This window comes from Candoia aspera, chromosome 1 (assembly GCF_035149785.1).
Source record: "Candoia aspera isolate rCanAsp1 chromosome 1, rCanAsp1.hap2, whole genome shotgun sequence".
Taxonomy (NCBI): Eukaryota; Metazoa; Chordata; class Lepidosauria; order Squamata; family Boidae; genus Candoia; species Candoia aspera.
In genome coordinates this window covers 343,254,020-343,390,569 of record NC_086153.1, presented here as the reverse complement: position 1 = coordinate 343,390,569, position 136,550 = coordinate 343,254,020, and the positions used below count along the sequence as shown (strand labels likewise).

The 136,550-nt window shown below is 56.0% G+C and overlaps 6 protein-coding genes across 8 annotated transcripts; 4 read left to right on the top strand and 2 right to left on the bottom strand.

Annotated features, from left to right (window-relative positions):
• Positions 1-8,105: 8,105 nt before the first annotated feature.
• On the bottom strand, positions 8,106-18,750 carry THOP1 (thimet oligopeptidase 1). Of its 2 annotated transcripts, XM_063291017.1 has the most exons (13): positions 18,573-18,750; positions 18,232-18,426; positions 17,836-17,984; positions 17,266-17,373; positions 16,888-16,990; positions 15,954-16,114; positions 15,723-15,858; positions 14,878-15,244; positions 10,379-10,580; positions 10,095-10,281; positions 9,354-9,482; positions 8,524-8,660; positions 8,106-8,432 (listed from the first exon to the last, which is right to left on the bottom strand). In XM_063291017.1, the coding sequence occupies exons 1-13, from the start codon at positions 18,586-18,588 to the stop codon at positions 8,274-8,276; spliced, it is 2,049 nt and encodes a 682-aa protein (XP_063147087.1). In that variant the 5' UTR covers positions 18,589-18,750; the 3' UTR covers positions 8,106-8,273. The 2 variants fall into 2 exon arrangements, with proteins under 2 accessions (XP_063147087.1, XP_063147088.1); XM_063291018.1 differs by lacking the exon at positions 18,232-18,426 and having other exon boundaries at positions 18,573-18,749.
• Positions 18,751-19,001: 251 nt separating this feature from the next.
• On the top strand, positions 19,002-29,798 carry SGTA (small glutamine rich tetratricopeptide repeat co-chaperone alpha). Of its 2 annotated transcripts, none has more exons than XM_063291021.1 (12): positions 19,002-19,059; positions 19,309-19,463; positions 19,839-19,942; positions 21,614-21,698; positions 22,350-22,449; positions 22,633-22,737; positions 23,889-24,027; positions 24,141-24,203; positions 25,459-25,496; positions 26,405-26,494; positions 27,556-27,682; positions 28,284-29,798. In XM_063291021.1, exons 2-11 carry the CDS (start codon positions 19,364-19,366, stop codon positions 27,668-27,670), a joined length of 939 nt encoding a protein of 312 aa, XP_063147091.1. In that variant the 5' UTR covers positions 19,002-19,059; positions 19,309-19,363; the 3' UTR covers positions 27,671-27,682; positions 28,284-29,798. The 2 variants fall into 2 exon arrangements, with proteins under 2 accessions (XP_063147091.1, XP_063147090.1); XM_063291020.1 differs by having other exon boundaries at positions 27,556-27,706.
• Positions 29,799-31,397: 1,599 nt separating this feature from the next.
• SLC39A3 (solute carrier family 39 member 3) lies at positions 31,398-35,840 on the top strand. The gene is made up of 2 exons (XM_063291019.1): positions 31,398-31,670; positions 33,179-35,840. Exons 1-2 carry the CDS (start codon positions 31,464-31,466, stop codon positions 33,911-33,913), a joined length of 942 nt encoding a protein of 313 aa, XP_063147089.1. The 5' UTR covers positions 31,398-31,463; the 3' UTR covers positions 33,914-35,840.
• A 17,906-nt stretch (positions 35,841-53,746) lies between these two features.
• Positions 53,747-54,436, top strand: DIRAS1 (DIRAS family GTPase 1). Its single transcript, XM_063291032.1, has one exon. The coding sequence runs from the start codon at positions 53,756-53,758 to the stop codon at positions 54,350-54,352; it is 597 nt and encodes a 198-aa protein (XP_063147102.1). The 5' UTR covers positions 53,747-53,755; the 3' UTR covers positions 54,353-54,436.
• Positions 54,437-72,849: 18,413 nt separating this feature from the next.
• On the top strand, positions 72,850-129,553 carry GNG7 (G protein subunit gamma 7). Its single transcript, XM_063291033.1, has 4 exons — positions 72,850-72,926; positions 89,440-89,492; positions 126,661-126,771; positions 128,173-129,553. The coding sequence occupies exons 3-4, from the start codon at positions 126,691-126,693 to the stop codon at positions 128,296-128,298; spliced, it is 207 nt and encodes a 68-aa protein (XP_063147103.1). The 5' UTR covers positions 72,850-72,926; positions 89,440-89,492; positions 126,661-126,690; the 3' UTR covers positions 128,299-129,553.
• LOC134487735 (atherin-like) lies at positions 122,877-126,588 on the bottom strand. Its single transcript, XM_063289738.1, has 4 exons — positions 126,323-126,588; positions 124,539-124,881; positions 124,111-124,488; positions 122,877-123,411 (listed from the first exon to the last, which is right to left on the bottom strand). Exons 1-4 carry the CDS (start codon positions 126,586-126,588, stop codon positions 123,082-123,084), a joined length of 1,317 nt encoding a protein of 438 aa, XP_063145808.1. The 3' UTR covers positions 122,877-123,081.
• Positions 129,554-136,550: the final 6,997 nt, after the last annotated feature.

Genomic DNA, 136,550 nt, shown 5'->3' with positions numbered 1-136,550 from the left:
GCTACCCTTGGGTGGCTGCCATTGTTGGGGGGTGAGGGGCAGATGACAGGGGGAAGGCATGGAAAACCAGCTGCGGCACCTGGATTTTTTCCAGACTCCCAGGAGGGAGTCAGTTATCCCAGCAGGCACAAGAAAGGCATTCGTTGTTTTCTTGACAGTGCCATAGTTGTTATTTATTAAATGCGTGTGTGCCAAATCTTTTCAGTCTCTCAGCAGCTTACGACGACACAGAATATAATAAAGCATCCATGGTTAAAAGTGACCAGAAGTTCAAATAACTTGATGACACAACCATAAAAAAAAAACAGCAACACTGTACTATAAATAAGCAAAAATCCATGATGAGCAGCCACTCCCTAGAGCCCTCCACAAAAGTTGGGTCTTCGCAACCCTCCCAAAGGCTCTCACGGGGGAGACCCATGTGGGCCCCTCCTCCCCTGCCAGCCCTCATCTGGAGGATAGCGAAACAGGTAGGGCTCGGCCCAATGGGTGTGCCTACCTCTGCCTGTCCCCCCCCCCATCGCCTGAGGAGGGGGTCTCCAGCCTTTCCCCTGCCGGGGGATGCTACATGTGCGCCACTGACTCCCTCCCTCCCTCCTGAGGCCATCGGAGGCAGGCGAGCCACAAACCGCTGGCTGGGGGCAGGCGCGTCGCCTCTGAACGTGAAGGGGCGTTCTGCCTGGGGTTACAGCAGGAGGCACCTGGCCCTTGATGGGCAAGGCTGTGCCAGGGACCTCTGGCCCAGGCTGGCCCTCCCTTTTCATCTGCTTTTGGCCTGCTCAACCTCTGCCACAAGAGAGCTGCCACCCAGGACCAAGGACCGTGCCAAAGCTCGGCAGCTCCCAGGCAGGGCGGGAAAGGTGGCTGTGGGGAAGCGAGATCAGCCCTCTGAGAAAAGCCTCTGAGGATCCCCCCATCCCACTTTGCCACTGATTCCAGGACCAGAGTGACTTTCCTGCACTGGGGTCTTGCTCCCCCAACACCCACCAACCTAGACCTGGCCCCATCTGAAACACTCTCCACTCTTAAAAAGTCAAGTCTGTCTCTTGTGATTCTTAGAACAGACTCGACCCTGTCATTTGACAGTCTGGTGGTCCAACTGTTGCCCGGCCAGGGCAGCCCCAGATGTGGCCAAAGAAGAAAATGCATTTTGGCATGCCACCTGCATGTGTACAGTTGAAGCACAGAAGGAAGGATCACAATGTCATTCCTCCTGAGGCTGCGGGGAGGACAGCTGTGAGCAGGGGCAGGGCTGATCCAAGGTCCCGCAACTCTCGCTGCTCCCCTTGCCAGGACTGCCAGCCCTTTGGGTCGGGGACCGAAGAGGAACCCAGGAAGTCAGGGACGGGGTTTTCTCTGCAGCTGCCACCTCCCCATAAATGCTGTTCCTGGCAGCTCCCTTTGCCTGGCCTTGCCTGCAATGACCAGTGCCTGGGAGCCCTGTTGCCTTGCCCACAGGACCCCCCAGCCACCTCCACTGCCACACCAGGCCAGCTGTTTGACAGTGGCTGAGGTCGCACAGCATCTTGGAAGGCGGCCTGAGCCTGGCAGGGCCTTGGGCGAGAGAGGACCCTTCCCAGGAGAGGCTGTGACTGCAGAGGTGCCACCAGGCTAGCCTGGAACTCTGGCTGAGAGGCCATGGGAAGACTAGGGGTGACTCAGCCTGTCAGTTGGATGCAGCTCAGTTACAGAGGCAAGCGGGAGAGATTTAGACTGGCAAATTCCAGGCTACCTGGAGAGGCTCCGCTCCTCAGCTCTCCAGCCCTGGCCCAGGCTCCCAATAAGCTGCCTGGGGACAGAACCACCAGGACCCTCAGCTGTGTGGAGGGGACCCCCGACCCGACCCTCATTTTAATTCACTGGATAAAGTAAAGGGCCTAATTTGGGCTTCTGTGGGAAAAGCAGTGATGCTCTGCCGAAAAAATCTCCTAATCTGCCCAGAGGTGACCACCTCTCTCTGACTTGATGCCCTTTAGCTGGGCTGGGGTTGCAATACCCATCATCCCCAGGTAATGCGGCTTAGGTAAAAAGTGCAGTCTTGGCTACCCTCCAAGACCTCCAAAATTGCTAATGTTTGTTGTAACCGGAGGTGCCTCATGCACGCTTCGTTTAGAAACCCAGCCAGTGTTTCGCCCGGCCCCTCCCGGTGTTCGTTTCGGGGGAGCGTAGCTGTCCAGAGCCAAGGGCGGGCGAAAGCGCCGCTCCTCCTCGCAGGCTCCCGCGCGGCCTCTCCCCGATGACCGCGACGGAGGGAGACCCCGCCCGCTGGCCCAGAGGACGCCCCCGGGGCCACCGCTTCAGCCGAGGAGCGCTTCCAGTGCTTGGCCACCTGAGGTCCTCAGGGGATGCCCAGCGCTGCCTCGTCTTTGGGGCGGGGAAAATCGAAAGCCACCTGGGCAGGTGCTTTCGAGCGCTGCCTCTCTCCCCGCTCCGCTGGACCCACCGCATCCGCCACCGCACCAGCCAGCAGCTCGCCCTCCCCAGCTTTCGCGAGGTCTCTGCCCGGAAAGGCTACGTGGCCTGCGAGCAAAGGCAGCTGCTGCCTCCTGTCCCGAGGGCCCGGGCGGGAGGGGGAAAGCAGGTGGCCGGGCCCCACCCGGCGCCCCAGGAGCACGCACTGCTAATTTGGACGCTGCTATTTAAGTCGCAGACGTGTCTGGAGGGAAGCAGGAGGGAACAGCGGGACGTGATAAATGGAGCTCGGGCAGCCGGGGACGGGGCGGGCGGAGGCGGGGAGACGCCTCGCATTTGGATAGAGCAAAGACACCACCACCCCTCCCGCTTTCCAGGCTTTTGCGTAGGGCGAGCTTCCCCTGGAGCTCCAGCCTATCTGTCCAGCCCCCTGCTGGGTGGTGTGGAGATGGGAGAAGTCGTCTGGTGCCTTCCAGGCAATAACCCCGCCCCCAGGGCCGGCTTCCCCAAGTTGGCTATAACTCTTAGCCGAGTAAGACTGTCTTCCAGGACTAAAATCTGAACGGTGGATCCGCAAGTGGCTGTCAAGGCCAATTCTGGATCCGCCCAACCTCCCACAATGAGGGCATAAGTTTCTGGGTGGAAGACGGTCACCGTGAGGATCTGCTTGACTGCCTTCCTCTTAGCTGGCTTCTCCCTTTGTGCTGCTTCAGAGTCCTCAGCGCCTTTAACAAGGGCTGACCTCCAAGTTAAGCGCTGGTGAGTTGGGACTTCCCAGTTTTCAGTGCTGATATTAAACTTTTTAAAATTAGCTTTGAGAAGTCTTTGAATTTCTTTTGCTGTCCACCAATATTGGTGGACAGCTTCCTCAGAACTGCGAGTGCTAGCAGCAGGGGAATTAAACCCCAGAGCCCCAAGTCGCAGGGGCGGGGCTGTTCCTGAGAGGAAGCGCGCTGGGGATCGGCGCTGCGTGCTTCGCCCGAACCCACAAGGCGGGCATGAAGCGTGGCCTCTGCAGGACAGGAAGACGTTTTGTTGTGCCCCAGACGGGACGCCCCGGACGGAGGCCTCGGTTTTGAAGACTTGCCTCACACACACACACACACACACCCGGCGCGCGCCGGCTCCCCAGGCCCGGGACTGCGCCGAGTTGCCGTCCAGCGCGCTGCCCCTTGGAGCGCCATCGGGGCCCTCCGGGGCTGCGAGCTGTCCGGAGGCGGCCGCCCAGAGAGGTTCCGGTCTCCCGCCCAGCCCGCGGGCCCAGAAGGCCAGACGGGCGTTGCAGCCCGGAACGAACTTAATCTGCCTCGATGCACCCCCCAGAATAGACGGCCTGAAATTAGCCCAACCTAAAATTAGCCCGATATTCTAGAGGTGACGGACTCGTCCCTGGGGGAGCTGGGGGTGTTGACGACGGACAGAAAGCTCTGGCGTGGGCTGGTCCAAGAAGTCACGAAGAGTTGGAAGCGACTAAACGAATAACAAAAATTAGCCCGGCCTCCCTTGCTCCAGCGGCGACTCCCGGAACCCCCTCCCCACCCGCGGGTGCCCGCAGGGGGGCTGCTCCCTGGAGGGGCCGGTCGGGTGTGAGGGGGTGGGGAGAGCGCTGGCCTGGAGGGCAGGGAGGAGCAGCCGGTCTCAGCAGAGGCCCGGAGACCCCAAAGCAAGCCTTGCGGAAAAAGCATGGGATCCTGGAAATCAAGCAGGGGCCTTTCTGGTCCTATGGGATCTTCATACAAGTTCCACATGAAGACACCGCCAAATACCATGGTGTTCAAAAGAGGATCTGCAGCAAGGATACTCTTGATCTGCTGATCTTGATACGGCAGCATCCACATCACTCCACCCTCTGGCTGCTTTTGCAATAACAAGTGACTGGGGGTCACTGGGCTGCAGAATTGTGCCTCCAGGCTCAGATCCTCAGGCCCACTTTTACATGAGATCCACCCAAAATCAGCATGTAACCAAGACTGTCTATTTGCGCTCAGTGAGCTGCCTCACAGATCCTCTCCAATTGACACGATTGCTATACGGGATCTACTGCACAACCTTACAACCATTTCCCCCCCTGTAGTTCTTCATGGAAGGAGGCATCACAGCCACAGATCCAGCACTCTTAGTGGTGCAAAAATAGGCACCTGAAGCATAGATTGCTTGATTCTGCACACGCTTTACCTGAATCGTGTCTGTTTCCATACTATTATAGATCCACAGTCTTTTGGTGCACTTAAGGTGCAAAAAATGGATCCTGATGGATCCACAGGCACTTTACATGGGACCTACCCACACAGTACGGGCCTTCGCCATCACAGATCTGGCCATTTTTTATGCCAGATGAGCAGAGAAAGCCAATCTCAAACCATCTGGGCCATCACCCTGCACAGAATGACCAAAACCATCCTAGATAAGGGCTGTGTTCCTCTTAATTTAACCAACGTTTTAAATCAATCCCTGCAAAATTGCAGATTACATCTGTTTCCACTTCTGGGGTAAAATAATTTTGTGGTGCAGAAACATGGGTGCAAGGAATGTGCATTGAGTTGGAAAGGTCCTCAGAGGTCATCTAGTCCTACTCCTTGCTTAGTGTAGGATCTCTAGAGCACCTCTGACAGATGACCATCCAGCATCTATCTGAAAACCTTGGCAAAAAAAGGACTCACTACTTCATGTGGCAGCCTGTTCCATGGGCTAATAGCTTGTACATCCAAGAAGATCCTGCAGAGGTGCTAAATTATCCAACTCCACCACAGCTCCAGGTGATGCCATGTGGCAAAGCTTTCATCCCTTCTGACTGATCATTCCTGATCAAGTCATAGAAAAGGGGCTGGTGGGATTCCCATCCTCTTTGGAAAACAGGTTCAGAAGGCAGTGCAACTCCTGGGAGATTTCCCAACATGGCCATCAGCTTAGGGATAGGCTCATGATCCAGTTCTCTGGGATCAAGGCTGCACAACTCTACTCCCCAGAGAGACCAGACTGGGTTTTCTCAAAATAACTACGTTGCCATTTAAGACATCTGGAACGGCAGGACACAAAATGCTCAAGCATTGAAAGATGGCATTGGAAATTGGCTTTGCAAAAGTCTTTTGGCTTGTCTACAATTACAGTGGCTGCCGGCGTTCTCTGTACAGCAAACTGGCAGGCATTCCCTGCAAAAAGCCAGGAGGGGGGGGACCCACGCTCCCCATACAGAAGTTTCCTTTGTGTTGTTTTAGATTTTTTTATCCCTTTATTACTTTAACAAATAACTCAAGGTGGGGAACATACCTAGTACTCCTTCCTCCTCCTGTTTTCCACAACCACCACCCTGTGAAGTGAGTTGGGCTAAGAGTGAGCAGCTGGGCCAAAGTCACCCATCCAGCTTTCATGCCTAAAGCGGGACTAGAACTCATGGCCTCCTGTTTTTTGCACATTAGCACCCAAACATTTCAGGTCCCATTGATTAAGGGGGTCACCTGGCAGGACCCTTCTCCGAAACAGCTCCTACCCTCTGGAATGCCATTTAGATTAATTGGACTGGCCCCGACGTGACCCACTCTGCAAAGCCCTCAAGACCCTGTGGCGCTTTCAGGCATGGGGGCTCCAGGGTCGAGCCCGCGCATTGAATGGATTTGCTGATCATCCACCCTCCTGGGCATTTTCCTTTTGTTTTATGCATGTCACCACATTCTGGGACAGGAGCAGTGTTTTTATTGTGTGAAGTCACTTTTGAAAGATGGCTGGCCGTATAAATGTAATAAAACAAACATATCTTGCCAGATGTTTTCCCACTCAGCCCATTGGGAAAGATGTGATCTATGGCAAGATGTTGTTCCAGGCAAATAGTACATAAAGCTCAAGATCTGTAAGGGCCTCTGCCCCCAAACTCAGCTCTTTGTACTATGCCCTGATTAGATTCCAGTGTCTGGGCCTGCAATATAAAGTTATGATCCTGTACTGTACACAGATAGTGGTGGTTGGGGGCGCCCAGGATCTTATGGAAAAACCGGGGGGGGGGGGCGTCCATTCCTTAGAGCCACATTTTTCATGAAGGTGGGGTTGGAAACAGATCTGAGATTGCAAGGACTGACTGCATGCAAACATGTTGCATGCATTGATAAGGGCCCTGTGTGTAAACCAAGCAGATCCTTCCACAGATCCAGGTTTATCCAATAACTGTCATTTCTGTGGTTGATGTAACGCAGTCCACGCTGACAGCCATATGCTCTTCGATTGTGGTTTCATACGCATCCCAAGCAAAAACTGTGTGAAATGAGGACACACTGCTGGTTTCAGGATCTGATTTCTTCCCCTAATTCTGGGAACGTGACCAACTTTGGGATTAAGGTGGAGGGGCAGACTAGCTAAGCAGCAGTGGGCCCCTGAGGGTCCTGGCAGCCAGCCCACCCCTTTCCTTGCCCTGCCTCCTTCCAGCAACTGGGTTACCCCACACAGCCCAGAACACCTGGGCAGGGCAGATCTCCTTCAGAAGCCCCCATCTCAATGACTTCCAACCTGCTGAGGACCCCGAACTGGACCTCCTGCCAGAGCCACAAAGGACAGAAGGCAGAATCCGGCACCAGCCAAGTTTTATTTATGAAGCGTTTGGTTTGGAATTCCAGACCCTTTGCCACAGAAGAAGCGGAGTGCACCCAAGGCAAACGAGAGGCCCGCTCTAGAGCCAGGACAACGGCCAAGGCAGGGAGGGCAGCTGGCCCTGACAACGCCCAGGACAGGCCTGATGCTGGAGCCTCTTGCGGGCCTGCAGGGTGACTAGACAGGCGTCTCTGTCTGCCAGCCTTCGCCTGACCGACTCCTTGGGGCCTCTTCAACTCAGCAGCTCTTAACGCAGGAACAGGCCCCACTGTGACTTGGCTCCTGCCACACATGCAGTGGCCCAGGCTGAGGCACCACAGAGCCGCCTCCCAGAGCTGAGACCACCCCCCAGCCCAACAGCTGACTCCCCCCTCCCCTGAATCTGGCTTTATGCTGCCCAAGGCCCAGCCAGAGAAACCCAGGTGTTTGAGGGAAGAAGTGATGGGAAACCATCAGTCCCAAATGCTGGGAAGGCCCAGAGGCCGGACCACAGCCTGTTGCCAGGCTCCCTGGCCAAGACCCACACATGCCCTGCCCTTGGGCGGATGGGAACTTCTGAGCCCAGTGAGAGGGCCTGTCTGGAGGAGCTCCGGGTGAAAGCAAAGTGCCAGCACGCTGAGCACTTGCGGGTGCTCAGCCACAGCTGCTCACATCTCAGCATCCAAGACTTCAGCCCTCCAGAACACACCCCTTCCCAGGCCAGCGTCATAGTCCAAGGCTGCCTCTCACTCCCAGGCCCCCGACGAGGACTCCCATGCCCATCGGGAGCAGCTACCTGCAACCCAGGCTCAGTTAAACAAACCATAGAGAGCTCCCTTAGGCAACTGAGCTGAAGTCGCCACCAGGATGGGGGAAGAGCCCTCGGCTCAGAGGATGAGGCCACGTTCCCAGGGCAATCCAGATTTTGCTCCTACCCACCCCTCCCCCCGCCTTGTGTTTTCCTTGTGCCTTTGCAGAGCAGAAACCTCTCCCAAGAAAGTGTTTTTCTGAAATAAGAAACCCAACAGAAACACACTGCTTTGATTCGCACCTCACACTCGTAGCAGCTTCCCCGCAACATTCAGGCACCTTTCCTAATGCCTGCAGCGTGGGGGAGGAGCACAGAACGTGGGTGGGTGAACAATTCAACTGCGGCTTAATAAAGCTGCCCCCCAGCCCCCTGCTGCAACAAGGGCAGAGGGCCAGCTGCAACCCAAGCACACCACTAATTCTACCAAGGCCCACTGACGGCACCCCGGGAGGAAGAGGGCCACGTCCACGGCTGTCCTGCCGAGGGCGCGGGATGCTTAGCACGCCGAGGGCGGGGAGCCCGGCTCCACAGCCAGCCCCTTGCTTTCCAGGAAGGCATCCTGTTTGGGGGCCCGCCGGAGAAACTGCAGCAGCATGTCTGCAGCATCCACCGAGCCGCCTGGCTGAAGGATGTGCTTCCGATAGTCCAGCCCCACCTGCAAAAAGCAAGACAGGTTGCTGCTCCGGAGGTCCTCCCAAAGTGCAGGCCCTCGTGAGGAAGGCCCAGGGCAGAGGGTGGTTCGGTACCTTGGAGCTCATTACCCCCTCCTGCTTGAACCGCGTGTAGAACATGTCCATGGAGTAGACCTCACTCCAGAGGTAGCCATAGTATTGGGCGTCATAGCCTCCTGCCAAGTGGCCAAACGTGGCCGGCATGTTGGTACCTTACAGCGGGCAAGAGAAGGGCAGCGTAAGAGCTTTCTCAGGCCTGGCTGCGGCTTGTGGGGAAAAGGCAGACTGCCAGCCTCCCCCCCCACCTGGGACCCCCATAATGCATGCTCTGAAGGCTCTCCTTGCAGCTCTTCCAGGCTGACTTGCTTTCCAGAGCAGCCTCCTCATCCCAGCTCTCCCCCGGCAGAACCCCAGGCACCAGCTTTGATTTATCAAGGCCCAATGGGAGGGCAGCAACCCCAATGGGGTCCCCTCACAAGCCAGGCCTCCTGGGAGAAAACAACCTGGCCCCCTGCTGTGCCTCCAGCCGAGGAGGAGGAGGAGGAGGAGGAGGAGGAGGAGGAGGAGGAGGAGGAGGAGGAGGAGGAGGAGGAGGAGGAGGACAGGGTCTCCCCAGAGAACTCTGGATCTGGTCCATAAAAGAAGCGGGTTGCTTCCTGCGTGGACTTCAGGGTAACCGGAAGGACACCCCACCTGTCCGCACCAGTTCAGAGAGGCTGGCAGAGGTCTTAGATGGCAAAGCTGCTGGGTCGGAATGTGGCTAGGCTCTGCGCAGCTGCTTTCTGAATGAAGGCTGAATCCTTCACTTTAACGGATCGCTGCTACTTCACACATTGCTCGCCAATTGTCTGCAGCCCTGCTTTCTAAATCCCCTTACCCTATGCCCCTTCAGCCCTGCCAGTTACCTGGGGTGGCTGGAACACCCAGGACTTCGTCACAGAGCCGGGCATATTCCTCCACAGCATCAGCTTTTGTCCGCGTGTGCAGCACCTGGTCCATCTTTGCCAAAACGATCTGCCTCAAGTTGAAGAGCCCTGAGAGCAGGGGACAAAGGGGGGCGTGGACCGAAGGCCTCCCCAAAAATGCTTGCAGGCCCCCAGCTAGTCCACGCACCATCTCTGGGATGGCAGGGGCAAATTCATTCGTGGTTGAGACTGGGCCCTGTGGGGCAGATGGACTCCCCAAAAGGGCCCTGGGGGCCTTGCCTGGCAGCGCCAAAACCACCCCCTGCAACATGCCTCAGGGCAGCGTATTGTGGGGAGGGCACCCGGCTCAAGGCCCTGCTCGGTTGGGCGACTCCTGGCCATCGGGCTTCCTTGGCCCAACCACCATGCCGTGTCCCTGGCCGTGCAGGACAGTGGCGCAGACCGCAAGCAAAGCCAGAGGCCCTGGATTGCCATCCCAGCCTAGGGAACCGGCCCGGGCCGACCCGCAGGCTAGAAACACCCCAGGATGTTGCTGTTGGACCAATTCAGATTCCCTGCCTCCTCCAAAGTAGCACTGCCTCCTAACTCACCCAGGACCCCAGAGCCATTGTGGAGCGCTGCCAAAACTGAAAGCATGGGAGTGGGCTTCTCCCCAGGGAGACCTGCCCTGTTTCCCCTCCGCAAGGTGCCTGCCGGGTGTCGGGGCCCGGGGCTGCCCACCTGTGTTGGCCTGGCGGGAGCGGATGAGCTTCTGCAGCAGCTCGTCCGGGATGCTCTCGCCCGTCTTGTAGTGCCGGGACATGCGCTGCAGGGGCTCCCGCTCCCACACCCAGTTCTCCAGCACCTGGGACGGGGCCTCCACGAAGTCACGCTCCACGCGGGTCCCGCTGAACATGGCAAAGTCGGCCTGTGGGAGGAGGGGGTCGAGAGGTTCGCCGCCGGGGGCAGGACGGGACCCGCCGCCCCTCCGCAAAGGCGCTTCCGCCCCCCACCTCTGGCCTCACCCGGGAACACAGCTGGTGCATGACGTGGCCAAACTCATGGAAGTAGGTCTCCACCTCGTCGTGTTGCAGCAGGGAAGGTGCCTCCCGCGTCGGCTTGGTGAAGTTGGCCACCATGGCGGCCACGGCAATCTGGCGGCTGCCACTCGGCAGCAGGCAGCCAGGCTGCAGCCCGAAGCAGGCCGCGTGCCCGTACTTCCCTTCCCTGGCCCAGAGAACAGACCAAGAGAAGCAGTCAGAGCCCAGAAGGAGGCCCCCGCGCAGCCGGGCACTTCTTTGGAGCTTGCCCCAGAGGGGAAGGTGGTTTCTGAAGGCCACCGCTAGCGGTTTCAACCCAAAATGTACCGACTGACAGGCATAAACAATGACCAGGTTATTCTTTCCTAAACGAGCTAATCATTTTTAGTGTTTTGGGAAACGCTGGCATGCTGATCCCCGCTAAAACATCTCAAAGCTGGCTACGGATTCTACACGCGCATAGCCCTTGAAAAAGATGAAGGTTAGTGTCCGGACCTGAAATATCGGAACGAGGATAACTGTTTTGGCATTTGGCCTCTGTACACCACCACACTGAAGTTGGAAGGAAACACACCCAGACGGGAGCGAAGTCAGGACTTTCAGCTGTCATTCAAGGGGGTTGACAAAAGTGGAGCACTAACCTTTCAGGAAGCACAGCCAGCGGCATACACCCCCCCCCATCATTGGTGGCTCATAAGTAAGGGAACGAATGGCTGACAAGCAGCTGCACGGCCAGGTGTGGCCTGTTTCCTGGGTACCCCATGACCAATCAAGCAGATAAAAGGCCTGGGGGTGGTTCTGAGTGTTACATTTGCATTTGGTAGCTGTTCACTGGAACTCTCAACATGAGGTCCAAAGAAGTGTCCATGCGAGTGAAGGAGGCCATCATTAGGCTGAGAAAACAAAATAAACCCACCAGAGAGATAGCAAAAACATTGGGACTGGCCAATACAACAGTTTGGAACATCCTGAAACAGAAGAAATTAACTTTCAAGCTGAGCAACAGCAAAAAGCCTGGAAGACCACGGAAAACAACTAAAGTGGATGATCACAGAATTCTGCTCATGTTGAAGAGGAACCCTTTCACAACACCTAACCAGGTCAAGAATGCTCTTGAGGAGGTAGGCTTGTCATTGTCAACATCTACAGTCAAGAGACGGCTTTATGAATGTAAATTCAGAGGCTTCACAACAAGGTGCAAACTAATTGTAACACTCAAGAACAGAAAGGCCAGATTAGACTTTGCCAGCAAACACCTAAAAAAGCCCGCCCAGTTCTGGAATAAGATTCTTTGGACTGAAACCAAGATTAACTTGCACCAGAATGATGGGAAGAGAAAAGTATGGAGAAGGAGAGGAACAGCTCATGATCCAAAGCATACCACATCATCTGTCGAACAGGGTAGAGGCCGTGTTCTGGCATGGGCGTGTATGGCTGCCAATGGAGCTGGGTCACTGGTGTTTATTGACGACCTGACTGCTGATAAAAGCAGCAGGATGAATTCTGAAGTGCCTGTAGGGCCATACTTTCTGCTCAGATTCAGCCAAATGCTGCCAAACTGATAGGACGCCGCTTCATATAGCAGATAGATAAAGACCCAAAACATACAGCAAAAGCTACCCAAGGGTTTTTCAAGGCAAAGGAGTGGGATGTTCTTCAATGGCCAAGTCAGTCACCTGATCTCAACCCAACGGAGCCTGCTTTTCACTTACTGAAGATAAGGCTGAAAGCAGAAAGACCCACAAACAAGCAGCAGCTGAAGGCAGCTGCAGTAAAGGCTGGGTAAAGCATCTCGAGGGAGGAAACTCAGCATTTGGTCATGTCCATGGGTTCCAGACTTCAGGCAGTCATTGACTGCAAAGGATTTTCATCCAGGTATTAAAGGCGATCCTTATGTTTGTAACGATCTTGGTTTGTTCCATTACTTATGAGCCACCAATGATGGGTGTGTGTGTATGCCATTGGCTGTGCTTCCTGAAAGGTTAGTGCTCCACTTTTGCCAAACCCCTTGAATTACAGCTGAAAGTCCTGACTTCGCTCCCATCTGGGTGTGTTTCCTTTCAACTTCAGTGTGGTGGTGTACAGAGGCCAAATGCCAGAACAGTTATCCTTGTTCCAATATTTCAGGTCCTGACTGTATTTCTGGAAATAAACAGATCTCTTGAATAACATCATCTTGTTACTTCTTTGAAATATTATTTTTTTATGGAGGTACTGCAAAAAGATCCGCACATAAATTTGGTATCTGCATATTTTGTCCACAGCATCCTTAGGCTTGTATCGCTGCTGCTTTTAATTGAGCAAGAACAGGTGCTGCTCTGAAGCAGGACTACCATCCCGCTGAGACAGGAAGCAGTTCTGCCCAAGTCAAACGCTGTGTCTCCTTCCTCCCCAGGGGCCTGACCCTTTGTGGAAGGGAAAGCAGCAGCCAGAATTCCAATGAAGTTCCGCCCCACGTGCTAGAAGAGAAGAAGCAGCTACGTCAGCCCTCCAGGCAATGCCAAGTCATCAAGCTACAGGAACTGGTGGAAAAGCCACTGAAATCTGGCAAGCAACAGAAGAAGAATCAGTCAAGGCGCTAACCAAGCTACGCCAGCAAATCTGGAGAACGACAGAGTGGCTCACCTTTTTGGAAAAGGTCAACCTACATTCCAACTCCCCAAAAAGGAGACTTATCAGAGTGCGCGAACTATCGTGCGCTACCCTTCATTTCACATGCTAGCAAAATAATGTTTAGGATCATTTAAAACAGAGCCCTACATGAAAAAGAAGATGTTCAAGCTGGCTTTAGGAAAGGCCGAGGAACACGCGACATTGTAGCTGATGCATGCTGGATAATTGAGAAAGCCAAAGAACACCAAAAAGAAGTCACGATGTGCTTCCTTGATTATAGAAAGGCCTTTGTGTCGGCCATATCAATTGGTGGAAAGTCTTTGGAAAATGGGAATCCCGGAACATCTCACTGTCCTCACGAGAAACTGATACACAGGTCTGGAAGCCACAGACAGACAGAAAATGGCGGAACAGGCTGGCTCCAGGCTGGCAAAGGCGTGCGACAAGGCTGCACACTCTCCCCCTATTTATTTAACCTGTATGCAGAATATATATTAACGGAAGCTGGACTGGAAGAAGATAAGCGTGGTTTAAAACTCAAGGAAGAAACATCAACAACCTGCGCCATGCTGGTGATGCTACTCTGATAGCCGAAAGTGCAAAGGGTCTGCAAGCCCCAGTTCTTGAGAGCACAGTGAAAGAATGGGGCTAAAATTAAATATAAAGAAAACTAAAATACTGACAACAGGTACAGGAACTAGCTTTAGAGTTGGCAGTGAAGATATCAAAGTGCTGGAGAGCCTCTGCTTTTGGGGATCAACCATCAAGTCAAGGAACCAGCAGTCAAGAAATACGCTGCAGACTCGCCCTTGGCAGAGCAGCCACGAAGGCCTCGGAAAAGAGATTCAGATGCCAGGGTGTCTCTCTACGCCTACAAAGGTCAGAACCGTGCAAGCCTCGGTCTTCCCTGCGACGCACTAGGGAAGCGGACGTTGGACTCTGAAGAAGCAGGATAGGAAGAGTATTGACGCCTTTGAACGCTGGTCTTGGAGAAGACTCCCGAGAATATTGTGGACAGCCAAGAAAACTAGTTGATGGATCGCTGAACAAATCAGCCCAGAGTTCTCTCCTGAGGCACCAACTATCAGGCTCAAATGATCCTACTTCGGACACATTATGCGAAAATCCAGCTCTCTGGAAAGGGTCTAATTCGGGGAAAGGTAGAAGGAAAGAGAAGAAAGTGACAGCCAGCAGAAAAGTGGATGGACTCGGTTACAGGGGTGATGGGGGCCCCACTGGAAGATCTGAAAGACGAGGATGGGAACTGATCCTCCTGGAAAAGGTCTATGTGGTCGCTAAGAGTCGGCACTGACTAGATGGCAGATAATCAATCAAAAAACCAACCATGTGGTAGCGGATGTATCTGTCATTCTCCCTCATTCCTCAAACCTTCACATTTAACCCCACAGTTCCCAAGCTGTGTGCCCCCAGTGCACTGCAGCAAAATCACAGGATATTTTAAACGTTCAAGGGAAACACAGCGATATTCAATGTCTGTCAGAACCAGCCTAGAGATGCCATAAAAAAATTAACTGAGACATTAAGGGTGCCACGAATTGAGAACGTTTGGGAAACTCTGCTCTAGCCTGTTTTTGCATGTTGCCAATATAACACCCCCCACAAAAAACATTCGGTTTTTGTACTTCAAGAAAAGTTCTCAACGCATTAAGAACACATTTCCCCTTTCCAGATCAAGGCTTCAGGTCTACTAATTTTTGATTGGAAAAGAGCACCATGAATTTGGAAAGGGGAAATCTGGCAGCTTTGTTGTTAACACGAAGGTCCTTCCTTCAGAGGCAGCCCGGCCTTGAGCTCAACCGGAGCAGGGCCCTCCCTGAGGGCCGCTGTCCCCCTGCCGCTCCCAGGCTCACCGTGGGTAAAGGTCCAGGTAGAACTTGCCAAGGGTCTCTCCAGAGGCCAGGTCCTGCACGGCATAGAGCTGGACGTCCTTGTGCCACGCCTGGGTGTCCTCCTCCTGGTGGAACACCAGCCCCAGCAGCTCCTGGTAGATCCCCAGCAGGCCTGCCGTCACCACTTCCATGGGGAAGAACTCCTTCAGCAAGTTCTGGTCCACGCTATACTGGGTCTCCTCCACCTGGTTCATGTAGTAGCGCATGTCCCAGGCATTGATGCGCCGGTCAAAGGGCAGGCCCCGCTGCTCGCATTCCTTCTGCTTGAGGCCCAGGATCGTGGCCCGCTCCTTCTCCCCCAGAGGCCTCAGCTTGGCCGCCAACTCATCTGCAGGCAGCCAAGGAAGACGAGGGGTTGCCCGCAGGTGCGGAGGCTTGGTTACCCTGACCTGGCACACAATGGGAGCCCCTGCCAGAACCTTCCAGTGGGCTCTGTCGCTGCTGCCGCCTAGTCTCCTCCCCGCCCAGACTTCCCTCTCCCCACCATCTGCTCCGGTGACTCCTGAGCATTAGTGCTAGGAAAGGGCCCCCTTCCAGCCACACATATAAGCCACTTCCCCCCTCTGCCCCCCTGAAGCCAGACACGACCCCTGGGTTGCTCTGACCCGGGGCTTCAATGCATCTCCTGGAGAACTGGAGTCCTCTACCTCCGAGCAGCAAGACGACACCAGGAACAAAGAACAGACAACGGTCCTCAGTGCCTTCACCCTCCCCAAGGAACCTTCTCTTCTGACCACTCCCCCTTGGAAGCGGGCAGGCCCTGGCAGGTGCCGCCCACCCCTTGCCAAACTCTCCAGCCGCCTTACCCAGGAACGTTGCCACCGTCTTGCAGTCCTTGGCCATGTTCATCTCCAGCACAAAGGCTGCATGCGTTTTGAACCCAAGAAGAGCCGATTTCTGGGCCCGGAGCTCCACCAGTTCTTGGAGGATCCGGCAATTCTCCTGTGCCATTCGGGTGGAGTGAGTTCAGCCACTGGATGGAAACTCTGCTCCAGCAGTGCATGAGCAGGGAAGGGCGCCCACCCCAAGCCCCGCACCTCTTTGCACCGGGAGTTGAACCGCTCTTCCATCAGCTTCCTGGTCTCGGGCACATGGCACTTCTTCATCAGGGGAAAGTAATGGGGGTACTTGAGTGTGACTTTGAGTTTGCCGTCCTCCTCCTGCTCCAGGGAGTTCAGGAAATCTTCCGGGAGTCCTCCTGAAGGGAAGGAGGGGGCCCGAATGGAGGAGCCCTGTCGTATGGCCAAGCCCCCCGCAGCACCTCCAGGTTGGGCTGGGAGCGCCCGCCTGTCCGGGGAAGCACGAGAGCTTGGCCCCAGCTCAGCTCCGGGATTCGCGGTGGGGAGAAGCCTTTTCTCGCCATGCAAGTGCAATTGTTCTACGCCACCCCAGTCGCATGAGCTTGGCCACCAACCTATTACAGAGGCGCATTCAGACACAGACCGCCAATATTTATTTCAGTGCGTGAGGAGAACGGAGCGAAAAGAGAGGGTAGAAGCTGGACAGGGAAGAGCTACGCAAAGGCCAGCCAGCTGGATTGCTCTAATGTTCCCAGGAGGGGCTCTAAGCTTCAGGCAAAGGCGACAAGCGCCAGAACAGCGTCTGCCAACCACAGAAATGCCACGGAAAGAGGAATCAACACACAGGATTATTGAAGTTGACAAGATGCTCAATTTCTACCATCAGCTTTCCTAACAGTCGTGTTGCACTAAACCTGCGAGTGACCTTTCTCAGACTGATTTCTATCCCCCTCAACCCTGCGACACGGCTCCGATCCCTCTGCCCTCTTTGGCAGGAAAACGTGCCCCCCCCCAGAAGCAGCAGCCCCAGGACCTGTGGAAGGAGCACGCCTGACCGGGGAGCCAAGGGCCAGGCGCCCGCCACGCCGGCTGTGCACGCACGCTGTCCATGGGGTCAGGGGCCCTCCCAAGTCCCAAGACGGGCTGTCAGCCTCTCTTGCCACAGCCTTACCCAGCTCCTTCCTGGAAACAGCCAGGAAAGTTGTCTCTTCGTTGAGGTTCTTGTTGAAATCAATGCAAAGCACGCTCAGCTTCTTCTTGATGTCCTTGATTTTCTGAGGAACCAGGAAATGAGCTGAGCAACCAGCGCCCCAGCTCCCCGCAAGCACCCCTGCCCAGAGGCAGCCTGGGTTGCCGTTGCAAGGCTCCCAAGAACCTCCCTCCCTTAAAAGCGTGTCTGTGGCCTGCCCAAGAGCTCCCTGCCGGAGACCGGAGACTGGCTCCAGTGCCCACCCAAGTCCACCAGGGCTCTCAGCCGCAAGTCTCACCCCCCCTTGCCCGCCCGCCAGGAGACCTAGCAGCACCAGCCCTGGGCAAAGGGCCGTCTCACCTCCTGCACCTCCACAGGGAGGTGGAGGCCATTCCTTTGGCCCAGCTTGACCAGCCTCTCCAAGTAGCGTTTGGCTTCAGGCTTCAGGGACGTGCCACCCAGCTTCTCCTGGAGGAGGAAAAGAGCCTCTGGTGGAGCAGGCCTTGCCCTCTGGGCCTCTGCCCAGGGCTTCTGGAGGGAGCTGCCCACCTCTCGGCCCCACAAGGCGGCCAGGGCCACCCACGGCGGCAACAGCCAGTGACACGTCAGCCACAATCTCCGGAAGAATGCCAAGTGGGAACCGAATGAGAAAACCACTGGCCCCGGGGCAGCAGGAGTGGCCCTGGCACAGAGTCTGGAGTAGGCTTGCCCTCTGCCACTCCTGCAGAGGCAGGTGAGAGCAGGGGACCCTTCGGCACAGCACACGCTGGTCCACTGGGCCAAGGGCTCTCTGCTCAGGCTTGTGGCCCGCATGAATAGGGGCTTGGCCAGGCAACCCTGGGCCCCGACTCTTTGCCCTGGCTGAGGAAGAGGCGGGGAGGGCGAGGTGGGGCACCTTTCCCAGGAGCGGCAGGGAGCCGAGAAGCCAACCTGCAGCCAGGTGATCCGCTGGTAGACGTCCTGGCGCATGCTAGTCTCTACGTCGAACTCGGAGAGCTGCTTGTCAGCCTCGGTGCTGGCCGCGCGGACCTCCCGGCTCGGGGAGACATGCTGCGGGAAGTCAAGCATGTTCCGCTGCACTGCAGGGCAGGGGCACAGTCAGGGCAGGGCAGGGCAGAGCAGGGACTCCCCCTCACCCCCCCGCCCTCTGTACTCCCCCTCGTACCCCCTCCCCTCCCCACCGCTCTGTGTAAGGCCCCTACCCTGCCATGCCCACTGTGTATTCCCCTCCTTCCCTGCCCCGCTCGCTCCCGTGCACGCCCCCTCGCGCCTCCTCCCCTCCCTGCCCCCCCGCGTACGCGCCCTGCCCTGCCCTGCCCTGCCCACCGGTGTACTCGAGCTCGGCGGCCGCGAGCGCGCGCAGCGTGTTCTCGTAGGAGACCTCCCGGCGCTCCAGGGCGCCCACGGCGTCGTACATCTGCCTGGTGCGAGCCACCAGCTGGGCGGCGGCGCTGCGGATCTGCTCCGCGCTCAGGTCCCACCGCAGGCGGCCGGCGCGGGCCGGGCTCTCCGGGGCGCTTCCTGGGAGGGGGGAGCCGGCGGACAGAGAGGCGCCGTCAGACCCTCCACCCGCACCTCGCGCCCCCCGCCCCGGCAAGAGAGAGGCCCCCGCCCCGCCCCGCCGGGAGGGAGGGAGGGAGGACAGCGCCCCCCCGGCCCGAAGTTACCCGTCGGCGGAGCCATGCCGCGTGCTCGATCTCGGCCGGGAGGCGAACAAGCGAGAACCGCCCCGCAGAGGGCGGAGCTCTCCCCCGCCCCGCCCCAGTCCAGTGGCGAGAAGTTCCGTGGGCCCAGCCCACAGAGCGTTACGATGGGCGCTCTACACGTGCCCCACGGCTTCACGGCAGCGAACGCCAGCCAGGCGACCGAGAGCCCTGGCCTCCTCCCCGCCGGGCGGCGGCGAAACGCGGGTCTTGCGTGTTTGGGGTCCACGAAGAAAGTGGACCCGGAAGTGAGCTCCGCCAAGCGGGGGTCCCTCTGAACTTTCCTAGCTCTGCGGGCGGCGGGGAGAAGGGACGAGAACTGGCGGAACCGCGCCCGGTGCGCAGGCGCGGCGCCCTGACCCGGCCTGCCCCGCTCGCGCCTGCGCAGTCGGCCGGAGGGCGGACAAGGGCCGAGCACGCCCGCTCCTGCGCTGCGGGGCGACCGCCGGGGGTGAGCGGGGCGGGGTCGCTCTCCGCGCAGGGCCCGCGAGCTGCGCTTCCCCGGTTGGCCTCGCGCCCGCTCGGTCGGCCTTCTGCCTGTGGCCGCGGCTCCTGCGGGGTCGCCGGGGCGGTATCGGGCGGCCCTTCCCCGCGGGGCTCCTGTCCGCCAGTCTGCGCCGCGGGGCCCGGCCGGGGGGGGCGCGCTTCCTGGCCAGGATCGCGGCCCCCGCCCGAGCAGGACCGCTTCCCTCTCCCGCAGGGAAGGAGCGCCGCCGCCGCCGCCGCCGCCGCCGCCGCCAGGGATCCGGCCCAGCATGGCGGAGCAGAAGCGCCTGGCCTTCGCCATCATCGAGTTCCTGCAGGAGCAGCTGCAGCACGGCAGGCTCTCCCCGGACGCGCAGGAGAGCCTGGAGGGTAGGGGGCGGGGGCGGCCCGGGGGTCCCTCAAGCAGCCCTCGTGACCCTCCTTGGCGCAAAGGCCCAGCGCGGCTCGAGGAAGGGGGACGGAGGGCCCAGCCCCGGGCGGGGGTGGCTCTGGCTGGTCTTGTCGCGCGGGAAGTCCGGAGAGGCCCGGCCCGTTTGGAGCAACCGCTCCCGGCGGTCCTCTCAGCTCTGTCTTCTCCTGATGGTGCCCCTTCCCGTTGCCCCCCCCCCTCCGCACACTCTCTTGCCACCCAGAGGGTGCGTTGGGCACCAAGAAAGGCTGGTGCCCTGGCTTGGTGGGCCCCACACATCCCAAGCGAAGAAGGGGCGTTTCTGATGCGCCTCCTCCTTGCTCTTCCTCCCGCAGTGGCCATCCAGTGCCTGGAGACGGCCTTCGGGGTGTCCGTGGATGACAGGAGCCTGGCTATCTCGCAGAAGCTCCCCGAGATCTTTGAAGCTGCTGCGTCCCAGGTGAGCACTCGGCTGGCTCTTCTGGGAACCCTCCCCGGGCTGAGCCGAGAGGAGAAGGCAGGACCGGCTGGAGCCCAGTTACAGTGCAGGGTTAGCCGTGGGGCACAGCAGCTGAAAGCGGTGCTCCCTAAAACGCGTTCTCAGGAGCAAAGTGGGCCTCCGGGGTGTCCATGTCTTTGGGAGGGTCAGGCTGCGTGAGTCCTCAAAGGCCCAGGCCGCGCTTCCTTTTTGATTCTAGGAAACTAGAGGAAAAGAAAAAGTGATACGTGATCTCAGTAAGATTCTGTATTTGACACTAACACAACACCACTTTGTAGTTGAAAGGGAACGCGTGTCCCTAATCCAAACTTTAAAATCTGGTGTAGCAGAGTCTTTCTGGTAAAGTTAAGCAGTCATTCTTGGTGCGCTCCATGAACAGGAAGTCCATAGGTGTTCTTATATTGTCAACTTCCAAGTTTGGGTATGCAGTTTTTCTTCGCAACACCATCCTAACTCAAACCAGACAATCGTGGCCTGGCCAAAAGGTCACGTGTTGGTATCCAACCTTTTACATTTGCGGCATATTGAAGTTGACATCCAGCCCTTTCCCAGCATCCCCTGAGGCGTCCACTGTGCTCAAGCAGGGCCCTCGGTTGAACTAAACGCACCGGAAAAGATACACATTGAAGGCTCTTTAAAATTCTAAACCGTTGATTGGTTAAAATAGAGTATTCCAACTCTTCACTCTCCTTTTATGCCCGTCAGCTCACCCAAAATAGTTTATCTGCAATTCTCAAGCAAAGGCTGTCCCTGAGGGTCAGTTTCTAACAGGGTTAGGGATTAAATCTGAGTTTCCTTCTCAGTACAATCCAAAGAGATACTGTGAGCTTTAATGCAGGGAAAGCAACTGATTCTTGAGTAAAACTGAAACCGAGCCCCTTGTTGAGATACTATGGTAGTTATAATGATTTTCAAGTTGTACCCTTTGGAAAAGAATCACTTAAACTCCAGAAAGGAAGGAAGGTCAAAATTCAAGGCCTGGACGATCACACATGGACTCTTCTTGACCAGGGAGCTGTAATTGCTGGGGGTCTCTACATTCCTTAAGAACTTTCTCTGTGTTGCATCAGCCTTTTGAAATACCTGGTGGGCATCAGCATAACCCCCCCTCAAAAATACTTAGCGGCCTTGGAGTGACATTCATTGTAATCAACAGGGAATGCTTTGGGGGTGACCGGGAGGCAAAGCCACTCTTCTGAATGCCCTCCAGGGCCCCACAAACTCTTCCCTTCTAGAAAGGAAACGTCTCTGTACAGGAACGATCCGTGGGTGAGGTGCTCTGCTGCACCATCCCAGGGATGAAGAGGTTAGGAAGGGCAGGACCACTGGCAGGCCGGGGAGCCGTTAGCCACTGGGGTAGGTCCACCCTTTCCTAACCCGGTGCCCTCCAGGGCATTGGGCTGCAGTTCCCATAGTCACCAGCCAGCATTGCCTTTGAGGAAGGCTCGTAGAGACCTTTGGGGTGAGGGAAGGCAGCAGAGAAGGCCACCGGTGGGGGTCCCGCCTGGGTGCATCGCAGGGCCATTGGGCAGGAGATTCTTGGATGGCTGCCCTGGCCCTGGAAGTCCCAGGCTTAGCAGCAGCACTCCTTGCCACTGCACGACACCTGCACCTCCTCTCCCTCCCCAACAGGAGCCGTTGCAGAGCTGCCCCGTTGCTGAGCCCGTCCCTCCATCTGAAGAAGACATGGCCGAAGCTGAAAGGCTAAAAGCTGAAGGTGAACCTCTTGGGGGCTCCCGCTCACCCCTGGCTCCGTTGCATCTGTGGGAGGCCCCCCAGGGGAGGGCAGGGCAGGGCAGGGCAGGGCAGGCAGCAGAGCACCCCACCCCCCGAGCAATCCCAGTGTCAGCTCTCCAGAAAGAGCAGGGTGCAGGACAGGATCTGCCTCCCTTACACGTAAGGAGCGTAAGATGGATGTCACGCTTCTGTTAAAAATTACAGGGGGGGCACAATATTGGGGGCTTGTGAAGGCCCCCATGGGCCTCAGATTGTGTAGCACAAGAGAAGCCATATTCCCTGATGGAGGCTTGTCAGTCTGCCTGGGCTGTGCTCCCTACTGGCACCCTCTGCCCCCTGGGCTGTGGAGCTCTTCTGCTTGGCTTTAGGGCCCCAGACTGTCTTGCCAGGGTGAGCAAGATCATAAGCGGAAGAGGGCTTTTGGAGGACAGACGCCAACAGCAGCCTGGCAGCCCCCGCAGTTTGCAGACGGTGGAGGGAGGGCTCTGGCCACGGCTTGACAGCCATGGTCCTTCACACGAGACTCCCACCAGGGATCCCCATAATGGCCATTGGGAATTGCTCAGGGTGCAGGAGGCAGGATCGCCTTCTAGTGAAAGCCAGCAGCTCTTCCTTCATTTCTTCTTTCTAGGAAATGAGCAGATGAAAGTGGAAAATTTTAAAAGTGCTGTCTCCTACTATGGAAAAGCCATTGAGCTCAACCCGTCCAATGCTGTGTATTATTGCAACCGGTAAGGGGGGATTTCTGCCTCAGCTCTCCAGCCATGCTCGCGCCAGGAGCCTGATGGGAACGGCTGCCTGAAATGGGGGGAGAAGAGCCCACCATCGCTTGGGGGTGCTGAGTGCCAGAGGCACCAGGCTGCCTCCAAGCCCCAGCTGAGAGCATCTCTCGAGCTCCCTCCCTCCCTCTTCAGAGCTGCCGCTTACAGCAAACTCGGAAACTACGCAGGAGCAGTGAGAGACTGCGAAAGAGCCATCAGCATCGACCCCAAATACAGCAAGGCCTACGGCAGGATGGGGTATGTCAGTCTGGCACTGGTCCTGCAGTGGCCCTGGTCTCCCCCACCCCCGGATCTGGCAGGAGAGGGGCTGGCTGACAGCAGGGGAGGACCTGGGGCTTCGGCACAGGAGGAAGCCAGGCGGGCCCTCCAGGAGGTCCCTGTCCCAGGAGTCCTTCTAGCAAGATGCCTCAGAAGCCACGGAGGGCCCCTCCTGCTCCTCCGGCTTGTTTTCCTTTGTGCTATGTGTAGGTGGGAGAATTTGTAGGTTTGTGCCTCCATGTGAAAAAGTTAAAATGGTTCTTGGGATCTTGCATTGGAAAAGAGCCAGTTTGGTCTAGTGGTTAAAGCACCAGGCTAGAAACCAGGAGATGGTGAGTTCTAGTCCCACCTCAGGCATGAAAGCCGGCTGGGTGACCTTGGGCCAGTCCCTCTCTCAGCCCAGCTCACCTCACAGGGTTGTTGTGGGGAAAATAGGAGGAGGAAGGGGTCTTAGTATCTTCCCTTCCTTGAGTTATTTATGAAAATAATAAAGGTGGGAAATAAATAAATAAACATAAAATTTTGGCCTCAGATGAATTGGGCATAAAGCGCTTGCCTTTGGTTTCCAGGAATGCGCAATAGTTTCGTTCAGCGAGCATTTCCCTTGGTATGCGTGGATAGCACCAGTTGCATGCTTGCACAGAGGTGGCTGTGGGGTTGCGGCCCTCCTGGCAGCCCTCCCCATGCCCTCGGGGGATCCTGCGGCTTTTGGCTGCATTGGCGGGACCCTCAGCCAGTGCAGTCAGCTCGAATGCAGTGCACTCTCCAAGTAGGGTTTTCCTCTCCCAGGTTGTCAATTCCTGCGCTCCCCCCCCATTCTATTTTTCCTCATCTGAAACGAAAGATTGATTTCCAAGGCACGTAGTTTGCTGCCTTTGAAGGTGGCTCTGAGCAGCATACAATTCTCCATCTTTGCGAATTCAGGTTAGAAACGAATGTAGTCAAATAAATGCTAACCGTAGGACAAATCAGTAGAGGGAAAATGTGTAAAAAAAGGGAGCTCCGCAATCAGTGACCAAAAATTAACTTGGCGGAGGGAGCACCGTGCCTAGTTTTAGAGCTCGGTGGCCTCTGGCTTGCAGAAAAACATGGGAGGAACTGATTTTAATGCCCATTCGTCTCCTCTGCAGCCTGGCCCTGTCCAGCCTCAACAAGCTCTCGGAGGCGGTCTTCTACTACGGGAAGGCACTGGAGCTGGATCCAGACAACGAAACCTACAAGTCAAACTTGAAAGTCACTGAACAGAAGATGAAGGAGGCCCCAAGCCCAGTGAGTTCCTGGCTGGGTGGGTGGTGGGCCCTGAGGGGGAAAGGGCCCCCTCTTTGCCCTCAGGGCACCTGGCAGGGGGCCATGCTGATGTCGCTTCCCACATTCCCCCACAGACAGGCAGTGCCGGAGGGTTCGACTTGGCCGGGCTGCTGAACAACCCCGGCTTCATGAGCATGGTGAGTACATGAGACCAGGAGGGGCTCTGGGCTGTCATCGTGGAGGGGCTTTGTTGGGGGGCTGGTTGGAATGAGAGAACAACCTAGGGGGGCTTTATCTGGAGCAGCATCTGCTGCTGCCCTCCCTCGTCTTCTGGATGCCAGCTTGGAATATCCCGAGTGCCTCTGCTTTCTCCCTTTCCTTGAGGCCACAGAGCTGTTGCAGGGGGTCTGGGGTTCACATAGTTCTCCCTCCGCCCCGCAGATGGGGGCGCTGCTTTGTATTCTCTGAAGGTGGCGGGGTCGCCTGCCAGGGGACAGTGTGGCCAGAGATGGAGGCTGGAGCATTTCCATAATCATCTTTTTTTGCCAGAAATGAATGGGCCACATCTATTAACAGCCCCGTGCGGCTTCCTAGCAAAATTCTTTATTTGCATAAGGGGCAGTGGGCAACCTGACTGGGGGGTAAGGAAGCAGACCGCAGCAGCTTCATCACCCACGAAGACAAGACCTCATGGCCATTTTCTTTGCCTTTCTTTCTTTAAGCTGTGTTTGGCCCGTTTTAGCAGTTTTTGTGAGCTTCCAGCCTCGAAGTGGCTGAGAATCCTCACCCTCAGTTTTGCTGGAGGACAGTCCGCAGCCACAAACAGAGTTAAAGGGCATGAACTGCAGGCTGTTCCTCCTCCAGACTTGAGGAATTTGCCTGCAACTTTTTGCTTGGGAGGCATTCCAGTGTGACTTTCCAATCAGTAAAAACAAGATGGATCTTGCCCTCTAAAACAACACAGAACAAAAGGGGAAAATGGGGGAAGCAGCCTCGGGGTCCAGAGTCTTAGGATGGTCTGGCTGGCTGGCTGAGGCAGAACCGAGAGGTGCCCCCAACGGGGGGCCCGGCTCATGTCTGCAGCCAGCGGGGAGGGTTGAGACTCGATGGCCAGTGAAGCTGCCCTCGTGCTCCCCAAGAGAGGGGGCAGTTCTCTGTGTGGGGCACCACTTGGGGGTTGCGGGCCTCAGATAATCAGTGTCTCCATGGGGCATGGATTATGTCTCACCAGCCACCTCCCCCCACTTGCTTCCCTCCAGATGTGGTGGGATTGCCTGCCGGTAGGGGATTCTGGGAAGCGTGGTCCCATCATATCAGGAGCAGTCTAAAAATGTCAGCCAGTCTTCTGGGCAAAACAAGCTGGTCTTTGTCTGTGTCCCCGAATAGTTAAGCTCTGTAGAAAGGACTGTGTTGAGTAAACGATCTCTCTCCGCTTTCCAATACTTTTGACAGGCCTCAAACCTGATGAACAACCCACAAGTGCAGCAGCTGTAAGTGCAGAAGTGCCTTGCTTATAGTTTTGAGAAGGTGGTGCTTTGGGGAGGGACGTTTTGAGGGCTGTGAGCTGAACAATTGGCTCAGAAGGCTTTGAGCTGGAAAAAAGTGTCCTGTCCGAGATCCACAAGGAAACATTTTGATTTAATTTTTTTTTAAAGAAATGTTTCCTTAAACTACAGAGGAGAAATTTTGCCCCTCCTCAGAAGGGCTCTGAGCCAGTACTCTTGGTTAAACTGGGGTCTGATTTTGGTTTAGCGCCTCCTGCAGACCCCTTTGTCCTGGTCTGCCAACCCTGGTTTCCTGGACAGCCAGCCAATAACTGGTTTGTTATTGAAATGGCTCCTTGTTGAAGAAGGGGCGCTATGGGGTAAGTGGGACTGCCCTCAAAATAGAGATCGGTGAGGCCAGGAAGCGGGGGGAGAATCCACCCCAGCTGTCCATGGGGTGGACAAGGAGGCCTTTCCTGGGTGCATCTCAATTTGCATTCTCCCCCAGCCCCTTTGGGCATCTTAAATCAAGGCTTCAGACTGGAAGATGGACTGATTCCTGGAATCTTCCTGCAAAATTGTCTCCCCTTCCTTGATTAAAGTAAAACTCTCTACGCAAACTGAACCCCTGCCTCCACAGTTTGGGGGGGCAGCGGGAGCTCAGCATTCCCTCCAAGGGGAGGCGGCAGTGTTTCCAGAGGCCCTGCACCCAAAAACAGGACTGCAGACAAGGGGGGGGAGCAGTTCCCCAGCCCTCTGTGCAATTGTCCGGGCCCGCGTGACCCTCTTCTTGCTTTGTGAGATGTCCCAAAGCAGAACTGTGGCTTGGGCCCTGGTCGTGAGCCTCTCTGGCCGCGTGGCTCGTGAGAAGGGGCAAGAACTCCCTGCCACAGAGCCCCTCCTCCATTTTGCAGGATGTCGGGGATGATCTCAAGCAGCCAGAGCCCCATGGCAACCCCGGGAGCCAGCACCGCCCCGCATGACCTCGCCAGCCTCATCCAAGCGTGAGTAGAAGGGGGCTGCTTCCTCCCCCTCACCTCAGCCCCCCCCCCCCCCCGAGAACTGCTGAGCATTTGTGCCTTCAGACGCTGGAGAGCAGCCGCCGGCTCAGCCCGCTGCTTTGCTCCTCTTGCGTCCTTCCCCTTACAACCTCCTCCCCACTGATGGCCCAGAACACCAGGGGAGATTTCCCCACAAAGCCCCTCCGTGGCTGTTGGTACGGAGGGAGCAAAGAGCTCACCCTCGACTGGGCTTGGTGCACTTGAAACCGTTGCTTATAAAGGCGTTTTAGTATTACGCGACAAACCCAAACACAGCCGGGGTGTCAGGAACAGTGTTTTGAAAGCAAAGGTGCTACACCTTCCAAGACATCTTTGGAAACGTTCACTGAAATCACCAGGGTTCTCTTGTGCTGAACCAGGTCCAGATTGCTTGAATCCCAGCACTGGAGAGATACTGAAGGTGGGCTCTGAAGCCCTATAAAGCAGAATGATCCCTGCTTGCGATTTAGCAGTTACGCTCCCGCCGCTGCAGCCTAATACTGCGTTTGCCTTTTTCACAGCTGCATCACTCTGCTGGCTTTTATTCCATTTGCAGTCACTTATAATTCCCTTTGTCGCAAGGCCCCATTACCAAGCCAGATGCCCCCCGTCTTCTGCCAGCGCATCTGATTTCTGTTTCTTATACGAAGAGCTCTGTGCTTGTCCCTGCTAAATTTCGTTCTCCTACCTTTGCCCGATTTATCTTGCCTGTCAAGACAGCTTTGCATCTTATCCCTACCTTCTACAGCTGTCCTGCCCAGTTTTGTGTCATCCGCAGATCTGAGATGCCAAGAACTGGACCTTATGACCCCTGCCCTCCCTTTCCCTGTGTCTCTCTCCGACTTGAGGAGGAACCGTTGCAAAGGGCTTTCTGAGGAATGTTTTTGAGCTAGCTCTGTATCTGCCTAGTTACTGTGCCATCCAGTCCTCTCTCAACCAGCTTGCCAATCAGAATGCCCCCTGGGTCACAAGAACCTAGCGGTCAATAACTGTGCCATTTTATTGTCTCGTCCGTTTCGGTCCAGAGGCCAACAGTTTGCTCAGCAGATGCAGCAGCAAAATCCGGAGCTCATAGAACAGCTGCGCAGCCAGATCCGGAGCCGGACACCCAGTGCCAGCAACGAGGACCAGCAGGAGTGAGGCAGCTGGCCAGTGAGTCTTTCTCCCGCCCTGGCGGTGGTTGGAAATTTACTGTTGCGGCGGACCCAAAGGGCAGGGAGTCGGATGGGGCAGCCGTGGGGGTCTGTAGTGGCCACAGCGAGAGCTGGCAGCTGAAGGGGAAGCGGCACTTCTGTGGGAGGAGGCATCTTCAGGGGAAACCCATGGGTGGACTCTGAGGAGAGACCCCTGAAAGCTTGAGTGCGCCCAGTAATAGCTGCGGAATGTGGAGCGCTTCCTGGGGAGGAGAACCAGGACCGGGGAAAGAGGTGTCTGGAGCCGGAGTGGCAAGGGCTGGGAAGGAGGGTGGCCGCCCGACGCCCCGACCAGGAGCTCTGCAGCTGCAATGGCCAGGCCTCGTTTAGCCCTTGTGCTGGGCTGCCCGGCAAATGGACGCTGGCAAAGGCCCTGGAGTCCAGGCCCCGGTCAGGGCAGGAGTGCAAAGGGAAGCCTCCCTGGCGGATGGTGGTCCACCCGGGGTAGGGGGCACTGGGACTTGCCCATGCTTGTCTTCAGGGGAAGAACAAGGCAAGGAAGGGGAGGGCTCAGCTCACCCCCCCAAAAAGGCGTGTTTGTGTCTGTCTGCCTCTTTCAGTGCTCTGCTTTTCGTCCGGAAGGTGTCCTTTGCCCCAAGGAAGGATGAGCGGAAGAGCCGAGCTGTGGCTGCCGTTCCTTGGTTGGAGAAGCCCACGAGGGACGGGGCAGGGTGGAAGTCAAGCCTGATCTGACCTGCATGTTAGAGACTGTTTCTCGTAGCCTCCCCTCCCTGCTTCCTCCCCACTTTGCTCCTGCGTGGACTTTGCCCGGAGGCTGGGGAGTTACTGACCGCAGACCAGCATCTCCCCCCCCCGCACCGGACCCTCGAAGTCAAGCCTTGTAGGCTGTCGACTGCCACACCTTTTCCTGTTGTGCAGAGGAACATTCCTCCAGAGCCTGCACCCCTCTCCAGCTGGGACAGGCCCCGTGGACCCTGGTTCAACTGGTGTTTCCAAGCCAGGATTTCCTTCTCATACCACTGCCGGCTCTTGGCGCACCGGAGCTGGATTTCCTTCTCATACCACTGCCGGCTCCTGGCGCACCGGAGCTAGCTTGCCCATCTGTTCAGCTGCCACCGCCTCTGTGGAGAGGCCTCTCTCGGTGGGGGGCAGGATCCAGCTGGCTGGCTGGGAGGGGCAGTTGGTGGGACTGGAATCGGCTTGTGGGGAATGCAGGAGGGTGTCCCTTGTTCTTTTCAGCAGGACTTTTAAGAAGGATCATGGCTAGCGTGGTGTGAATTTTCTGCAGGTGGGTCGGGTGGAGCAGGGGCTTCTTTTGAAAATACTTTCGGGCCTGAGGAATTTTGCCTGGCTGGATTGGCTGGCAAAGGGCGTTTCCGAGTTCCCAGCACAAAAGGCAGCAGTGGTACTCAGCCGCTGCCCAGGAATGAGCCGAGCTGCCCCTCGGTTCCTGCGCATCCCCAGCCTCTGGCGCTTGCCTCGTGGCCAGGGGCTCCTCCCCTTGTCTGGTGCCAAGAGGAGCGTGGCTCTTACCTAGCAGTTGCAGCCTGGAGGGAGCCCCTCGGCCTGGAACCACCTGTGTGTGTGTGTGGCTGCCCTGATTCGAACCTGCTGAGTCTCCCAGCTCCTGGTCCAGCCAGCAGGCCAGGCCAAATGGCAGCCCAAGGGCCTTGGGAGAGGGGTCACCAGCTCTTATCCCCATCTCCCAGAAATCATCCTGCCCAGTGTTGGCCGAGGTGCCCCTTTGCTGGCTGGCTGGCTGGCTGAAAGCAGCAGTGTCTGTGATCCTGGGAGAGAACTGGCCTGGACGCTTTCTTGTGCCCACCTGCCCTCCTGGATAGCCTGTGTGTGTCTGCCCCACAGTCTGCCATGGGGTAGAACCTTGTCATCTGCCTGTGTCAGATTCCTCAGCGCCCCCTTGCTAGAGGCTACTGGGTGAAGGCTACAAAGCTGCTTCAGTCCTCCGAGTCTGGAATGGTTAGGCACCAGGGGCCTATGTGGATTTCAGGGCCCCAGGAGGCAGCTAGTAGAAAAGGGGGTGGAGCGGAGTCCAGCTCTGACATCTTCCAGCACTGGGCAACAAAGCCCAAGGCATCAGCAGGACACCAGGTGGGGGAAGCTGGTTTGCTGGGGGCAGGGGGGGGGGGAAAACAGTGATATGTGAGACCAAGGGACTGGGAGAGGGATTGCAGGGGGGCTTCCAATAAGCAGAGCAGAGGGAGAATGGGGAAGCGCATTCTGTTCCAAGAAAGATTGGCATTTGTTTTTCTTTAATGTAGGAAATAAACTTCTTTTGACACTGTTGGCTGATCCGTAGAAGGCAATGGAAGGTGGGTGGAATAACCCCCAAAGCTGCTGTCTGCAGGAATAAGGGCACAATGGATGGTGAAGGCGGCCGGGGGCTTTTCTGGCGGGTGGGTAGCTGTTGACAGAGAGGAGGGGTTGAGTTCAAAGGGAGCCGGGCAGGGCAGATGACCCCTTAGCACCCCTTTCTGTGCATCCTTTTTGGAGGCCCACCAAGGCAGGTGCACCTCCTGCCCCTACCTGGGGGTTAGGTGGAGCTGGCTGGCAGGCCTCGAATGGGTGGTGCTTGTGGGTGTTGCTCAGCCTTGGCAACCCGAAGATCAGCAGACTTCAACAGGGGAGTTCTGTGGTTGGAGTCGTATATTTTAGAAGATACTCGCCAGCCTCTCTCGTGGGGGATGTGCGTTCAGGAGGTTTTGCAGAGCTGGCCTGATGGGAGGGTGCAGCTAAGGCTCCTCACAGCAGCTGCTGAAGCCGGCGCGTGCCCAGTGCAAGGCTGGCCTGGCCGGATGGTACGGGAAGCCCTTGGTGCGTGTACAGATGAGGGTCCTGAAGCCGGGCGTGGCCCGCTGGGCCCTCACCAGCCCCTCACCCTCCTGCTGTTCTGCATCTTCCGGCGTTTCAATTCCTTGAGTGTGCGGGGGAGGGCAGCTTAGTCTCGGGGGTGGGGGCAGAGGCAGGGACCCTTCCTGCCCGCAAGTGGGGACGCTCCCCCTGCGCCTGAGGCCGCTCCGACCCCGCCCAGCCCGGATGCGGCGCTCTTTCGACGCCGCGAGGTGGTCCTCCGCAGCCCGGGGCTTTGGGCGTGGGGGTGCGCGGCCAGGGCTGGCCCCAGCCAGACCCTGCAACGGTCCCCTCCCCGGGCCGGGGGGGTCACGAGGAGGGGGCAGTCTATTTCCCGCGGCGGCGGCGCTGCTAGGGGCCCCTTGATCGGGCGGAGCAACCGGCTTAGCCAGCAAGCACCCCTGTGGGGGCTCGCGGCACGAACGGCTTCGGGGTCTCCGGAACCTTCCTGCAGAAGGCCCGTTCCGCGCCGGTCCTCTTTCCAAGAGCGCAGCCCGGCCTCGGCTGCCGGCGGACGCCCTTTCGGCGCGCTCCGAGGGCGGGACGCGGCGGTCCTCGCCGCCAATGAGCGTCGCCGTGATGTCACCGGTAGGCTCTTGCTGCGGGCGCCGCGCCCAGACTCGGCGGGGAGGTTCCTGGAGCGGAGCCTGCGCGGACCCTCGGCGCCCGCCCTGCGAGGTAGGCCGGGGAGGGGAGGGGAGGGGAGGGGAGGGGAGGGGAGGGCCGGGCCCGGCCTCCTGCAGGGGCGAGCAGGAGTGCCCGCGCGGCCCCTCAGCGGGAGCCGCGGATGGTGGCTGGTGCGGGCCGCGGCGGGGGTTGGCGGGGAGGGGCGCCGAAGGGGCGGGGGGGCGCGGGCAGCGCCTCTCGCGGCCCCCGCCCTGGCCAGCCGTCGTCTCGCGCAGGGTCCCGCCATGGAGGTACTGGCAGCCAAGGTGCTGTGCCTGCTGGGCACGCTGGCGCTGATGCTGCTGGGCGCCCTGCTGCCGGTCAAGGTGCTGGAGGCGGACCCCGAGAAGGCGCAGCGTTCCCGCCGGGCCCTCGCGCTCTGCAACGCCCTGGGAGGAGGCGTCTTCCTGGCCACCTGCTTCAACGCGCTGCTCCCCGCCGTGCGAGAGAAGGTACGACCGGGAGCCGGGGCCGGCCGGCCCTCCCCCCCCGCGCGAGGGCCCTCGCTGGAGCCCCCGAGGGTTGGCCTTGGCGGGGATCGGGGGTCTGGTCGCTGTCTGAAGTCTTGCGCCTGGAGGTCGGGCGGCTGCATCGGGAACCAAAGGGCCCGGAAAGGATCGCGGGGGTCATCTAGTCCAACCCCGCCCAGAGTAGGAATCCACCGCCGCAGCGTCCCTGGCAGAGGCCCCCGTCCTCCGCTTAAGCCCTCCGGCAAAGGGAGCCCACCGCCTCCCGAGGCAGCCAGGCCGTTGCCGGGCAGGAAATCGACTCGGTGCCCTTCGAATCAAGTTTCCCCGCAGTCCTTCCTTCTTCGGGCTAAACGTATCCAGCGCCTCCGTCGGTCCGTTCCTCGTAAGATTTTTCCTCCGGGCCCCGAATCGCCTCGGCTGCCCTCCTGCGGACGGGCTCCGGTTTGCCGAAGTCCTTCCTAAAACGCGGAGTGTCCGGAACGGGCTGCGGTGTGAGGAGTCCTCTTGACAGTTGGCAGAATGCTTCTGCTGATGCCTTTGGTTTTTCTACCTAAGTGAAGGGCTTTGTTCCTGTTTAAATTCACTTTGCCCGGTTTTGTCCATTTGATTCAATTTGTCGGGATCATCTTGAATCCTGATAGTGACCTCAAGGATGTTTGCTGCCCCCCCCCCCTTGCCATGTTCCTGTCACCCACAGATTTGGTAATTGTATATTGGAATTCCTCCCACAGGTCATTGAGGAATATATTTAACTGCCCTTGCTTCTGACAGTTCTTCTGTCAGCTCAATCAAAAGCACACCTTGCCTCCATGTTGCTTTTTCAGCTGCCCCCGTCCCTTTTCGTCTCATTGCAGTAGTGTGTAATTGGACCTCCAGTAACCTATTCTGAGAAACATCTGACTTCCTACACTCCCTTTGTCTGAAAGATTTCTGTCTGTGGGATCCCAGCTAATACTTTTCTCAGCTTGTTGAAATGGGTGCTTCGGGGACCCAGTTTGTATGCCTGGCGATGTTCTGGTTTCTCTTTCTGTCCTGATCCCCGAGAGGACGTAGTCACTTCCTCACAAAGTTCCCTCTACTTTGCCTCTTCAACCAGCTCTTCCATGTGTTTAGGTCAGACTGAGGGGACCTGGCCGATCACCTCATCTCTTTTTCGGGAAAAAGGGACAGTCATGTGACCCTGGGGAGTTTGGGGGACCCTGCAGTCACAGCTGAGTTGCTTTTCCAGCTGATGTTCCCCATCCATACGCTGCAGTACACTCCCCTCGGCCTGAGGATCTCTGCAGACCCCAGAGCGTGGAGGAGACGGGGTCAGGAGTGGTTCCGAGTGCAGGACCCCCCCTGCTAAGATGCCATGGCTGTGGGCTTTTCAGCAAAGCCAAGAGGCAAAGTGGTGGTGCGGGTCAAATGGCCCAGATTAGCAGAGTTGGAATCTGGGATTCTCTCCTCCTTCATCCCAGCCTGCTGTTTTGTTTGTTTCTCTCTTTCAGCTCCAGGAGGTTTTGAAACTGGGGAATGTGGCCACAGACTACCCCTTGGCAGAGACCGTCATGATGGTGGGCTTCTTCATGACAGTCTTTGTGGAGCAGTTGGTCTTGACCTTCCGGAAAGAGAAACCTTCTTTCATTGACCTGGAGACCTTCAACGCCGGCTCAGATGTCGGCAGCGACTCCGAGTATGAGAGCCCCTTCATAGAGCCCTCCTGGGGGCACGGCCACCGGGGGGAGCGTGGCCGCCACAGCCACAGCCTGGACGTCTATGAGCTGTCGCGTTCTGGCCCGCTGCGACTCTTCAGCCTGGTCTTTGCCTTGTCTGCCCACTCAATTTTCGAGGGCCTGGCGCTGGGCCTGCAGGAGGAGGGCGACAAAGTCATGAGCCTCTTCCTGGGGGTGGCCATCCACGAGACGCTCGTGGCCGTGGCCCTAGGGATCAACATGGCCAAGACCGGGTTGAGGATCAAGGAGGCGTCCAAGCTGGCTGGCACAGTCAGCCTGATGATCCCGCTGGGCATCGGCATTGGGATGGGGATTGAGAGTGCCCAAAATGTGGCCAGCAGTGTGGCCTCAGTGCTCCTGCAAGGAATCGCTGGGGGCACATTCCTTTTTGTCACCTTCTTCGAGATCTTGGCCAAGGAGCTGGAGGACAAGAGCGACCGGCTGCTGAAGGTGCTGTTCCTGGTTCTGGGCTACGCGGTCTTGGCGGGGCTCGTTTTCTTCAAGTGGTGAAGGAGCCCCCACCCTCCCTTTCCTTGTCCCAGGATGGGTTGGGGTCTTCTCCCCGTGTGGCAGGAGGAGGCCAGGGAGCAGGGGGGCACTGAGAGTTGCTCCCGCTACTTTCGTCCTGCCTGGTGTGCAGGGGCTGGTTCCTCCCTGGCCATTTCTTGACCCCCTCAGGGAGGTTGGGCAGCTGGGAAGACTCCATCCTTTTCAGCTGCAGTGGCACCCAAGAAACAGGAGAGGACCTGCCGTTGCCCTCTGTGGATCCATCGTGCCATCAGGCAGGCAGATTGCTTAGGCGCGAACGTGCCCTTTAAATGAAGGATAGGGAAGGTTTCCCGATCTCACCGCCCCACATCCCCTCTGTTCTCTTGGGGAAAGGTCTGTCCAGACTGGCCTTTTGGAAAGCCGGGCGCTGCTGGGTAATGCCCGGGAAGCTCATCTCCTCATGCCAGAAGGCATTTTACCCCTGTGTCGAGGCTTTTGCTAGCTGGTGAAGATTTTTTGGGATTCAAAAAGGGATGTTCCCCCTTGCCTGTAAAGCACAGGGTCATCCCAGACTTCCTCCATGCAGAGGTTCTGTCCTTCAGAGTTAGCCGCATCTTAACTGGAGCCATGACTGTCTGCCCAGAAGGCGGCGCGCTTTGTCCTTCTGAGATAGCCCTTGCTGGGGCGGGGGGTGTCCCTCCTCTGTGTGGCCCAGGAGCGGGCTCTCTGCTGGACTGCCCCAGAACGGTTCTGTTGTACGCAGCTTGAACCTCCTCGTCTGATCCTGCATATGAGAGGGAGAAGGGGGGGTGCTGCACGCTGGCCCAGATCCAAGCATCTTTAACCAAAGGGCTTCCAGGTGTCTCCAGGCAGCTTTGGTGCCCTCAGAATTTGGCAGGGCTGTTTTCCCACAGAAATATTTGCCAGCAGAGTGCGTGGTCGCTTTCTGCCCCCATCTCTGTCTACAACAGAGAGTCCACAAGAACCATCACTGGGATGGGCCTCTGTCTCCTTCGCAGGCAGATGGCAGAGACTAGGCGGGTATCCCCTGGGGATCTCGGTGTGGGCGCTTCTGCTGGCAGAGAGCGTTGACCCTGTTGCCTGTTTGTGGTGTTGGCTTGTTTGCCAAGCTGTTAATCCAGGCCCTCAAGCCGAGGCAAAGCGGGTGCTTGGCATGCAAAGGCAGGGTAGAACAAGCCCGGTTGCCTTCTGGGCAAAGGTGCACAAGGAGGTAAATGCAGATCCATGTCCCCCCACTGGCCCCTCCTGCTTCTGCAGCTGAGGGACTGCGATTCCCGGGCTTCAGCTGCTCTGGGGCCGGAGTGGTTCCTTTGGTGGGAGGAGAGGCTCAGGGACCTCCAGTCCTGCCCACCCCCAGCCATCATGGCCCCCAAGCAGCAGCCTGCCCTCCTTCTGGGCTCCAGAGAGAGCCAGTCCCCCCTGCTCTGAGAGGGCCCAGGCAAAGCGGAGTTCGACCTTCTGCCCCACCAGACAAAGGCTGCTGGAACCAGGAGCTCATATCTGCTGGGGGGGGGGGCACTGGAGGGCCACCCAGCACTTTCCTGCCCTTCTGTTTGGCCAAGAGAATGGAGTTCTGAGAGGGGGGGCGCCTTTCTCCCCATCAGTGGTAGCTGGGGCCCAACACTGCACTGCTGGCCATGGACGAGCATCTGCCTCCCCCACCATGCCCCTTTGTCCCGTCGGCACAACTGGAAAGTCCGCAGGGCCCACGTGCTTCCTCAGGTCTTCCGGGCTCACAGGGAGAGCTGGTCTGCTTGTGGGGTTGAGTGTGCGTGTGTGTTATTTATTGCCTTCCTGCTCTGGGATAGGATCAGACCAATCTGGTTGGGTTGTTTTGTTACCCTTGGTTGGGGCATCTTTATGTTAATCTCCATTGCGCTAAAATAGCCAGTCTTTGCGTACTGTAATAAATCTTTATTGCCCTTTTTTTGTGACTCTGTTTATCGTGGGCAAACCAAGCCACATCAGGGGAACCAAGTGCCATCCTTTCTGTGGCCAAAGTGCCAGTCAAAGCCTCACAAGGTTCTCACCTGGGCAGGAAAGGTGACCGGTTGACTGTGAGCCACCAGCGGAGTGAAAGGTCTACAAGCACCGTGTGGTTTTTTCCTCACCCAGCTTCCCTCTGCAGCTCCTCTTCAGGGTAGCTTCCCAACCCTTCAGTGTGCCTTCTTGCCTTAGATGTGGCTGCCCTCTTCTGCTGCACTCACTGATCCTTAAGACAGGGTCCTGCTCCTCCGCTCTTCCTAGAGGCAGCAGGTGGCCAGCTGTGCCCAAAATCTTCAGCGGGCCCCTTCTTGGCCTCGGCCCTGCCCTGGCCTTGCAGGACTGCTGCAGTGGGCTTCTGGCATAGCAACCCAGCAGGCATCATTTGGCATCATTGCTGTTTGGCAGCTGCTTCTCTGAACCCTCGTAAGCTCCTCCTCGTGTTACTGGCCACTGCATCTGGCGCCTGTCTCCTGTTGGCCTTTTTGGATTGCCTTCAACTTGCCCAACCATCAGGGTCTTTTCCCACGTCATGCTATGCTGGGTGATGCATTGGGACCGGCTGGGGTGGATTTGCATAGGTGAGAGAACAAAGCAATTCCTTGGCTGTCAGGGCTGTAAAGGCAATGGAAAATGAGGGAGAATTCAGCCTGTACTCTTCGAGCTTCACATGGCTTCTAGTGATGGGCATTTTGTGGACTAGAGCCTGGGTGATCTCTCCAAGAAGCGGGGGGGGGGGGGCAAGGCCAGCTGTGGGGCATTGGTAAGGTTTCCTCAGAGAGGCTTCCTGCAGCGGAGGCTTGCTGCTCTTTCCCCCTTCCAGCTTGGCTGTGCTGACCTGGTCTGAGCAGGTGCCCTGGGAAAGCCAGCCCCGGGGTGACGTCTCTTCCTGCCTTGTCCGAATAGAGGCTCTGTGTGGGAATGTTGGAGGACCCCCTGCTGGATCCAAAGACATCTCAAGCGGGGGAAGCCTATCTAGCCGTGATCATAGTATATGTCCAAGTAAGTATAAGTTAGAAGTGAATGTCTTGCAAGAAGAGTTTACAAGAAAGCAACGGGCTTCTGAAAACCTGTGGAGAGAGGTCAAACGTTCTGGGCATGCAGGGGGACCTAGAAACATACCTGAGCTAGGAGATTTCTGCTAGGGAGAACAAGGAATGTGTTCAAAAACCTTCTATGGCTACAAGAAAAGTTTGAAAGCTGTTATTTCTGCCCAGAGAGGTGCTACAAAGTACTGACTGCAGGGCTGTCTACATTTATCTACTACCACATTCACTGTTTCTTTATTCTGAATCTGCAAATTAATTTTAATTGCATGTAAATAGTACCAATAGAGTAGAGCATCTGTAGCTCAGGATTGGATGTGGAGTTCTTGGTGCTCTCTGAGCACCCCCACCAAGACTGGCAGGGCAGGTAACTGTATGTAACCAGGCAGCAGGCCCCACCCTCCCTTGCACTGGTGATGTCGCTAGTTGGGTCATGAAACATCTGCGAGCAAACAGCCAAGCTCAGCACCAAGAACTCCATAAAATAGTAATTATGCACTCAGATCTGCAGAAAGATGCTGTGCCTGACTTTGACCATGTAGAGGTGAAGTTAGTTTTTCTTCACTTAAGAGTAAATTGAAACCCACAGAACTTCAGTGGGTGTCTGTGGGTTTTGGGGCCCTCTGAATAGGAGGCTTTGCCCTTCAGTCGTGGGTGTGGGGGCACTTACCCATTCAAGACTGCTGCATGATCTGGGGGTTGTCCTGAATGGGCAGCGCCTGTTTGAAGGCCAAGGAGGTCTTTGGGGCTGTCCTTGAGTACCACGTGGAAGCTAGGCCTGGTCCAGAATGCACCGTGCAGGCAGAAATGGGCCTGCCATGACATGCTCATGTAACGCCTCTGCTCCAGGAGCTGCCCTGGTTGCCACTGAGCTTTGGGGGGCAATTTAAGGTGCTGTAGAGAGTAAGGAAGATGGCCTTGATGGGGAGATGCAGGAGTTGCTGCCTGGGCAAAAGGGGGCAAGTCCAGAGAAATGAGAGAGTGTTCGGGAGCAGCTCAGGAAGATGTCCCTGATTCCCTGGAGTATAAGGAGGAAGAGGAGGCCCAGCACAATCAGACTTGCCAGATTCTGACATTACAGCTTTAGCCTTCCTTCGTGGGGAGTGGATTTCCTGGTCTGGCTGGCCTGGTGGGCTGAGAGGTGCAGGTTATCACCTATAAAGCCCTTCATGGCGTGGGCCTGGTTATTGGGGGGCTGCCTGTCCCCGGGTGAAGTAGAGCTGCCTATCAGAGTCCAGCAAGGAGGACTTCTCTGTCCAGCACCTGCCTCTGGAGCAACATCCCAATGGCGGTCAGAAAGCCACTGAGGGCCTGGCTGTTCTCCCAGGCTTTGGGGCAGGGTGGCCTTTGGTCATTTTGGGGGTGTGCTGCATACACTTTTTCCAGCCCTACATCATTTCTTTCCTTGTCCGTCCTTTTAATACATAACACGCACACCAGGGAATTTGGGGCTGGGAGACCTCTAATTTCAGAAGGAGGGGAGGGGGAGGGGGAGGGGGAGGGGGGGAGACTGGGGCATCCCAACTCTGAACTGTGGCCAGGCTTTTGCTACATTGCAGTTGTTGCAGCAAACCCGAGAAGGGGGGGGCAGTGCGGGGTGGGTGGGATTTCTGTGTGGCAGAAAGGGAGGTTCTAACCAGCCCTTTCATCCTGGCTTCTCTCGCCCGGTTTCTCTCCACCATACCTGGCGCTACAGCCGTCTCCCCGGCTCCTCCTCCTGCCCCCAAAGGACCGGGGCTGTGCTGAGGTCTGTCTGCAGGCCTCCTGCCTGCGGACCCATCGGCCGCCGCGGTCCCTCCGGCTCCTGCCCGCTCTTGGCAAGGCCCCCCACAATGGAGCTGCCTGCCCGACTCCTCCCGCTGCAATTGACCCGGGGGAATTCTCCACGCTCGCTCTCCAGGCGTGATTGGTCGCAAGGAGATGGGGGAGGCCAGGATCCCCCTTCAGATTCTCCAGGCGTCAGGGAGTCTTTTTGCAGTGGATCCCGTCCGTTGGTGGGGCTGGAGCTGCAAACAAGGCAAATGCTGGCCTGGAATGGGGGTGGGGGGACAAAGCGGGCAATAGGCAAAGCCCCTGCGCTGAGACCCCGAGGGGTGGCTCCGGTCATCAGGTCGAAGAAAGGAAGCTGTGGGGAAAGGAAAGAGCAAGGAGGGTAAAGGGAGAAAACCGCCCCCGCCCGGTGAGGGAAGCCACTCTCTCTGCTAATAGGGTGGGGGGTGAAACCAACTGCGCGGAGCTTTTGGCCAATAACGTGCCTTCTCCCTGTCCCCGGGGATCCGAACCAGCTCCCGTCGCGTTCCCAGGAGAAGCCCAACGCAACCGACGAGTTGGTGGCACGCGAGCTGCTGCCCGGGCATCCGGCCGCTTCCGGCGACGTCACTCGGTCAGGATCCTCTGGCGGCGGCGGCGGCGGCGGCGGCGGCGGCGGCCGTGTGGTGCCGAGTCCTGATAAGCCCCGGTGGCGTCACGAGCCAGAGGCTCTGCCCTCTCGCCTTCGGCCAGCCTCTCTTGCCGCGGGCTCTCCGACGATGACTCTTGCCTTCGCGTAACGTGCCCAGACTATTTAAGCTTCAGCTTCGCGTTAGCACCACCAGCGAGCAGCCTGCTTTTGCTTCATCTGATACTGAATTATTAGCGTCATTAGATGAATAACATTGAATAATTATATCCTCTGGTCCAAACCATCCTCCGCACCTTTCTCCAGCGCAGCTCAAAGCCATCAGTTCCCCGTTCAGCCTTTCCGAGGGTCCGGCTCCCGCAGCCATCTTACAGCTCAGAAGACCGCGCCCTGGGCTACACCTGCCTGTGCTCTCGGCGGGATGTCTCCGCCCTTCAGGATCTGGTCTGGGTCCGGCATCGTTTTCCTCCCAAGCAGCAGATGTCTCTGTCTCACACGGTTACAAGCACCCCTGTCAATTCTCCCCCGGAGGAAGATGCCGTCTGCCAGCACTCCAGCGTCTTTCCTGCCGCCCTTTTTTACACCCGGAGCCGCAGAACGGGTTTTGCAGGCTCTTCTTCCACCTCCCACGAGAGATCCCTTCGTTCACTTCCGTCCCTCCAGGTGGTGTCACGGCAGAGCTGAGGCGGCTGGTGTTTATCCAGGCTGCTTTAAGGTCCCCTTTCTTGCAGTCCAGCATTTCTTGTGATACGTGCTGCGCATCAGCTGGATAAACAAGGGGACTGTCCGCAATCGTGGCACCCCACTTTCCCATCTCCAAACCATTCCATCCTGAGTGTTGCTTCCTGGTCACCTACAAATTATTCCACAACCAGATTTAGTGTTTGTGGCTCTCCGTGCAGTAAAAAGGGCTTTCCATAGATGCTTTATGGACCGCCGCCCCTCCAGCAGATGCCAGCAATGGGATCTCGGGTGGCCCTGCCTACTCGAATCCAGCTTGATCTGGGCCACAAGACCTTGGCGCGAGGGCCCTGGCCTGTGTGGTGGCGGCGGGGGTTAGGTAGTCGGAGCCCTCTTGGGGACTTCCGGTTTCCCCGTCCGAAGGCAGACCGGCCGTTTCCAGGCCTCCTCTCTCTTCTCGGGGTCCAGCGGGGCAGATGTTGCTCTCTTCCGGTCCCCTTCTGCCCTCTTTCAACAGCCATTTCACCTTCTTTTCTCTTTCGGCGTTGACAGCTGCTTGTCTGCTGTCACAGGGAAGGTCCCTTCCTTCTGCAAGGCGATGCTGGGGGCGCACCACACCCGGGAGACCACGGTTCAAATATCACCAGCTGTCGCAGGGGGACGCCGCTTTTCTCAAGATTTAAGGGCCCAGCTTCCACACTCTGGCCAGGCTAAAGCGGGGAGGGCAATATGCAGCTGCCCGGGGGTGGTGGCTGGTTGATGCAGCTGGTGTCTTCAGCTGATGGGCAAACAGCCATTCCGAGAAGCACCGAGGCAGCCTCTCCGGCGGGTGGGCGCTTAGGGGAGTTCAGCCATTCGCTGGACCTGGAGGAGGTTTGGGCCGGGGGAGGCGGGAGGCGGCTCTGGCCGTAGCGCTTCTACCCGGGGGCGCCAGACCTTTGCCAAGCCTGGAAGGAGCCGCGCTCGCGCTCGAGCCCGGTCATGCCGCCGCAGCGCAGAGCCGCAGAAGCACGCGGGGGGAGCCCCTAAGAGGAGCGGGGGCGGCAGAGGAAAAGCGGGCCGAAGGGGCGCGGGCAGAGGGACCGTGGCCGACTCGCTAGCCAAGAGAGCGCTGCAGGAGCAGCGGCCGCGCCAGCAGGCACCTCCCCGTTCTGCCGTGTGTCAGCGACGTTCACACGTGACGCGCCCCACTCCTCCCCCGACGCAGCAGTAGCAGCAGCATCCCTGCCGCCGCCGCAACAGCAGCAGCAACCGCGACCCTCCTCCCGCGCCCGCCCGGAGCGCGGTTCCCCGAATGGCTGCTTGTCGTCCTCGTCGGCTCCACGGTTTCAGGGCAGGCTGAGCCCCTTCCCACGCCAGGTAAGACCCGGGAAGACGACGGGGACCGCGGCGGGGAGGGGGCTGCGATGAAGCGAGGCTGGGCGCCGTTACCCCCGAGGTCGGGTCCCTCAGACCCTCCGCTGCGACCGGGGGGGAGACAGCGCACGGGTTCCTCCCTCGCCAGGAGCTCCAAGTCAGAAACGGCGGCGGCGGCGGCGGCGGCACTGCCAGACCCCCGGGCGGGCCGTCGTCTTCCCGTCCGCTCCTTCCCCTCCCTCCCCTCCCCCCCCGCGCCAAGCGCAGCGGACCGCCTGACTTAGCCGACCGAGGCTAAGAGCAGGGCAGGGGCGGTGGGGTCTCCTTGAGCCCTGGCGGGAAGCGGGGGTGGGGGGAAGTCCGCCCCCCCCCCGCCGCCCCCACTGCTCGGCCGCCCGCTGGCACCGCGCTCAGACTCCGGCCTCCCGATAGAAGGGTTGCGCGCGGGCGGGAAGGCGCGGAGCTCCGAGCGCTCCTGCCGCGGCGTCCAGCGCAACTACCAGCCCTGGCGCGGCTGCGCTTCACCCCCTCGGCTTGCACCGCCCGTCTGGAAGCAGAATCTCTCGGCCACCTCGTTGCTGCCGCCGCCCGCCTCCCACCCACATCAGCAGGGCCCGGCCTGCGTCGGTTGCTCCGCGGTGGACTCTCCCGGAGCTTGGAGGCTTCGACAGGAGGGAGGCGGCGGGGCCCCTGAAGCAGTCTTGCCTCCCTCCTGCTAGCACAGAGTCCGGGCTCTGAGTGGAGGGGAAGACGGGGCGGCGGGGGGACACTGGTTGAATCCCACCATTCCGGGAGGTCGACCTCTGTGACCCGCTAGATGTCCGGGGGGGGGGGCAGGCCGTTTTGTCAACTCACTCCAACCTCGTGTTCCCACCCCACCCTACCCCACCCCACCTTACCTCACACCGAGTGCTGGGACTTCAGCAACCACGGCTGGACCGGCAGGCAGGGCCGCAACTAGAGTCTGTGTCACCCAGGGCAAACATGGATTCCGAGCCCATTTTGGCGCCCCACCAGCGCAGTGCCTGGGGCACATGCCCCGGTTGCCCCCCCCCCCCCCCCAGTTGTGGCCCTGCCGGCAGGGCTGCCTGGTCTGCCACCCCCAGCCTCAGGGAGAGCCCCCGTGTGGTGGGGCCCTGGGGCAGCGTGCCTGGGCCTGCTCTTTCCGGGGCCTGGCCCCCTTGATGTCAAGGGGAGAGAAGGCAAGGTGGGCTCCCCCACATGCCTCAGAGACTTCTGTGAGCTGGGCTGCGGAGCCCCATGGTTCCGATGGGTGCTGCACTGAGGGCTGGGGGCTGCGCCTACCCCCAGCCCCTGGCTCTTGGAGGCCTCTGCCTTGGTCTGGGGGGTGGGGAATGTGGTTCTTGCTTGGCCTCCTCTCAGAGCACTTGGCGTTATGGGCTGAATCCCAACATTCTTCCTTCCTTGGTCCCCCAGTCACCTTGTTTGTTTGTTTGCTTGTCAAATTTATATGGCCATCCATCTCACACGAAGTGACTCTGGGTCATGTACAATAAAACCTACTATTAAAACCTACTACAGAAACAATTAAAAACAATCAAAACAATAAACATAGGGGGAAAATCATCCTCCCACCCACGCACCCACCCCCATAGATCCTTCAGTCACAGTTCTCCTCCTTGCCTTTTTAATAAGCTGAAGTGGGCCCACAGTTTCCAGCCTGGGCAGAAAAGGGTTTGGGGGTGCATCTCCCCACCTGTTACCTCCCCAATCCCACCCACCCCCCAATCTGGCTCATTCCCTCCCCTCCTGATTCCTGGTTGCGGTGGTGGTGCTCAGGCCTGCGTGGCTCCAGAAAGTGGCCACAAACCAGTCCCAGGCCTGTTGGGGTCCACGGGAGGGGCAGGAGCCTGGCCAAGCTCAAGGGGCAGAGGCTTGCATGGGCTACAGTGTGCCTGTGTATATGTGTGTGTGTGTGTGCAGAGATTCTGCTCCCCAGCTTTCAGACCCCCGTTGAACCCCAGCCCTGTTTGCTTTCCACTGCCTCTCTGGGGACTGGGACTTACTGATCAGAGTGAAATTCCTCAGGGACCAGTTAGTTACACAACAGAAACAGTCTGGAAAATATCAGCTCCACCAGGCGAGTTCCCTCCCACCTGCCTGATGCAAGGGGCGGAGGGTCTACCCTTTTCCTGGAGTAACACGAGGCTGTGAGTTGACACACCACAGCAAGGCGGGCTGCTGAACCGTGTTGGCTGGATAGGCCACGCTGGCCTGGTCACGTATCAGGCTAAGTCAGAAAGTGTGGCTTTGGAAAGCCAGCAGGGAGGGAAGAGCATTACTGCTCAGGGCAACGTCTGAGGCTTCCCTGAAGCTGGAGTAGTTCTTGGGGGTCATCTGGGGCATTTGCCAGGGAGCAGGAGCCCAGGAGCAGCACCCCAGCAACGCACGGCCCTCTGGCTCCAACAGGGGACAGCCGAGGGCCCCCCTGGCAGGAGCTCTGAGAAGAAGACCAGGCCAAGCTGGGGGGAGGGGTCCCTCTGGTCGGCTGCCAGGGCTGAATCACCACCATGTCCCCATTTCTCTGCCAGTGTTTCCAGAGGTGGGGGCCTCCACCCCCTAATGAGGAGATTTTGAAGGTGGTGTGGAGACGCTCCCGCTAACCATGCCCAGTGAACTTTTAGTGTCCTTCTGTTTTTTCCCACCACATCCTTGTAGAGTGGGCCATCAGGTTGTTGTGAGCTTCTCTGGCACCCAGTCTTGCACCCATTTTTCCTGAGGAGGAAGGCCTTGCAGGAAAGATCCGGTGCTGGGGAAGCTCAGGTCAAGCTGGGATGCAGGAACTGCATAGACTACTGTAATGCACTCAATATGGGGCTACCCTTGAAGAATATCTGGATGCTACAACTGGTCCAGAATGCAGCCGCGTGGGCAATCTCAGGTGCCTCAAGGTTGGCACATGTAACACCTTTGCTACGCAAGCTGCACTGGGTCCCAGTTTGCTTCCAGGTTCAATTCAAGGTGTTGGTTATTACGTTTAAAGCCCTACACGGCATGGGGCCAGGTTACTGTCTCATCCCCATCACATCGACCAGTCCCACCGGGGCATACAGAGAGGGCATGTTACGGACCCCATCCGTAAAAGAATTCCATCTGGCAGGGTCTCAGAAGTGTGCCTTCTCTGCAGTAGCTCCTGCCCTCTGGAACATTCTTCCCCTGGAGGTGATGGGCCCCCTTGCTCCTGGACTTCTGTAAAAAACTAAAAACCTGGTTTTGCCAGCAGGCCTGGAATGGGAAAGGGAATAGCCGCTCCTGGGGATGGCTGGTGCCCTAAAATGGCCCTTTAGACTCACGGATTCCTATAGAATTTCTCAGTCCATCTGGATTCTATCACATTTTATATTTTTACTGTCTATTTATATTTATGTTTATTGGTTTTACAATTGTATTGAATTTTAACTTTGTTTTTATTGTAAACTGCCCAGAGTCCCTCCTTTTGGGGGGGAGATGGGCAGTGATAAAACTTGATAAATAAGCAAACAAACAAACTCTGTGAGCCCCAGAGACCCCTGCAAAATTAGTCAATGGCAGGGCTCAACAGCACCTGCTTGCTCAGTCCTGGTGTGGTGCACCACAGTCGCCTGCTTAGTAAACCAGGGTTCAGCAAAATGGGAGCCTAAGGCAACATGGGAACCAGGCTGCTGTGCTTAGGACCCAAGACCAGCCGGCAACTGAGCATGATGGGAAGAGAGAGGCCCAAGCTTGGAGTGGGGCATGGAAGGACTTGGCCACGCTGGCCCTGCATATGCAGCCTCTTTCTTCTTGGCCAATCAGGCCATCTGGGGACCCCCCAAACAGCAGCAGCAGCTCCCCAAGGTCTCTGCAGGCCCAGGAAAGCTTTGCTCTTCCTAGCTCTTGGTAAGCTGGAGTTTTAAAAATTCTCCAGGAAAAGGACGTCACAATGGTAATGTAGGAAAAATCTTAGGAATTCCTGGACCAGCTGGGTCTAAGTCCCAAGTAATCTCCACACCCCAGGAGCCTTCCTTGAGCATCAGCTTCTGGATCAGTTTAGGGGTGCAGCAGGTGACCCCAAAGAGGCAGCAGAAGGAGACATTTTCCAGAGGAAGAGCCAAGGGCGCTCTGCTTGGTCTTCCTCTGCTTGCCTGACAGCTGGCAACTGGGCTCCCAGCAGATGCTCAATCTTCCCCAGCTAGATCGGTACCTTTGCACAAAAAAGGGGGGTTAGTCAGCCAACCACGTGCTGACCTCCATCACCAGCCATGGTCCAGCAAGCAAGTGCTCCTAGCGCTCTCCAGAGGGGCTGCCAAACCTCCAGATGGGCACTCCCTGTGGATGCAACAGGCCCTGGCCAGGGCAGCTGGCCTCTTCCTCTCCTTGCTCAGAAGCCCTGGAGGTTGCTGCCGTCATGGACTCCCAGTCTGGGTAGCCCTCAGCCACCAGAGCAGCAGAGGCTTCTGGGAACCTTGGGACCCAACCTGGCATGACTCCTCTGATGCCCTTTGGACTTGAGGAGGCTCCTCAGGCATCCAAGAGAGGCCTGCCCTGCTTCCGGGTGCCAAGGAACCTTGTGGACCCATGGAGAAGTCCTCTCCCTCCTGGCGGCTGGCAGCTGCTGCTGCTGCTCTGCAGCCCTTCAGGCAATGATCAGGGGCTGCCAGGAGGTGAGCCCAGATCTGCCTGCAGCAAACTGGGACTGCTGCTGAGGTGGGGAGGTTGAATCCGGGGCTGGGATTTGCCTTCCCCCAGTCAAGGGAGGGTATCCTCCAGTTCACACACTTCTTCATTGACAGGAGCAGAGAGACGGTGGCTGAGTAGGGACCAACATGCTATGCTGGTTAAACTGTGGTCACTTTCTGGGGGACAACCCCATTCCGATGGTCCGAATCCCTAGTGATGTGCCGGGCCTCCCGGTGGCTGAACGGCGTTCGGCAGGAAGGAAGGTCAGCCAAGAACCGGCGCGGCGCTTGGAGGCCGGTGCGGTCGCCCCGCCCGCCTCTGCGCTGGGGGGCGGGGCGGGGTCAGACCCCCTCCACGCCCCCCCCCCGTTGCCGGGGTGAAAGCCCTCGCGCCGCCTTTGTTCCCAGACGCTCCTTCCTTCCCTTCTGCTGGTCGTTTTCGGGGGACAGGCGCGAGCGAGGCACAGGCCTCGCTGGGGAGGAGGCGAGGGCGGGTGGCCGCCTGCCTCCCAGGAGAAAGAGACTGCAGAGCCGGGATGGGCGCTGGAGGCGAGGGGGCTGTCTGGCGCCTGTGGCTCGGTTTTTTTCCGGGGGGCGGGGGGGCGTTGGTTTTGCCGCGGAGAGTGTTTGGGCTAGCTCTCGGGGCGGCTTGTGCGGTGGTGACAATCGTGGGACTCGGTCCTCGGGGACAGCCGTGCCTCGGGCGCCGTCTCCGGGTCGGTTGCTGGCCTCCCAGACTTTTTCTGATCTGGAGCAGCCCCGGCTTGCCTTCGGGCGCTTGAGCGGGACTTGAGAGGGTCTCCGATGCTGCTGATTTCTTGCTTGTGGCTACAGCCGACACGGCGCGACAGCCCTTTTGGGAGGGTCCCCTGGCCCCCGCCCCGCCCCCTGGCAAACTCGAAGCGGACCCAAAGGCCAGTCCTTCTCGGGCGCGGCTTCCGCTCGGCTGCGACGTCCGCCGCGGGGCAGGAGGGCGGCTCAGAGGAGGCCGGGCGGGGAAGGGGCTTTGAAGACAGCCCGGCTCCAAGCCGCAGCCCCGCCGGAGCAGCCTCGCTGGGGAGCCAGCAGGCCACACGTCCCGCTTCCGGCTGGAGTTGGAAATAGAACTGCTGATCCTATTATGGGATATCCACCGGGGGCTTCAAATCCGAGCCTGCATCCTGCTTGCCCCGTGCCTGGCTGCTGGGGGCTGATCCCGAGTGGGGACTGAACCCACGACCTCCGTGTCCAGCCGCCGCACCGTTGGACCAGACGGCTTTGGGAACCAGGCGTGGGGCGGAAGCGGGGAGGACAACCGACCCGTGAGTGTTGGCTGTGAGTGAGGGTCCTGAAGGAGGTGAAACCGCTCCAGGGAGAAAATGCATTTCAGCGCAACATCATTCCTCCCAGGTGGTGGCTGAGAATTCCGGCAAAGGCACGCAGAGACTGCTGGATGTTTAGCCTTGAACCCTACAGCCTCCCCAGCTCAAGGCCAGCCTCCCCAGCTCCATCACTTTCTGCTCCTAGGACTGTGTTTCTAGCCCACAGATCATCTTTGGTGCCTTTTTCTGAACCGTTTCTCTCATCCTGCTTAGTGATTATTTCCTGTAATTTGGTGTACATTGATGCAACCTAAAATTGCCTTTGCCTTTTTTTGGCAGCCGCATCACGCTAACCCAGTTTTTAGCTTGCAATCAACTCCTATTCAGAGATCTCTGGGCAGTTATTATTCCCAAGCCAGGCGTCCCCATCCGAAACTCGGCTGTTTGATTTCTCTGTCTTCAGTCAAGACACTGTATTTGTCTGTTACATTGTATTATTTGTAACCCACTTTTCTAGCTTGTCCAGATCCGTTTGGGTTGTTGCTGGTCCCCACCCACCTTGCGCCGCCTCAGGGCTGCTCCCAGACTGTGGCGACAGGCTGTTGGCTGCAGAAGAGCAGATTTGTGTTGCAGGGAAGGATGTTCAGACAAGGGTCTCAGTGTGTTGGCTTTATCGCTGGCTCTCTCAAGCATCACTTGGCACTTCTGGGTCAAATAAATACTTTCCCTGGCTTCTTTCCACAATCCAGTGGCAGGTGGGCTTGGTCTGCACACCACCCCGCCGTGCTCTCTGAGCGACACACAGGAGACCCCTGTATTTCCTCAATGGGTCATTTTTTACAGTGCACGAGGACACAGAGATTGGTGAGTGGCTGTGCCTTGACACCACCAAGGCCTCTGCAACTAGAGAACAGGAGGAGACCAGAAGATGGATGCTGGAGCTTCGTGTGGGATTGCACATGCATGTATCACAGATCCTTCTCATGCTTAATAAATGGCAGCCAGCTTCAACTCTTTCCTTAGTACTTTTCCCTAAAGAAAAGCCAACAACCACATTGCTAGACTGCTCTGCAGGATTGTTGTAACCTCACTAATTTAGCTGTAACCCGCCCCCACCCCCCATGAGCATAACAACACCAGGGTTCCTCGTGGTGTTTAATGCTCCCGATGGTTACACCAAGCTTCTAAGAAATTAGGTGTTTTATCTGCAGGCACCAGCAAATTTGACAGAAGAGAAAACATTCTCAGACGTCCAGAGAGGTTGCACAGGACTCTTGACCTGAGGCTCACAGACGAAACCTAGAGGATTTCCTGGCCACTCACAGCTCGTCAAGGCTCCAGGCTTCTAGCTGGCTTAAGGTTCTGACTGGCAACTGGGGTAGCTGTGGCCTACGAGGAAGAGGCCAGGAAAACCACTGATTGCAACCTACATGAAGGAGCAACTCATTGGACCCACTGAAGTTTGATTCCGCCTCTCCCTGATTTTATGGACTTTGCCTTGCACTTTTCAGCCTTGGAGCTGGGTGACCGTCGGTTGTTTGGCTTATTAATTGATGGATCTATGCAATTAACATAGTTGGCCTCTCAGAAGCAACTCAGGGTGGCACACAATGAAAATGATGAAAGTAAAAAAGGATCGATCATGAAAGATAATAGAACACAAAAGCAATCCAGCAATCAAAAAATAATCCTGGCTGCTTCAAAGTCCTCTTGGCCCAATGTCTGCGGGAAAGCCAAGTCCTTGCAGATTTCCACAAGGCGGGCAGGGCCAGAGCTGCTGGGTCTGGGGGGGATGCTACTCCCTAGGGCTGGTGCAGCGGCAGAGAGACACGTCTCCTGCACCCCTCAGACAGTACTGATTGTGCAGGGCAACTGGGCTGGCTCTGCTGTATGGAGAGAGGTGGACCTGCAAGAAACCAGGCCCTGCTGACTGAGCCGGGAGCTCAAGCTCCAAGCCGAACCCCCACATCCCCACATGGAACTCATTTCCCGGGACAAGATGGGGACGGCTTCCTACACTGGCCTTTCAGGAGGCTTTAAAATACCTTTCTTTCAATTGCTCGCTATCCTTTTTGCCAAAATGATAATTTAATTCTATTTTAAATAAGTTTTTGCAATGTTTGTATCTATACTACTTCAGTGATGGGTGGAGTAAAAGTCAAATCAGGTCTAAGAATGACGAAGCACCAAATCTTGAGGATGTCCACCCAAAGTTCTTGAAGGACTCAAACAGCTGACTTCGCAGAGAAAGACATACCTGTCCCTGGAGGGGAGCAGAGCCTCTGTGCTGGGAAAGCTCGGTAGGCAGTGTTATTAAAGACACCCAGAGGATCAAACCTGCTGAAGAACATCTAAACCAGTGTTTCTCAACCATGGCAACTTTAAGACAGTGGACTTCAACTCCCAGGATTCCCCAGCCAGCAGGGAAGTCCTGCCTCACCTCTGAGTTTGCTGGGTGGGTCGGGAGCAGGGCATCCCTTCCACCCCACGCAACTGGGTTTTCAAAAGCCTTTGACAGAGTTCCTCAGGCAGGGGAGAAAGCGCTGGTGCTGGCAAGGATCGGTGCAGGACTGGTGCTTTTGAACTTGCTCCTAGTTTAAGTAAGAAACCGACGCGCGTTGGGCAGCAGCCCTTAACTTCGCGCGCCGCTTGACGGGCGGGAGCTGCCTGTAGCTCAAAGATCTCGGGGTGGAGGCGGCCACCTGGGCGAAGGCAAAGGCCGTGCCGGGGCCATCGGGAAAGGGGTGCGAAAGCAGCCGCCGGCGCGTGACGCCCTTACAGAAATCCACGGGGCATCCACTGGGCCTGGAGCACCGGATGCGGTTCTGGCCACCGCGTCGGAAAAGGGATCTGGAGGACCGGGGAGCACGTGGAGGAGGGCAGGCAGGAAGACCGGGGCTCGAACGCCGTCCCTGCGAGGAGAGGCTGGAACATTTCTTTGCTCCTTAGCTTGGAGCGAATGGGGCGGGGTGGGGGGACCTTCAAGAAGCTCAAAACCTTGCCTGGCCTGGAGAAAGAGAGAGCAGGAGGATTTCGCCCTCTCTCCAAACACGAAGCCAGCGGCTCCCCACCACCACCACCACCGCCGGAGGCGGATTGCAAGGAGAGCTGAACGGCCCGAAGGAAGCCCTGTGCATTCCACGGCACTTAACGAACCTGTGGGATTCACCCCCAGAAGACGCGGCCATGGCTCCTGAGCAACACATTTACGGCCAAAAGCTGTCGATCTTGGACTGGCGTTGGCTCCGGATTGCGGGCAGCCAGCGGGTGCCTGCTGTAGCAGTGAGTTCCTCCGACCGCGCTGCTATTGCTGCCCTGTGGAAATCTTTGGGTTATTCCGCAATAGACGGTTCTACAAAAGCGCCTGAAATTCTGCAGTGCAGGTTTCTCCTCGCCGCGAGGCTTCCTGTTCTGCTATCAAGTGATTAACCACCTTCAGCAAATTTTCTCCCCCCAGACCACCGGAAAAAAATCCGTGATGAATCTTAAAATGCTTTTTTCCTTCCTGCCCCTTCTCGGAGCTTCAAGGAAAATAACCCATGGGGGGGGGGGGTCTTGCTGCCCCTTTCATAAGGGGATTGAGCTTTTGCAGGAAGACCCCTCACTCCCCACCTCAAGCAGTGTTCAAGGATGATTTTTGCAGAAGGAAGGCCTCCCCACCAGCCCGGAAATTGGAGATTCGGCCATTGGGGTGGGGGGAGTTGATGGCGCAGGATGGAGCTTCTTCCCCCGCTCCCCTCCCCCCGCCCGATCAGCAGTACCCAAAGAAGGGAGAGGGCGGCAGCCGAGGGAGGAACGCGGGTCCTCCTTTGCTTAAAGGGCCAGATCTCCGGAAAGCCTCCTTTGGGATGACCTTGACTGACGGGGATGGTGATGGTGGTGCCGTGTTGCTTTCTTGGAACGTGTGGAAATGGCCTCTGTTCACTTCCTTTGGGGGCGTTTTTTTCAGTCTCCCAGCCTGTTATTTCCTGGTGCTGTCATTCAGAGACGACCTTGCATAGCTTTGTCAAGCTCAGCCATCTTCGCACCAATGCCACAGAGAGCTGGAACTTACTTTTGGGTGGCTTTATATCCTGAGTATGGGGGGGGGTCGACTGAAAGGGACCACTGCAGCAATCTGCCGGCTCCCTTGGAAGACATTGGCCACCTCCCTCCTGGGCGCAATGGTGGGGTGTGATGGAAAGACCCCCCAGACTCTTCCTGGCAATGAATGACCTGGCCCAACCCTGAAGACCCTGCAAGGAACTGGGGGGTGTTCACTTTGCTCCTTCCTGTCCAAGGAGGTGGCCCAGGAAAAGCAGAGGGGCCTTTGGGAGGAAGTGGACGCGTCATCTTGGAGCTCAAGATAGGATAGAAAGCTGAAGGAAGGCGTGCATTCGCTGCATTTACATCTCATCCTGAATCGACTCACAGTGGTTGGATGCAGAATCCATTCAGAGCACCATTGTACACATACACAGGATTTCAGGAGATCCAATTTCAACAGGCTGAAAGAAGTTCTAGGTGGGATTCCACGGACCAAAGCCCTCCACTGACAGGGAGCCCAGGAGGATTCGGAAACTGACAGGGATATGCGGGGAACTTTCCAGGGTGCCAAGAGTTAAAAGGACGTGCCCAGCCCTGCAGGTTGCTGGTGTGTGCAGAAAAAGGGGTGGTTGTGGGGCCCTGCTTGGACCAGGTGGTGGAAGAAAAGTCAGGGAAGGGAGAAGCCAGAACTTCATAGCTCCCCCTTTGCCTCCATCTTCTCCCTGGAGGGGAATTGGGTTCAAAGAGACCAAAGCAGAACAATTGACCAAAGGAGGGAGTGGCAACTCCTGTTAATAAAAAACAATGGTCAGGGAGCACAAAATAAGCTTTTACATCCAAAAGTCCCCTTCGGAAAGATGATCACTATAATCAGTTCCAACACTGTGACTCTATGGAGATTCAGGAGGATTTGCTAAGCTGGAAGAAAAGGGCAGAAACCAGCAAGGTGAAGCTGGAGAGAGAGAGATGCAAAGTCTGATGTTGCTAAGAAAAAACTGAGGCTGCGTGTGGGATGGGTGAAGAATCCCAGTGGGCCAGAGGACACACAGAGAGGTGTCTTGGTGGGTCACAAGCCGAACGTGAGCCAACAGCATGATGCAGCTGAAAAAGAGCAAATGCAATCCCTGGGCCCAGAAGGAAAAGCTCACAGGGAATGGTTGGGGGCATTGGGTATATTCAGCTTGGGGAAGATAGCTACGGTGAGACGTGATTGCTGTCTTCAAGGATCTGAAGGTAGAATTGTTCAGAAATTTTTAAAAATTGGAAACACAGTGTGATGATCTAGGAAGTAAAGGTTTACCTTTAGAGACATTCTGTATAGTTTAGTGCCCTAGACCAGCGTTTCTCACCTTGGCCACTTTAAGGTGTGTGGACTTCAACTCCCAGAATTCCCCAGCCATCCATGCCCTATCTGCTCTAGGGACCCTTTTCCTGAGGGGAGGGGGAGAGTAGATGTAAGGAAGAGACCTGGGCCAAATTCGGAGAAGGGAGCCATTTGCCAGGGTGGGATTGGAGCCACCTCTTCCCAGGGACAGTGTCTTGGCAAGACAGGGCCCGTGACTTGGGCCCAAGAGAGCGGAACTGGCGCAGCCAGAGGAACCACTTCTTCTGGGAGGGAAGAGAAATTAACTCCATGGCTTGGTGCTGCCCCTGCCTGTACCAGTTTCCCTCCACCACATCTCTTTCCCTGCTCCCTCCTTTTCTGAGAAAAGCAAAATGTGTTAGACTTTGGGCTCAAGTGTTTGCTCTGCTGGAGCCCTTTCACGCGTGGCCGTTCCTCACGCTGAGGAGGACTGCGTGGGCTGGGCCCTTTTTGCTCCCCGCCCCCTTCTCTCTCTCTCTCACACACACACACAGCCCAACTCACATGCACCATCTTCTCAGGGCTTGGTATGCCAGCTTTTGCCATCTTTCTTCAGAGGACCAGACTTCTGGTCCCCAGCCACGACCCTAGAGCAGATTGCCTGCTTTTTAGGGCATTTGGGAATGTCCTGAGCACAGAATCCCAGAAGTGGAAGGAGCCTTCAAAGCATTTGCATTTGCACGGCAAATCATCCAGGGCAAACTCCCCACAGGGTCTAAATTAAGCATCTGATGGGTGCCTGTCAAGCCTCTGGGGGAGGGGGGAACATCTCACCTCATTCATGACGGCCCCACCACTGGCGGGGATGATGGAGTGGCATTTCTGCCTCATTTGGGGCCTGAAAATTGGTGTTAAATGCATTAACACTTCAATGTTCTTAGGTTCTGTTTTCTCAAACCGGGGAAATGCTGCATCCCCTGAAATCCATGGGAGGGGGTGGCCTCTGCCTGCCCAGGTTGATGGCCCTGTTCTTTCTACCCCCCCCCCCCCGCAGGTGGGTAACTGCTGACCCGTCGCCAGCCCTTCCAAGATGCCGGAGCAGAGCAACGACTATCGCGTGGTGGTCTTCGGGGCCGGCGGCGTGGGCAAGAGCTCGCTGGTGCTGCGCTTCGTCAAGGGCACCTTCCGCGACACCTACATTCCCACCATCGAGGACACCTACCGGCAGGTGATCAGCTGCGACAAGAGCGTCTGCACGCTGCAGATCACCGACACGACCGGCAGCCACCAGTTCCCGGCCATGCAGCGCCTTTCCATCTCCAAGGGCCACGCCTTTGTCCTGGTCTTCTCGGTCACCAGCCGGCAGTCGCTGGAGGAGCTGCGGCCCATCCACCAGCAGATCGCGCAGATCAAGGGCGGCGCGGAGGCCTTCCCCGTCATGCTGGTGGGGAACAAGTGCGACGAGGCTCAGCGGGAGGTGGAGACGCGGGAGGGGGAGGCCGTGGCCCGCGAGTGGGGCTGCGCCTTCATGGAGACCTCGGCCAAGATGAACTACAACGTCAAGGAGCTCTTCCAGGAGCTGCTGAACCTGGAGAAGCGCCGCAACATGAGCCTCAGCATCGACGGCAAGCGCTCCGGCAAGCAGAAGCGGGCGGAGAAGATCAAGGGCAAGTGCAGCCTGATGTGAGCGGCCGGAGGCGGCAGCCCCCTACCATCGTTTGTGCGTCCCCTCCCGCTCCTCACGGGGCCCCGCCTCAACCCCCCCCCGCCGCCTCCCTCCCTCTCCGCTCCGGCCTCGCGGCCCCTCCTGCGCCCGGCCCCTCCCGACAGCAACGGAGCTCGGATCCTCCGCTCCCACGCCTGCTCCTTCTGGCGCCACCCCTGAGCCCTCCAGCAGCAGAGGACGCCGGGCTTGGGGGCCGCGGCAAGGGGCCGCTGGGGGTCTCTGGCCGTCCTGCAAATTGACATTCCAGTAGAACTGTGGGAACCCCCTCGCCCCCGCCCCCCAGGGAACCTCGGTGGGAACCTCGGAGCTTCCAGCAAAAGTGGACCCACCGATTTGCCCACCACCTCCTGGGACTGTAAGACGGAGGGGGCGGGGGTGTCTTTAATGACTTCGGCCTGACCACGGAGAGCAGCCGCTCAGCCTGCCCCGTAGAAGATCCTCAATTCTCTTCGACTGATCCTCGGTTTGTTCAAGCAGGGCCCCTTTGGTCACTGCGGCCCTGCCAGGTCTGCACAAATGCCCGGGGGGGGGGATTCCTCGGCTCCCCACCCTCAAAGAATTTGCACCCTGGGTGGGGCCACAGTCCCCGTTGCCAGACCACCTTTCTGCTGAAGGCGTCTCTTTGTTCACAGCACCCAGCCCCCTGCTGGAAGCCAGTGAGGTAGCGGAGGCCCTCAAGGGAGGGAGTCCACAGGGGGTGCCCCCCACTCCAGGGAATGCCTCTCTCACCTCCCTGGCACTCCAGAGGCTGCATCCCAGAAGGTGGGCCACTCCTCATGGTGCCCAGGCCCCTGATGGTGGAAGAAGCAGTGACCCACCCAAGCAGGGCCTCAGAGGCTCCCTTCCCTCCCCACTCCCCCTCCCCCATTTGCCATGCCAGACTGTGAAGATGCAGCTTATTGTGAGCCACTACTTCCATTATTTGTTTTTAATTTAAGGGTGTGTTTTTTTCCTAAACAAAGCAACAAAAAGCAGCAGCAGCAGCACATTTCCAGACAAGAAACACCCACAAAAGGGCCAGCCCTGAATGAGTTGGGAAGCCAAGTCTGAGCCAATCAGCCACAGGCTGACAAGAAGGGCAGGGCATGGAGGCAACGGCTCAGCCAGGAACCTCTTCCCTTGTAGGACACGGCGTGCTGGGTGACCACTGGGAAGCAGGCCCTCTCAGGCCATAGGGCCAGGCCGGCTTGTGTCTGCCGCCTCCGTGGGCTGGAGACAAGTCCCAACACCCTGTCCATGCAGCAGGCTCCTGGGCCTGGCCTCCCACCCACCACAGAGGACAGCAGCCCCCAGTGGTCTGGCAGACACCCAGCACCCGAGCGAGTGCTTCTCCTCCTGGCCACCTGCAGCAGCAGCAGATGTGCACCTCCAGCTGGAAAAGCTGGGCTGGGCAGCCTTTTGTTCATTTTGCTCCAAGCCCAGCCTGCTGCCCTCAGATGAGGGCCCATCTTGCATGGGAAGGGAGGCTGCTGGGCTGCCCCTGCCCCTGCCCCTGCCCCTGCCCCTGCCCCTGCCCCTGCCCCTGCCCCTGCCCCTGCCCCTGCCCCTGCCCCTGCCCCTGGCCAGGAGGAGAATGGGATCTTCCTTGTTTCTGGGCTCCAACAATCCTGGGGAGGTGCCCTTCGACGTGGTGCTGGATGTTGTATTTATTTTTTTAAAAGTAGAGAGGAAGCAGTTAGGTTTCATGGTTGTAAAGCCAGGGCTCAGGTGCACAGGCAGGGTCTGCCAACAGCCATGAAGTGTGTGTGTGGGGGGGGTGTATGCCTTGTGTACAGGGGGGTGTGCGCATGCACCCGTGAAGGCAGCCTCTGTGCATCTCTTTCTCTACATGCCAGTTCTGATTTGTTGAGCGTTCATTGCAACCCCTTTCCTCAACCAACGACTTTGAAAAGCCAGCATGGCAGGCTGGGGAAGATTGGTCGGTCCTCCCCCCAGAGGTTAACTATAGTACCTGCAAACTGAGCAAGGGGCAGGCTTAGAAGATGCTCCTCCTGTCCACAGCATTTTGCAAGAGCTTTAGAGAGACAGGTTGAGAGACAAACTGGGCATTTTCTGAACTGTTCACTTAGGCCAGTTGACAGGACCCCGGGGCCAGAGGGCAGGACTGGACCACGTGCTCCGCCCCTGCCCCTCCTTGGCAGGTGATGCCAAGGGTTACAGGGAGCTGAGCTGGGTGGGAGGGCTGCTGTCTCAGCTGCCTCTTTCCCCAGCAGCGCAGGGAAGGAAGCTTTCAAAGCACAAGGCCGCAGCCATGTGGGGAGGGTAGCCAACTCGGGGTGGGCAGGCGTGCAGAGGGCTTGGCTGTGAGGCTCTCTGCAGGCTGTGCAGGGAAGGAGGCCTGGAGGAATCTTGCAAGACCTGCCCTCTGCCCCTCCTGGGCTGCTTCTCTGCCTTTTTGGTCCTGCTTGCTCCCTCCTACCCAGAGCCTTTCCCTCCCACCCCCCCACCCCCCGCTGTGGGGTGCCGAAAGAAATGGGGGCCGAACTAGGCAGGACAAGCAATGCCTCCATTTGGAGTGGGAAGATCCAAAGCCCTTTGCAAGATGGTGGTTCAGCTCAAGGGTGTTAGTTCATTAAGTGCATCTTAAGTTAATTCTTTAAAAAGTCCCGGGGGGGTGGGCGTTAACTGTGTTAGAACAACTAAAGAGAACTTCTGGTGTGGAACACCTTGGCAGGCAGGCAGGCCAGCCACCCCCTCCCCCTGCCAATGGCGCCTCTTGCAGCCCCCGCACCTCGGGCCCTGGCTCTGTGGTGTGCCGCGAGGGCCGCCAATCCGCGCACATGTCCGATCGCAGCCTTCCTCGTTAAGGGTCAGGTGCCCCTGAGCCCACATGGCACCAAGGCCTGGGCACCTGACCTTCTGGCTTCTTTCTGCAGGGAACAGCCTGGGCACCTCAGGGCAGCCACACCTTGGCAAATGGGGGGGGGGGGAGGCTGCTTGACCTCCCCCTCCCCCCTGCAATCCCAGCCTTCCTGAAATCCCTGGGCTGGTGGGTCCAGGCGGTCCCCTCAGATAGTGCATGGGCCTTGCTCCACAGGCCACAGGAGGCTGGCTCAAGAGTGGCACAAAGGTGCGCCCAGGACTGCCTGGCAGAGTGGGGTCTCACTCAGAGCACCTGTCTTCAGCTGGGGCAGGGGAGAGCAGGCCCTTCGGATCTGAGGCTCCCCAGCTCTCCCCTTAGTGAAACCATCGGGCTGTTCCTATTGGAAGGCCTCCGGGAGCTCAGGACCCCCATCCTGCAGGGCTTCAAGAAGGAAGGGTGGAGCTGTTGGCCTGCAGGAGACCCCGGCCCGGGGGGGCGCTGTGATGATCTCCTCGGCCTTCAGGGTGGGGGGGCATTTTGCTGTCTTTGGTGGGTAACTCGACCCTTCTGGGCTGAAGAGGCCGCATGCCGCAGGAGGGCCCTGGACAGCCCTTTCTCTCGCCATTGGCAGAAGTGGCTCCCTAGTTCCACTTCTGCACTTCGTGAAGCCCCGCAGCCCGCCGGCTCCATGGCCTGACTGCCCAGGACTGGGGTGCCCTCCAGCCACCCGCCCGCAGGATCCAGCCTGTTTTGTGCGCGCCCCGCTCGTGGAAAAGCGCCAAGCAATCAGAGCGAGGGAGCTTCTCCCCAGTTTGTGGGTCATGAGAATGCACCATAATCCCCGCCAAAACTGATTCAAGCGGCTGCATTTTGTAGTCGTATCTTCTCCTGCAACCTGGTGCCCCCCCCCACCCCTGCCGCCCAAGGACTCCCTGTGCGTGTGAGGGCGCCCCTGCCTGCTGCACCGGGGAACCTCGCGTTTGCGTGGAGCATCTGCTCGCTCTCGACGGTGGCTTCTCGCTGCTCCCGCTGGGTAGGCCAGCCGGGCTGAGGACATAGAAGGGGCTTTCATCTCCCCCCAGCTCCGACGCGTGTCTTGAATCATCAATGGTGCTCCTGGAATTCCAAAAAGGCGACCTTCGCATTGTAAATATGACACGCCCTGATTAGTTCTCCTCTCGGCGGCCAGCATGACTGTACGATATGAGCTACTGCGCATAACGGGTTTTTTGAAGAGAAACTCAGACACAAACACATAGACAATATTATAATAATGTAATAATAAAATGGAGAAAACCGATGGTACGATGTAGCCTTTATTTAGAAATAGTCTTCCTTGAATGAATAAAAACAGATTTATCCCATCTCCTCCCCATCGCCTGGTCTTATTCTTCAGGGCCTCAATGGGAGCAGTCTTGCTGGGCCAAACTCTTCCTAGGCCAGGGACATCCCGGCTGACTGGGACACCCACCCCCAAACTTGGGCCCAGCCCCCCCTTCCCAAACTGGCATCTCTGGGCTGAATATTGGGCCTGACAACCGACCCCGGCTGGCAATGGGTCTTCACGATACAGGGATCAATGGTGTGGTGGGGAGACTGCCCCCCCAGGAAGGTAAGGATGGAGGAGGGGGAAGAGGGCTCATCTCAGGCCATCTGGGGGCAGCAACAGCAGCCTTGCAGGTTTGGGCGTGCGGACCCTTCCCACCCCTGCCAGACCAAACCTGGAGACCTCTGCCTGCCTAATAATGCCATGTCAGGTGGTTGGGCCTCCCCAGGAGCCCCCCATCACCCCCCCATCCTTGTCCTGCTGCTGCAGAGTGAGCAACACAGCCATTTGCAAGTGGACACTCTTCCTCCGTGTGGATGACTCTGGCAAACAGCTGTCTGCATCTGCATTCCTACCTGAGCTCCCAAGGGCAGGTCCTCATCCTGCCTGGCCAGCAGAGCCTCCCTACCAGTGCACCTTTCTCTGCCCCTGCCAGCCTCCATTGGGCCTTTGCTTGTCCGGACCCGAAATGCGTCATGCCCACGGTCACCATGGAGACCAGCCGTTCCTCTGCGTTTGTGAGCTGCTGCCTCGGGATACACAATGGATGGCGAGGAGAGAGCAGTGGCGTTGGGGGAGGAGCGTGCCCCTCCCTCAGCAGATGGCATGACTGGATGTCAACGCTCCCCTGGAGAGGCTGGCATCCCAGTGGGCTCTCCAGAGGGGGCACCCACCAACCAGACGAGCCCAACTTGAGCAAGAAACAAACAGGCAGCACCTTACCAGGCAAATGGCTGGCAGCTTCCCAGGCACTCAGCTGCAGGATTTATACCCAGCCAGTCCTGGAGGGCTGATCCTCCAAGCAGGATCAGCAATTGAACAAGGCACCACCAAGAGTCCCCCCGTGGGGGAAAGATGGGTGGTGAATAAATTTATAAAATAAAATAAATAATAAAATAAATAAATATCTCGGGGCAGCATCAAGGCCCCACTTGAAGGCATCTTTCCCTTCTTCCTGCAGGAGCTCAAGACCACTCCCTTCATTTTACTTCCATCAGAGCAAATCTGCCAATCCGAGTCCCCCAAGCCCAAGGCTATGGGCAGGCTTGCACCTGCGCCTCCCCATCATACTCCCAACACTTCTGCTGTAGCTCCCCATGGGTGGCCAGAAGAAAAATGTGCCTATCTGAAGGAAGGGTCTCCGCTCCCCTCCCCTCCCCTCCCTCCCTCCCTCCCGGTGATCAGATAAAATCACAGGCTGCTCTGAATATAAAGTGCCAGTGGGGCCTGGCGTCCTGTCCCATGCCAAGCAGAGCCCTCTCCCAGCAAGGCCTCCAGGGGCCAGCCACTCTCCTCATTCTTGGCTGTGAACTTGCATGCTCCATTCACAGAATGTGTCCCACAGCCTTAATTCTTGAGCTGAGATAAAGTTCACCAGCCAGAAGTCAAAAATGTTAACAGAAATTGCATCCAAACAGTCCTGGGTATAAACAGGGTCAGTGAGTGATCCAACCAGGCCATTGCAACCAAAACCTTTTTATAATATGGAGATTTCCTCCAATTTATTCTTAAGCTTTGTGGAGCTTAGCTAATTAATAATTGGCTCCCCCCCCACCAGCAGGAGCCCCTGAATGGGCAATGGGCCCCGGGGGGCTGCCCTTCCCCCTGAGCTGCACGTGCTCAAGACCAGAGGAGCTTGTAAAAGGCTTGGCCTGGCCTGGCCTGGCTTCCCCTCCCTTCCCTCACAAGCAGCAGCCATTGATTCCTCCTCTGTTCCAGATTGACTGTTTGGCATCTCTTTGAATGAGATGCCATTCACACAGCCTCTGTGCTTGGTAAATTTGAGCCTGATTTAAGGCTGAAGGAAGGCCTGGCCAGTGGCCGGAGCAAAGTGGGTTTGCCTGAATCCCAGCGCAAGAAGTGTGAGACAAGCCTGCCCTTCAGGACACGCCGTCACGAGAGGTGTGCCTCCACCCATTGGGCACGGAAACAGGGTTGAGTTTGGTTCTCTCTGCAACAGCTTCACCCATCCACCCATCCCCATACTCATTGACCCCCAGACCCTCAAGTAGATACTTGAGCCATTGTACCTCTGCACGTCTCAGCCACTGAGACATACGCTGCTTCAGTAGCTGAGAGTGCCAGTATAGCCTGCTTGTGACTAGCCCAGCTCACAGCCCTTCCCCCAAACAAAAACACATTCCCACTAGTGGATTTGCGATCAGTTGCATCCTCTGCCCAACCTGCATCGGTGTGCCCCACTAGTTCAGGAGAATCAGCTGCTGGCAGCTTAAGCTTCAGGTCTGCAGTCCCCTTTGGGTATCTTGCCACCCGCTTAACGCCTCTCCAGTCCCTTTGGGTGGGTGTGCTGGTCTTTCTGCAGAGGATCCCCACCGCAGATGAAATAACTGGCCTTGTGTGGTTGACGGATACAGCAGCTTCCCAAAGGCCTCTCCGTAGCCATCGTTCTGAGGCAACAGTTCACCAGTGTCCTTGACTTTGTGAAAGTCTGGTTCCATAGGAGTTGGCACTGTGTTTGCATCTTCCAGCCCCAAGCTCTCCAGTCACTCTAGAATCTTTTGCCTCTGACTAAGGAGAAAACTTCTATCCTCTTCTCTGTCAGTTTGTATGCCCAAGGAGTAGCTCGCCTTCCCAAGGTGTTTCACCTCTACTTCTTTGTTCAAATTGGATACAATTTCATCAACGTCCCTTTGATCCTCATAACAGAGAATCAAATCATCTACGAATGTGAGAATGAACACGTCTCTGCCATTCTTGTGTCGTGTGTAAAGGCAGGGTTCAGCTTTGCCTGAGCGAAACCTTGCTTTATTAGCATCTGGTTTAATTTCACATTCCAGGCCCTGGCTGCTTGTTTCCACCCACAGGTCCCCTTCTGAAGCCTACACACTAAATACCTTTTCTTTGGATCAGTGAACCCTTCAGGTTGTTGCATGTACAACTCCTCCTGAATTTCCCCATGCAAGAATGCTGTTTTTATATCTATATGTTCCACCTGCATGTTTCTGCTTGCAGCTAGATTTAAAAGAAGTCAAATTGTTGTGTGGGTCACAACAGGTGCAAAAGTTTGGTCATAATCTTCCCCATGCTTCTGTGAATAGCCCTTGGCTACCAGCTAGCTTTGTACCTTTGGACTTGTTCCTTCTCATTCTGTTTGGCCTTAAAGACCCATTTGCAATCAGTTGCCCTTTTGCCAACAGGTAATTTTGTGAGTGTCCAAGTGTTGTTACCTCAAACTCTTCTTGAGCTGCTTTCCTCCACTTACTTGCTTCAGCTGGTGGAAGCTGCTGTACTTCCTGCCATGATGCATGCTCTTTCGGCAATGCCTCCCCTGTGAGGTAGGACGGTTGCTTGGCCGGAACTCCCTTGTTGGCTCACGATGAGCGCCTCAGGTCTGGAATTGGACTGAGGTCTGGATCATACTGCATCTCTGCCCCTTCTGTTCCTCCTGGTTCCTCATCATCTGAGTGAGGCAGAGTCTCTGGCTCAATCTCCTCTCTCTGGACTTGCCTGCTTGCTGCATCTGGAAACACTGGGTAAGGTACTTTGAACAAGTCATCATCACCTCCCCATTCTGCAGTGCTATTGGTTAGAGGGCTCTTATTTGGCTTTCATCTGTTGCTTTTGTTGGTAATCTATTTTGTACGTAAGTAACTGTCACTGCTACTTCCCCCCCATCTGTTACCCCCAACAGATGCCTGAACTGGCCCACACAGCTGTGTGTGAATTTTCCTCAGGGGCTGCTTGGAGCGCCTGGTACTTTGTTTTGGAATTGCAGGCCTAGTGGCATTTCCCTGCATGCAGGCTTTGTGCCTTGCATCAGTCTTACCATAGTCCTTGCTTGCCAATCCATTTTTCTTCATCTGAAGAACTGCATTTGAATCTCTGTGACCGAATCGTCTGTGCCAGAAGGTGGCGCTGTTGTCCTCCTTTCCTTGGTGACTAGCCACACATGCCATGTCTGGCATGAGCAACTTTTATTAATTGCTGAAAATGCAAGATGAGTAGCTTCTGGAGCCTTTTCTATGTTGGTTTTCTGATCTGCCTTCTTGGCCCAACAATTTTTCTTTAAGTGCCCACTCTTTCCACAAAAATGGCATTTGATGGCTTTCTTTGTCTTTGAATCACCTTTTTTGCTTCTGACCTCCATCTTTGCCCTGAGGCTTTGAAAAATAGCCTATCTCATGATGGATCTGCTTTGCATTTTTAGAGAAGACCTGCCTGCTATGCTCAGACTTCAATTGTTGAATTAAGTCTGAGAGAGGCTGTGTTGACCCTTTGTAACTTGCAGCAAAACTTGAATAACTCTGAGAGATCCTAATAAAAATCCAACTTGAATTCTATTATCCAAAATCACATCATTACAAGCAAGCTTGTGCAACAATGATTAAGCTTTGGAAATATGCTCATCAGTATCTCCATCTGGTTGTAGTTTTACATTGGATAACTCTCTCACCAAATTAACAACTTGGGAATCTCCTCCTTCCCCAAAGAGTTTAAACAATTCCTCCATCATTCCTTTTGCAGTTTCTTTGTGCTAGATCTGCACCAATATTGATCCATCTAAGGCAGGGGTCCCCAAGCCCTAGGCCATGGACCAGTCCCGGTCCATGGCCTGTTAGGAACTGGGCTGCACAGCTGGAGGTGAGCAGTGGGCGAATGAGCAAAGCTTCATCTGTATTTACAGCCGCTCCCTATTGCTCGTATTACCGCCTGAGCTCCGCCTCCTGTCAGATCAGTGGCAGCAACTCTGTTAGAATGCAGTCTGAGTTTTGCAGCAACGGTGGGAAAAGTGCTGAGCTCTGCAGCAATGGCAGAAAAGTCGCAACAGAGCCCAGCTTGACAGAAAGAGCACCATAAAGAAAGCAAGCCCATTGGCTGCTATCTCCAAACGGCACAAAGAAAAAAGAATGAAAGATCAGGAAAAAGAGGAACGTGTTGTTGGGGACAACCATTCTTCAGGCTCAGTTTCCAGACCTCGACTCTTAGGATACAGAACTGGGAAGACCTTCCAAGCCTTGCACAGCTGGACCACCAGACAAGCCTGCCTGCCTTCGCTGCCCTCGGCCGCTTCCAGCCCTGCCCTGCTGACCCATCCTCCACCAAGTCCTACCTTCCTACGCCCCCTCCACTCTCCACCGCTGCCTCCATTGCTGCCGCGCTGCTGCTGAAGCCTCCAAGGGTTACCAGGCTGGAGCTTCTTGCCTGAACCTGCTGGTTTCCGTGCCGGTCCTAGTGCCTGATGTGTGCTTTGTGAGGCCAAGGAATTCTGTGGCTGGGTCTGCTTTGACTTCGCTGGCTTTCTGGAAAGGACTTTGTTCTTCAACCCTGCTGGCAAACACGCTAGTACTGTGTGTCAAGCTTTGCTGTATCCAGTGTGAATCCTGACAAGTCTTATTTTTGCCGGAGTGACTCTTGCCAAGCCTTGCTTGGACCCAGTGCAAAATCTACCAAGCCTTGCCTTTGCCAGCATGACCTTGCCAAGCCAAGCCATTACCCTGCTTACCACCATCCTGAGTTTCACGCCAAGCCTGCTGTGTGCCAACCAGCAACTAACCACTGAATTTGTATCGCACTTACTGTATTAATAAAGGGTTACTTCACCTTCCATGTCGAGTCACAGTTCAGAACAGGACATTCTCATAGGAGTGCGAACCCTACTGTAAGCTGTGCATGCGAGGGATCTAGGTTGCGCGCTCCTTATGAGGTCAGAATCCAACACTTACTTTAGTCCATGTGTGGCCTGCCCATCATTTTACTTACCACTTCTGTCCGCGCCTCTTTCCCGCACTGCGCACTTGTCTCAGTCACAGTTTTGGTAAGCCCACAAGCCACCCCTAGCCAAAATGAGTAAAAAGCAAACATTGCGGAGAGCTTCTTTGAAAAGAGGGAAAGACCCAATGATGAGACAGCAGAAGACTCTAAGACTGCCAACAAAAAGAAAGCTGCATTTAAAAGAAAATACCAACGGTCCTGCTTAAATTACGGGTTCATTGCAACAGGTGATTCACATTCTCCAAGCCCACTTTGTATAATATGTGGCTACCGGCTAGTCATCGAAGCCAGGAAACCTTCAAAACTGCTTCACCACATGGAGACCAAGCTCCCTGCATTAAAAAACAAGCCTTTGGGGTTTTTCAAAAGAAAAAAATGTGAACCCGAAGAACAGAAGCAATGATTGAAAGCTACTACTTCATCGAATGCGTCTGCACTGAGAGCATCATTCTTAGTGGCTAACCGCATTGCTAAAGCTAAGAAGCCCTTTGCTATTGGTGAAGAGTTGATCCTGCCTGCTGCTAAGGACGTTTGCCATGAACTTTGAGGAGAGGCTGCAGTTCAAAAGGTGGCACGTGTTCCTCTTTCGGCTAGCACCATAACTAGACAAATTGATGAAATAGCACAGGATATTGAGGATTAATGAGTCACCATGGTACGCAATCCAGGTTGACAAGTCTACCGATGTTGACAACAAGGCAACAATGCTTGTTTTTGTGCGATATATTTTTCAGGAGGATGTGCGTGAGGATATGTTATGTGCCCTTTTGTTGCCAACCAACACCACAGCTGCAGAACTATTCAAGTCTTTGAATGATTACATATCAGGAAAACTGAATTGGTCATTTTGTGTCAGTATATGCACAGACAGAGCGGCTGCCGTGACTGGACGGCTTTCTGGTTTCACTACTCGAGTCAAGGAGGTTGCTTCTGAACGTGAGTCTGCGCACTGTGTCATCCATAGAGAAATGCTGGCTAGCTGAAAAATGTCACCTGAACTTAACAACGTTTTGCAGGATGTGATTAAAATTATCAGCCACATTAAAGTACATGCCCTTAACTCACGTCTGTTCACACAGCTCTGTGAGGAGATGGACGCAGAGCACACACGTCGTCTCTTACACACAGAAGTAAGACGGCTTTCTAAAGGTAGATCACTGGCCAGAGTTTTTGAGTTATGAGAGCCACTTTTAGAAAAACAGTCACCACTGGCAGCACATTTCAGTGACACAGAATGGGTCGCAAAACTCGCTTACTTGTGTGACGTATTCAACCTGCTCAATGAACTCAACCTGTCACTTCAGGGGAGAACGACAACTGTGTTCATGGCGGCAGATAAAGTGGCTGCATTCAAAGCCAAACTGGAATTATGGGGGTGACGAGTGAACCTTGGGATTGTTGACACGTTTCAAACATTAGCAGAGATGTTGAAAGAAGGCCAGGGCCTTCTTTCTCCCAGCTGGCGCACGATCACCTGTCTCAGCTTTCAGAAGAGTTTGAGCATTGCTTCCCAACCACAAAAGACCCCCGAACTGGGAAGGAATGGATCCGCGACCCATTTGTGAATAAGCCAGGTGAATCGATCAACTGCTTGAGATCGCAAATGACAGAGGCCTTAAAAGTACGTTTGAGACATACTTTTCAAATCTCCATACGTTCTGGATGAAAGTCAAGGCGGAATATCCTGAGATTGCCACAGAAGCACTGAAAACCCTGCTTCCATTTCCAACATCCTGTCTTTGTGAAGCAGGGTTTTCTGCAGTGGCAGCAACCGAAACGAGATTACGGAGTAGACTGGACATAAGCAACGCACTTCGGGTGTCGCTGTCTCCCATCACCCCCAGATGGGACCGTCTAGTTGCAAGAAAACAAGCTCAGGGCTCCCACTGATTCTGCATTATGGTGAGTTGTATAATTATTTCATTATACATCACAATGTAATAATAATAGAAATAAAGGAACGCGATGGTGCTGCGGGTTAAACCGCTGAGCTTGCCGATCAGAAGGTCGGCGGTTCGAATCCACGTGACGGGTTGAGCTCCCGTTGCTCGTCCCAGCTCCTGCCAACCTAGCAGTTCGAAAACATGCAAATGTGAGTTGATTAATAGGTACCACTTCAGCAGGCAGGTAACAGCGTTCCATTTAGTTATGGCGGCCTCATGACCACGGAAGTATCTAAGGACAAATGCTGGCTCTTCGGCTTTCAAATGGAGATGAGCACCGCCCCCTAGAGTCAGACACGACTGGACTTAATGTCAAGGGAAACCTTTACCTTTACTAATAATAGAAATAAAGTGCACAATAAACGTAATGCGCTTAAATCATCCCGAAACTATCCCCCCGCACCAGTCCATGGAAAATTTGTCTTCCACGAAACCGGTCCCTGGTGCTAAAAAGGTTGGGGACCGCTGATCTAAGGAACTCATAATTAGTCCTTGGAGTTTGAGATCACTGGTTGCCCAGTTTGCATAGCCTTCTAAATCTAAACTGGGAGGATCTTCCTTCCAAATACTATACAGACTCAGAATCTTTGCCTGCCTCTCCACCCCAATTTTCTAGGGATAAAACTCTCCAGGTTTGAGTTGAAAAATCACTGGATTGTAATGCAGTGCACTGGCCATCTTTGTCTAAGCAAAAGATTTAAAAATTACTCCAAAAGAAAAAAAAATCCCTTTATGCTTAAGGCTATTTTCTTTGTGTAAGATAACCCCTCAGCAATCTAGACTGAGTATTCTCTCAAAAACAACAATGCTCATGCAAAAATAAAACAAGCCCAAAAAGAAAATTTCTCTTTCTGGAAAAAAAAAAAAAAAAGCCTGGGCCCATAACCTGAAGAAGCCATTAGTGGCCTGCTAGAACCACCTCGAGCAGCAAAGGATCGTTACCTTGTCGTGGTGCTGGAGCTTGAGCACCTCAATGATGCCATGAGCTAAACCGTGAAGGACCACCCAAGACAGGAAGGTCATGACAGAGAGGTCAGACTAAATGCGATCCCTGGGGAAGGTAATGGCAACCCACCCCAGTATTCTTGCCATGAAAACTAAATGGATCAGTACAACCAGAGATATGTCGGTATACCATCGGAAGATGAGACCCCCAGGTCGAAAGATGGTCAAAATGCTACTTGGGAGGAACAGAGCATGAGCTCAACTAGCCCAAGACGTGATGACGCAGCTAGCTCAAAGCCGAAAGGACGGCTAGCGGCCGACGGTGCTGGTGGTGAACGGCAAATCCGATGTTCTAAGGATCAACACGCCATTGGAACCTGGAATGTAAGATCTATGAGCCAGGGCAAATTGGATGTGGTTATTGGGGAGATGTCAAGATTAAAGATAAAAATTTTGGGCGTCAGTGAATTGAAATGGACTGGAATGGGCCACTTCACATCAAATGACCACCAGATCTACTACTGTGGACAAGAGGACCACAGAAGAAATGGAGTAGCCTTCATAATTAATAGTCAAGTGGCTAAAGCAGTGCTTGGATACAATCCAAAAAACGATAGAACGATCTCAATTTGAATTCAGGGCAAGCCATCTAACATCACAGTGATCCAAATATACGCCCCAACCACAAATGCTGAAGAAGCTGAAGTAGAGCAGTTCTGTGAGGATCTGCAGCACCTACTGGACAACACGCCTAAAAGAGATGTTATTTTCATCACAGGAGACTGGAATGCTAAGGTGGGCAGTCAAATGACACCTGGAATTACAGGTAAGCATGGCCTGGGAGAACAAAATGAAGCAGGACATAGGCTGATAGAATTTTGCCAAGACAACTCACTCTGCGTAACAAACACTCTCTTCCAACAACCTAAGAGACGGCTTTATACATGGACTTCACCAGATGGACAACACCGAAATCAGATTGACTACATCCTTTGCAGCCAAAGGTGGCGGTCATCTGTACAGTCGGTAAAAACAAGGCCTGGAGCTGACTGTAGTTCAGATCACGAACTTCTTCTTGCACAATTTAGGATCAGACTAAAGAGATTAGGGAAGACCCACAGATCAGCTAGATATGAGCTCACTAATATTCCTAAGGAATATGCAGTGGAGGTGAAGAATCGATTTAAGGGACTGGACTTAGTAGATAGGGTCCCGGAAGAACTATGGACAGAAGTTTGCAACATTGTTCAGGAGGCGGCAACAAAATACATCCCAAAGAAAGAGAAAACCAAGAAGGCAAAATGGCTGTCTGCTGAGACACTAGAAGTAGCCCAAGAAAGAAGGAAAGCAAAAGGCAACAGTGATAGGGGGAGATATGCCCAATTAAAGGCAAAATGCCAGAGGTTAGCCAGAAGAGATAAGGAATTATTTTTAAACAAGCAATGCGCGGAAGTGGAAGAAGACAATAGAATAGGAAGGACAAGAGACCTCTTCCAGAAAATTAGAAACATTGGAGGTAAATTCCAGGCCAAATGGGTATGATCAAAAACAAAAATGGCAAGGACCTAACAGAAGAAGAAGAGATCAAGAAAAGGTGGCAAGAATATACAGAAGACCTGTATAGGAAGGATAACAATATCAGGGATAGCTTTGACGGTGTGGTCAGTGAGCTAGAGCCAGACATCCTGAAGAGTGAGGTTGAGTGGGCCTTAAGAAGCATCGCTAATAACAAGGCAGCAGGAGACGACGGCATCCCAGCTGAACTGTTCAAAATCTTGCAAGATGATGCTGTCAAGGTAATGCATGCTATATGCCAGCAAATTTGGAAAACACAAGAATGGCCATCCGATTGGAAAAAATCAACTTATATCCACATACCAAAAAAAGGGAAACACTAAAGAATGTTCAAACTATTGAACAGTGGCACTCATTTCACATGCCAGGAAGGTAATGCTCAAGATTCTGCAAGGTAGACTCCAGCAATTCATGGAGCGAGAATTGCCAGATGTACAAGCTGGGTTTAGAAAAGGCAGAGGAACTAGGGACCAAATTGCCAATATCCGCTGGATAATGGAAAAAGCCAGGGAGTTTCAGAAAAACATCTATTTCTGTTTTATTGACTATTCTAAAGCCTTTGACTGTGTGGACCACAACAAATTATGGCAAGTTCTTAGTGGTATGGGAATACCAAGTCATCTTGTCTGCCTCCTGAAGAATCTGTATAACGACCAAGTAGCAACAGTAAGAACAGACCACGGATCAACGGACTGGTTTGAGATTGGGAAAGGAGTATGGCAGGGCTGTATACTCTCACCCTACCTATTCAACTTGTACGCAGAACACATCATGCAACATGCTGGGCTTGAGGAATCCAAGGCTGGAGTTAAAATCGCTGGAAGAAACATTAACAATCTCAGATATGCAGATGATACCACTTTGATGGCTGAAAGCAAAGAGGAACTGAGGAGCCTTATGATGAAGGTGAAAGAAGAAAGTGCAAAAGCTGGCTTGCAGCTAAACCTCAAAAAAACCAAGATTATGGCAACCAGCTTGATTGATAACTGGCAAATAGAGGGAGAAAATGTAGAAGCAGTGAAAAACTTTGTATTCCTAGGTGCAAAGATTACTGCAGATGCTGACTGCAGTCAGGAAATCAGAAGACGCTTAATCCTTGGGAGAAGAGCAATGACAAATCTCGATAAAATAGTTAAGAGCAGAGACATCACACTGACAACAAAGGTCCGCATTGTTAAAGCAATGGTGTTCCCCGTAGTAACATATGGCTGCGAGAGCTGGACCATAAGAAAGGCTGAGAGAAGGAAGATCGATGCTTTTGAACTGTGGTGTTGGAGGAAAATTCTGAGAGTGCCTTGGACTGCAAGAAGATCCAACCAGTCCATCCTCCAGACTGCTCACTTGAGGAAACGATATTAAAGGCCAAACTGAAATACTTTGGCCACATAATGAGAAGACAGGACACCCTGGAGAAGATGCTGATGCTAGGGAGAGTGGAAGGCAAAAGGAAGAGGGGCCGACCAAGGGCAAGATGGATGGATGATATTCTAGAGGTGACGGACTCGTCCCTAGGGGAGCTGGGGGTGTTGACGACCGACAGGAAGCTCTGGCGTGGGCTGGTCCATGAAGTCACGAAGAGTCGGAAGCGACTAAACGAATAAACAACAACAGAACCACCTAATGGAGCAGAGCTTAACACAGCTGAGAAGCTGCACACAGAAAAAGAATATTATCTTAAACAGCTTCAATGAGCATGTCAGAGAAATACAGGTTATTGATCTTACACACTTAGCCCTCCCAAGCATAAAGAACCACACGCTTAGACAGAGTAGGTTCAAAGTAAAGTAAAAAAGAGTTTTACTGACTTTATTCTTTGGTCCAGTTACATTCACCTTTGGTGGAAAATGAAGTTCCTTGTTTCTTCTGTTCTTTACCTATACTTGGTGATCTCTCAGCCCTACAGCTGCATGTAGAAAGGGGAATTTGGAGCCCACTGCATGGTGCCCAGAGATGGAGCAGCACACAGCTGTGTGCTTTGCTCCCAGTGGAGGAGGAGGAAGAGAAAGGAAGTGGGAGTGGCAACGAACAGCTTCCTCAATAGCATGGAGAGTTTGTATCCTAGAATCACCATCCATATGCTAATGAGGCATGCTGGATTTGCCAGGACTTCCAACAGTTGGGAGCCAGTCAAGCAGGCAGCCAGCACCACAGCTGCTCCCTTTGTGGCTTCCCACCTTTGCCACCCTCCGATCTTTTGTTCTGGTTTAACACCTGCTTGGTGAGACACCCCCTCCTCCCAGCCCTGCTAGTCGCATCCCCCCTCTGCCCAGGAATCTTTTGTGAAGGCAGCTGTGGCTTCCTCCATGGGATCCAAACCTTTCCTGGCAGCACCTTCTGCCTAACCAGTGGTTGATTTCCAAGATCCTGTTTTCTCTGCTGGTGCAAGGAAGTTGGTGGAAAACGTCTCTCCCCTCCCTCCCTCCCTCCCCCTCAGGCTCTGGGGCCTCCAGAGGTTCTTCCAAGGTCTCTTCAGCCTCACATGGATCAAGAAAAAAGAACTGTGGGTGGTGGGCTTGAATACTCCTGGTAACTTTTTTATCACAAGCCCTGGACACGGGTTTCTGGAAAAGAGCATTCCTCTCCTGCAATGTCATGCTGGGACTGGGCATTGCCAGCTCGGTTCACCTTAGCGGGGATCTCCTGCTGCCATCACACGCCTCTTCTTTCCCACGGTGGCTCTTGATGTCTTTGCTCCGTGGGGCCCACAGGGCTCCTGCAATGCTCTGTGACACGGTTTCCTCAGGCAGCTGTGATCATCCTCTAGCACGACAGCCTGGCACCCGCTCCTGAGCTCCAGGGCACCCAGAGCCTCCTGACACCTTCCTTCTTGGGGATCTTCCCCATCTCTGCCCGTCCCCTGCCCCCCCCCCTGCATCATTGGTGTTTTCTTCACTACTCTGCCCCTCCTGGACAGACATTCTTTACCCATATTCCTTTTATTGCATTATTAGAATGCGACAAAAGAAGAATGCCCAGATGATGGGAAGGCTGGAGTAAAAGCATTGTGGTGTCCTGAACATGAACGTCAGCAGAAGATCATTGGGGATCCAGGTGTCACATTTCCATACGTTCAGATTTGCAATTAATTCAACAAAATTATTATTCCATATCTTTTGGATATATATTCTTTTGGAGGACATATAACTGGTTTGTAAATGAAGAGGCGGACAATGGAGATTGGATGGTAAAAAGTAAACACTGCCAGACTGGAAGGAGAGTGAGGTTCTCCCAGTTAGATAATGGGCTAAACCACTTACTGCTCTTTCCGTGTTGGGAAAAGCGGGTTATCGCCAGGCGGAGTCCCACGGAGTCTTGGAAATTCGGACGGGAAGGCTGATAACGCAACTGAGCTCGGCGGGCCGCTAATGTCCAAGACTAGGCTCGAGCCGCACACAGGGCTGCAGCACCGCTCCCCTTCGGTCAGGCGCCCGCGTGCGGGCCGGCGTCGGACAGCGCTCGGCGCCCCACTGGCGCCAGGGAACCGCGGCCAAGCCGCGCTGCTGCAGGCAGGAGCCGCCCAGCGGAGGCCTCCCGGCGCCCCTTCTTAGCGGTCGGGGCGGGGCAGCTTTGGGGAGGCGCAATTTCGAAGCCACGCTCTCCTCGGAGGGACGACGGGCGCGCGCGGTCCGCCGACCGGCCCACCTCGCGGGGTTGTTGCAGCTAAAGGGAAGAGGAGCCCCGCCGGACCCCGCCGCCCAGCGCACCTTTTCCCCGCCCCCCGGACCGCCCCCGCGGCTCCTGAAATTTACATGCAGTGGGCCCCGCCTCCCCGTCTATCCTCCGATTGGCTGTTCGCGTCCTCGCCCCGCCCCTCCCGCCGGACCGCCGAGCTCCGCGGCGGGGCCCGAAGCCCGCCCTCCCCGGGGGCGCGTCGCGCCGATTGGCCTGGCGGGCTGTCGGTCAGGCGCTTGGCCCTGGCGGCCTCGGCGGAGCTGCGTTGCGGACAGAGCGTGAGGCGGCCGGGCGGCGGCGGCGGCGGCGACGGAGCCGGTGAGGCGGGTGGCGGTCCGCGGGAGGGGCGCCGGGGCCTGCGGTACTCGCGGGCACGAGCGGGCGGGGGGGCGGGGGGCCCGGGGAGAGTCCTCCTGCCCCGGGCGGGTCCCGGGTCCCTCTGCCGTCCCCTCCTCCCGCCCACCCCCCGCAGCCCGGCCGAAGGGGTCGGTAGCGCCCGGCCCGCGCGACCGCCCCCCAGAGGCATCCCGGACCCCGCGCAGCCAATGACTTCCTCTCGCGGAGTCCTCCCCCGGGCCCCTTCCCGTCCAGAGGCCCGCGGCGAGACCCCCCCCCGAAATGCTGGGCTCAGAACGGGCTCCGGTGCTCCAGCCCTGCTCCGACCCCCCAGAAGAGGGCGGCGGCGGCGGCCCTTGATCTTCCCCGGAGCTCCTGAGGATGGGATTTGCCTCGCATGCAGCTGCCATCCTCCCTCCCCGGACCTGGGGTCCTTTCTGCCTGAGAAGGGTCCCCCTCCCTCCCTCCTGTGCTCTGTGCCTGTGATTTTCTCTCATGCTTTTGCACTGACCCTGTTGAAATTCACCCTGGAGATTGCTCCCCTCGTCCAGCCTGTCAGGACCCTCCTGCATCTTGATAGGGTCCACAAGGGGTTTGCTACCTGCCCCTGCTTGGGTCAACGACCGAATTAATAAATCACACGTTCTGACCCCTCTTAACCTGCTGAACAGCACCTTGCCAAAACAGAGCCCTGCAGGCTGCCCTGCAGGCTGCCCTTTGGCATTTCTCTCCAGCCCGAGGTGGGGTCATTGGCCCACGCTTGCGTCCATCTCTGGGTAGCACTTCCCACCTTCTCTGGCAGGACGCCTCGTCCAGTGCTTTGCTGAAGTGGAGGGACACTCCATCGACTGTGTGCTTCTGGTCAGACAAACTGGTCCCTCTGTCAGAAGGGCTCAGGCGGAGTAACGTGACTTGTTCTTGGTAAACTCACCTTGGCTCTTGCCAAGCAAGAGTTTCTTTACTAAATACTCACCAACCACCTGCTTAATAATCTGTTCCAGGGTTCCATGTAGTGTTGGTGTCAAGCTGATCAGTCTGTAGTTACGCAGATCCTCTTTTTCTCCCTTTTGGGAGATGCTCCCATCTCCCATTTGCCCTTCTCCCATCCTCTAGGACAGCATTTCTCAACCTTGGCCACTTTAAGGTGGGTGGACTTCAACTCTCATGCTGGCTGGGGAATTCTAGGAGTTGAAGTCCACCCACCTTAAAGTGGCCAAGGTTGAGAAACGCTGCTCTAGGACTTTGCCTGTCCTCCCTGATTTCTCAAAGAGGACTGAAAGGGGCTTCAGGGGGACATTCAGGAGCTCCTTCAAGGCTCTGTCTGGTATGGAGACTTCAGCTCCCTCGCAGAGGCCAGGTGCTCCGTGACCATCCCTCTTCTTGCCTCGGCTGCCATTCCCCCATTCGGCCAACAGCCCTGCCTGGGTCCATTTGAACCCTGTTCCCCTTCCCATGTCCATTGCAACTCTTATCTCGCCAAACACTTCATAGGGATCCACAGCGGTTTCCTAAGCTACTCCCAATCAGAATGGTTTCTGAGACTTCCAGTCGGTGATATCAGAATGGCAACACGTGCGTGGTGTTGTCATTATGCAAATGCCACAATTATGTACTTGTGTCCTGATGTCTGATAGAAGTATGTAGGCCATGAGGTTTGTGTGATTACGTCATCACACATATGTCACCATTCCCCTACCCCGCATCCGTGCTTTCGGTATCTTACCAAACTGAACCCTCCTGCAGTTCTTTTGCTCTGAATACACCCATCGCAGGATCCTGCCTAGTTTTTTTCTCAGCCTGTTGAAATTGGCTGTCCTGAAAGAGAGTTAGCGTGCACAGACAATGATGCTCCCATTTCTCCTCCTGTATATGCTTGAACGCTGCTTCCTCCCGAAGGTCCTTCTGCTTCTTTCTAACAGGATCAGATCTAGGAGGAAGGATCCTCTAGTCTCGCCTTCAGCACTTGGGGGAATGAGACATTCCCAAGGGCGGCTGAGGACTTCTCGGCTGAGTTGGCCTTCAAGGTGGGGAATGGGTTCGTCTATCATCTGCCCAGGTAGTTGAAGCTGCCCACGTTTCCTGGGTTCCTCCCCCCTGAAAGCTCTGTGATAGTCAAGGAAGGCTTTAGCCACGTTATGTGGAATGCGATGGGTGGTTTTGAGTTTGAGGCAGAGGTCACGTATCATTTTGTGCTTGTCCCTATGCACAATTAAGTCTGGGAGAAAGATCGCTTTCTGTAAGTTGGTTTTGGCAGCGGCCCTCTTAGCCTGGCATCTGTGAAAGAAAAGTCACGCCTGCCAAGATGGAAGGGGCTGTGGGTTTCCCACTTCATGCACAGGGAAAGGTGGTTCAGGAGTCTGGAATTCATTTGCTCTGTGCCAGAAGTTGCTCAGTCTCAGGGTCGTGACTTGCTGAGCCATCATTTGAGAAATCTCTTGGAGCGAAGGAGGAATGAATGATCAGGAATGGTTCTGCACTCGGTGCGTGATCTCTGGAGGCATCACTCGGTGCCCGTGTGCTCTCCCTCCCGAGCATCTTAGCCTTCCTCCTTTTTCTCTCCGCCCGAAGCAAATATCGGGGTGGAACCCGTGAAGTGGATGTTCTTCGGCTTCCGCTGGTCTTTCTTTGAGGAACAAAGGCAGGAGAGGCTCTCTTCTCTTGTGCCGATCTCAGGAACAAAAGCCATCAATGTGACGTTTGTTCTCGATTGAGGGGGCATAATGTTGGTGGCGGAGGAAACGGACTGCCGCTGGGTGGGGAGGCCAGGAGGCACTTTGTCCATTTCGGCTGGCCTCGTTCTCCTGGCTGAGCACTTTGCTTTTGTGGCCCACTTGTCCTTCCGCTGCCAGTGGCTCTTGTCCTCTTCCGGTTAACGCTGAGCTTCTCCAAAGCCTCATCTCCAGCATGTGATTTCAGACTCAGGCCTCTGAGCCTGCAGGGCCCCCATCCCTCCATTTGAGGGCCTGCTCTCAGCTGCAGCTGTGCCTGGTCAGGCACTCTTTCTGAAGCAGGGATTAATTGCCTTCCTGAGCCTGAATGGGGTGTTTTCTGTGCTGGGTGAGCTCAGCTGCTGTGCTTTGTGGGTTATGGGTTATGATGCCCTGTAATGCAGGATTCTTCCGTGCAGTCCTGTGTGCTGTGTGAATTCAGCCAGCCATGGCTTCCTAACCCGATCCACATGTTTAAAGTCAGGATCAAAAATTGGGGTTGCCTTCGCTTGTCAGAGAGAAGGTGTTTCTTACCTCTTTTGCTCCGGAACAGAGGCTCCCATCCAGCCAGATGTTCAGCCTCCAGAGCAAACAAATCCCTGGTCCCTTCTAGATAGGTTGGATGGCAGCTCCAGATGGCCTGGCTGGCTGGAATTGATGGGGCTTGTAGTCTATCTGCTCTGGAAGATGCTGTCTTGAATAGGAAGCTATCCCGTCTTCCTTCTTCCTCTGATCTTTTAGTGATTGTTAATGTAACTGGTTTACTTCTTGGCCTCATTCCTTGACAAGAAAGGTATTTGGGGGATTTTTCTGTAGGAAAAACACATCTCGCTGTTGAAAAATGCTCTTTTGTCTGTGGAACCAGGAATGTGGCGGTGGGGGGGGGGGACCGCAGGGCTTCCAAAGGCGGGTTTCTCTGTGCCTCTGCTCTCTTTTCTGTTCAACTGCACGAGGGCTTCTGTCCAGAGTGTTCCTAGCAGAGAGAAACGGCAGACGTCCTTCCCTTTAACTCATCCCCAGGTGGGATGGTTTTTACGTGAGGCAAAGCCTCCTGATTGCTGTTCAGTTTTAATTGTTAACTACTCTAGGAAAAGTCTTGTCCCCCCTCCCCCCCCAGTTATTCACCAGGGACAGACTTGTCCTTACCTTGGAAATATGCCTATTATAGTACGGCTTCTCCAGAAAGATTTGCCCCGGGCTTTCCGTTGAGTTGCCGGGCAGAGTTTGACCTTACTCAAATCTTTGGAGCTTGTTAATAGAAGAAGGATGCTAAGCCAGCCATGCCCCCCTCCACGGTGCTCCGTTCTGGGCCTCCCCCCACCCCCCGCTCTGCTCTCCCTCTTCTTTTCTTCCCTGGCTGACCCAAAGAGATCTGGGGGTGCTGGCGGCGTTCAGTCCTTGCTGAGTTGGAAGGCAGCGGCCTCTTCCAAAGCGTTTCTTACACATTTGGAGAGCTTGGGGCTCCCGTGGGTCTGGTTACTCTACTCCTCCCAGCCACCCCCACCCCCCATTTGTGTGGGCACCCCCTGCCCCTTGTCTGTCATTCCCAGCATTGTGGCTGCAGCTCACCCAGCTTTGTGGCCTTCCAGATGCGCTGGAACTGTATCTCCTAGGGTTCAGAGTAGGGTAGACTTGGAGGGCCCGGGGTCAGGCCATGGGATTGGCATTGCATTCCTTCTCAGATTGGCATTCCTTGGGTGTACGGTGGCCCTTCCAAACAATGTGTACTCTGGAGGCGATGGGCCGAGCGGAGCCTATCCTCCCTGTCTCGTTTTGCAATTTCAAATAGACAAGAAGTTAATCTTGCCGCCATTCCGTGGTTTCTGAATTCCTAAGCAGGTGAGGTGGAACTTGCCACCCCTCTTTTGGCAAAATAATTATTTCCAAACTGCTCTGTGGGGCATAAGAAGCGCTAAGCCCTGGTGGAGCGTCAGACCAAGCAGGAAAAGTTAGCGCAAGAAAGTGTGCTTGGAGTGGAGCCCCAGGAACGGAGTCCTTTGAGAACTGCCACATTTTATCTTTAAACCACCCTGAGCCCAAAAGCACCCCTCCCTGTTTTTACTGAAACACAACTCTCCATGACACCCTGTTTTGCCATGTAATTGAGAGCTGGGTTTTAGTATTGGGAATGAGGCAGCTGATCTGGGAGAGTTCCCCTCTCAGAGGTGTGCCCACCTGGATTTGGGTTTGGCATCAGCCCCAGGGGAGCAGAGGGGTGGCTATTACCATCTTCCGAGTCTCTGTGCCACAGATAACCATTGGCGAGACCCTCTGGTTAAAGCTGGGCTCTGGGGAGCAGCCGGGATGGTGGCTGTTGTGCCAACCTCCCTGCTGTCCAGCAGCACCCCCTCTGAGTTGCTGGATTCTGTGGCTGGTGGAAAGCCAAGGCTGTTGGTCCTCGGGATTTCAACTTGCCATCAGGTGACATTGGGCCTGGGGCAGCTCAGCAGTTCATGGCCACGTTGGCAACCCTGGACCTGTCCCAAGACACTGAAGACTTGGTGGGTGATCGAGGTTGCGTCATAGTTCTGGCTCGTGACTCAGGGTAGCTGTGATGTGATCTGATAGGGGAGAACATTGCCATCAGATCACTTTGCCATGACCAAATTGCTCTCTGACTGCTCTTCAGCTTGCTGGCTTCACCTCACCCCACAAGGGAAGAGAGCTTATGGCCTTTGCTGGGTTCCAGAGAGAGCTTGTCATTTTTCCTAAAGTTCTGGTGGGCAACACAGCAGAGGCCGTCATCTCAGCCTTGGATATGTTGCCCCTGTGTGGCCTTTCCCTGTGCCCTGACCCCCAGGGCCAGCAGTTTGGCTTTCTGAGGAGCTCTGGGAGAGGAAGTGCAAGAAGAGATGCTTGGACTGCCATTGGAGGAAGACAAAGAGCGGATCTGATCCAACAGCCCACATTCTGGATTACGTAGTGGCAATAAGAGTGGCAAAGCATTATATCTCTGCTGTTAGCTCTCTGGTGGCCCTGTTCATGGTAAGCTGTTCCTTGCTAGGGCAGGATGAATCACAGGAACATCTATAGAGCTGCTGTGAAGAATATTGTAGCTGTCTGGCAAATAGATCCACTTGGAGTTGGGCAGGTCTAGCTGAAGTGCCTGGAGCATGATCTTATGAGTTTGTCTGGGATGAGTCTGAGCCTGATGAAGTGGACAGGGTCCTTCAGACTGTTTACTCGGCCACCTGTTCATGAGATCCAGGTCCCTCCTGGGTTATTAAAGCTGCACAGGAGGGACCTGGATTAATGCTAGTCAGGAGGGACCTGTGGCTGGGTCCATGTGGTGGAACTGGCTTCCATGGCAATACCAGTTGGTAACTGGCCAAGAGGGCCTTTGCACAGGTTCATCCAGTTCACCAATTGCACCTGTTTCTGGATCAGGAGGACCTTCAGATGGTCATTCATGCTCTAGCCACCTCACAAATGGACTGTGGCAGTGCACTGTGAAGGGATTGGCCTTGAAGACCACTTACAAGCTGCAGCTGGTCCAGAATGTGGCAGCCCTGGCAGTAACGGGCATATTGTATGTATATAGTGTCACTACTGCCCCACCAGCTACACTGGTTCCCGGTATGCTTTTGGGTGCAGTTCTAGGTGCTGGTTACCACCTATAAAACCCTTCATGGGGTGAGGCCTGGTTATTTGAGGGACTGGCTATTTCTGATAGGCATTCTGTCCGGACATGTGATTTGTGTTCTTTTATTATTTCCTGCTTTTAAAGCTGAAAGCTGGCCAGGGTCTTATGGAGTCAGGCAGCCTCTAAACTGTTTACAAATAAAAGGGAAAGATGCTTTTTGACTCAGAGAGTGATCTAAAGATAAATTGCATCCAAAGATCGCAAACATGGCCCATTGTTCTCACCGTGAGGTGTTACGTTTCACAACCAAGGCTTGCAAAGTGGCTCTTGGACCCAGCCCAAGTGAGATGGAAGCCAAGTACCCACATTGGCGTCTGGAAGAACCCTTTGTGGGATGGCAGTTCCCAGGCCAAAGATGGCTGTTCTCTGTTCAGCAGCTGCTCAGCTTCATGGTCATTTCCATTCGGTCCAGTGGGTCAAAGAAGGCTGGCTGAGGCCCCCTGGGCCCTGTGGTCCTTTGCGCCCTCTCAGTGGGGCGAGGCCACGAGAGCTGCGGCTGCGGCTTCATTCTGGTCTGCAGCCCAGCTGTGTTGGGGGTTCTTGCCACACTGCATGAATGGCCAGGCCAGGCCAGGAGACTGGTGGCTTGTGTCAGAGTTCTGCCTGGAAAATGTGGCACCTTTCTATATCCTCCCTGATCTTTCTATTTAGTGGATGTTCATGATTTGCTAACCTGACAGAATCCCAACTTCTCTCCCAAATTGTAAAATATTGTGTGAGGTATTTTTTATCAAGGTGTATTTTCTTGAAGTACATCAATACAGGTGTGATGACTGGAATACTCAGCTTCCCATTAAATCCGACTCATAAGTAATTACTTAGAATTCTCTTTAATGGTGTGTAGCATTCAGTACAGAAGAAAAAGTTGCGAATGAAAAAGCCCACACTTTTCCCCATTAAACATCTTCAGCAAATTCAAATCCCCCCCCACTCCCCATCTCAGGTATGCGTCCCTCCCTCTCGTGCCAGTTAGTGGAAGCATCTGCAGCTGTGTCCAACCGCTCCTTGCAAATGACCTTGGCAGAGCCAGATAGTCCAAACAAAATGATTTCACACTCCAGTGATGTTCCTCTCTCCCTTTCCTTCAACTCGCAAGAAGACACATGTTGACTGAAACATGCATGCGAGTCCAATCAACTGTTCCGCGAATGTTTGATCTGGGAGCATGACATACTGCCCTTCTGAAAAAAAAGAAATGCTAAAAAATTTGATTAGTAAAACAAAGAGAAGAGTAACATAATATACTTTATGAATATAATGGTTACATGTATGAAGCACAGCGAAAGGGAAAAGGAAAATTTAAGGAGCAGGTTTGTCAGGGTACTTAGTATGGAATTTACGTATTAAAGCAGGAGCATTAACGTGGTGGCTGTAGACCCATTCACCATCAGGGAAATGTTTCCACCAGATCAAATATTGTAAGGATCCACGGTGTCTGCGTGCATCAAGGATCTCTTGAACTTCAAAATGCTGTTTTCCATGCACCATGATGGGAGGTAGAGGAGGTGAAACGGGGTGCCAGCAGAACGATTCATTAGCCGGCTTCAGTGAGCTACAATGAAAAACAGGGTGAATTTTTTTCAGATTGTGTGGAAGCTGTAATTGAACTGTGAAGGGTTGATTACTTTGACAATGGGGAAGGGTCCCATGAATTTAGTTCCCAATTTCTTTCATGGCTGTTGGGAACTGAGAAATTTGGTAGACAGGTAAACTTTATCTCCAACTTTCATGGACCACTCAGGTTTGCGTTTTCAATCTGCAGATTTTTTATATGTTTACTGGGCATCATTCAGGGCTTGTTTGATGACTGGCCAAGCTGAAGCGACTTTTTTACACCAGAGCACGTGTCGGGTGGAGTGAGGGCAGCTCAGGAATAGGCACAAATTCTTGACCAGAGACCACTTGGAAAGGGCTGAGCCCCGTGCTTTGATGAACAGCGTTATTATAGGCAACTTCAGCAAAAGGAAGGAGATCCACCCAATGATCTTGCTGGAAATTAATATAACAGTGTAAAAATTGCTCTAGAGTAGACTGGACCCGTTCAGTCACTCCATCCATCTGTGGATGGTTCGATGATCTCAAAGATTGTTTAGTGCCAATGAGCTTGAGAAAGGATCTCCAAAATTTAGAGGTAAATTGTATTCCTTAATCAGAAATGATATGCTGAGGGCACCCGTGCAAGTGGTACACATGTTGCAAAAACAGCTTAGACAATTGAGCAGTGGGGATTTTAGAACAAGGTACAAAATGAGCCTGCTTGGAAAATAGGTCAATGACAGTCCAAATCACTGTTTTATTTTTGCTTTCCAGTAAATCTACAATAAAGTCCATGGTAATTTCCTTCCAAGGTTGAGGAGGTTCAGCTACTGGTTGGAGGAGCCTTTGGGATTTTCCTCCTTTTCATTTTGCTTATGCACAAGTGGGACAGGTTCTGACATACTCTTTAACATCAGATCATAAGGTTGGCCACCAAAATTGCTGCCTTACTAAATGAAGTGTTTTGACAAAGTGCCCCGCTGATTTATCATCATGAGAGCGCTGCAAAATTTTCACATGCAGTCTCTGGAATATACAACTTGTTGTTCCAGTACCAGAACCCTTTCAATTCAGTTAAAGAGGCTTTGTTACTTTGAAACCAAGGATCAGCGGCAAGTTTGTAACGATTGCCCTACTCAAATAAAATGCTCAGACTCCAAATCTAAGTTTAAGGTCTGGTTTTATTTAGAATAAGGTGCAAACAGAGAGAAAGCTGAGAATGAGAAAAGCGTGCCTAAACTCAAACTAAATAGCTCTGTTTCCAACAACGACCCCCCCTTGCATACAGAACAATCCCACATTCCCAGGTGCTCCTAACGAGCTCTGCTGATTGACGGGCAAAAAGACCTTGACATTTAAGAGATAACCCAAACACATTCCTTCCTGGCACAGCCCCACACATCTCCCCGTACAAGGTTTATCAGCAGCACCCTCCCACCCTCGCATCAACACTCTGGCATGTGAACCGTTACGATGGAGCGAACATCGCAACGGTGACCATGACAAAGTGCCTGCAGCAACTCTTGTTGCAAATCAGATTGAACTTTCACTTTCTGGGCTGCTGCTTGTCTTCTTGTTAAGACTGGCATTCCTAGCTGCTTAGCTGAAAAAAACGTATCTACTACCTCCTGTCGCTGTCTTTTGTGCTGAGGGAGATGGTATAGGGCATCAGCTAGGAAATTCCTCTTTCCCAGGAAGTAATGCAAAGTAAAATTGAAACAGCTAAAAAACTGAGCCCGATGCAATTGTTTAGCAGTAAGTTTACAGGGCATGCGTAGTGCTTGCAAATTTTTATGATCAGTCCACACTTCGAAAGGGTACTGGGCCCCTTCCAGTAGGTGCCGTCAAGCCAGTAGGGCTGTTCAGACTGCAAAAGCTTCTTTTTCCCATACATGCTACCTGTGCTCTGTTTCAGTGAACTTACGGGACAGATAAGCGCAGGGACGAAGCACCCCTTGGGGGTCTTTTTGTAACAAAATGGCCCCCACCGCTTGGTCAGAGGCATCTGTTTGAATTACGAAAGCATTTTCAAGTTTTCAAAAGCCTCCTAACATGCCACACTCCAATGCAAACGCACCCCTGGGGCAGAAACTTTGTGTGTTTCACCCTCTCCTTTCATTTTTAATCAATCTGTCAATGGTAATGAAATCTGAGCAAAGTTCGGGATAAATTGGTGATAGAAATTGGTGAACGCCAGGAAACTCTGGAGTTGGCATCTGGTTTGTGGTAGTTCCCATGCTACAATGTCTCTGATTTTGGCGGGATTCATTTAAATCCCTTTGGTGGAGATTCTATAGCCCAGATAGTCTAGTTCTTTTTTATGGAACTCACATTTGGACAGCTTTGCATACAGTTGAGCATCACGTAGCTTCTGCAAGACTTTTCTAACCAATTTCACATGTTCTCTTTTGGCTGAGGTATAGATTAAAATACCATAAGGAAGGCTGAGAGAAGGAAGATAGATGCTTTGGAGCTGTGGTGTTGGAGAAAAATTCTGAGAGTGCCTTGGACTGCAAGAAGATCCAACCAGTCCATCCTCCAGGAAATAAAGCCAGGCTGCTCACTTGAGGGAATATTAAAGGCAAAACTGAAATACTTTGGCCACATAATGAGAAGACAGGACACCCTGGAGAAGATGGTGATGCTAGGGAGAGCGGAAGGCAAAAGGAAGAGGGGCCGACCAAGGGCAAGATGGATAGATGATATTCTAGAGGTGACGGACTCATCCCTGGGGGAGCTGGGGGTGTTGATGACCGAGAGGAAGCTCTGGCGTGGGCTGGTTCATGAAGTCACGAAGAGTCGGAAGTGACTGAATGAATAAACAATAATAGATTAAAATATCGAGGTACCCTTTATACAGATATTCGTGTAAAACCTTGTTTATGTACTGCATGAAGTCTTCCAGAGCCCCAGCCAATCCAAAAGGAAGCACTTTGTATTGATAGGAACCTAGTGGGCAGTTGAACGCCATTTTCCATTCATCCCCTTCTAAAATATGCTTCTCTCAAATGCAACTTGGTGAAAATGGCCCCTTTTGACAAGTGGGCCAGCATGTCTTTCATCATGGGTAGGGGGTATTGATTGGTAGTGCAAATGGCATTTAGTCCCCGATAATCCGTGCACAGCCTTAAAGAGCCATCCTTTGAACAGCACAGGTGCCCCCAATGGTTTGCCGGTTCAATGAATCCTCTGGCCAGATTTTTGTCAATGAACTCCCTCAACAGCTCCTTTTCCTTCTCAGACATGGCATACATTTTAGGCTTTGGGAGTTTCGCATTTGGATCAGTTTTAATGGCACAGTCAGTCTTTCTGTGGATAGGTAATTGATCTGACTCTTTTTCATCGAAAACATTGGTGAAATCCTGGTACTGAACCGGGATGCCTGATTTGTGCTCACTGGCAAAAAGTTGACAGGCCTTTACTAGAATGCCAGCAAATTCGTTTTTGGGACTTACTGCCTCTTTACCCAAACTTGGGTACTCATCATCAGTGAATGTCAAGCGTCCCATCTCCCACTCTGTTTGGAGCTTCCTGCTTTTCAACCAAGGTAATCCTAGGATCATTGAATAGTTTGCTACAGGGGCCACTATAAACTGCAAAGTCTCTTTATGGCTCCCTATGCGCATGGCCAGGCTTTCCGTGAGGAATTCTACAGGACCCTCGTGGGCTTCTGTTCCATCCATCTGCGTGAACACTAGAGGTTGAATCTTTTTAGCACCAAATTAAGGGCTGTTACTAAGTTCGGGTGAATCAGACATTTGGTGCACCCCGAGTCTATCATGGCAGTAAAATTTGCTTTGTGTTTACTTCTTAAATTCTTTAGTTGCACCCCCACTAATAATGTTGAACCGTCCTCACCAACGGATCCTCATCATCTTCCTCTTCGGAGCTCAGGGTTATGCGCTCCACTTGCCTGCTGGCGCCCTTCAGAGCAGGTGCTTCCTGTTTCCTGCCGGCTTGGTGGCTTCATCCTCGGAGTCTCTCCCAGAATCTTCTGATAGGAATATGGCCTCCTCTTTTCAGGTGGTCGCGGTGGCAGCAGAACCCTTCCTCTTGACAGGCAGAGACTTGGTTTCCCGGCCGGTTTTGTGGTAATCACTGACCTCCGTGCAGGCATCCTGATGCCTGATGGCTGTCCTTCCCACATTTGAAACATCCATTTCTCTTTAGCTTTTGTTCTCTGTCTTCCTCCCAGGTTTTGCTTGGTTTCTTTGGAGCAGTGGGTGCCTGACTTGGTGCGCTTGTATTTCTTCCCAGTGCCTGGGCTTGCAATTGTCTCCTAATCTGGAACTCGGTGTTTTCCACTTCTCCCACCAAACAGATCCACTCTCTCACTGTAGTTGGATTGCCTCTTCCCAGTGCCCAGCGTAATACATCTGGCTGCAGGCCACCTTTGAAATAGTCCACCTTCGTGGATTCGGATCAGTTATTTTTCCAGCCAAAGCCTTGAATTCTATGGCATATTCAAATACTGTCTTAGTTCCCTGACAAAGTTGTTGCAGCGCTGTTTTAGCCCGCAGCTTGGCCAAGGGGTCTTCAAATCTCTCCCTCAGTGCTGCCATGAAATCATCTAGGCTGTGGAGTTCGGGAGCCATGGCATCGTGCAGTTGCACCAGCCAGTCAGCCGCCTGGCCCCTCAACTTAGACCCCACTTTGGAATACTCTGTGAGGAATGTATCCCCAAACTCTTGCATGTCGGCTGCCACATTTGTCATAAAAAATGACAATTGCTGGGGGTCTCCGTTAAACCTGACTTGGAAATTTCTTGGGCCACCTCTAGGAGGAGGGAGATCTATTTGTCCTGTCAGTGGCTCACCCCAGGTCACCGATGGTCTGCCTCTCTTCCCGTCTGGCTGAGGGGGTGGTGGCCTTGATCCAGGCGCTGGCTCTGGGGTAGATCTCTTGGATTGAACACTGCTCCCTCTTCGTGAATGGCTAACATTCGCTCCAGGAAGAGTGAAACATTCTGTAACATTGTTTCCATGGAAGTCACTCTGGATTCAGGCACTTTGAGTCGCTCGGGTGTACTCCCTCTCCCATCTTCCGTCCCTTGGGAGCTGGTCCTTCTACTCTTTGAGTGAACATCTGTCGGTTGGCGGGGACCCAGTCCAGATTCTCCCTCTCCTCCAGCGGGCCATCCAGGCGGCCTTCCTTCCCAATCTCTACGTGGTGTCCACTCCACCTCTCGAAGATCAGGATGACTTTGCTGCAGTAGCCACGATGCCGTTGCTCTGGACCCCTGGGTCACATCCCAAGTAATTAGTTCGGTATCTATCTCTGTAGCACCTTCCGGTAGGGTTATGGAGATTCCACCCATTCCTTCAGGCTCCAAATCTCCTTCCAACTTGGCTAACGCATCGGCCGTCACTTTTGGGAATGTTGTGGATTCCTCAGCTTCCCCTGACTGCGATGATTCGTCCGATGCCCTTTTTGACATTTTATGAAATTTTCTTAGACTCTCGACTGGGTACAAACGTCTCCAGGTAGAGCCAAGTTTTGAATGGATTCGCAACTTTATGTGATGACTAGAATACTTAGTTTCCCATTAAATCCGACTCATAAGTAATTACTTAGAATTCTCTTTAATGGTGTGTAGCATTCAGTACAGAAGAAAAAGTTGTGAATGAAAAAGCCCACGCTTTTCCCCATTAAACATCTTCAGCGAATTCAAATCCCCCCCCACTCCCTATCTCAGGTATGCGTCCCTCCCTCTCGTGCCAGTTAGTGGAGGCATCTGCAGCTGCGTCCGATGCTCCTTGCAAATGACCTTGGCAGAGCCAGATAGTCCAAACAAAATGATTTCACACTCCAGCGATGTTCCCCCCTCCCTTTCCTTCAACTTGCAAGAAGAAGACACGTGTTGACTGAAACATGCATGCGAGTCCAATCAACGGTTCTGCAAACGTTTGATTTGGGAGCATGACAACAAGTAAAACATTCTCCCAGTATCTTGCATATCGTGCAGCCTCTTATTTAATAGTTTTTCCTTCACTTGGGGGAGGTCTCTGTCTAAGGATCTCTTAAAGAATTGACATCTGGAATACCTTCCATTTTATGGACTTTTCTGGAGCCACTAATGCAGCATCAGGATTACTATAAAGAATTTAGGGTGATTTCCAATTAGCTGGTCAGCTTTTTTCCAAATCCCTTCCTGTGTGACCAGAAAAATCTTGGGGATTTTTGAATCGCTCACAGTCATCAGATTAAGCTGTGTACAGTGAGTCTGTCTAACAAAAAAATATATTTATCTCCTTTCTCCAAAGGAAGGGGTATTTTTTCCCTTTCTAAGTATGCTTTGTTTTTGGAGCTGTGCAAAAGCTGTTGCGAGTAAGGGCCAAAGCTGAAAAACCCCATCGTTTTAATTAAAAGGGGTATGCAAGAAATTGTTTGTGGCCTGTGCACTGTGCTTGCTGTGGGAGTTGTGGGGAAACTAGGTTAGGAGAGATTCACCGCTGGGTCCCTTTCGGAGAATTAGCTTCCTTTGTGTCTTTAATCTGATCCGATTAATTTATCTTACTCAGAGCAGGCCTCTGCATGGCCAGCTCTGAAAGCCTTCCTGATGACTAGGACTCCTCTTCCCGTGACCATTTTTTCCCCTTTGGCAACCGTGCATGGCGTATTCCAGCTTATTTTCTTGCCATGCTTATCCTTGTGAAATTCTGAAAGCATCTGGTTGCAATGGGAGCTTGCAATTCTTGGAACGAAGGGGCCGCGGTTCAGGGGTGGACCTTACTGACCGGTTCCCATTGGAAAATGGCAGCGGCAGTGGGGGAGGCTGAGCTGGGTGGGGTGGGGTGGGGTGGGGAGAGAGGACTGCGGAGGCTGGCCTGAGACGCAGGGTTGTCTTGTTGCAGATGCCCCCCCGAGGTGCTTCTGACCAAGCGGTCTTCTTCCCTCATCCGGGGCCTGGGAGCATCCATCTTGGGGCTGAGGGAGGTGAGCGTGGAAGGTGCTCCCACACTAGGGAGCATGTGAGGATTACATGTTGTAGAAACTTAAGTCCACCAACCTCAGCCTGTCTTTGGAACAAAGGAACACGTCTGAGTGTTTCTGTGGGCACAGCCCAAGGGGGTGGGGTGGGAGCAATGCGGCGTGACCCCTGCAAGGAAGGCCAATGCACCTGGGGAGGGCAAGTAGGTTCTGACCCTCATTCCCAGTGATATGGAGGGCCCCCCCACCCCCCCACTTATGTGCCACAGACAGTCCTTCTCTTGACACCATTTCTTGAGAAACGTTTGCCTTTGCATTGGAAATGGGGAAAATCGCTCTGGCAGGGAAGGATAAACATCCTGAGGATTGTTTCAGCTGCATTTCTTTTTCCTGCGCCATGTAAATGGTTTCTGGATATCTTGCAGTCTGCATCTTGGTGGCAGTCAAGCATTTGCCCATTGGGTGACCTTGCAGTGTTCCGTGAAGAGGCTCCATTTGGGCCTGGAGAGCAGGACTCTCTGTAGCACCGCTGGGTCAGAAGGGGGGCAGGGCTTCGAAGGGATTCCTGTAAGGACGAGCCATGCTTTGGGAGCTTTCCTGCTGCTTGGCAGTGGGGTTGAGGGAAAGCTGCCCAAATATGTGGCGGGGGGGGGGACCTGCAAGAGCCGGCTGGGGGGCTGGGGGGAAGGACGATCACCTGCAGGCTTCCTGCAGTGCCACTCCTCGCCCCTTCTCTGCCCAGGCCATGGGAGAGGGCTGGATGAGCCCTACAGCCCTGCCAGGGATGCCAGCCTCCTCCCAGGATTGAGAAAGAGGCTACCACGATGGAGAGCAGTCGGGATGCACCTTCTGGAAATGCACAGCTGCTGGGCCTGGTCCATTTAAGCCGTTCTCTTGGGAGTTATGCCAGAACAAAGGTCCTTTCCTTGCCCCCAACTAGGCTGTGCTATTGTGAAACTCACAACTCTCAGAGGACCATAAACCTTTCCAGAATGGGAGCCAGGGCAGCTCCTTGAAATGGGACCCCTTTTGTTGCTTTATAACTGTATATTTTCTTTTATTGTCCACTTAAGGGAGGGCCTCCAGATTTGGCAGTGTAGAAGGTATTATAAATACACAACCCCGTAAACAGACCTGCTAATGGGGTGGACGCTGTATGCAGCCGAGCAGGGGGGATCCCTGGCTGGTGAACTCCTGAGCTGCCCCAGGCAGCTTCTGATGCTGCTGGGAGACTGTCCTGCGAACGCCGTCCTCAGATTCCACCTGAGGGCCTCTTCTGCCTCAGCTTAACGGGAGCTCTTAGGTGCTGCATGCCCACCACCCTGTCTTCTTGGGCAGCTGGCCACCAGTTGGCTGCATTCGGCCCAGCAGCATGGGGTCCATGTAGAGGTAGGCATCTTCCAGGTATTTGGGGTTACACCTCCTTGCCACTGGCCTGGCACTGTGGCCGATGGGAGTTGTAGTCCAAACATGTGGAGGGTGGTTCTCTATAAAATTCCCTGAGCAGCAGACAAAGCCAAACTGCAGGAAATTGTGGAGGGTGTAAATAATGCATAGATTCCCCCTCTCTGTCTTCCCTCATGTTGCCGATTGCCCAAGTTGGGTAGGTGTGCTGATTCTTGGAGCAGGAGACCTGCAAAAATTGATTGAAGTCCTTGTTTTGCTCTGTTCGTTTTAGGAAGCCGTCCTCGGTGGTGCCATTGGACTCGGGAGGAGGAGGTTCCCTGACAGGTAAGGCTCGGCCAGGCCCCTCTGACCGCACGTCCCTTGTTCCTTGGTCCTGAGAGCATAGCAAGGGGGCTGACCAGGAGGAGGTGGCCTGAGACTGAAGAGAGAGGAGGAAGCCCGGAGCCCTGGGGATGGATGGATCCAGGCAGAGATCAGCCCGGAGGGTCGGCCCTTTCCTGCCCAGCGGCAGCACAAGCAGCAGCAGCAATTAGACCTGGGAGGCCATGGTGGGGGGGGGGAGCAATCCCACCGGCAGAGAGGCCTCAGCAGCCCTTAGAGCCCCTCTGGTGTGAACAGTTGCCTACTGTTTTGCATAAGGAAAGGGAGGAAGGCAAGTGTGTATCTTAAAATTGGAGTATCCTGGTGCAGGAACAAAGAAACCGCCAAGGGCCCAGAAAGACAAAAGCCTGCCTGCTCTGTTGCACTCCGGAGGGCTGCAGTGGGCTGTGAGAATAGCCTCCTGACAGGAGGAATAGCTGCAGTCCAGACAGCGCCCCAGTAAGGGAAACCTGAGTCCAAGACAGGAACGGGGCGGGAGAAGGCCTCTCAGACTTGGCCCTCCCTCCTTCTCTGGAGAGTAAGGGCAGGGGAGGGGGAAGCACGTTCAGACCTGCAAGACTCTGTTCCTGGAACCTTTACTGTAAGGCCGTTACAATAAAGGCCATTGTCAGTGTTCCTGGTTCTGGCTTCCTGTCTGGACTATTCAAAGGGCAGACAGGCTGATCTTGGCTGCTGGTCTTGTGACAAGCGAGAAAAGCTGCTCCTAAAATTCTGCCAGACTCTCGGCCCCACAGTCTCGGCATTCCTGCTCCAGGTGGGTAGCATTAGGGCAGCAAAGCGCAGGCCAGATCAGGCCACCTTCTCGGAGGCCCCCTTGAGACATGAAGTCTACCGTCGTGTTGCTCTAGCTGCGTGGATGCCTTTTCTTTCCTCCCGGTGCCCCTGGCCCTTTGACAAGGAGGGCCCCCATTATTTCCTTTATTGCCCTGGCTCCCCCAAATCCCAGTTTGTATCAGACTTCCAGACTGAGCTCTTGAGGGGAGAGCCAAGGGATGCGGATTGCAGAAAATTGGGGGGTTTTGTGGGCTGCTTGTAATTGGGACAAGCCTGCTGTCAGTGGGTCTTGCCTTGACGACAGTAGCGTTTACATTCTCAGCGTGGCAATTTTGGATTTCTAAAAAATTGTGACTGTGGATTATTTTCCTTTGTTGTAATTGTTGTACTTTAATTTTGTTGGGCCTTCAATTCTAAGTGGAAGGATTAACTGTCAGACTTCTGACCAGGGAGTAACTCAAAAGTGTCTTTTTGTTCTGAGAGAACCACTGAATTGGTCCCTCTTGAAACTGCTCCAAGCACGATGGGGATTCTGTTGTTTTCAGGAAAGGGAGTTGCACTTGCATTCGGTGTGGCTTGTTTCAGTTCAGGAGACAGAACAGAGTCACCAGGAAGTCTTCCTTGAGGTGACTGGGCATCTTTTTGAAATACTGTTGGGAGTTGGAAGGGGCCCTTGGGGCCATCCAGCCCACCCCCTGCTCAGTGCAGGAATCCAAATTCAAGCATCCCTGACTGATGGCTGTCCAACCTCTGCTTCCAGGGAAGGGAGTCCCCTGCCTCACCCCCTGGGTTACGGGTTCTGCTATCAAATGTCCACCAGCAGGAAGTTTTTCCTAATGTGCAGCTGAGGTCTGCCCAGCTGTAACTTAAACCTCTAACTCTTTGCACTGCCCCCTGGAACAAGAGAAACCAGGTCTTGCCCTTGTTCTTTCAAATACTTGAGGAGTACTGTCATCTCTCTCCACACCCCTAGTAACCTTTTCTCAAGGTTAAATATACTCAGCTTCTTCAGCCTCTTTTCTTAGGACTTCGTTTTTTGTACCTTGATTGTCCTGATTGCGCTTCTCCAGTTTCTCTGAACTTTTCTTAAAAAATGGGATTACCGCTGAAGCGGAGGTCTGAGCGAAGCAGAATAAAACAGAACGATTCCTTCCCGTGGCTTGAGAATTATATGCCTGTTGCTGCAACCTCAATCTGAGTTTGCCTGTTTTATAGCCTGTCGCATGCTCTCTCATCCTCAGTTTGCAGTCAGCTCCTCTTCCAAGATCTTTTTCACAGGGATCCCCCACCCCCTACCTGCGCATCTGATTTTTCTTTCCTAATGGAAGAACTCTGCACTTGTCTCTGTTAAATTTCATTCTGTTCTTCTCAGCCTATTTCTATGGCCTATCAAGATTACTTTGAATTTTATTCCTGTCCTCTAAACCATCCACTTCTGTGTCATTAGCAGATCTGGTCAGCATTCCCTCCATCTCTTCATCCAACTCATTGGTAAAAATATTGAAGCAAAGAAGAGCCGAAGCTGAATATTATGGCACCCCACTTGAGATCTCTCCACAATTTGATGAGCATTCTGAGTACAGTTTTTGAGTAACTGTGTTTTCGTGTAATTGCCATGTCATTGAGCCCACACTTGTTAATCAGAAATTCATGGGCTGCTTCGTGAAAAGCTTTGTGAAAGCAAGACTTGCCATGGTCTGCTAAAGGTCCTTGTTGTTCAGTCACTTTTGACTCTGTGATTCAGTGGACAGCAGTTTGCCAAGGACTGTCTGTTAGTAGTTGCTTCTTTGAGGTTTTGTAAACTTCTGCTAGACCACCCAGCCATCTTCCCTTCTGTTGCCCCCTTATTCTGTCGCCTTCAATTTTTCCAAGCCAAGATCTGCTCCGGAGGCTCTTCCTTCTGCATTATGTCTCAAAATACTTGAGCTTTTGATTCATGTTAGTCTGGTACTGAATGATTCGTTCTTGCTGTCCAAGATACTCTCAACAACGTTCTTCAGTGCCACAGTTCAAAGGCATCAATTTCTTTCCATCCAGTTTTTTTCTGCTGGCCTAGGTTTATAGTCATATGTTACAATTCGGAGGAGCACAACCTGGCAATATGTACCTCTGTGGTCAGCGTGATGTCTTTCTACTTTAATGTTTTGTCTAGATCTGTCATAGGCTTTCTCCCAAGAAGCAGCCATCTCTATTTCAGATGTAAAGAACCGTGGTGCGTCTGTTTTGCCTTGCGCGTTGGGTCCAAGCTGTCCCATTATTTTACATCCAACTTTTATGGTGGGTATGAAGACTTGTTTTGGTGTTGCCGATTGCCACAGGACTGTTCCACGCACTCCCTCTGCACCTCTGATTGGAACATAAGCTTGGATCACCATAATGTTGCTTTGGACTTGGATACAGATCAGTCATTCTTGGGTCACATCTGAGCGCTGACTTTGATGGTCTTTGTTAGTAATGATGGCTACTCTATTTTTTCTTTGATTTTTCTTGCCCACAGTAGATCTGGTGCTCCTCTTACACGATGGCAAGTCCTCCCTCTCTGAAGGTTTTTAAGAGGAGCCTGGGCAGCCACCTCTCATGGATGGTTTACATGGTTTCCTGCACATTGCAGAGGGTTGGTGGATGATCTTGATGATCCCTTCCAGCTCTGCAGTTCTATGATTCCATGTGATCCTGTTGCTTATTGGATTCTGAGTATCTCTTTAGCAAGGTCCTTCTTGAGAATCACTCCCCCTCAGTGCCTTTGTATGGCCTCATGGCCTTATAATGTCATTAGCTGACTTACAGTGGACGTCCAGAACCCTGGTTCCAGTGGTTGTGAAATGGTGGGTGTTTGGGTGAAACTCCACCATTGACTGGCTTCCTGGTGGCTTTGGCCTGGCCCCGCTGTCCCTGTGTTGCCCTGGCGTTCTTCCCCAGGAATCAAAGGGACGTCCCTCTGCGGACATCCAGCATGGCTGAATGTTGTCAGCCACGTCTGTGCTGTTTTCCCGGCAGTGGTGCAGAGGGAGAGTGCCGTGGCCGCGCTCTGGTGTCGGGGTTGGAGTTCCTTCTCTGGGGCAGGGGGGCCCTTCTCTCCTGTTCCCTTTGGGTTACTCTCTGCTTCCCCTTCTCTTTTTGGCCCCGTGAATTTGAAACACACAGACCGTACCTGACCGCCAAAAAGAGGATTGGCGTTCCCACAGGGCAGTTGTGTTTGGTGACAGTCCTGGGTGGAGGTGGACTTCTCCACCCTGTGATTTGTGCAACTCTCCAGCCCTTGCAGTCCGTGCCAAGTGGGATTTTCTGAATGGATGCATTTATTTATTTGATTTATACCACATTCTGTTCTGCATTTGAAGAATGCACACCATTCTCCCATAAATGCCTCCTTTTCACTCTTCTCATCTCAGTTTCTTCTGCTTACAAGAACAGCAGGTGCTGAAAAACTAGCAGATTTTCCAACCCAGAATTGATCGAGCGGGGAATCAGAGCAGGGCTGCAGGGAGAGGGAAGAAGGATGTGCTGGTGTTTTGTCTTGTTGGAGTTAAGGCCAGTTGGCTGTCTTCGGGTATTCGTTGGGAAGGTGATTGCGCTCATTCAGAGGACCTCTGAGCGGGAGATGGAGCTAATGCTCTGCAAATGGATCTGAGGAGGCCACCCTGTCCCAGCCCAGCTGGGGGTCAAGAGAGAATGTGTGTATCTGTAAGAAATGTGCCGCCAGGGGGCGCTGCGCATCCATGCCTCTCCCGGAAGGTGGCTGTTCCTGCAGTGAAGGTGGGATCCATGTGGTTTGGGTATGTGTGTGTATGCGCACACGTGCTCTCCTGAGCCTCAAGCCAGGCCTTTCAGCAACATGTAAGGGTGGTAACTCATGCACGGAAGCCTCTCCTCCTGGCGCTGAGAAAAGAAATAAGCATTCTACACCATCGTTAAGCCTTTTTGCTTGTGCAGGTGAAAAATGTAGACTGCTATATTAGGACTTAACTGTCTCCAGGGAAGACTCAGTTTTGAAGAGTAGCATCCAAAATTTTAAAAAGTTGAAAAAGAAGTAATTAGCTGATGTGGGGGAAACCAAATTTGATTCTAGAGAGTACCTTTCACAGTCTGGGAGCAGCACAGGAGGCAACCTTTCTAAGCCTCCAAAGAAAGGGAGGGGACGGAGCTGCCAGGTTTCCTGCCTGACACCGGATAGCGGCGGAAATTATTAAGAGTGATTTTTGGACTTGAGCCTGTGAGGAGCGCCTGCAGAAAACCCTGCGGTGTTGTGATCTTGAGAGGATGCCCCAGCAGGCAGGCAGGCAGGGCCTGGCCAGGCCTGTCTTCTCCCAGGGAGGAGGGAGAGGAAGACTGCTTGAGGCTGCCCCACCCACCCACCCCCAAGCTGCATGGCTGAGCGGAGAGCACTGGGGCCCTCAGCCAGGTCTGGGCCGCATCTTTCGTGCCGTCCTGTTCGAAGCACTGCCTGTTTCTCCTGCTTGCTTGAGGGGCTTGGAGGGACTTCACATGCAGACCCCTCCCCCGGGAAGGCAGGGGCTGTCTCTGTTCTTGGCCGCTAGGAAACTCCTTCCTCCTCCTTCCTCTTGGTGATCCTCGGAGAATGACCCTGTCCTCTGGTTTTCAGTTTGCCAAAAATGCAGTTTCCCTGCACCTTCAATTGGGGTGAGTGCTTGCACATGGCATGCAGAGGTGTGTGTGTGTGCGCGTGCATGTGTGTGTTCCATCCTCACTGCAAAGGCGCCGGGTGATCCCTGTCTCTCGCACGGGTGCTGGGGAGGGGCTGCTCAGAGAATGCAGCCGCTCGGCTTCTCTGCTATTGGAAGGCAGGAGGGCTGATCCAGCAGATGATGGCTACATCCCCAAAGTCAGGGGCTTCCTTGCTTCCAGCACTGCCCCGTTGTCTGCCTCCCTAAGTGTGGCCCAGGTGGTTTTCTAAGGCAGGGGGACAGTGGGGTGAGGGGACCTTGCTCCGGGGAATCTCAGCGGGCTTGGGAGAAGGGACACTGCTTTCTCGCCGTGGGCTGGATGAGGGAGGGGGTGTTCTCTGGGCCCACCTGCTTTCTTGTGATGTGGCCCTGAGTTGAGCGTATGGCGAGGGGTACTCCTGGCAGCCAAGAAGCTCACACAAGCAGGTGGCTTTTCTACGTCGCTGGCCCTGTGGGTAGGAATTGCCTGTCGGTTGGGGCCTAGCTAACTCCCAGAGAGCGGAAGAGAGTGGCAGGCGTTCCCCAGTTTGGAAAATTTCCACTGCTGCTGGTTGCTGTGGAAAATCCCCCCTTGGCAGCTGCCCGGTTGGCAGTGCTGATTAGCGATAGAAGAGGGAATGCAGGGCAGCGGGTCAGGCCTCCCCTCAGAGCGGGGGCTGGGCTCTTCGTGAGGTGCCTTTCCTGCAAGCGTCTTGTGGCGCCCAGGAGCGCCGGCCTGGCTTCCCAGGAAGGGCTGGGGATTCACCAGGCAGAGGCTTTCCCTGTCGGGGATCCAGTTGGGCCACATCCCTGGGGAGCGAGCCACGTGCTAGGCCTGGCCAACTGAGGATCTGGGAGTTGCCCTCTGTGGCTTCCGTGCTCTCCTGCCAGGCTGGTGGAGGCAAACATCCGGACCAGAGGCCCGTGGTGTCCGGCTGCAGTGGGATGAAAGCCCCACAGTCCCTTGGCTGCCCATGAGCCTCAGCAGTCTCCCTGCTCAAAGCTCAGGGAGGCTCAGAGCTGGGTGGGATGGGGGCCTCCATGCCCGGCCTCTTTCTGCCTCTCCAGCTGGTCTCCTTACCGTGCAGCCTGTGTGGCTGGGCGATGCGGCGCCTGCTCCCTCCTCTGGGAATGGCGGAGCTGCTTGGCGCAATTGCCATTGCATCAGACGTTCTGTCCCTCCTAGCTCAGCCACAGAAGCCGCGCGCAGTTGGTCTTCAGGGAGCAGCCTGCGGTGCCTCTGCCTCGCTCCACCTGCCTGCCGTGTGCTGAAGGCCAGATCTAGGTTGCGCATCCTCCCTTCTTCTGGGCCCAGATGAGCTTGGGGTTCCACTGCCCCCACGCCCCAACATGCCCTTGGGGCAGCTCCCAGGGCACAGAAGCAGCCCTTGGAGCTTCCGCAGGGAGGCCGTGTGGACAGGAGCCCCAGCCCTGGTGAGTTAGGCTCCTGCCCCCTCTGGCCCACCAGTCTTGGTAGCTGCTTGGTATCCTTCCCTTTCTAGAAACACTTTCCTGCTGGCCCCCCAGCCCCCCAACTGATGCTGCGATTTGTGGCGCCTCAGGGCAGCCAGCAAGGGCCTTTGGGGCGCTGGCAGGACTGGACCCAGCTGTGGGACTCCTTCCCCAGTGCCAGCGTTCCAGCAGGCCTGGACTCAGATGGAAATGTGAAGCAGAGACTCTCCCAAAGTGCTGCTGGGCTTGTTCAGGGCCAGGCCACCTGAAGGTGGGCCATCCCGGCCCCTGTGTGAATCCGCTCAGCCTCTGGGAAGCGGGGACAGCCCCCAAGGCTCCTGGAGCCCAGCACAGGCCTTCGGCTGCCAGCGGTTGCCGTCAACAGGATCCGGCCTGCTTGCTTTGAACTTTCTCCTCTGCCCAGTAAGGTGGGCAAGGTGTGGGATGAGTCCATTTGCCTCCTCTGATAGGAGCACTCAGGCCCTAAACTCAGGATGCTGAAATGGCCTTTGGGGGAAGAAAGAAAAGGGAAAAGTGGGAAGCTGGGCCTGGGTGCTCCTCTGCCGGTGTGACCCCGTCATCCAGCCTCTCTCGAGCCGAGCTCCTCTTGCCCTCTGCCCACTTGGGGGTGGAAGTGGTGGCATGAGCATGTGGAAGGGATTGTGCTCTGGCCGTCATGGCTGCTGTTGTGGGGGTAGCAGGCTGAGCCCCTTGTCCCTGGCAGTGTCCGAGCAGGGTGGGGTCCCATTGCTTTGCTATATGTGAGGGACCCTGGCCACTGCCTCAGCCAGGTCCCACATCTTGCCTGCCAGGTGTCTGGACTAGACTGGGGGGTCTTGGAGCTACAGGTGGGCATTTCCAGGGAGGGAGGGGTTAAAGTTCCTTGATGCTGCACCTTTTTCTCAGTGGGGCCATGGTTAAAAATAATGTTGGTGTCTGAGAAGGAAGCCTGGCAGAGTTGTGATGTCATGATTGCAGAGAATTTTCCTTCCTTTTTTGGGGAGTAGCTGTTTAAGTCCAGGGAGGGTGCTAAGTCTAATTACAGTGTGTATTTTTGCAAAACAAGAAAACTGGCGGAATCATTCAGCTGAATTTGAGTGGTAAGATCTGGTGAGGGGCTACCTACCCCTGATCTTCCACAGCAGACCTCTTGTGACTTTCAGGCACAACATTGGAGTCCCCCTTGAAGGGTTTCCCATGGCATCCTTGAAAAGGCTGTGGATGATGGGAATTGCAGGCCAACACCCTTAGAGAAGGTGCTCCTGGCAGTGCCACCCTGCTTTCCCCTCTTCTGCTTCCTTCTGCAGGGCTCCCCCACCCACCCCAGCGTCTGGAGGGCAAGCACCTGGGGTGCCAGATTTCCATGGTGCCAGGACGATTTCTCCCTGATTCTGGCCCGGCCAGGCCCTCCAGCTGTGCTGTGTCCACCCATCTTGGGGCAGATGGCGCAGGGAGGTCGCCGGCCCAGACCGTGGATGCCTTTGCTTGCCTGTAGGAGATCAGAGGAGGCCCTGACCAGTGATTGGATTGGATGGGATTGGATGGGATGGGATGGGATGGGATGGGATTGGATTGGATTGGATTGGATTGGATTGGATTGGATTGGATTTGAATGTAGCCAGGAATGAGGGTGCCCCCCCTTCAATTCAGGAGGGTGTCCGTTTTCCTGCTGGAATTTCTGCTGCTTTGAAGTGTGTGCAGGAAGCCACTCCATTTTCCATTTTCCAGGCCCTGAGCTGGGAATTTCCATGGAAAAATCCATGGGCTGACCCAGCAGCAGCCAAGCCCATTTGTGCTTCCAGGGTACACGTGCAGGGCCGCTACTCAGCTGCAAGAGGCCACACTTTTTGGCTGTGCCCCTCCAGCGCATGGAGCTTCCATCTTGGCAAAACAAAGTGAGATGCGACCGTGAGCCCTGGTAAGATAGTCCTGCTTATGGAGAAACCAGGGGAATTGTGAGGCCCAAGGCCAGCGTGGTAAGGGCTGCTGAAATGTGTGCAAGTGAAGCAGACGAGGGCCAGTCGAGGAGAGTTGTCTGACTGGTGGATGATTTCAGCAGGCCGGGAGACCCGTTCCAAATGAGGGAAAATGGAATCTCCGGGTTTAGAGGCAGTTTATACAGTACTGGATAGGGGGCCTGTTTGTCCCTTGTCGGAGGGCTCTGCTTTGGGCAAGGGGTGTTACCCCTTTTCCTGAGCTGTGGCCCAGGCAGATTCCAGGAGAAGCATGTCCCCAGAGGCCCCCTGGTGATGTCCCCAGCAGGCCACCTGCACTGGGTGGGCAGCCATGCCTCAGGGCCTCTGCCTTTCTGAGCAAGGAGATGCCATGGAGTCTCTTGCTGGTGAGCCAAAGTGCCAGGGAGAAGCACTGCCTTGTCTTAGCCGGACAGAACCAGGAGGGGGCAAACTGGGCTCCTGCTGGCCCTCCAGATTGTGGTGGCCAGTCCTTGGCAGACCCTCTCTTGGTTGGACTCTGCCCCATGACGCCCCTTCTGGGGTTCCGGTCGTGAGACATGGCCTGCTTGGCAAGTCTGACCGTTGCCACTTCCAGAGGCCATGAACTCTAGGGTTGGTTGGGTACTCAAGGGCCAGCAGGAGGCTTGGCTGCTGGCGGCCCTGACGGGGTCCTTCAAAAGTAGCTGGGCGGTTGGCCCCATTTCTTTTCCCCTGGTTTGTGCTCCAGATGGCTGCATTTGGTCCTGTACTTCTGTGCTGGAGGGGCCTCTCTGTTTAACTCTCTCTAACCCCATGCATTAATTTGAAAGAGCGCATTTCCTGTGGTTGGTGCATAGGAGCGAGAATCTCAGCAGCCTCGCTGACCTTCAGACTGAGCGCCTGGTGTTGATTTGCCCCGGTGTTCCTGAACTGAGCGTTCCCAGGCACGAAACACCGATCGAAGGGTGAACAGTTTCCTTCTTGCTGTGCTGCTCCCCCTCTGCTTTGCCAGAATGTTGTCCCAGGGCGGTGGTGCGCAGCGGCCTGTGGGCTTTTGCCTTGGACTTGGAAAATCAGGCCAGTTAGTTTGCTTGGCTCCTGGTACTTTTTCTCCCCACGTGCGGCTGATCCCCTTCCTACCTGCCAGGGAAATCCTGTCTGTGACGTAAATCCCCCTCGGGTTCCTCTGCACACAGAGTTGGGTCTGGACCTGTGGATTTTCGGGCACAGCAGGAGAAAAACAGGCAAGGCGAAGGACCAGGTGTCTGGGAAGGCTCTTCTCAGAGACTGACCCGCAGCACGCACCGGCGGAGCCCCTCCTAACCCCACTGCATGCCAGAGGGCAGTCGGTGTGGTTCGCTTCTTTGGACCGTGATGGGCCCAAAGGAGAGGTGCATGTGGGGACCGGGATGCATCCCCAAGCAGCAGTTAAAGGGTGAGGTGGCCGCTGCCTGGCAGTTGGCACACGGCCTCTCCTTCCCTGCTTGACTCAAAGGCATTTGCTGTGCCGCCACCACCACAGGTTGTCGTCAGCTGCCTGCCAGTGGCCTTCCTTGCATAATGAGGCAGGCATGGCCCTGGCAGCTGCCTCCCCCGTGGCTCGTCCTTGGAGGGTTAGCTGAGGAAGCCACTCCTGGCCTGGGCTTGGACTTGCACACCTAAACACTCTTCCGGAAACTCTCCTCCGTGGGGAAAGGACTCAGAAAGGTTTCTGCCCACACGCTGAGCAGTGCCAGCCTTGTGTCTTGAGGGCGCTGCATCTCTTGCAGCCAAAACGACACCCAAAGCCTTTAATAATACTTTTATTAACGTTTACAAATACGAACAGACCCTCGGGGGAAGTAGGCCTGGACTGCGGTGGAGCATCTTGCAAAAAGCTGTGGTGGGCTGGGACACCAAACTGCTTGCTTTCAAAGTCATGTGCAGTAATGCCACTTGTAGGGCTCCTCTTACTTTGTACATGCACCTTTTTTCTTTTCTTTTTAGCCATTTCAGAAGTTTACTTGCTGTGGGAAAAAGAGCCAAGCACCAGAGCAGCACCCTTAAGGGCAGGGGGGTGCGAGGGCACCTTTGGGCTACCACACCCGGCTCCCCCATCATGATTGAAGGATGTATGTCCGTGAAAACCTGCTGCCCGTAACCTGGTTTTTACCATGTCTCGGGAACAAGCCCAGGACAGTGGCTACTCCCACACAATCCAGATTCAGCCGTTTCAGCACAGCAGTTGGTTATAGCTCAGGGCATTTTCTAGGCGGGCAGGAGGTGTGCATGTGCGTGTGCGTGTGCAGAGCCCTGCTTGGGTGCCCCCGACAAACACTCACGGTTGCCATTTGGGACACTGCATGCAGCAGCAGCAGCAGCTCTGGGGGGAAGTAGGCTTTAATTCCCCCTTTGCCAAAGCCAGAGGAGCCTGGCCAGGAAATGTCTGGGGCACCAGGTGTTGGCAGAGGTGGCTCCCCAGGTTTGGGATAAGCCCTCCTGGGCTCCTTACAGATTGTGCAGAGGTGGGGCTGGAGGAGGGAGTGCAGCCAAGCCCCCTCTCCCTGCGCCATTGCTGTGGCCCCTGGGTTAGGGAAGGGAGGGTGAGAGGGGCCTTCCCTACGCCCAACTTGGTGGTCCGCTTTCCTCAGAAGGGAGAGCTGTTCTGCTGTCTGAGGGGAAGGCCATCCTCACAGAAGATCAACAGGACCAATGTTCCCTAGTTCAGACCAAGGGAGAGAAAGAGAGAGACCCGTCTCTCTCGCAGCCATAGCAGAAACGGTCACAGAGGCTGCAAGGTGAGTGGCTGGATGGTGGGCAGTCCTGCAGTGGGTCAGTTGGAGCCCTGCAAATCTCTGGACTCTTCCCTGCCACCTAGAAGGCCCGTGTGGGAGCTCTCGGGTCACTTGGTGGCTGGAAAAACAGTGAAGCTCCTTGGGTGGGTTCCACCTGCCCCAGCAGTGGGTTTTTGGGTAGCTTGGGGCCTTAGAGAGCCAGCCGGAGAGATGCCTGTGGTCACCCTGGGTAGGGCCGCTCCTTGCCAGCTCTGGAAATCCCCCCTTCGGGAGGTTTGGGGTCTCTCTCTCTCTCTCTCTCTCTCTCATGGAGGCCAACGCCAGAGCATCATCTCCCCTTGACAAGGAGCTGTTGTCATGGGTGGTGAACGGGGCTGTTGTCATGGGTGGTGAACAGGGTAGTGCAGGAGCAGCTGCTGGCCACACAGGCCGTTTTTCATTCTTGAGGTGAATGTTTGGGTTTCAAGGCGAACAAAGGCCCAGAATTCAGAGGGAGGGAGATCCATGTCCCTGGGTCTGTGGTGTGTTCTGTGGTGCTGTTGCTGGACACTTCTTTGCTGATAATTGAACTGTTTTGAGATCTGTGGCCGGAAGCTATTGGCTGAATCCAGTTTGGCAAGAATACGTTAAGCTGTGCAGAAAGCAGGGTGGGTGGGACTGCAATTGTGTCGGGGCTGGCCTGTGAATGCCCGCCCCTTTTCTTGGGAGATCCCCCTCCATAGCACTCCAGTTGGAGGGATGCCAGGGTGGGATTCAGGGCCCACTGCAGCCTGTCTTGGCACAGACCATTTTCTCCTTGAGGGCAGGGGTGGCCCTGCAGGGAGAGGGCTTTCGCAGACCAACTTTCACTCAACCGGCCCTGTAGGAGAGGCACCCCCCACCTCCCCAAGTTTCTTCCATTAAGCCTCAGCACGCCCCTCCAGGTCCCCAGCACTATAGCACACACCTTCATAGAATTTCTAGGAAAGCCTGCAGATGTACACAGACCCACTTTTTCTTTGAACTGAGGGGGGGCTGTATGGGAAGATGTTTCCATGAGCACAGCTACATTTTGAGGAAGCTGGAAAAAATGAATCATAAAAGCTGAGATGTGTAGCTGCTTTCTGTTCTGCTTTGGAAAAAGCCCCTCCCGTGGCCTCTCAGAGGAAGGTGCGGAGAGCTGATGCCACAAAGCATGGAAGAGCCTCGGAAGGTGCAAGCGCCCTGGATGGGCCCTGGACGAGCAAGCCAGCCTGGGCCACCCTTGCACAAGCTAATACTCACGCGGTTCTGGTTCCTCTGGTGGCCGTGAGAAGGGAGCCTTCGCACCTCCAGGCCCACAGGAGAATGACCAGGGGCTGGAAATCAGCAGTCTGTCCAATTTCCACAGCGTCCGAAAATAGGCAAGGCTGTTAAATGAAACCTATGTGCTTGAGTGCTCTTCCCGCATTTCACAGACGTGTGCTTATGCAGAAGCAGCTAAGCACGGGTAAAAGTGGGTGATAACGCGTCTGTTGAGCAGGGGAAGTGGTGCCTGCCATCCTTGTCCTCATTCTGAGGTGCCTGCAGAGAAGCTTTTGTGCGCAAGGTGGCAGCAGCACCTTTCCGGTCTTGCCCAGCCGAGCGCCCATGTGGGTCGCCTCTGGTCTGGGGCCAATCCACCACAGTCTAGACTGCTTGGCAGAGTTAATTCCTTCTGCTTCAGGGACTGCAGAACCTCAGCTGTAGCCAACTTTCCAAGTTCCTCCCCAAACAGAGGTCCGTGAAAGGATCCAGTGCAGAGGGGCCTTGTAAACACGCCTCCCCAGATTGCGTGGTCTGGGAGCTTGGGTGCTGGGCACTGCTGAAAGCTGGCAGCATTGTGCCCAGTTGTGGAGTGTTTTGAATGTGTGCCTTCCTTCCTCCTTCCTCCTGTCCCAGCTGGCCATATCCTTTTTCCCCACCTCGGCTGGCAGTGCTGTGAGGTACTTAAGTAGCCTAGCTGGATGCCCCTGTGCAGACGGGCCAGGCTCCTGGTTTCCTCATGTGTGCCAGGGCTAGGCGTGAGAGCAGCTGCCCAGCAGGCCCTTGCCCCCGAGTTGGGGCAGGACGCACAAGCCTGGCAGGCAGGCAGGCAGGCAGGCAGGCAGCAGAGTCACATGGGAAGAGGAAGAGGAGATGCCCTGGAGCAGAGGGCAGCCTGGGATTGATAGCCAAAGAAAGCGGCTGGGAGGGGTGCTTTTCTGAAAGAAGAGGAGGGGTCCCTGGTCTGGCCTTGTTTGGGGCCACCAAGCCCCCCCCCCCCAACGAGGAGCAGTTCCTAATTTTTGCTGGCATCTCCTACTGGAAGCTCTTGCCAGCAATACCTGCTGTGCTGGTTGGGCAAGTGGCTGTTGCTCCAGGAAAGGGACCTGCCAGGTGCCCCCTGCTGTGTGCCAGAGCAGGCCCGGGTCTTGCTTCCTGTGGAGGGAGCTGGCCCAGCAGGGCTGGTCTCTGGGCTGCCAAGGAGGGGCTTGCTCACTTGCAATCTTGCACCCGATCCCTGGGGGGCCTCTGGTGGACTTGCCGTGGCCCCCTCGAGGGGAGGCAGCCATTGCCCCAGGGACCTTGGGTTCTCTGCTCACCCCAGGCTGGAGGAGGGGCAGCCCTTGGACTGCCCAGGAACTGGGCAAGCAGTCGAAGCAGGGTGGGAGGCTCCTCCTGCAGGCACCGCCTGCTGCTCTCGCCTCTTTGTGGTTTGCGACTCTTGCGGCGAGTGGCCACAGTGGCAGCGCAGCCCGGATCAGGCAAGTGCGGCCGAGCTGGCCATTGTGCTGTGGCCCCTTCCTCTCCCATGGCCCGTGTTGTGGCTGTTCCCAAGCAGAGTCACCTCCAGGCAGCCTCCTCTGGGCCCTTTCCTGCTTGCTCTGCAGGTCCTGGCAGTTCGGATGCTTTGCGGGGCCAGACTGCTTCCGACCGGCCTGGCTGAGCTTCCAGGGGCCTTTGGGACTCGGAGGGGCTTTCTCGGGTGCACCGCAGCCTGGGCTCCAGAGCCAGGGAGGCCCTGCTGTGCGCCAGATGGGTCCCTCTTCCAGCCTGCCAGTTGAGGACACCTTGTCCGGCTGGATGAGCAGGGGAGCCGGGCCCTCCGCCACCAGGCCACTGTCCTCCTGGCAGTGGGGCACCCTCCCAAAAGCCTCCAGCCTCTGGGCCACGTTTCCTGCTGTCCTCAGCCACATCCGACCTGCCCTTGCAGGACCCCTGTAGCCTCCCTGTGGTGGTGGTTCTGCCGGGCACCGTCAGTGGCTGGTGCCCAGCAGGGTGAAGTGATTTGCACCGAGAGGCCACGAGGGCACACAGATCTGGCTGGTCTCACTTGGGGCCACCCTGTGCTCTCTGAGCTCAGTGCCCTTATTGTGTGGCTTTTGTGTTTGCACAGCGGTTTAACCAGCTCAGTTGGGGCAGTTCTGGGTGGGTTAGCCAGGAGTGGGCTTTCGCGTGGCCCCGCCGTGGGCAGCTTCCCTCTGCTGCTGAGGGAGGGGATGGAGGCCCCTGCTTTGCCATGGGGAAGGTCAGAGGCTCCCCTTTGGGATGGGAGGGAGGGAGGGGGTGCCTTGCGTGGCTTCGAGGACCCAGCCCTGCAGATGGTTGGCAGTGCCCTTCTCTGGCTTCTGACTTTGAAAGCCTGGAGTGAACCAGCGGGCTCTCAGATGGAGGGCATTTTTTGAACTTTCAGAAGTGGCTCGAAAATCCCCTCTTAGGTTCCATTCAGCTGCCCCCGCTCCCTCCCCTCTGCCTATGCCTCATTCCTCTTGGCTAAAAATGGAGATTGGCGCATGGTGCCTGCCGGTTGCCATAGCGTTTCGGGTGTGAGCTTCACTCCCAAGCCCAAAATACCATCTGATTCAGAGTTGGTGGTTGGAGGGCTGCAGCCGAGGGTTTATTCTGTGCCTTTAAGGTCGGGCGGGGCAGGGGCGAGGGGTGGAGGACTCCTCTGTGGTTTAGGCAGCCTCCTGGCGCTGTGGCTGGCAAAGCCCCCTCACGCACCCCCAGCCCCACACGGAGCCTTCCCTCCAAGGGCCTCTGCCAGGCCCCAACTCAGCTGCTGCAGCGGAGCCGGCCGGCTGGGGATGGCGGGTGTGACCAAGGCCGTTCTTGGGGGGGCACCTTCCCCCCCACGGTCTCTCAGCTTGTGGCTGCTGCATTCCACCCCCACAACCCCAGGCCTGGCCTGCTTCCGTCTGCCACATCTGAGGTCAGATGAGTTCACGAGCAGCGCCGCCTGCGTCTCTGGGGCCAAGGAGCTATTTTGAGACGCTCCACTCTTGGGCGGTTTCCCTGCCCCTCTGACGACGGCAGTCTGGAGATCCTGGAACCTGGCCAGTTGCTGAGGCCCAGGCGGGCACCACTGCTGGGTAGACCTGTGCCTGGGCAGAGCCCAGGCTGGTCGTCGGGTCCCCTCGTGCAGCACCTGTGGCCCGGCCTGATGGTGGGGGCTCTCAGCTGCAAGGCGCCCGCCACCAAAGAGGCCATCAGGGATACGGGATTTGGGACGGGGAGCCCCAGAGGCCAGGTTAGGAATGCCTGAAGAATCAGAGCTGGGCCGGGCATTTGGTGACGTTAGCGAGTCCATGGGTTTGCAGGAGCAGCCTCCTCAACGGCCCCTGGGCAGCAGAAGGGCCTGGCCCGGCACTCCCAGCTGGGTGACCAAGAGGCCCAGAAAAGGCTCTGTGCACACCCCACGGCACCACGAGAGGCCACAACCCCTTCCCTTGCGCCCTTCCCTCATCTTGTATTAGCACAGCTTTTCCTGGGGCGTTCTGTTTCTGTGCCAAATAGAAATATTTTCCATGGGAACAGAGGAAACCCCAGAGAGGCTGGGCAGCCCCTGCTGGGGTTTCAGGACATCCAACTGGCTCTTCTGCACACTGCTGGCTCAGAAATGGCAGAGCTCTTGTCCTCCCCTTTCCATCTGCTTGGCATTGTTTTGCCCCCTCTGCTTGAGAGAAGCCAGAAGCTGCCACAGGGCAGATTGCCTTCTTGTTATGCAGGAACCCTCACGCAGGCAGTACTTTAATGACGCTGCTCCTTAGGATTTATCTGGTTGATGTTGCCTCATTTTTCTTGGTGCTCCTTTAACATCTGCCTGAGCACATGCGCCAAATGAAACAGAGGCATTCCAGAGAAAAAATTCAAGGGCGTAGAAACATTTCCCCTGAGCGGTGCTTTGAGGCCATGTGGCTGAGCTGCCCTTTCCGTCTCCTGGTCAGCTGAGCGGCCAAAGAGTTAGAAGAAAAGGGGGACTCTGGACTCTTGGCATTCCTGAGCAGCCCAGAGAGAGAAAGCTGGAAGTTCAGCAAGCCCCGTGCAGTTGAGCCAGCCCAGCCTCCAGGAGCTGTTGGCAGACGCCTGCCATCTCCACCCCTTGGCAAGAGCCTGTGGCTCTTCAGAGAATGTCCTGCTGGGTCCCACCTGGCCCTTCGGCCACTGCCTTCCCTGCCCTCCCCTCGTTCGGCGTTTCTCAGGTCCATCCCTTTGCATCCCCTGCGCAAAGTAGGTGAGCTTCTGGATGCTGAGCATCACCTCTGATTCCTGCCTCCCCCAGATTAAGACCGTAGCATTCCAGAGCTAGGAGGGGTCTTAGAGGTCATCCAGCCCCACCCTGCGCCTAGGGATTTCTGACAGAGGATCCTCCAGCCTCTGTTTGAAGGCGTCCAGCAAAGAGAAGTCATCGCTTACAAAAATAAGTAGAATAAAATTGAAATAAGTATAACAAAGTATTTCCTAGTCCTTTCTTTTTAAATTACATAAAATTATTTCAAACTTTAAAGAATGGTCTACGGTTGGAAATACATACATACAGATACGTCAAATAAAAATATTAACGTGTGAAGGACAGGGCAGGCTCGTGCACAGTATCCGGCTTCTGACGCAGGAAACAAGGCAGTGCCGGGTGCCTTGTCCTGGCTGTGGTTCCTTGGCTTCTTTTCTGGCAATGAGCCTTTGGCATCTGCTTACATACGTGACTTTTGGGTTTATTACCGTGTCGGTTTTTCCTCTGCTTTCAGTGCTTTGCCTCCTCAACACACAAAAATGAAGAGGTTCTACATTCCTAAGAGTTCAGCTGCTAGTACTTCCATTTGCTACACAAATTAAAGACATTCTAAAGTAAATTCTATTTATAAATTATCAAGTATAAAAGTTTAAATGATTTTTCAGTGCCACACACCAACGATACAGAATGTCTCCATAAAGAACAATGACTTGCTAAGTGTCACATGTATTTCAGTTTTTCCCAAAAAGTTCCCATGGATTTTTTTTCGTTTGCTTCATGAATGAATACGGTCTTTGACCAGCCTCTGCCATAAAAGAAAATAGTTTAATTTAACAATTTGTTGTCAGGGAAAAGAAAAACACTAAAACAGTGAACAATATGTCTAATTAAACGTTTTGCAGAATTGTATGACTTGATAAAATTATTTGGCCACCTGGTGTGTGAGTGTAGAATCAGCATCCCTTAAAAAGAAATAGACATAAAATCTGTCAGTAGGATCCTCAAATTTAGAGAAGATTGGGGAGATCAGAGCACGTCTTGGGGCATCACAAAAAGGGCACCGTGTGAGGATGTGGGCAAGAGCGTCTACCTCCCTGGATCCGCAAGGGCAAAGTCTCTGTGAACAAGGAGTCCCGTGAAATCTTCCTGCCAGCGGTGCTGAAGGGAGGGCATGGCCTTCCCCTGCAGGCTGCAGCCCCTGAGGGGGAGGCTGGTGGCGATGGGCTGATGGGGGGTGGCTGGCCACATCATGGCATCCATCAGCTCTGAGCTGCTCCTGGGGGGAGTGGAGAAGAACTGCAACCCCAAACATTTGGACAGTGCTGGCTGAAATAACCTCCCCCTAAAGTCCCCCACATTTGCATCCTATGGGTGGGTTGTGCAGCCGGCCCCTGCCACTTCCCCCTGGCAACCGTCCCTCCTGCCCTCATTCTGCTGCAACTGGGTAATGGCCATGTGCCCCGCTTGGCACTGCCCTTGAGTACCGCAGGCAGTCTGGGAAGAGCCGCCAGAGCTGCACGGCACCGCCCAGCTCCCACTGTGTTTCTGAGGACAGTTCAGAGTGCTGGTCTGGGCCTCTGGGGTGCCCCCTGGTTTGGGTTCCTGCTCCCCAGGGAAGCACCTTCCCTATCCTCACAGTCTCCGGGTGTGTGTGTGCCCGCCCCATGGAGGAGGCCGGGGCCATAGTAATGCAGGACTGAAGGGGCTGTGGGTCATCAGAGCCACCTCTGCCCCATGGAGCTTGCCTTGTCCACCTAGCTGCAGAGGAAGGTTTATGCATCCGCCTGTCCTGCCAAGCAAGAAGCAGGCAGCTGCCACCCTGCCTTGCTCCAGTGCGGGAGCCGCGTCTCTCACCTCCCCTCGGCCTTCTGGCTCTGACAGGCACCATCTGCGGCCTTGGGAGTGCGCCAGGGCAGGGCTGGGTCTGCTGGCCCTTCCCGTGGCAAAGTGGCCTCTTATCAAAGCCTGTTTACGAGGCTCTCCTGAAGAAAACGATCCCCAGTCTGTGCGCTGGCTGTGGTTGCACTGGGGAGGGAGAAGGGAGTGTCTTGCCCTTCTGCTGCAACCAGGCCACGTTTAGCTTTTGTGACCCTTTGCAACCATGAGGAAACCAGCAGCATCCCTTCTTCATACAAGCAACTTTCACCAGGTTCTGCTTGTTGGCAGAGCTGAGTTGGCGGTTGAGAAGAGAGGTGCATTTGTTTGTTCCCTGCTGATCTTCTGCAGCCCCCCCACCACCACCAACATGGGGAGCAACTCTTCTGCCAACACCCCTCTGTAGCCCCTGGTCTCTGCCTCTCCTGCTCGAAGCAAGGGTGATGGGGCAGGGTGGTGGGGAGAATGCGATGCAGAGTCTGGGGGAGAATGCGATGCAGAAACAGGGTTGCTTGTATGTGGGAGTTTGGCATCCTCCAAGGGAACTGGGTGCCCGTTTCACAGAGCCCTTCTTCCAGCTTCTGGGGAGGAGCTGCCTTCACACTCACCCTGTTGTAAGAGGGGTAGGGGAGTGGAAATAGGGCAGAGGAGCCTCTGCCTGCTGCCTTGCCCTTGTCTACCCTCCTGGTTGAAGCTTCTCCTGGGGTCTTCTGAACAAGGGCTGCCCCGCAGAGGTCAGGTGTGTTTAGAGCTGCTTGCAGTCAAGGCCTTTGTGGCCAATGCATGGCTCCGCAGCTCGGCATGCAGCGCAGAGCTCAGTTCAAAGAACCATGATTACTCAAAGCTCTGGCCGCGGGTCACAAGAACTTGAGAGAGGCCAGGCCCTGATGGATGGAGCCCTGGCCCATCTAGCCCAGCCGTCTGTCCTCCCGGTGGCCCGCCCGCTGCTTGCAGATGGCAGTCTCCCAGCAGGGGGCTTCCAGAAGTAGCCCTCGGTCCGGCTTTGGGTGGCTCGCTGGCTGCTTGCTTATAAAAAGTAGCCAGCCTTTCCTGTAGTCCATCTGCATAGCACAGCATGAGAAAGCAGAGAAATTACATCCTGGTGGATTTATTTATTTATCAAATTTTATCACTGCCCATCTCCTCCACAAAGGAGAGACTCTGGGTGGTTTACAATAAAAACAAAGTTAAAATTCAATACAATTATAAATACAATAAATACAAATGTAGATAAACAATAAGAATAAAAATGTGATGAAATCCAGATGGCTAAAGGTTCTCTATCAGTCTGTGAGCGTAAGGGGCTATTCGCGGGCCATTCTAGGGCACCAACCATCCCCAGGAGTGGCTATTCCCGCTCCAGGCCTGCTGGCAAAACCAGGTTTTTAGTTTTTTAAGGAAGTCCAATAGCGAGGGGGCCCGTCTCACCTCTGGGGGAAGAATGTTCCAGAGGGCAGGAGCTACTGCAGAGAAGGCACGCTTCTGAGACCCTGTCAGATGGAATTCTTTTATGGATGGGGTCCGTAACATGCCCTCTCTGTACGCCTGGGTGGGATGGGTTGATGTTGATGTGATGGGACTGAGGCGGTCCCTCAGGTAACCTGGTCCCATGCCATGTAGGGCTTTAAAGGTAATAACCAACACCTTGAATTGGACCCAGAAGCAAATTGGACCTGGACAGCCCTGCACTGGCTGCCAGGGTGGCCCTCCGCTTGAGACCCAGGGGCTGGGGCGCCCAGGCTGCTAGACGGTCCCTGGAAACCTCATTTCCCACCCCCGAAGGCTTTGCAGAAGCTGCAAAAGGTGCCACCTTTGCTCTTCCTGGGAAAGGAGGCTGCCTTGCCTCGCTTGCCGCCTGGGAGCCGGGCCAGGAGATCTTCAAAGCGGGCCGCCTCTTCTTGGGAAAGCAGCTGCTGGCACAGCACAGCTGGGCACATGGAAGGCCGGCCTGCCAGGGCTGTCCCTGCCCTTGCGACGCGCCCGCCCGCCTCGCCTTTCCACCCTGACTCTGCCTGCAGCAAGGCTGCTGTGGCACCTCAGTCTGCTGGGAGGACTTGGACCACGGGAAGAAGGGGGGCGGCCCTGAGCACTGTTCCCTCAGCGGGGCTGCTGGCTGGGCTTGCTCCATCTGCGGGACTGGCTGATGCATGTGCCGTGCACCCCCCACCCGCCTTCCCATTCAAGAAGCAGAGCAGGGAGGTGCCGGTCTCTGCCCCACCCTCGCTCTCTGAGCCAGCCGCTGGGCATCCACAGGGTGCCATCTTCCTCTGGCAAAGGGAGGGGAGCGGTGGCCTCAGAGAGGGATCTTGCTGGTAGGGGGGGTCTAGGGGCAGGAAGCCCACATCGCCCTGCAGTGTGCTGGACTCCCTGCCTGCCCCTCTGGTCTTCTCCTGGGCCTCGGATGGGCTTGGGGAAAGAAGAGCGGCAGGGCAAGGGGATTGCGGCCCTCGTGGGGTCTGGCTGGGCCACCCTGGAGGGAGGCCTCCTTTCAGTCCTCGTGAGCCGCTTGCACAGGGCTGCACGTGCGTCTGGGGAAAAGGTCCCCCAAGGAAGGGGAAGAGTGTGTGCCCGGGTGGCACAACGTGTGCTCCAGTTCCATGACAAGGCAGGCAGCTCTTTCCCTTTTCTGTGACTCAGCCTCACACTGGTCTTCCTCTCTACAGGGAGGCCTGAGATGAGACCAGCCATGCTGGTCCTGATGCTCAGTGCAGAATCCTGCACTGTGAGGTGCAGGGACTTTCTCGTCCAGAGAGACATGCCAGGCTGGCATTCCTACTCTCTGCTGTGCAGCACACTGCTGATCTTTTGAGTGAAACTGTCAATGAATAAATGGCATGGGAAAAATGCAAAAAGCCTACTCTCCAGCGTAAAGTGGGTGCATAAAGTCAAATGGAGTATAAAAGTACAGAAATGCCTGGGGAAAGAGGGAGATTAATGGGATAGGCAGGTGGGCCTCCCCAGAGAGGGATCAGCCAAGCGGGCGACGCCCCCCTTCTTTATGGGCATTGCTTGCATTTCGCCTGGCAGAGATCCAGAAGAAGCCTCTTGAAGGTGACCAGAAATCCCGGAGAGGTGCACACGGCAGGCAGGGAAGGAATCCCACTGAGCCATTAGCAGGCTCTCTCAAGTGGAGCTCAGCTACCGGTCACTTCCAGACACGGAGTCCATGCGGCTCTTTGGATGTGGCTGTCTGTGGCCTCCAGGATGCTTCTTCCATCCGCGCCCTAGTCTGGTCTGGCCCTGCTTGGAGAGCAGCAGAGTCAGCTCTGTGCTGCCCCCCCACCTGGGTGGACGTGCTGTGTCTCTTAGTGGATAGCTGAATCTGTGAAATCACGGTCAGGGACGTCCCTGGGCTGCTTGGCTGTTACAGTGCCGAAGTGAGAAGCCCAAACGTTGGCTGTACAGGGAGCAGCCCTGCTTGGCTGCCCCCTCTTCCGGCTGCCCCCAACCATCCGCAGGGCACCATCAGCCCCCAAGAACATTCAGGATGCTGGCATACATGCATTTCTTGTTTCTCCCGGCCTAGAGCACCCATGCCCAGAGCTAGGTCCCCATGGGGCAGATGGAGGCCGTGTCTGAGACAAAGCAGCAGAAAGGGGGTGGGAAGCAGCCCCAATGCGCCCTGAATGCCTTCTCTGCATCCGATGCCCACGTCATCCCTGGGAAAGCTGCGGGCAGCCCTTGCTGGGCAGATCAGCTGCACCCACAGCTTTGGCAGGCCTGACGGGCTCGAGGAAAGGTGTCCTAGCAGCAGCTGGTGGCAGCAGCTGGTGGGAGGCTGAAATCAGGGGTCCGGCTGAAAATCAAATGCTGCTCAAGAGGCCATGGTGACTTCTGGCAGCAATCTGTTGGGTGGCAGGTCAAGAGGGGTGGCAGGTAGCTGGAGACCCCATAAGTGGGCTGCCTGCTTCTCTGGGGGGAGCAGCTTGGTTTGCCCGGAGTCCTGGCTAAAAGCCCCCCTCCATCCAAAGCTCAATCAAAGGGGCTGTTCTTTGCCTATGTCTTTTTAAAAGCCCCAAAAGTGGGTTCTGGGTGGAGAGCATGAGGGCCCTCGGCTTGGTCGCTGCCTCCTGAGCTCCCCAGAGGGGCTGCCTGGAAGCCTGGCAGCAGCTGCAGAGAACCCCCCCAACTGTGATGCGAGTGAGGGACCCAGCCCGATGCTGCTGGTGCTGGTTCATTGGGGCGCAGTTCTGGAGCCGGCCTGCAGCCTTCCTGGATGTCTGAGGGCTGGGTCACATGTGCTCGCCTTTCTTGGGGAAGCCCAGGGGGCAGGGACCCCTCCTGCCCGTGGCATTGGGCCGAGCAGGCAGGTGGTCCCACCTGGAGGGTTGGGAGGAAGCCACCATCCCCGAAGAGGGGAGGTGATTTGGAAGGGATGGGGGTGCTTGCAGGGGCCCTCCTCTCCTGTGGAAAGCTGACATCCAAGGGAGCCCCTCCCCGGCCCTTCTCTGGCAACTGGCAGCTGGACCCCCTTTGCACCTGCTCTCGGAGGCGTCCTATTCTCTCCAGCAAGGGGAAGGGGGGCTGGCTTCAACTGCTGGTTCTTTTTGGCAGGACCCCTCTCCCTGATGAAGCCCACCCACCACAGCATCTCGGGGAACCGGGCAAGGCCGCTTCCCACCAGCAGCCGAGCCCGCGAGCTCATTGGCCCTTGGCTGCTGCCGGAGAAGCCTTTCCTGGGGTGGAGAGTGGGAACCAAAAGCAGGGGCTGCTCTCGGAAAGAGCAGCTGGAGACGGCACCTTCATTCCTGTCTCTGCCGGCTCATTCAGCACATTTCACACCAAGGCTGTAATTAGCCTTGGAAGCGGTGCGCCGTCCGTGAGAAAATGCCGGACTGTCTATATCTTGGTCTCCTCCTTTTATGTTCTTTAATCAGAAGCTATCAGTGATATATCTTCCAACAGCTGTTTTAAGATAGATTAATTTAGGTATTAAATTCACTGGCACCAGCAGCTCAGTTTAATCCTCAAGTTTTGACTTGATTGCTCCTTGGCAGCCAAACATGTTGCTGTTTGGTGGGGATTCCAATGGGGAAAGTGAAGCTAGAATCTGCTGTGCCCCAGGGGGCAGCCCCAAAAGGGACACGCAGCCAAAGTGCACCCTCTAGGACAGTGTTTTTCAACCTTGGCAATCTTAAGACACGTGGACTCCATCTCCCAGAATTCCCCAGCCAGCATGCAAGCTGCCACGGTTGACAAACGCCGCTCTAGGAAATCTCTCCTGCAAGGGCTGCACCACTCACGGCAAGGCGGAAGGATGCGTTCTCCACAGCCGGTTGTGCACAACACGCTCAGCCAGAGCCAGCCGAACCATGTTACAGCTCAGCCGGTAGCAGCCCCTGGGAGGAACGGGTGGGGGTCCCCCAAAACTGCTGGCCAGAAGGAAGCATTGTCAGGGATGTGCAAAAGGTGGATCTGGGCCAGTTCTGCAATCTGGCTCTCTTGCTTTGTATTGATTAGGAAGGACAGAAAGGGCATCAATTGCTTTGCAGACGTATTGGCTGCATTCTCACAGGATAGTTGACATTCCTGAGTTAAGTCATTTCCCAAGGTTGGGTCGCACAACTAACAAGTGCCCCATGGGGGAGAGACAGGGCCTCCCTCCGTGGAGCTGGGTGCTGAGGCCGAGGAAGTCTCTGTCTCTGGGCTTCTCTGTAGCACGCCCAGCCAGCTTGCTGGAGCCTGGAGGAAAGGATGGGCCCCAGGCAGCACGACTGTTCCTGACTCCCAAGGGCCGTCTCTTGCTAAAGGCAGCTCTGCCAATCATCCCCGTGGCCGGGCAGGGGGCCGCTCTGCCCGCCAGGCGGGGAACTCTGAGGAAACAGCTTGTGATGTTTTGGAAGCCACTGGCCGGCCAGGCACTGATCATGCAGAGCCCCCCGCTCCTGGGACCTTGGCCTCAGCAGGATTGCGCTGTCCTGCCTTGCAGGGCTGGTGTGAGGCCTGCGGCAAGAGCTGTGCTGTCGGCACGGAGGCTGCATTCCACCCTTCAGTTGTGAAGCGTGGGAATGGCTGCCTTCCCACTCCCCCCCTCTCCGCCCTCCCCTCAGAGACAGGTAAGACCCCCGCGGGTGAAACTGATGCAGGGTTAGGCTTGTCCTCTGGGTGGCCTGTCCCCATGGCAGGGAGGGGACGAGGGGGGTCCTTCTGGTCTCTGGCAACGCCTTGGAGTTAAGCCAGGGGAAATTATTGTGGCAACCCCTAGCTGGGGGGCGGGGGGGAGGCTGCCGCTTCTCCACCTCGTCTCTGCTGCAGTAAAGCGTGGGGCAGCAGCCTTGCTCAGATACAACTGGCATTGAAACAACTCTTTTTGAATATGAGAAGATCAACAGAATAGCAATTAAAAGCAAATAATTAAGGTATAGGAACAAGTCACAAATCCGTAAAATCCAGCAGGCACAAAGCAGGTCGCAGAATGAACAAGCCCGTCTGTGTGTGTGTTGGAACTGGCCGTTTCAACACGAGCTTCAGCAGAGACCAGTGGTGCAGCCTGAGGGTGTCCAGCCTCCTTCCACCGGAGGCCTTCGCATCCTCCTCCGGCTTTCCATGGGTCGGCCTTCCTCATGGGCCACTGCTGCGCGGCCTGGGCCCCGCCCTGTCCTTTGCCAGCCATACAAATCGCTCCCTGGGGACCTGAGCTTGTGCCAGTGCCTGGAGGGGCTCCATGGTCCTCCCCCACTCCTCCTGGGCTGAAGCAGCCAGGGCTATCTGTGGGACAAGGAAGAGCCGGGCCCCGCATGCAGCTGGCCTGGCAGAGGCAGAGGGCCGGGGGCGTCAGCTGCGAGAGAGGCCTGGCTGCGGCAGACAGCGAAGCCTCTGTGTTCAGAGCAGCGGGGCAGGACTGCTGCCTCCAGGACCACGAGCCTGGCGCAGAGCCACATTCCTCCACAGCAGTTGGCACCTTGTCCCCAGGAGGCGCTTCACCTCCTCTCCAGTCTTTTCCCTCTCCTCCAAGGGCAGCCGCGAGGTGAGACTTAATTCTGCTGCTCGAGGGAAGTCGGGAGACTGACTGGGGAAGGGGCAGCCTCGGGGCTGTGGGTGTTGACCGCTTCCCAGCTCAGGCCCCAGCTCCTCCTCTGCTTCTTGCAGATCTGCCACCCACTCTGCTGCAAGTTCTGGGATCCCCTTGGACAGAAGGGGGTAGAAGTGGCCTGTGCCCCTGCCTGATCTTGGTACCCTCTGCAGGGACCTCTCTTGACCACGGGTGGCCCCATGGGAAGCTTGCAGGGGTTGCCCCAGTGCATTTCTGCCTGCCCAGCAGGACTCACCCCTGTGCAGTAGCCCTCCTCCTCTGCTCTTGTGGGGTCCACCCCAAGGCCTTAGGGGTGGAAGAGGCTTCCCCCTGCAGCCCTGCACGAGGGGAGGAGCAGGCCGACTTGCTTCCAGCCAGCTCTGCCTCCTGGGGTGGTGCTTCCTTGTGGCCTCTTCCTTTGCGCAAACCGGCTGCTGCTGGCCAAAGTCCCTGTTTGGAGCTGATATGTCAAGCACCTTCTGTTCCTGCTGAGTCTTGCCCTCCTGCAAGCCATCTCCCTGCTCAGCACATCTCGTTCTTCCCGGATCACTGGCTTGGCACCACGCTCTTGGCCTGCTGGGGCAAACGCCAAGGCCAGGGGTGGGGCTGGGGGCCTTTGGGTCTCCCAGGGTGGCAACTGGCAGCCTGGAAAGTCCACTCCGCCATGGCCCTTGGCGCTCCAGGGGCTCCTGTGAGCAGAATGTTTGCTGGGTTCAGAGGCCCAGAGGCCTTTTGGCGCTGCAGACTCCCGAGGGAAACCCGCACAGTGGCCCCTGCTCTTGCTCAGGAAGGGAGGGAGGAGACACGCACCGTGGCCTGGATTCTGGGGCTTTGCCCCGACAGCAGCCCCTGCAGCATCAGGAGCTGAACCCCTGCAGGATCCGGGCTGCTGTGCTGCACAGCCCCTGAGGTGGGCAGGGAAGTCTGAAGCAAGCAGGGCATTGGAGAGGGCACTTGCCATACAGCAAGCTCCCTGGGAGAAAAAGTTTCACCGTTCAGCTCAGGCTCCGGGAAGCCTTTTCTTGACCCGCCCTTCCCCGCAGATCTTGGGCAACCGGCAGGCCTCATGGGGCGGAAGAGCCCCGGGGGCCTGTTGGTGCTTTCTGCTGACCTTTGCACGGGGTCAGAAACACAGAACATGTCCTTTAGAGAAGCCCCGTGAGCTGGTGCCTTTCCAAGGCACTTCGGTGGCATTGCAGGGTCCAGCCCAGCTGCATCTGAGGCATGGCCTGCAGGTGCCGGACCTGGCCACGGGTTCAACCAGCTGGTGGGGAGAAGGCCTGGAAGAGCAACTACGAACCCCCCCCCCCCGGCCCTTTACATTGCTGCAAGGGGTGCTCTGATGAAGGGCCTCCCTGCTTCTCGGAAATAACCCACAAGCTCTCGTTAAGCAAGCCACCTTGGAGATTTTAGGGTCAGGAGCCGCCGCCAGGCGATCCTGGAAGCATGGCCCAGAGTTGCATTTGGCTGAGAACCGCACGGTGCCCGCAAAGCAGTACCTGATCCCAGGATCCCCCAGTGGTGGGGGAGCGGGCAGCCGGGGGCTTCTGCAGAGACAGGGCCCTGCTGCTCTGCCAGCCAAAGGAGGGGAGTTGGTGGCGCAGCCCCAGATCTGTGTCCTCCACAGTGGCTTGGCCTTTGCCCCGGCGGAGTGGGTGCTGGCCAGAAAGCATTTATGACTTCCCCTTGGACAAACTTATTCCTTGGGTTTCATATGCCAAGGCTGCCACCCTGACTGGAGGGATCAGTGGAAACCCCTTCCAAAATGAAGGCCCCCACAATGCTCAACAGGCCCTGGGCGTCCCAGAATGCAACTTTCGCACTTCCACCCGTTTTAATTTTCCACCAAAAGCGGGGCAGCGGCTGCTGCCGTTTCCCCATCTCCCCCACCAGGCAGCTGGCCGCCATCCAGCACACCATTTCCAGTTGGTGCTGGCAGGACTCCCTGCTGGGGGAGAGGGGCTTCCTCTGACGGGGGGGGGGGGGGCTGTCCCAGCGTTGCTGCTAGGAAGCGCCTGCCCTTTTGTGCCCCCAGGACAGCCTTGAGTCTGCTCTGTGAGGCCCCAGGCAGAGCCTCTTCCTGGAAGTGCATCCCAGCAGGTGCTTCGTCAAAAGGAAGAGATTAAGGAGGAAGCCAGGAAAACAAGCCTTTTGACACTTTGGCTCTCCAGAACGGTTGACCTTCTGACTCGGCCCGGGGGGGGGCAGCTTTTACGTGCGCAACCCTGCAGCAGTGAAGGCTCAAAGGGATCCTGGGCCTGCCAGCGAGCAGGAGGACCCGGGACGGTGGGGGTCTGTGGGGCCAGAGAGTGCATGCTATGGAGCTGGTGTGAGGGCAGCTGGGCCTTTTCCCTGCTTGGCACAAGCTGGGCCTGCGTAAAGTAGTTGCTGCGCTGTGGTTCTGGGAGAGGCCCCATGGTGGGAGCAGCCGCTTGTGCCGTTTCTCTCCCCGTCTGCGCACAGACATAGCCAGGCGCGCATGTGCCCAGAGGCCAGATTGGAAGCAGGCCCGGTGCATGCAGTTGCTTGAAAAGCTTGCTGGCGTCGCAGGCCGAGAAGACGGGAGTCGGCTGGGTTGTGAGAAAACACCGCCAGCGGCTGCGGCGGCATTTCCCAGAAGGGCTTGGACGGGAGTCACAAGGCCCTGGGGCTGCAGAGGAGCTGTGAACAAGGGGCCCTGTGCCCTGCTTTTCTGCTCCCGAACCCGCCCTTCTCCAGCTCCCACGGGAGAGGGATCCGAGGAGTCTCTCGGCCTTGCCACGTCAGGCCGAAGGATTATCGGATCTGCAGCCAGCACCAAGATAGAGGAGCGATAAACACCTTCACCTACAAGATCCAGGAGTCGGGGGAGAGCCTTCTGTGGGGCTCGACTGCTGCAAGGATGGCCCCACCTGGATTTGGTTATGGGGAGAGGGCTTGGACGCCTGGCCGGGGACTCTGCACAGTGGGGCCCAATCCCTCCCCAAGGCTGCAGCTGCAGCATGAACATCGCCCTGCTGCCCTCCCCTCCCAGCTGGGGTTTCCAAGGGGTGCCTGGGCCGTGGATCGGGGCCATTGGCATGGGGGGGATGTTTTGGCCCTCCCCAGGCGCCTTCTCTGCCCCTGCCTGGGTGGGAGGGGGAGGCCTTTGCTTGCCCACCTGGGCCTCACGTCTTAGGGCTCGTGTCTTCATCTGGCAGCGTTTCAATGTGAGCACAGCCCCGAGTCCCTGCTGCCCCTGATGGGACCTGCCCTGGCCCGCTCTCTCGGGCCATGCCACCGAGCTGCTAGTGCGCCGTTGGGAGAACAGGGAGTCATTCCCCACTGCCCCGGATCAGGCCATTGCTCTGGGGGTGGAGCTTGCTGCCCTCCTGTGCTCACTCAGCAGCCTCCTTGGGCCCTTTTCTGCCCCCCTCCTCCCAGATGCCCACCTCCTGGCCTGCCTTCGTCATCTGCTGCCCAGCCCTGAGGTCAGCTGCAGCCCCTCCACCACCGAGCGGCCCCTGCTGTGTCCTTTTGGTGTGTTGCGTTACGGCAGCTGCGGGGGGTGCCTCCCCAGGCCCGTTGCGTCAGAGCCACTGCCTGGCCCCAGGGAGAAGCCCCTGACCCGGGTCAGGGTGAGTCTCCCGAATCTGGGTGGCGCTGCTGCTCGGTTGGAGGGACACTCTGTCTGTAGAGGGTCTTCCCACAATGGACCCCTCCCCTGGGTCTGTGAAGCCATTTAGTTTGAGTCACTTGGGAAATTGCCCCATGCCGCTCCCATTTATGGCAACTTTTTAGAAAACCTGTTGTGTAGGTTGTACCTGTGTAGTTACCCTCGATGTGAGAAGAAGAAGAGGCTGCCCCTGGGGTTGTGAGCCCCCTTCCCTGGCACGTTTGGGCGCCAATCCTGCTTCCACGGAGGGGGCCAGGCTGGGCTACTTTCTATGGGTTGAGGTTTCCTCAGACTCACTCAGAGGCATCATTGGAGAAAAGCAGGATTAGGAAGAAGCTGCGGGGCCACGCTGCCTGCCAGCCAGCCAGCTGCTTTCTGCAGGCCTTCTCTGATCATTCCCTGACCAGAGGGAGGCTGGCCGGCCGGCCGGCCGGAGCTGGATCCAGGCAAGAGAAGGCCCCCTGGGCCGGGCAGCCAGCTTCCCCGTGCAGCAGAGGGCTCCCCCCAGAGCCTCCAGCAGGACATCCTCCCCCTGGGCAGGACATCCGAGCCAGCCTGGCCACGACCCCTCCAGCATGAGGCGTCCCTTGCCTGGTGGTCCCCCACCCCACCCCACCCCACCCCACCCTGCAGTCTAAGTGGCTGGAAGAGACTCCTGCGTTGCTCTTCCAGGCGGCCAGGAAGAAACCAGTGGCTCCCCTCGGCGCAGCCCCTGGCCCACCTTTCCAGGCAGGAGATTTGGGTGTCCTCCCCAGGCCTGGAAATAGCCAGACTGGCTCCGTTTGACTTTCACAGTTCCTGCAAGCCCATTTTCAGCTGCTGGATGAACAACTGGATACTGTGCTCCTTCCCCTATTATAAGTGGAGGCGGGGCAGATGCAGCCATACCCCCCCTCCCCTGCTGTAGAAAAGTGGAGGAGAAATTTGGGGGCGGGGGGGGGAGGAAAGCATTCTGCTTGCAATCCCCAGAGGTGGCAAGGGTGACCAGCCTGGCACTTCCTTTTCCCTCCTGGGCATCTTCCTGTGACAAATTCATAGGGGGCTGGAGCGGCAGTTTTAGGAGTCCTCCTCTCCCCCATCCTGCTGCTGGATGGGAAGGTGCCACGGTGGGGCTGTGATGAGCCCCGTCCTGCCCAGCCCTCCCTCCACACCACGTCACCCCTGCCCCCAGGGGAAGGTCCTGGGGACACCTGGGCCTGCAGCTGGGCCCCACTCCCGGTGTGCTTGCGCTGCATGGCTCACTGGGTTACGAGGTCTAGTCTGGGCAGACGTGAGGGTTGGAGAGACTGCTTGGCGGCAGCGCATGGGAGGAGGGTCTGAAGTCCTTGGGAGTCGCTACCGTACAATTCTGGACGAAGCACAGAACTTTTTGTCCAGATCCCAGGAGGCAATATTTCCCTTACATGTTTTTGGCAGATCACGTTGGCAGTATTGTGTTTGGTTCCTAGCACACACACACATCCTGGAGAGGCTGAAGTAAGCTCGGGGGAACTTCCACGATGATGGGGGTCTGGAAAGCAAGCCCTTTGTCGAAAGGCTGGGGAAGCTGGGTGGTTTTAGCTGGCAAAATTGAAGACAGAGTTCACATCTTGCTTCAGAAAGTGTGAACTCTAACAGTTATGACTCAGAATTCCCAGGCCTGAGTTTTGAAGTACAGGCCTTGGGACTAAAGTTATGTACAAAAATCATATTACTGGAAAAGTTACCCTAAAGCATAACTTAAAATAATATAGCTTGCAAAAACAGTTATTCAAAAATGCATATACAGGTAGTCCTTGATTTAACAACCACAATTGGGACTGGAATGTTGGTTGTTGAGTGAACTGGTCATTGTGAGATGCCTACGTGACTGCTTCACTCAACAACCACAATCCTAGCACTCCCCGTTGCAGTTGTTAAGCAATCTCCCAGGCTGTCACGCAGACAGAGCTGCCCGCTGAAAGGTTTCCCCTTCCCTCTGTGCACTGAGGGGAAATCCTTCATGGGGCTGTAGGAACGAAGCTGAAATCTTCAGGATCTGAGCTCTGTTCCTGCAGCCTGCAGAAGGGTTTCCCCTCCCATCCATCCCCTCTGCGGCAACCTTCCCTGCTGGCTTCCCCACTGACTTTCTGGGGAAGCCTGCAGAGAAGACTGCAAATGGCTATCATGGGTCACTTGGCAGCTGGTCATGAATGCGAGCCAGTTGCCAAGCACCCAAAAGTCACCGTGACCACAGAGGGGGTGCAACGTTTCATGATGGCTGGAAGTGCTTTACGGGCAGTAAAGCACCCTTTCCAAGGCTGTCATAACTTTGAACGGTCGTTAAGTGACTGGTCATTAAGTGAGGACTACCTGTACTGTATTGGAAAAATGCAGCCAGATGAGCATTCAAAGATTCAGACGGGCTCCTAAAAGAGATGGCTTGAAATGACTGACAAGCAGGACACAGCAAATTCAGGGTTTGATGCTGAACTTGGCGGTTTCACCCTCCCTCTTGGTGGCAGCTGGGAATGCTGAGGCCTTCAGCCCATCTGTCCTTTTCAAAATTGCAGCCTAGAATCAGGGACATCCCCTTCATTTGCTACCTTGACAAACGTTACCTTTATTGAAAAACACCTCAGATTGCTTAAAATGCTGTTAAAAACGTGTACCTCCCGCCTGGGACCCCATCGGCCTCCTTCCATGAAAGGGGCTGCCTGCCCCAGGGCAGCCATGGGCACTTCCTGCCACCGTCATGCCGCAGGCTGGCTCCCTCATGGCCACGGCTGCTCCTCACATGGTCCCTGGGCCCGGTGCCCCCACGGCTTCCTCCTTCTTCTTGCCCTTGGCTGCTGCCTTCCTTCCAGCCTTGGCCCCAGCCCTGGGCGCCCCCACCTGGCTCTTGGCTGCCTCGACTCGCTCGCCCCCAGGGGACTCGGCCTTGCCTCCCGCTCCTGGCTTAGGGCAGGCTTTCCCCTTGGTGGCCCTCTTGTCTTCTCCCTTGGGGGGCACGTTGGAGGGGGGCTTGGTCACTTTGACCTGGGGGGCCTTGGGGGGCCTCGACTTCCTGGGAGCCTTTCCCCCGGCAACCTTCTCCTTTGGCTTTTGCTTTGCTGACTCTGCCGTCGGGGTCTGCGGGAAGAAGGGTGCGCTCAGCCATGCACGGAGTGAGAGCTGGGGGGGTGGGATTGTCTGGAGCTGCAGCCCTCTTGGTCCTGAGCAGCCAAGAGAGGCAGACGCAGAGCTCCTCAGCACACCACCCTCTTGGCCTCTGTGGGTGTCTGGAGGGCAGCTTCCCGCTTGGCCGTAGCCAAGACCCACAGCCCCCTGGCTGCACGTGAGCTGGCCATGCCGTGCCAGGCAGGCTTTGGTGAGGTGTGCAGAGCCCCAGCGTAGGCCACGGGAGAAGGGCAGCGAGAGGCAGCTGGGGGGGGGGGCTGCAGCCTCGCCCCGTCCCTGGAGGGGGCCGCTCCCCGCCGACAGAGCTGTTTCAAGGGCCAGTCAATGCCAGAAGGGCAGCTTTCCCTGCTGTGCACTGGCCTGATGTCCTGGTGCCCAGCTGCAGGTCTGTCCATGGTACCCCCGCCCTGAGCAAAGAAAGGACTTACTCGGTCTGCTTCAGCCTTGGGTTTCTTGCCCGCAGCCTTCTCCTTGTCCTCGGCCTCTGCTGAGAAAGGGGCAGCACGGGCAGCAGTAGCAGCAGCAGCAGGGGCAGCAGCAAGGGTGGGGTGGGGTGGGGGAGAGAACCAGGTGAGCAGCTTCCCCACCGGGGTGGAGTCCATCACAGCAGAAACTGCAGCCGGCCCTCCTGAGGCTTGGAGCGTAGCCCCAGGTCGCTTCGCCAGAGGCATCGGTGCGGCTTCTGCCCATTTGTCAGGGGGGCGAGAGGACGCACGGGGGTCCCGGTAGGCCACCCTGGTCAGGGGAGGGGGCTCCGCTCGGCCACTCCCCATCCTGCCTGGTGTCAGACAGCACATGTCCCCAGCAGGATCTCCCGGCTTTGCTTTGCCAGCTCCATCGCCGGCTCCCTCTGGAAGCCTCTGCAGGGAAGGCTGGTCCTCCGGGACTGCAGGCGGCCAGGTCCGCCTGGGCAGCCCCTTCCCTGGAGGGCCAAGCCACTCCCATCCCAGCTAGAGAAGCCAGAGAAGGGGGGGCCCTTACCCTTCCCTTTGCTCCTGGGGTTCCCGGCAGCCGCCGCCTTGCCTTCCAGTGTCTTCCCTGGTTTGGATGAACTTTCCCCCTTGGGAGGCAGCGCCCCTCTGACCTTTCCTGGCTTGGCCTTTACAGCTGCCAGCTGCAAAATCCAGATGCAAAGAGGAGAGTTTGAAGGGGGGAGCACCCAGCTTAGACACCCCCATCCCCCTTCCTGTTCCCTCTAAGGCTTTGCCAGTTGCAGGCCAGGTTCTGCCAGGTCAAAGTCAGGACACGCTGGCATCTCCCGCAGAACCAGCCTGCCCTCGGATGTGGTGCACCGGACGGTTCAGGCCAGAGCCAGGCTGGGCATTTCCCTCTGCCCAACAGTCAACAAGGGAGGAGGATGGAAAGAGTCCAGGTGGTGGAGGGGGAAGCTGTTCTCCTGCTAGAGGGCTCTCTCTGCCCCCCCCCCCCAGCTGAGTGCGGGGAGATCCAGGTCCACTTACAACAAGGGGCTCTTCACATGCTGGCCTGCAAGACGTGCTTAGAGCCAGAGAAGCTTGTGGCTGTCAGGCACCCTGGTGCCCCTAGAGAACGCACAGGTGACTGCCCCCAACGTCTGGTGGGCTTAAGCGGGTGGGCTTGCTCACCAGCACCAAGGCCATCGCTGCACAACACACTGAAATGGGCTGTGGGATGTTGGGGGGACCCAGCAGGTTGCAGGCACCAGCCCCCCCTCCCCCCCCCTAAAGCCATTGGGTGAACAGAGCCCTTCTGCTTTATGACTCCAGGTCCGGGGGCCCCGACCAAGGGTGAGGGGGTGGTTGGAGAGAGGCAGGCCCCTTCCCTCCCTGGTCACCTTGAATCTCCCCGTGGCACCCTGGGCAGAGGAGTTGAGGGGCCGGACAAGGTAGCCCTTCTCCAGCCCCTTGAGCAGGGCCTTCCGCAGGTAGTACTTCAGCCGGATCGGGTCCACGCCGGGGTAGTTGTGGCGGATGTAGCGCTTGATGGCGACGGTCGAGGAGCCCTTCCTCTCGTTGAGCGCCTGCACGGCTTCCCTGACCATGGTCAGCGTGGGCGGGTACTGGCCCTTGGCGTAGCGGGCCGCCCCCGAGGCCTCTGCGGGGGCCGAGAAAGAGGGCCTGCTGGGTGGGGGGCGCTCTCCCGGGAGGAAGGGAAGGGACTGCAGCTCCCATGGGGCCGAGCAGAGGAGGGCGCGCCCGCTCACCAAGGCAGCCTCTTACCTGCCGGACCCGCCATCTCTGGGGCCGTCCCGATCAAGCCGACGTTTCCGCGAGAGGGGCCAGCAGGTGGACCCGCTTTATGGAGGAGGAGGAGGAAGAGGAAGGCGGCCGCGGCTCCCCCGTCGGCGAGCAGGCGATTGGCCGGTCGGAGGGCTGCAGGTGGCGGCCCGGCAGCCGCTAACAAGCGCCCGAGCCTCCCTGCCGGTGGCGACGGCCTGCCCTCCAGCCGAGCGCTGCATTTGGTCGAGCTGCTTTCAGGCGGGGGCGGGTGGCACCCAGCCGAAGGAGCGCCCCGCAAGCGGACGCGGGCGGGGCGCGGCCCCTGGAGGCTCAGAAGGCCGGGCGGCGGCCCAGCGGTGGTCCGGCAGCGCCTCGGCCGCTGCTCCCTGGCGGGGAGGGGAGCCGGGGTCCGCCCGGCGGGAGGGGGCTATCTCGGGAGTCCTGCTTTCCCCGCCCTTCCTCCGGACAGGTTCCCCTCCCGGGTCCTGCCTTGGTTCGGAAGCCCCTCGTCAGCTGCAACCCCGGCCCCAAGGGATAAGGGACGCCCCGCGCGGGGGGCGGCTGCGGGATCGGGGCGCCGCGGAGGCCCTCTGGGACGAGCCAACGGCGCCTGCCCGCCTCGGGTCCCCGGGTCCCGGCTTCCTCTTTTCTTTTTCGGCAAGAGATCAGCTCCGGCCCAACCGGAACCCGGAAGCCGCCCGCCAGGGCTTTTCTTGGAGGGGAGCTAGAGCCCCCCCCGGGCCCCCGTGGGGCCTGGGTAATTCTGGCTGATCCTGATCCTGATTCTGTAGAAAATTGCTCAGCCGGGGCAGCTCAGAGCAAAAGCCTGCCTGGGCCAGCTTCGTTTTGCTCTGGAAGGACCAGCCAGGTGCCCTCAGATAGCAACACTCAGCCCCACTTTCTGGTCCTCAGCTCTGGTTTCGTGAGCTTCTGGCTGTGGAGGTTCCTTCAAGCTAAGAGCTGCTTTCTCCAGGAATGAGCCTCATCCCTGCCTAGTGAAGGTCTACGGCCCTCATCCCTTTTGGTGGCAGCGAGTTCACCTGTGATGGTGCCTTTTGGGCAAGGAAGGGGCTCTCCTGGAGGAGGAGGAGGGAAGCCTGGGAGGGATGGCTTCCTCCCTGTGGCTGGGGACTGGGAGCAGCCTTTCCTGGCTTTCCCACCTCCCCTGAGCTGCTGCTGCTGCTTAGTCATGGGGGGGCGTTCTTGTTGGGGTTAGTGGCCAGCATGTGCAGAACCCGCTCCCCAGGCCCCCAAAGGAGGTGCCTCTCCTCAAAGCAGAGAGCCTGGGACCAGGCATCCCTCCCCAGGCTGGCAAACTGGCCTCTTCTCCAGCCTTTCTGCAACGGGGGGATGAGCTATTGCATATCTACAGACAGCAAACGCCACCCTCGCAGCACTGATGGTGTTGCCTAGTCAGGTAAGAAATGTCTGCAAGCTGACAACCCGGCTCAGAGGGCACCGAGGACTCCCCGGTTCAGCCCTGAGCTGCAGAGATTCTCGCCTAAGGGGAGGAATGGAAAACACCCTTGAGGACAGCGTCAAGGTTTAGGACAAGCCGGACAATAGGCAGATACCTGCAAGAGAATTTGAACAGGGACAAATGCAAAGCCCTCCATTAAGGTAGGAAAAAAGTCAGAGCGATGAGTATAGCCTGGAGCAGGCCCAGACTGAGCAGCAGTCGATGTCAGTGTCTAGTAAGTGTCTGGGCATCGCAACTGAACACAAGCCAAGAGTGTGGTGCAGCTGCAGAAAAAGCAACGTGATCCTGGGCTGCATCAGGTGAGGCGTCAAGTGGAGACCGATGGCTGATGGCAGGCACAGGGGCACCTCAGCTCCTCAAAAGCTGCTCTGGTGTCCTTGATGCTTTTTCCTGGGTACTCAGGCAGGGCAAGATGCAAGGGGTCTCTCCCCCTGCCCCCCCCATGCCAAGAGTCCTGCTGCATCTCAGCCGTTGCCCCCCTCCTTAGGGTGTTTTGTAGTGCTGCCACCGTGACCTTTGGCCGTGACCCCGCGGGAGCGCCTGTCTCCAGAGAGACGGGTGCAGCTCTGCTACCCAGAGTAGCCTTGGTGCCCCCCAAGGGGGCGGCCCCCATTTCTGGAGGAAGGGGCAGAGCAGGGCAAGGAGCCAGGCATCCCCTCTCTCGCTTTTCTCTCCTGCGTTCTAGGCGCTGGCGGACCCAGACTGATGGCAGACAATGTCGGCCACTAACAACATTGCCCAGGCCCGGAAGCTGGTGGAGCAGCTGCGGATTGAGGCCGGGATCGAGAGGATAAAGGTGGGCCCTGGCGAGGCAGCCCTGGGGTGGGGGAGGCCAGAGCAGTGGGGAAGCAGGGGCACCTTTGTAGGTGAAGAAAGCGGGTGTTGCGTGGCCAGGTGGGTTTCTCTCCCAGGCCCTGAGGGGTGGAGCCACTCTGGCAATTGGGGGGGTCTCTGGGCCCCCCTCATGCTAAGGCAGGATGCTGCACCTGCCCCCTGGAGGGAGAGTGTCTCTGTGGGCTGGGCTCTGTTGTAGAGGCAGCAAAAAGCCCCTGCCAAAAATCCTCTTCCTACCTTGGTTGTTGCTTGGGGAATCTGAGCAAGGAGGGGGCCGGGCCTTTGTGCCTGGTGGGCTGCAACGATTCCCCGGCTCACAGCAGCATCCAGAGAAGCAGGCCAAGGTTAGGCAGAGATGGTTGCAGGTCTTCAGTCTGATGGCCACTTGAAACCTCGTTTAGTCACTTCCTGGAATAGTTGAATGCGGGGGGGTGGGGGGAACCGCATTTGCAAAAGCAGAGCCCCGGAAGCAAGGGCTGCCATTTGTTCCCTGGGGGCTGGATCCCACCTCGAGGGCTGCACCAGTCCTGGGTCCGGTCCTTTCTCAGGGAAGGGGGTTTACCAGAGAACAACGAGGGTGCTCGGGACTGAAACAAGCAGCCAGGTGGAGCCTTGCCAGGGCGGATGGTTGGCCCTCGGCATCCCCCCGAGAAGGCCGGCCCCCCCTCCCCTTCCGAGGTGCAGGGCGTGAGGCCGTGGGTTCCGTCGGAAGGTGAGAGCAAGCAGAGGGAGCCGTCGGCCTGGGGTTCGGCTGACGGCTGCCTGTTGAGTTCCCGCACTGAGCGGGGCTGGGCTGGATGGCCTCGGGGGCCCCCACACGCACCGCCAGCACCTGCAGGGATGGGTGAGGCCTCTGCGGGAGGAGAGCCGTTTCCACCCGTGGACCTTTCGAGAGCAGGAGCTCTGTGAGATCTTTTATGTCCCCAGAATTCTCTACTTTGGGGGAGGAGCGGGTCCCCTGCCCCTTTCCTGGCTGGCCCCTGACGGCCTGGGGCTCCCTGTCGCCAGCCTTTGGCAGCCCCGGCCCAGGTGGTTTGCAGGAGGATGGCAGAGCACGTGAGGTTCGGGGCTGCCACGCCTGCCAGTGGCTTGCCTGCAGCTCTGTGGCCGTCCCTTTCTAGTGCCCGAGGCGGGCCACGATCCACACCCTGGGCTGCGGCTGGCGGAGAGGGAGGAGGAGGCAGGGCGGGGCCTTTTTCCTTAGCTGCAGCAGCAGCAGCTGGCAGCGCTCCCTTTTCCTCACTTTGGGCTAAACTCAGCTGCAGCGTTACCGGGCAGGGCTTCAAGACCAGCCAGGCGTGGTGGCCTCTGCTCCTGTCACGTTCAGATGCCCTCTGCTGACTTGGCTCCCTTCCCTCCCCAGGTCTCGAAAGCATCCTTGGAGCTGATGAACTACTGTGAGCAGCAGGCCAGGAATGACCCGCTGCTGGTTGGCGTCCCGGCTTCGGAGAACCCCTTCAAGGACAAGAAGCCGTGCGCCCTCCTATAGCCTCCCCCCGGGCCAGGCCTTCACAGCCCCCGGGTCGGGACCCAGCCTACCTTGATCTCTGGCCAGGCCAATTTCACAGCACGTGTGGGCAGTAGGGTGACAGGCGGAGTTTAGCAAGCTTCAAAGGTGCCCACAAAGGTGCCCGACAACCCACGAGCCCAGGGCCCTTTTGGAACCGAAGTTGGGGGTGCTGGCTGCGGGGATGGGGGGCTGCTGGGAGGTGGCCCTTCCCAGAGCTGAGCCAGCATTCAGGGAAGGGGGTCAGCCTTCACCCCCAGGACCTTCCGCTTGAGCCAGCCGGCCTCTCCAGGACAAGCCCCCAGGAGGGGGGAGCAGGCCTTGTCCTGACCGCTTGTCTGGTCAGGTCCAGCGGGCAGATGACTGAATCTGGGCCAGGGGGGCAGCAGGAGGGACAGTGCGGGCCACACTTGAGGGGCCGCCTGGGGAAGGAACCCCGCAGGAAGCCAGGCTGTCTGGCTCTCAGGATGCCCCCTTGCTTGGACCTGGGGCCATGGCAGGGTCAGGGCAGGCAGAGGCCCCGCTGGAGGCAAGGGGGGCCTTGGGCAGCCTTCCCTGTCCCAGACTGTTGAGGGGGGGCACCCCAAGCAGCGAAGCCCCCTCTTTTCCATTGAGTCTCCTCTGGAGTGCTTTCCATCTGACCTGCTTCTCCACAATCTGCCGGATTCTCACTTTGAGTTTCCCCCCATCCTCCCCTCTTGCACAGAGCCCCTGATCCCCCCTTCGCCCACTCAGGTCCCCAGGGACATCTGCAGCCAGAGCTGCTTACAGAGCAGGGTCTGTGAGTGTGAGTGAGAGATTCATCCATCAGTCCCTCCTCCTCCCACCAGGGAGAGAGCACAGCGGCTCCTTCCTTCCTTCCTTCTGCAGCACCCACGGGAAAGCCCAGGATGGGGGGGTGACCCAAAGGGTCGCATCCCTCCACCCCAGGTGAGCAGGAGCCCTGCTTTGCTCGAGAAAGGAGGTAAAGGAGGAGGTGGCCACCTGAGGGGTGGGGGACGCCTTCCTGCACCCCCGTCGCCCAATCCCTGCCTGTGCAGAGGAGCCTTTTGGGCAGAAGGTGGGGTGGCTGGCTGTGTCAGTCCCAGACCTCCCTGAGAGGGAAGGGGGAGCGTGACCCAGACCAGCAGCCGAGGGGCAGAAACACGAGGTGAAGTTAGGCGGTGCCAGGGAGGAACAAATGGGGGGGGGCTGCATCTGCTTTGGCTGGGTCCCAACAAGCAGCAGGGAATCTGTGGTCCTTCAGCTGCCGAGGGCTGAAGACTATCCTTCTTGAGCCTGGGAAGACAGGCCAGGCTGAATGAGGACTTGCTTTTGAGACTGGGGGAGTGTGGAATTGGCAAGCCCAGCCCCCCTCCCCCATGTAAAGCCAGAGAAGCTGCAGGGCCAGCTGTTGGTCATTTCCCCTTGCTTGGAAGTGGTTAAGGGGAAGCCCTCTCTAGGGATCCCAGCCTGGCAGGGGCCCCATCGGCTTCCAGAGGCCTATGGCTTTCTGGGAAGGCGAGGCAGCGAGACTGGCCAGGCCCCTTGTTGGCCCTCTGCTGCAGTCCCATTCCAAGCCCCTCTTCCAAGCACCCGGTCTGATCTGTGGGGCACCACCCAGCCATCCTGGGGAGGGTCCTTGGCCAGCCGTGGGTGCCCCTGGAGTAGGCTGCTCCTCATCAGTGCAAGGTCCCTGTTTCCTGTGGGGGGAGGACCTGGGGTGGAAGGGCCAGGGAGATGCCAAGGATGTGAATGGCAGGCAGGGGAGGGCATGGCGGTTCCACCAGCAGCTCTCTCCTTTGGTCCGAGTGGGGCATGTGATGCTGGCAAAGGGAAGGGTGCTGACTCTGGGCACAGCACAGCGGCTCAGCAAATGCTGCTTAGCACCACCCCCACCCGCTTCATCGCAGGGTGAAATGGCAGAGCAATGGCCACTCTTCTGCACCAAGCCCCAGAGGAAGGCTGCTTTGCAGGGGGCAGCTGTTGACCCTCAGCTTGGGGGGGGACACCTGTGCTTGGGGAGCAATTCGAATCCTCAACTCCCTCTCCCCATTCCATTTCCGCTCCTTCTCTAACCTGGTGGGTGACAGTCCCTTGCCCGAGTCCTTGGGGGCAGCCTGAACCCAGGCGCAGAGCTCGAAACAGCCACCGGGGCCACAGGCATTTGCTGCCCCAGCTGGGGTTGGAAGGCCCCTCTGGCAGGCAAAGGGGGAGGCCTGGGAAGACTGGGCTGGCCTGTCTGCTGAAGGCAGAGCCCTTCCCTTCGGCTGGGACTGCTTCCACCTGTGGGCCCAGGTGGGGTTCGCACCCCCTCTTCAGCCCTTAGGAGGGGCTGGGCCCCTGGGTGCCTGAGGGGTGTTCTCGGGGCCGGGTCAGGGCCTGTTCTCTGGAGGCATGATGGGTGGATCAGGAGCTGTGTGCCCTTGGTCAGACGGCAGAGGAAGGCAGGCCGGCCCAGTGCACAATTTAGGCTTGTTGAGGCTGAGCGATGTCAAGCCTGGAGGCTCTTGTTGAAAAGTTACACCAGAAGGTCTCACAAAGGGGCAGACCAAAACAGGACCTTGGGTCACCACAAAAAAATTGATAGTATCCACTCTCAAATGTTCTGTTCATTGTAAACCTGAAAACATGGAAAATTTGGACTTAAAGTATTACTTAAATGATTTACGTATAAAGTCATTTTAAAAGTACACATAAAAATTTGCTACACAAAATATTAAAGACACATAAAAAGCCACATACAATTCTGAAAGCCAAAAGAATTTTTTTTTCCTGAAACCTTGTGAGGCCCCAGGCTGTCAACAGGCTTATCCCTCAATCCGGCCCTGGGCAGCCCCAGCTCTTTGCCTTGGTGCCTCTAGTTACTTTGCCCCATCCCTGCTTTCAGCTCTGCCTTGCTGCTCTTTCACACCCTCCTCAGGCTAAGCAGGTCCCCGCTCACTGCTCCATCCTTGCACCCAGGGCCCCCACCTCTCCTCTCTGGACATCCGGGCCTTAGACACAGACACACGCACACAGAGGCGTTCGTACCTTTCCTTTCATTTTGCCAAACTCAAGTGGTTTAAGATCAGCAGTTTATTTTTTAATTCACCAAGGTGACAAATGCATTTAGTTTTTCAAAAAAAGAAGTGCTGAACATTGTTCTTATTTGCCAAATTCTAATATTGTTGCCAAAAATAATGAGGTTTATAAAAGATGGCATTTTAGGAAGGGAAAAGCTGTGGCTGTAATGTGGGCATAATCATCTTTTATTGCTAATTTCTGCTCCATTCCTTTTTGTAGTCTGTTTTTCCAGTGTGCCATAGACTTATTTTCTTGCATAGTATTTAACATGTTGTGGGGTGGTTGTTTTAAAAAAGTGAATTGATAACACAAAGAATAAAAACCTCACTTTTGCTGGAAAGTCTATTTTTTCTCTCACCTGCTTGGGAAGGCAACTCTCCTTTGCACCCGCTCTTTAATCTCTGTTGGGGGAGCAGTTTCCAAGGAGCCCTTTGGGGGAGGGGGGTGCCTTCTGCCAGAGTCTTGGGGCCACAGCCTCCTCCAGGGGAGGGGTCTGCCTCTGCAGTGCTAAGAAGGGCCGGAGCAAATGGGCCCCCTTTTTCCTTCTGGCACCGACCCGCTGGGCTCCTTGGGTGCCCCCCTTCTGGCCCTCTGAAAGGCTTCCAAGACTGTGCTTGAGACGGAGCCGCTCCGTTCCCGGGGAGCTTCCCCCCCAGCGGACCTTTCTTCAACCAGAGCCTGGCCTGGCGTGGAGGGAGACCGGAAGAAGGGGGGGCAGGACAGCCGGTAATTCTGGGGCTAGCTCTCCAGAGCTTCGGGGGTTCCGCCTTGGGGAGGTTGCGCTCCCACCCAACTGCGTTCCCTACACCCGAAGACCCGCGCCCCAAGGCCGGTGCCCCCAGCGCTTCCCGGCATTTAAGCTCGTGGCAGCAAGCCATCTCCGGGCATGCGGGCGGCTTGCCCGAGGGATGCCTTCTCAGGCTGGGGGAGCCCTTCTGGCGTCCCCTCCACAGCGGGGGTCAGACTGGGTCGGCTCTGGGCGGAGGCGGCGGTCCCGAAGCTCCCTGCGCGCCCAGCCATCGAGGGCTTCGGGGGTTCGTCGAACTTCCGAGTTGCGTCAGACGGTCCCCGGTTCCTGACGGACGGACGGCCTGCCGTGCCAGTTGGCCTTCAGGGGCGGCCTGAGTGGAGTGGGCTGGGCAAGGGCGCCGAGGGGGGAATCCCGTCAAGGATGGTGGCCGTGCGCGGTACCCTCCCTGAGACTCTCGACGCCTTTTTCCTTCTCGTCATGAACACAGGTATCCTGTTTCCGACGTTTATTTAAAGCAGGTGGGTTGGGAGAAGAGTAACCGCACTTATTTGATTTCTTTGGAAGGGATGCATTTGGGGAGTCTTCCGTCTGTCACGCGGGTGGGTGCACGTGCAGGCATTTCTTTTACAGCTGAAGGCTCTTTCGCATTTCCCCTTCTGCACCGGGGGGGGGGGGGCGCATCAGCTTGCCCGACTGGGAGCCCCCCTCCCGCTGCGACGGATTGCAGTTCTGGGACCTGAACCCTGAGGGAGGATCGGTCCGTGGAGAGGAGGAGGTGGGGGCGCTGTGGCCGATCCCCAAGGAAGCCGCTCCCTCGGTCGGGAGGCCAAGTGCATAAGACGCCCACCGCTTTCCCGGCTGGGAACCGAGGAGCTGCAGCTGGGCCGGCAGAAATCCCCTGGGGGTGGGGGGGACCGGAACCCCACCTTCCTTGCAAGCAAGGAAGAGCCCCACGGGGGGTGGGGGCTCCTGGCTAAGGCTGCAGCAGAGGCCTCCATGCAGATGCCACAGGCTGCGTCCCCCACCCCGCCTACCCAAAGCTGTGCTGGAGGCGGGGAAACCGCCCGCGCAGGTGCAGGAGTGGGCAGGCGCGAAGCAGCGAGGTCTGGGCACTTCGGCACCTCCAAAATACTTTCTCCCCGCCCCCTCTTCTCTTGCTCCAGAGAGTCGGCTCAGTCTGGGCGGGCGGCCGGGCGGCCCTCCTCTTTCCACATAAAGCCTGACCATATTGCATATCCCAGGCCTTATATAGGTCCTTATATGCCTGAAAACAGTGGACACTCTCAGGTTGGTTCCTCTGCAAGTGAGGGCAGCTCAAGAATTTCAGCTGTGGGGATGAGAAATGTGGTTGCTTCTTGCTGTCTGGCATCCTATGGAAGAACATCCCACATAGATGCAGTGAGGTGGTGCCATTTTAGGTCCCCCACTCACCCCCATGATACTTCAGCCACTTGATGCCAAACATTCCCTTGCAACACTGGGGATTTGGGAGCTGGGTGAAACTGGCATGAGTTCGCCCATTTCCCCTTCTAGCCCAGGGATGTGAAGAACCATACAGCCGTTCAGCAGTCTCCTTTGCCTAGCAAACCTTTGCCCCCACGGTTGGCAGACTGCATGACAGTCAGGAGCATCATCTCATATGACCTGGTGTCATCCCCTTATCTGCCATCTGGGCTAATTTGGGGCAGAGGTTTACCAGTCTGACAGACATTTGGTTGACAGACCTGTTGCTCTTCCTGTCCCTTGGGCTTTTGAAATATCAGTGGACCTGTGTTCTGAAACAGCCCACAAGAGAGGTTACTGGTGGCAACATGCCCCTTGGGTAACATGAAGGGCAGCTACAGCCTCTGTCCCAGCACCCACATGCCCAAGCCCAGAAAGTGGCTTTCTGCTTCCAGTAAGGGGCACCCCACCCGCTCCTGCTGGGGTAATGTGACCCCCTTTGGCCTCCTTGACAAGGCAGGAGGGTTGGTGGGTCATTCCCTCCTTCAGCTGGCCCCTGCCTGGAGAGCAACATCTCAGGGGTGCTGGCAAAGGCCCTTCAGTGAAAAGGTGGGGTGGATGAGTTACAGCAGGGGGGTGGGGCTTGTCCCTAAAGTTTTCTCTCTTCCACCCTTTCTCTTGCTGGGCAGGGAGGCAAAGCACCCTCTGCCCCCCATCCTGCCTTCTGTCCTGAGTGGATTCTGGCCTGGGTCTTCTGGCCCAGGACTAAAACAGGTGCCCATGTTCTCTGTGCCCCATTTCTGCTCTGTGCCCAGTGCCTGGAGGTGGGCAGAGCTGCCCAAAGAACCATGGGGCACACTATCATATGCCCCCACTTTCCACACGTACCACTTACAGTTCAGTATGGTACCCATGTTTTGTATTCATGTCTTTGATTTTTCTTCCTCAGATGAAGGAGTCTATTTTATTTATTTCCAGGGCTGATGGGCCAACCAACTCTGGGCATCACATACAAATCCCCAAATCCATAATCTGAATTAAAACAAATACATAATAGCTAGTTAAGGTTAAATCCCCAAATATACGATGTAAGTAGTTATGTGCACTAGGAATCCATCATCCCAAACTGCCGTTGAAAAAGTTTCTCGCCCAGAGGGAGTCATAACGGCCCTTTCCCATAACAGCTTGGTGAAACAGCTGCCTCCCCACCGGCCTTCGGAAGATCACTTTGTTCCCATGGGACGGATTCTCCATGATTTCGGCGAGGCTTGTGCAGCTCCTTTTGAACCATGATTCTGTCACCTAAAGTGCTTGCCTCTCTTATTTCCATGGTCCACAAATTTGATAATCCTATTTTCTAACCCTTCGCCCTAGCTGAGCAGCACAGGCTGCAGAAGGGAGCCCCAGGGGTCTCTGCTCGACCTTTCCTTCCAACTTGGCACCAAGCCACCAAGGTTCACTTTGGGTCCAGTTGTCTGACTAGCTCTGTGTCCAGTTAACAGTAGCAGAGTCCAGCCCAGATTGCCACATATTCTCCACTTGCATCTCATGGTAGACTTTGCTGATTGTTTTGCTGAAGTCAAAAGTTAGCTCTGCTGCATTGCCATGGTCAGCTAACCTGATCACCCAATCAAAATCAAAATCAAAATCAAGGCCCTGGCTGCTGCTTCTTAATGCCAGGTCGGTTAACAACAAGGCCCCCCTCATACATGATCTGATCATTGAGGTGGGGGCAGACCTGGCGTGCATCACTGAGACCTGGCTGGGCCCAGAAGGGGGAGCGCCCCTTTCGGAAATGTGCCCGGTCGGGTTTACGGCATGGCACCAGCCAAGACCTCAGGGCAGGGGAGGAGGGGTGCCAGTGGTTATCCAGGAGTCTCTGTTGGCCTTCAGGGGCCCTGCCCCACAAGTGGCTGGTTGTGAGACCCTGTTTTTCAAGCTGGGCTCCCAAGAACAGCTGGGAGTATTGCTACTGTACCAGCCTCCCTGCTGCGTGGCAACCTCCCTGCCTGAGCTGCTGGAGGCCGTCTCAGGGTTGGTGGTGGAGTTCCCCAGGCTTATGGTGTTGGGGGACTTCAACCTGCCGTCCCTGGGGTGGGCCTCTGAGGCAGCTCGGGAATTCATGGCTACCATGGCAGCCATGGGCCTGTCCCAGATCATTCGGGACCCAACTTGAGACAGTGGCCTCACCCTGGACTTAGTTTTCTTGTCAGAGCAGTGGCAATGTGACCTGAGGGGAGAGCTAGATCTGTCCCCATTGTCATGGTCAGATCACGCCCTGGTGGCCTTGAGATTCTCTCGTGCCGCCCCCCTCCGCAGGGAGGCAGGACCCATTGGATTGGTCCGCCCCAGCGACTGATGGACCCGGCTGGGTTTCAGAGGGAGCTGGGGGTTATACCTGAGGATCTGCTGCACAGTCCAGCGCAGGCCCTGGCCCCCACCTGGAATAGGGAGGCGGCCAGAGCCTTGGACAGGATCGCCCCTGTGCGGCCTCTCTTGCCCACTCAAACCCGACACTCCCCATGGTTTACGGAGGAGCTGAGGGTTTTGAAGAGGGTGAAGAGACGTCTAGAGCGCCGCTGGAGGAAGACAAAGACCAAATCCAACCGAACACAAGCTAGAGCCGCTGTTAAGGCCTACCTGGTGGCGATAAGAGCGGCGAAACGGCAGTATTTATCTGCTGTTATTGCATCCGCAGAATGCTGCCCGAGAGCCCTGTTTAAGATCACTGGATCCCTTTTGGGGAAGTGGGGTTTAGAAACCCATTTACAGGGCCAGGCTGAGGAGTTTGCTGGGCATCTGGAGGATAAAATTGCTCAGATTCATTCTGTTGGATACCAAGCATGTAGCAGGGTCAGGGGAGATGCCTCGGGAGCAGACATGCCTGGTTACCTGGGAGTGGTTTGATCCTGTTGGGCCCAAGGAAGTGGACAGGATCCTCCGGCCAGTAAATGCCACCACTTGTCAGTTAGACCCATGCCCCTTCTGGCTGGCA

Excerpts from the sequence above, each read along its gene's own strand:
- LOC134487735 (XM_063289738.1), bottom strand. The coding sequence starts at position 126,588 with ATGGGGGCCGCCCCCTTGGGGGGCACCAAGGCTACTCTGGGTAGCAGA. Across the intron at positions 124,489-124,538 it reads CTGGCCCCTCTCGCGGAAAC|GCTGCCTTGGTGAGCGGGCG; the intron begins GTCGGCTTGATC and ends GGCAGGTAAGAG. Across the intron at positions 123,412-124,110 it reads GTGCCACGGGGAGATTCAAG|CTGGCAGCTGTAAAGGCCAA; the intron begins GTGACCAGGGAG and ends TGGATTTTGCAG.
- DIRAS1 (XM_063291032.1), top strand. The coding sequence starts at position 53,756 with ATGCCGGAGCAGAGCAACGACTATCGCGTGGTGGTCTTCGGGGCCGGC.
- THOP1 (XM_063291017.1), bottom strand. Across the intron at positions 17,374-17,835 it reads AGCGGATCACCTGGCTGCAG|GAGAAGCTGGGTGGCACGTC; the intron begins GTTGGCTTCTCG and ends TTCCTCCTCCAG. Across the intron at positions 15,859-15,953 it reads TCAACTCCCGGTGCAAAGAG|GAGAATTGCCGGATCCTCCA; the intron begins GTGCGGGGCTTG and ends CGAATGGCACAG.
- GNG7 (XM_063291033.1), top strand. The coding sequence starts at position 126,691 with ATGTCGGCCACTAACAACATTGCCCAGGCCCGGAAGCTGGTGGAGCAG. Across the intron at positions 126,772-128,172 it reads CCGGGATCGAGAGGATAAAG|GTCTCGAAAGCATCCTTGGA; the intron begins GTGGGCCCTGGC and ends TTCCCTCCCCAG.
- SLC39A3 (XM_063291019.1), top strand. The coding sequence starts at position 31,464 with ATGGAGGTACTGGCAGCCAAGGTGCTGTGCCTGCTGGGCACGCTGGCG. Across the intron at positions 31,671-33,178 it reads TCCCCGCCGTGCGAGAGAAG|CTCCAGGAGGTTTTGAAACT; the intron begins GTACGACCGGGA and ends TCTCTCTTTCAG.
- SGTA (XM_063291021.1), top strand. The coding sequence starts at position 19,364 with ATGGCGGAGCAGAAGCGCCTGGCCTTCGCCATCATCGAGTTCCTGCAG. Across the intron at positions 19,464-19,838 it reads CGCGCAGGAGAGCCTGGAGG|TGGCCATCCAGTGCCTGGAG; the intron begins GTAGGGGGCGGG and ends TTCCTCCCGCAG. Across the intron at positions 22,738-23,888 it reads AAGGCCTACGGCAGGATGGG|CCTGGCCCTGTCCAGCCTCA; the intron begins GTATGTCAGTCT and ends TCTCCTCTGCAG.